General features: G+C 35.9%; 13 protein-coding genes, 1 long non-coding RNA gene, 7 other non-coding genes and 1 pseudogene across 23 annotated transcripts; 5 read left to right on the top strand and 17 right to left on the bottom strand.

Annotated features, from left to right (window-relative positions):
* Positions 1-14,393: 14,393 nt before the first annotated feature.
* On the bottom strand, positions 14,394-16,648 carry LOC125590618. Its single transcript, XM_048764248.1, has 6 exons — positions 16,308-16,648; positions 16,144-16,215; positions 15,601-16,074; positions 15,063-15,552; positions 14,630-14,951; positions 14,394-14,548 (listed from the first exon to the last, which is right to left on the bottom strand). Exons 1-6 carry the CDS (start codon positions 16,646-16,648, stop codon positions 14,394-14,396), a joined length of 1,854 nt encoding a protein of 617 aa, XP_048620205.1.
* Positions 15,976-16,082, top strand: LOC125590747. Its single transcript, XR_007326751.1, has one exon. It is a non-coding gene; the product is annotated as a small nucleolar RNA R71 (small nucleolar RNA).
* Positions 16,649-18,705: 2,057 nt separating the features above from the next.
* Positions 18,706-22,661, top strand: LOC111207471 (putative F-box/kelch-repeat protein At3g27910). Its single transcript, XM_022705532.2, has 2 exons — positions 18,706-19,968; positions 20,101-22,661. The coding sequence occupies exons 1-2, from the start codon at positions 19,338-19,340 to the stop codon at positions 20,592-20,594; spliced, it is 1,125 nt and encodes a 374-aa protein (XP_022561253.2). The 5' UTR covers positions 18,706-19,337; the 3' UTR covers positions 20,595-22,661.
* A 153-nt stretch (positions 22,662-22,814) lies between these two features.
* LOC125590617 lies at positions 22,815-24,083 on the bottom strand. Its single transcript, XM_048764247.1, has 2 exons — positions 23,384-24,083; positions 22,815-23,203 (listed from the first exon to the last, which is right to left on the bottom strand). Exons 1-2 carry the CDS (start codon positions 24,081-24,083, stop codon positions 22,815-22,817), a joined length of 1,089 nt encoding a protein of 362 aa, XP_048620204.1.
* On the bottom strand, positions 23,190-27,391 carry LOC111202577 (glutathione S-transferase T3-like). Of its 2 annotated transcripts, XM_048762129.1 has the most exons (5): positions 27,077-27,391; positions 26,575-26,769; positions 26,352-26,489; positions 26,140-26,251; positions 23,190-24,799 (listed from the first exon to the last, which is right to left on the bottom strand). In XM_048762129.1, the coding sequence occupies exons 2-4, from the start codon at positions 26,767-26,769 to the stop codon at positions 26,150-26,152; spliced, it is 435 nt and encodes a 144-aa protein (XP_048618086.1). In that variant the 5' UTR covers positions 27,077-27,391; the 3' UTR covers positions 23,190-24,799; positions 26,140-26,149. The 2 variants fall into 2 exon arrangements, with proteins under 2 accessions (XP_048618086.1, XP_048618085.1); XM_048762128.1 differs by lacking the exon at positions 23,190-24,799 and having other exon boundaries at positions 24,878-26,251.
* Positions 27,322-28,868, top strand: LOC111208265 (NADPH:quinone oxidoreductase). The gene is made up of 3 exons (XM_022707216.2): positions 27,322-27,601; positions 27,684-27,875; positions 28,377-28,868. The coding sequence occupies exons 1-3, from the start codon at positions 27,367-27,369 to the stop codon at positions 28,676-28,678; spliced, it is 729 nt and encodes a 242-aa protein (XP_022562937.2). The 5' UTR covers positions 27,322-27,366; the 3' UTR covers positions 28,679-28,868.
* A 1,162-nt stretch (positions 28,869-30,030) lies between these two features.
* On the bottom strand, positions 30,031-31,282 carry LOC111208264. The gene has a single exon (XM_022707215.2). It carries the CDS (start codon positions 31,057-31,059, stop codon positions 30,301-30,303), a length of 759 nt encoding a protein of 252 aa, XP_022562936.1. The 5' UTR covers positions 31,060-31,282; the 3' UTR covers positions 30,031-30,300.
* Positions 31,283-32,597: 1,315 nt separating this feature from the next.
* On the bottom strand, positions 32,598-38,056 carry LOC111207921 (probable phospholipid-transporting ATPase 8). 2 transcript variants are annotated; one of them, XM_022706508.2, is made up of 11 exons: positions 37,817-38,056; positions 37,130-37,670; positions 35,598-37,051; positions 35,258-35,534; positions 35,083-35,171; positions 34,883-34,991; positions 34,576-34,800; positions 34,376-34,501; positions 34,197-34,295; positions 33,928-34,119; positions 32,598-33,420 (listed from the first exon to the last, which is right to left on the bottom strand). In XM_022706508.2, exons 2-11 carry the CDS (start codon positions 37,523-37,525, stop codon positions 32,800-32,802), a joined length of 3,588 nt encoding a protein of 1,195 aa, XP_022562229.1. In that variant the 5' UTR covers positions 37,526-37,670; positions 37,817-38,056; the 3' UTR covers positions 32,598-32,799. The 2 variants fall into 2 exon arrangements, with proteins under 2 accessions (XP_022562229.1, XP_022562230.1); XM_022706509.2 differs by having other exon boundaries at positions 37,130-37,716; positions 37,817-38,025.
* Positions 38,057-48,674: 10,618 nt separating this feature from the next.
* LOC125575646 lies at positions 48,675-50,472 on the bottom strand (annotated as a pseudogene).
* Positions 50,473-51,631: 1,159 nt separating this feature from the next.
* Positions 51,632-51,725, bottom strand: LOC125590991. The gene has a single exon (XR_007326983.1). It is a non-coding gene; the product is annotated as a small nucleolar RNA snoR1 (small nucleolar RNA).
* A 227-nt stretch (positions 51,726-51,952) lies between these two features.
* On the bottom strand, positions 51,953-52,042 carry LOC125591012. The gene has a single exon (XR_007327001.1). It is a non-coding gene; the product is annotated as a small nucleolar RNA snoR8a (small nucleolar RNA).
* A 145-nt stretch (positions 52,043-52,187) lies between these two features.
* Positions 52,188-52,281, bottom strand: LOC125590990. The gene has a single exon (XR_007326982.1). It is a non-coding gene; the product is annotated as a small nucleolar RNA snoR1 (small nucleolar RNA).
* Positions 52,282-53,536: 1,255 nt separating this feature from the next.
* On the bottom strand, positions 53,537-55,864 carry LOC106414449 (PWWP domain-containing protein 6-like). Its single transcript, XM_048762125.1, has 2 exons — positions 55,422-55,864; positions 53,537-55,275 (listed from the first exon to the last, which is right to left on the bottom strand). The coding sequence occupies exon 2, from the start codon at positions 55,238-55,240 to the stop codon at positions 53,672-53,674; it is 1,569 nt and encodes a 522-aa protein (XP_048618082.1). The 5' UTR covers positions 55,241-55,275; positions 55,422-55,864; the 3' UTR covers positions 53,537-53,671.
* A 227-nt stretch (positions 55,865-56,091) lies between these two features.
* LOC125589759 (50S ribosomal protein L12-1, chloroplastic-like) lies at positions 56,092-56,892 on the bottom strand. Its single transcript, XM_048762126.1, has one exon. The coding sequence runs from the start codon at positions 56,773-56,775 to the stop codon at positions 56,197-56,199; it is 579 nt and encodes a 192-aa protein (XP_048618083.1). The 5' UTR covers positions 56,776-56,892; the 3' UTR covers positions 56,092-56,196.
* A 47-nt stretch (positions 56,893-56,939) lies between these two features.
* Positions 56,940-57,011, bottom strand: TRNAP-UGG. Its single transcript has one exon. It is a non-coding gene; the product is annotated as a tRNA-Pro (tRNA).
* A 1,041-nt stretch (positions 57,012-58,052) lies between these two features.
* Positions 58,053-58,863, bottom strand: LOC125589760 (50S ribosomal protein L12-3, chloroplastic-like). The gene has a single exon (XM_048762127.1). The coding sequence runs from the start codon at positions 58,766-58,768 to the stop codon at positions 58,193-58,195; it is 576 nt and encodes a 191-aa protein (XP_048618084.1). The 5' UTR covers positions 58,769-58,863; the 3' UTR covers positions 58,053-58,192.
* A 2,491-nt stretch (positions 58,864-61,354) lies between these two features.
* Positions 61,355-64,457, bottom strand: LOC125589758 (monodehydroascorbate reductase 4, peroxisomal). The gene is made up of 7 exons (XM_048762124.1): positions 64,214-64,457; positions 63,564-63,615; positions 63,378-63,458; positions 63,144-63,262; positions 62,634-62,853; positions 62,427-62,545; positions 61,355-62,297 (listed from the first exon to the last, which is right to left on the bottom strand). Exons 1-7 carry the CDS (start codon positions 64,331-64,333, stop codon positions 61,545-61,547), a joined length of 1,464 nt encoding a protein of 487 aa, XP_048618081.1. The 5' UTR covers positions 64,334-64,457; the 3' UTR covers positions 61,355-61,544.
* Positions 64,458-75,021: 10,564 nt separating this feature from the next.
* Positions 75,022-77,079, top strand: LOC125589757. Its single transcript, XR_007325911.1, has 2 exons — positions 75,022-76,038; positions 76,106-77,079. It is a non-coding gene; the product is annotated as an uncharacterized LOC125589757 (long non-coding RNA).
* Positions 77,080-81,594: 4,515 nt separating this feature from the next.
* On the top strand, positions 81,595-85,775 carry LOC125589756 (F-box/kelch-repeat protein At1g64840-like). Its single transcript, XM_048762123.1, has 2 exons — positions 81,595-82,302; positions 82,487-85,775. Exon 2 carries the CDS (start codon positions 82,492-82,494, stop codon positions 83,602-83,604), a length of 1,113 nt encoding a protein of 370 aa, XP_048618080.1. The 5' UTR covers positions 81,595-82,302; positions 82,487-82,491; the 3' UTR covers positions 83,605-85,775.
* A 5,489-nt stretch (positions 85,776-91,264) lies between these two features.
* Positions 91,265-91,371, bottom strand: LOC125590824. Its single transcript, XR_007326826.1, has one exon. It is a non-coding gene; the product is annotated as a small nucleolar RNA R71 (small nucleolar RNA).
* A 13,906-nt stretch (positions 91,372-105,277) lies between these two features.
* Positions 105,278-105,384, bottom strand: LOC125590759. The gene has a single exon (XR_007326763.1). It is a non-coding gene; the product is annotated as a small nucleolar RNA R71 (small nucleolar RNA).
* Positions 105,385-112,568: 7,184 nt separating this feature from the next.
* LOC106430267 (transcription factor MYB21) lies at positions 112,569-115,638 on the bottom strand. The gene is made up of 3 exons (XM_013871029.3): positions 115,030-115,638; positions 114,407-114,536; positions 112,569-113,224 (listed from the first exon to the last, which is right to left on the bottom strand). Exons 1-3 carry the CDS (start codon positions 115,184-115,186, stop codon positions 112,813-112,815), a joined length of 699 nt encoding a protein of 232 aa, XP_013726483.1. The 5' UTR covers positions 115,187-115,638; the 3' UTR covers positions 112,569-112,812.
* Positions 115,639-124,748: the final 9,110 nt, after the last annotated feature.

The raw sequence follows: 124,748 nt of genomic DNA, 5'->3' as shown, positions 1-124,748 counted from the left end.
AATTGAATTTATATAGAAATTTTTTTTTGTAAAGTCCAAAAAATCGAATTTATATAGAAAAATCGTTTTGTAAAATACAAAAATTGATTTTATATACAAAAATCGATTTTATAAATAGAAAAAAAAATTATACAAAAATTCAAAATCAATTCAACAAAACAAATCATTCAACCAAATCACAATTCTAAACCTATTATACAACCAAATCACAATCCTAACCAATCACCCTAAAAAAAATCTATCAAAACCACACAAAAACCTAACAAATAGAACCTAAGAGAGCGGGATAGGGTCCTTACATGATTTGTGTAAGAGAAGAGGGAGATCGCCGGAGATATAGTCGGATTTCAGGGGGAAATCGCCGGAGAGAAGAGAGGATTTGCGCAGAGGAAGAAGAAAGAAATGGGGAAGAAGAAGTGGCTCGGGGTTATAAAACCTAGGGTCCGACGGATATTATCCGTCGGAATTCCGTCGGAATTCTAATTTCAATTTTCGCGAAATATTTGCCCGTTAAAATGAAAATATTCCGAGGAAATTCCGACGGATAGTAAAATATCCATCGGAATTTCCTCGGAATATTCCGAGGAAATACCGAGGAACTAGTGTTTGGGGTTTCAAAACATCAATTTTTTTTGCCGTATTTCATTTCTTATACAATTGTAATGCATACCATTGAGGATTCTTTGTATAGATGAGCATAAACCATGCTATTTTATTTTCTTTTCTATTCTAACCGGCTATTTTATTTTCTTTTCTATTCTAACGTTTTATGGTCTTATTTTCTGTTAATTTTGAACTGAGTTTTTTTTGGGTTTCTTAATTATGAGTTTGTATTTCTTTTACATGGTTTCTTCGTTTTATTTGGTTGTGTTCTGAGTAGTTTTTAATTCGTATTCAGCTTTGCCTTGCTAGATAAACCAAATAACTATTATCCGAGGAAAGAGGTTATATCAAGTGTTCCTCGGAATTTCCTCGGTATTTCTTTAAAAATAAAAATAAATAAGTTCAATGGTAGTCTGTTTCCGAGTCATCATCACCAGATGAATCTGAATCTGGATCTTCGTGAAACTCTCCAATCACTGGTTCATCCTCTACGTGAACGACGGCTTCCTCTCCAAAGTCGGTTAAATCGACTACAAGGCCAACTCCAGCTAAATCTTCTGCTGCACTTAAGTTGCCGGATGTGCTTGGTTGTAGTGGGTCTTCCAGCTCAGAACTTCCCTGAACTCGGCCTCTCGGGTTGAGTCTTGTAACAGTAACCCATGGATCATCTCTGTTCCTTACCCGGGGGTACTTGATATAACAAACCTGTAACATTTAGAAAAATTATAAATTAATACACATGATGATGAATCATTTTGAATAATTAACATTTAATTACCTGATCGGCCTGAGAAGCAAGAATGAAAGGATCATAATATTGCAGCTTTCGCCTCGAATTTACTGATGTAACACCAAATGCATCTGTTCTCACACCTCGATCTGGGGTGTTGTCGTGCCAATCACAATAGAAAACAGTACAGTGCAATCCAACCATGCCCAAATACTTAATTTCCAAAATCTCATGTATGTGTCCGTAGTATACATCATCTCCTGATGCAGAACAAACGCCAGCATCATAAGTCGTACTCGAACGTCTCCTCTTCTGAGTTGTGAATGCATATCCTCGAGTACAAAATCTCGGATATGACTTCACAACAAAGTTTGGTCCAACGACCATCTCACGTATCCAATCGTCAAATGTTTCACCTCTGGCCAAACCAGCAGACACCTATTAATAGCACATATATATATATTATATCAATAAATGTGAATTGGTATAAATAATTGATAAAATATATTTTAATTTGTTTAAAGCACTCACATAAGTAAACATCCATCCACTAAATTCTCTCTGCTTCATTTCTTCTAGTTCGTCCTCTGTGGCGTATCTATACTCGAACCGCTTTTCTGCCATGAAAATCCTGTATATGATGACAATAATGTAATTAATTAAGATTTAAATTTCAACTTGTTAAAATAAAAATTTGTAAGCTCATTTATTTACCTCTCATATTGAAGAACGTCTTCGCAGTTGGTGAGCAAATATGTTTGCAAATGACTGCGCTCCTGCTCAGTAAGTCGACGGTCCTTTGGTTTTCCGCTAAGTCGTCCAACATCTGTGAAAATGTCTGGAACCGTAACATGATATGCTGCCCGTTCGCCTCTATCATCATGCCGAGCAGGTCTTCTGTTTTTGGTCTGAACTTCTGCTGGAAAGTAGTACTCGGCAAAGTTTGAAGTTTCTTCATTGATCATCTGTGCGACTATAGAACCTTCCACCCTACTTAAATTTTTCACCATCTTCTTCAAATGGAACATATACCGCTCATACAGATACATCCATCTATACTGCACAGGACCACCAAGTTCCAATTCTCTTGCCAGGTGAATAACAAGATGCTCCATAACATCAAAAAATGAGGGAGGAAATATCTTCTCAAGGTTGCACTGAATCACGGCTATGTTAGTCTTCAAATTTTCAATACCTTCAAGAGTCACTGATCTCGTGCATAAATCGCGGAAGAAACCACTTATCCCTGCAATTGCTTCATGAACATTTCGTGGTAATAGTTCCTTGAAGGCGAACGGAAGGAGGCGCTGCATCATTACATGGCAATCGTGGCTTTTCAAGCCAGTAAACTTTCCTTCCTTTCTGTCGATACAGTTACGCAAATTTGATGCGTAACCGTCTGGAAATTCCACATCGTTTGAAATCCAATCAAAGAACGCATCTTTTCCCCCTGCATCAAGTCGGTATATGGAAAAGGAGCCCTACCATTTTCATCAACATGAAGTTCTGAACGAGCACATATATCGACTAAATCCAGTCTTGACTTCAAATTATCCTTTGTTTTACCTTGAACATTAAGGATCGTGTTCATGAGATTGTCAAAAAAGTTCTTCTCAATATGCATGACATCTAAATTATGCCTTAGCAGATGATCCTCCCAGTATGGCAGATCCCAGAAAATACTTTTTTTGTGCCAGTTATGTAGTTCTCCAACAGCATCTACCGGAAAACGCTCATGTCCACCGACTTCTGGCGTCCTTTCTGCACCAAAATCTCTTAGTTGTATCTTCAAATCTTTCCCACAAATTTCCGGAGGTGGACTGTCAAACACCCTCTTGTTCTTCGTAAACAAATTCCTACTCCTACGATATGGATGATCAGGTGGTAGGAATCTCCTGTGACAGTCAAACCAACACGTTTTCCTTCCGTGTTTTAGTTGGAAAGCATCAGTGTTATCTTGACAATATGGACATGATAGCCTTCCATGCGTTGTCCATCCAGACAACATACCATATGCTGGAAAATCACTTATTGTCCACATTAGTACTGCCCGCATTTGAAAGTTTTCTTTACACGAAACATCGTATGTTTCAGCACCTTGAGCCCATAGTTGTTGCAACTCATATATTAGTGGCTGAAGAAACACATCAAGTGATCTCTTAGGATGCTCTGGTCCGGGAACGAGAATCGAGAGAAACAAAAACTCTCGTCGCAAGCACAAGTTTGGGGGGAGGTTGTATGGTGTAAGAATGACGGGCCATAGAGAATATTGTCTTCCACTCTTGCCAAACGGACTAAAACCATCAGTACATAATCCAAGGTAGACATTTCTTCTCTCATACGCAAAGTCGGGATACTTTGATTGGAAATGCTTCCACGCTTTTGCATCTGAAGGATGTCTGATCTCACCATCTGTTGAGTGCTCCGCATGCCATCTCATTGGTTGCGCTGTGCGTTCAGACAGATACAACCTCTGCAACCTTTCCGTCAAAGGTAAATACCACATCCTTTTATATGGCACTGGAACTCTTCCACTCGTATCTTTATAACGAGGCTTTCCACAAAATTTGCATGTAACCCGCTGTTCATCCGCCCTCCAATAAATCATGCAGTTGTCGCTGCATACATCTATTACCTGATACGATAAACCAAGACCAGCTACGAGTTTCTGAACCTCGTAGTATGAACCAGGAGCTACATTATCCTCGGGTAGAATACCTTTTACAAAATCAGCAATCGCATCCACACAGTCTTCAGCCAAATTATAATCTGTTTTAATGCCCATCAATCTTGTAGCAGATGATAAAGCTGAATGACCATCTCTGCAACCTTCGTACAATGGTTGCTTTCCAGCATCCAACATATCATAAAATCTCCTAGCTTCTGCATTGGGTAAATCTTCCCCTCTAAAATGATCATTTACCATCTGCTCAGTACCTACACCATAATCTACATTCGTTCTAATTGGTTCTTCTAATCTAACCGCTGGCTGAGGTTCGCTAGTACTACCATGTTCATAATCAGTTTCCCCATGATGATACCAAATTTTGTAACTTCGTGTAAACCCACTCAAATATAGATGAGTCCAAACATCCCACTCTTTAATAACCTTTCTATTTTTACAATTAGAGCAAGGACATCTTAACTTACCTGTTTTTGCTTCCGGTTGTCGGTGAACTAACCCCATGAATTCGGTTATACCTCGTTGGTATTCTTCCGTAAGCAATCTCGTGTTCGGATCCAAATGAGGTCGATCGATCCAAGAACGAAAATAATTTGAAGAAGACATATTTTTTATGAATCAAATTCGTGTGTAAATAGAGTAAGAGGGAGGATGAAGATATGGAGTGAATGAAGAGGAAGAGGAGTGCTTGTTTATATAGATTAAATCCTGCCGACATACCGAGGAAATTCCGACGGAATTCCGACGGAAAAGGCTAGTTCGTCGGAATTTCCTCGGAATTTTGTAAAATCCCCCAACGGCTCTCCAACGGCTATAATATTTCCTCGGAATTCATCGGTTTTTTCCGAGGAACACATTGTTCCTCGGAATTTTCTCGGAATATTCCGACGGACTGAGGTTTCCTCGGAATTCCGTCGGTATATTCCGAGGAAATTCCGAGGAACCCCAATTTTGTGTTTCCTCGGAATTTCCTCGGAAATTCCTCGGTATATTCCGAGGATTTCATTTTCCGTCGGAATGTCCGTCAGAATACCGCTGTTTTCTTGTAGTGATATAAGCCAAGAGTCCCAAATTAATGTCCTAGCTGTAACTCTGCAAATGTGTAACTACCAATATGAAGTCATTTCAGAAATCATATCCCAAGTTTCATACTTTTAGATTTGATATAAAAGAAAATAAAAACAGAAACAATATATTGTCGCCGCGAGACATGAGCATCATGCATGTGTGCTGGGTATTATTATTTTAGGCTCTTGTGGCTCATAATAGTTTAGTGAATAATAAATTTGAAACATGAAAAGTTGGTTGAGGGCGCCAAAATAACTGTTGAATGATTCTTTTTAGATTCATATTCTATAGAGTTTATAGTAAAATATGTAATTCCAACCACCTATGTGCGTTACGGGCTGTGGAGTTCGCCCTAATACTCTCTCTGGTCCAAATATCGAGGAGCCGTCGGCCATCAACTATTTCGACGCCGTTGAGCCCTCTGGCCGCCGGCGTCGGGATCTCTGCTCAGCGTCTCGCTACTCTACATCTTCCGCTCACTCCACCATATTTTGCTCTGTTTCTTTTCTTTTGTGTAACTCTCTAGGCGACAAATCTCAATCGAGACTGTCTCTTGCCGTGAGAAGAAGAGATATGTGTTTCCGTTTCGGTGTCTGTGTCACCAGACCCGTGACTCTCTGGGGGACTCCCCACCGCTCCGCCGTTCCTGTCAACATCAACCACAGTGACTCACTTTCGCACAACGTTTGCTATTCTGGACCAATGACGGTGAAATATTCAACGAGCGTAGTAGCTACACTGCAAATCCCTAGATCCATGTCTTCCTGGCTAGATCTACTGTCGGCTTCGCTGACTATATCTACCGTCGGCTTCCCCGACTAGATCTACTGCCGCCTCCGCCATCCCAGTTACTCACGCCTCATCTTCCCGCTACTCCTGCTCCGAAGACCTTCACCGGATGCCACTCCTTCGACCGTCGCAATCTCTTCCCTCGTCCATAGTTTCCGGCATTTTGAAGTCCTGTGTGGTTGGGATTCCAGCGTTTACCAGGCTTTCAAGGCTGGAATCTCGATGTCTGTTAAGTTTGAGCGCTCTCTGGTCCGCTACCACCTTATTCATCTCGAAAGTATACCGGTTTGGCAGTCTCCTCTGGGTTTCCAAGAAGATCTGTTGGGTTTCAACCGCTTGCTCCGGTGAGCATCCATCTCCACCGTTCGACGTTCCCGTCTCCTCACCACCCATCTCCACTTTCGGCGTATCTCTCAGGTACTCCCCGTCTCCGGTAAAGCGAATGGTTGTCTCCAACCCGAGGGTACTAAGTTTATGGGCCTGGCCCTTTCAGTCTTGTGGTATAAGAACTGTAAAAGTGACTATGTGATTAACTCCTGATGTGTGGGTTTGTGTGAAGAGCTTCAAGATTTCTGATGGATTCATTAGGGTCTTTGTTATGCGATTATTGTTATACCTCTCTTTTATGAAGATTGTTTCGGTGGATACACCGTGTTTGCTTACGGTTTCAACCTCTTCCTCTACCGAGAAGAGTACTTTGCAACCATGCCTCCTCTCTATGAAATGAGATGTTTTCTCGGGTCTATTACCGAGGTTTTGCTTCAGTTTACTCACCGGTTTGTTATCTTGTGAAGCGGTCTGTACGGGACCTGAAGATGCAATCGAGAATAATTTGATTGTTCTCGTTGGTGAGGGCTGTCTCTCAACGTTGTCTTGTGTGACTATTCTCCAGCTGTCCGATTTTGTCGGGAAGGCTTTTTTGACGCATTCAAGATTTGTTTTGAATTCGCTGTCACCTTCTTCGGAAGATTTATCTGATTTAGTTTTATCTATCTCTGTACTTTATGCTTTCTTGCAAAGAGGATGTAATATTCCCTCTTGTATTGTTTCAGAACAAGGTTGAATGAATGAAATTAAGTGGTGTTACAAAAAAATGTAATTCTAACCAAATAGGAAGGACAGATAGAAATAAGTTATATATTACGTAATAAATATGTACTTTCACAGTCCACAGTGCACTTGATCAGCTACAACGAAGTAGTGATGATGATATCTATGGTCGGCCTACGGGGCAGGTGTAGAAATGTCATACAGGTTTACCCATCCCGTTCCGTCCCGTACCGCGGCGGGTTAGTCGTCGAGCGGGTTACAGCGGGCATGTCCCGTGCAGGCTGCGGTCTTCAAAATGCCGGCCCAAACCTGTATCGCAGAATATATAAGCCTTCGCGAGCCATCCCGCCGGACGCCTTCTTATCAAACCGCCTAATACAGTTTCTTTCATGAATGTTCAAGTAGAAAAGTTGTGTAAGAGAGTTGAAGAGAGCTCATTAAGCTTCACTAAAGCATTATCAAAATCAATGTCACAAAGCTCCGTTTGTACTTGCGTTCTTGAGTTAAAAGCCTTCTTTTGTTATCAGCATAAGCTTTTGTTGAGTTTGAATCTGATTGAGTTGTTGTCTTTGTAATAATTTAGCTCAAGTGTTGTATGTCTTCATCAAACAATCTCTCTTTTTAATTATTTGGATTGCAAAAAAAATCGTGAATCACTTTGCCAAATTGTACAAGTGACGTGATATACAACTAACTTTTCTCCTAAACAACACCATTGTAACCAAATTTAATTTAAGAAAAACACCAATTCACAGTACTGAAAACAAAACCAATCAAATTAAACAAGAAATATCACATTGTAATAAAGCAATTCATAGTTGTGTGTAATAAAAAGAGAAATCCAAATCAAAACACCACCAGAGCTCGAATCGTCATCGCTGGAGCGGGAGTCGTCATCGCCGGAGCTCGAATCATCATCACCGGAGCTCGAATCATGCATCATCGCCGGAACTCCTTATGTTTTCTAGGGGAAAAGTCACAAGAATCGCTTTCTTCTCACTCTTTTTCTCGTTTTTTCAGGTAAAACAAGAAATGAAGAAAAAAAATGCGGGTCCATGTAATCTCGCATGACCCGTTTCGGCCCATCCCGCAAAAGACTCAGTCCCGCAAAGACCCATCCCGCGAGGTCCGCAAATTTGCGGGCCTAGAAAACCTCGTCCCGATACCGTACCGCGACAGTCTTTTACGGGCCAGCACCGCGGTCCAGATTCATGATTGTCATCTCTAGGCAGGTGTCTATTCAAAACTAACCACTCCACTTATCTACTTTATTAAAATAGAAGTACAAATAAGAAATAATCCTAAGATTTACAACTTAATTACAATATAATGCCACTGAAGTAATTAATAAACTTAAATCTAAATTAATTTTTTTCATAAATCTATTCCACAACAAATTCATGATAAATATTACACTTAATGCACATTAATACTATAAACCTTAATACTTCATCTGTATCAAAATAAGTGGATTTTAAGGTTTTTGCACACCGATTAAGAAATTACAAACTTTTATTTAATTTTTCTCGTTTGTCGAAAAACAACAATAAATACATATAATTCAACCAATAGAAAATCATACTGCAGATTACAAATAGTCAAAAACATAAAATTACATTTACTTTTTACATGGAAACTTGAAAATATCACTTAAAATGAAACAAAAATTTTGTCTTAAAACATCACTTAAAGTGATACGGAGGGAGTATGTAAAGTAGAAAACTTATTTCCATAAATTCGTGGATATTATCCTCTATTAAATAATTTTTATTACATTTTTAAAAATTTTATTGTTAATGAAATCAATTAACAATATTTAAAATTTTTAAAAGATATGTCGTATTTGGAAATAAAAACTTAATAATGAAAAAATATTTAAAAAGATCTATTTTACTTGATAATTCAAAATTTGTACCTAATTAAAATTTTCAAATAACCAATTTGACTAATCTATTTAATTGACGATATTATTTTAGATATATATATAACTAAAATGCTATTAGAATTTTTTTAAAAAATTATGTATGATATTACGTATGTTCAATATTTTACCTTAAATTATTTTTCTTTAGTAAGGATTTGAAATATTGGATTTGGTAATAACATGTACATTTAAGTATTAGTGTTAAAAAATTAAAAACACCTAAGATTTTTCTTATGATAAAATTGTAATAGAGAAAGTTTCAAAAGAATATTCTTAAAGTTTTGTATGTAAAGAAAAACATTTAGACAAGATAACAATGTTCTAAAAAAAAGAAAAAAAAGTTCAAATAAAATAAAAATCCTGCATATAATAAAATGTTAAAAATAAAATTAATTTGATAATAATATAAATACAAGAAATGCAATTACTCATTCTAACAAATTACTCATTTTAATAAATATAATATAAATACTTTACTAAAAATACATGACTAATATTTATATATCGGGTTGAGAAATTAAAAATTAAGACTACTTATATAGCGGGTTAGAATGAGTAATGCATATAACTAAAAATAAACTAAAAAATATATTTTAATTATTATGCAAAATGTCATAATAAAAAAAAACATAATACGTGATAAAAAAACAAAAGTATATTCCTAAAAAATGAAAAAGTGGTTTCTCTTTTTTTACTGGGAACTCAAATGTTGTAAATAATTATTTCCAACGCGTATCAAACCCGACCAATGAAAAGCTACTAGCATTTCCTTTACCACTAGCCAACTTGATATCGGATAAATAAAAATGATATCGGTTATATAAAAACAAATATTCGCGTGATATTTATATTTACAATTATATAAACCATTTTACTTTTACTATTAGTGGAATTATGTAACAACAATATATGTATTATGTGATGTATTTTTGTTACCATTTTATTATAATTTTTATAGATTATATAATGGTATAAAAAATATTTAGTTACATCACGTTAACAAAAAAAAACACCCGCCCGGTCCAGTTCTAGTTAAATTATTAAATGGTAAAACTTTTGTCTAATTCACTTATTATTGCGTCCTAGTTTTTTTTGGAAATTTATTGTTTCCCAGTTAAATTGAATATATTTTGTGGTTTTCTGATAGTTTACTTTTTTGCTTTTAACATAGTGATATATATATATACGTACGGGACAGTAAATACTTGATTTTGAACCATCAACAAGAAAAGGTTGATATGAACCACATCATTTTTATTTTATTTATTTTTATTATTTTTATAAACATTATGGTGTTGGTGTATCAATTTTGGACACGATATTCCATTTAATTTTAATTTATTTATAATTATTTGTTATCCAATTTCCTCATCTGATTTATAATAGTATTTATTAATATATTGCTTTTGAAATAAAAACAACACACATTTTTTTTTTTTTTTTTTTGGCAACAACAACACACATTATTTAGAGGTTTATATAATATTTCATTAAAATTAAAAAAAAAAACTAATTTTCATAGACTAAATTAAGAGAATGCAACAAAAATAGATTATATAGATGACTTTGACGGAATTATTTTATTGATTATAGATTATTGGATATTTTAATATACCAGAATTTTACTGAAAATGTTGATGAAATTTTAACAAAACTCAAAGTAAATATTTGATGAATAAAAAAAAGTGAGGAGATAGCAATGAAATTTAATTAATTACATTTTCTATAAATTAATGTAAGTGATGTTAGGAGATTTCAAGGCTCCTAATCAAATGTTGTAGTATAAAAGATTATCGAACCAATCCTAGGTGATTCTAAAGTAAAGGGAATGCAAGTTCATGCTTAAGCTAAGTGCAATCCAATTTTAAAGATTGTATGAACTAAGAACTAATAAGCTAATGCAATAATGTAATGATCTTTCTTTCTCAATATGAAGCAAGGAGACTCATAGGGCTAGGCATTTGATCTTGGGTGATGTAGATCCAATCTAAGGGTGGCAAGCTATCAATCAAACACTTTCCTTATGCCTAGACACTAAGCTAAACAAGCTCTATCTCTAGATGAATGTTCTTTTGGTAAAGCAACTCAAGCATCTAATCTCATAGGTTGAATGTTACTAAAGCAAACATGGAGAACAAATCCAATAGCAATCTTAATTCCTTTAGCAACTAATCTCTTAGGTAAAGCAAACTAAAAGCATTGAAGAGTTGGTTCAGGCATTTCATCATACACCTTGTGGGCAGGAAATGCCTAGAGATCTATTTTAGTATGATCAAGACTAAAATAACATTGAGAACCCTCAACAAGCATGGAAACAAGTAAATTTAACACTAAACACCCTAGATCTTCTCTAATCACCCTTAATCACCCTAGCCCATGAATCCAAGATTAGTCTACTCACTAATAGACATGAATAACCCCAAAACCATGGATGATTCAAGGTTAAACATGATTAGAGAGCAAGATAATCAAGCAAAGATAAGAAATTATTATCAAGATTAGATCTTTTTCCCAAAAATGGTTTTTTTTTAGATAGAAAACAATATTAGTCCTAATTTTAGGTTTAGAGAGTATTTATAGGACTCCTAAAAACCTAGTGGGCCTCAAAAACAAGTCTGAGAAGGTCCAGCAAAACATGAAAAATTGACCAAATATAGATCTTGCGCGTGGGTTCGTGACCCCGCTCCAGTGGGTCGCTCCAGCTTCAGAGCGGGTTCGCCACCTCGCTCCGGGACATCGCTCTGGCTCCCTTCGCACTTCATGGATTTGGCGCGCGATACCTCGCTCCGTCTTGGTCGCTCCGGTTCTCGAAAGTTATCGACGGGATGTTGGGCCCAGAGCGGGTACGCTACGTCGCTCCACAAGGTCGCTCCAGGTCACAGCGGCTACTTGACCCTACTGCGCTCGCCCGCTCCAGATCATGCTTATATCGCGATGAAATGCCGAGCGGGTTATGATGTCGCTGCGAGAGCTCGCTCCAGGTTAGAACGGGTTGCTCACCTCGCTCCAGTAGGTCGCTCCAGCTCCTCTACTCGCCCAATGATCATTTTCTACTTCTTTCTGAATCACAATGCTCCCAAACATCTCCAATCACTCCATAGCACTCTCCAACACCTAATAAAGACAATGCATGCAATATGGACTCTAAAGATGCCTAATTCCTAATCTATATGATCAGAATGTACAAGATATGAACGCTAAAAATATGTAAATATGCAAGTTATCAACCCCCCCACACTAGTCCTTTACCTGTCCTCAAGTAAACTTTTCAAAACACAAGGAGGAGAGATACAAAGATGGGAGCTTAGCCAAAAGAAACACTCAATGCACTCAACTTGACATCCTAAAGAAACATAGCAAATAGCATGAACACACACTCTTATTATACTCTAGCTTCTCTATGCCTATAAATACTCTCATGTCTCTACACAAGTTGCAATACTCATCAACTAACAAGTTCTTTAAACCAGCTCTCACATTGATTCACACACACAAGGTGAATTCTCACAAATAGGCACATGATCTCAATCATTTGGCTAGATAAGCAATTGTCTAATATGAATGAAGAGAAGGATTCAAATTTTGTCATTTCAAGGTGGTTATCACTCAAGAACATGGAGCTTGATCATTATGCAAAATTTATCTAAGACTAGAAGCAACTCATGCATACATAGATTCATTCTCATCATTCTACCCCTTTTTATAAGTGATTACAAGTTCTACCCTTTTATCATCATCTCAAAACCAAAATAACACCCACTCACATCACTCACCCAATGAACAACTCTCTTTGTCTTTTGACTCAACCAACTAGGGACTTTAATTCACTTTTTACAACACTTAGCTCTAACTCTTTCTCATTTCCCTCCCCATCTTCTCTTTGATTCTTTTCTCTCTCTTTTTTTTTATAAGGGGGAAGGTTCTTTTGTACCTAATCTAGAGCTTCATACTTTCCTTTTGTCCCTAGAGTTTTCTTTTCTAATGACACTCTTTTGTTCATCTTTCTCACTCCCCAAACCCAAAATATTAACATTTAGAATACACAAACCCCTCTCACCATCCCCAAATGCTAGCTCATTATGCTAGCAAGAGATGAGAACAAATCTATGTCGCCTCCAATACTCTCAAGATTTTGCACATGACAAGCTATCAAAAGAGGCCTCACTCATGCAATTCAATGTTTGGTCTCAAAGAATGGCTAGGGTTGTAGGGTATGGAGTGCCATTTGGGTTAACAAAGATTGGTATAATGGAATAAGATAATCCAAATGTGTATGAGATCCATGATCAAGTATGCAAGTGCCCATATGCAAGAGAGATTAAGTTCATTCAAGCCAACTTCAGATTGGAGCTGATCTTAAGAACAATGCCAATATCAAGCAAGCAAACACGTTTCAAGAAGAGTTTTCAAGGTTCGAAACATGCAAGCCTTTCAAAAGATACTTATGCTACTTGATATGTTTAACTAGGATGTCAAATTCAGTGCAAACCAGTGTTCTATACAAGGCAGTATCAATCAGCTGCTCCATATGCAAGTGAATACATCCTATATGCTCTAGACTCAATCTTAAGAATTCAAGTGATGCAACTACATGATTCAAAATTTTGATTTTTTTTTGGTTTTTCTATGCATATATGTATGTACAATGCAATGCATGAGACTCAAAATCATCAAAGCAAACATGATCAAATACTTGGTACCTCCCCCACACTTAAATCACATAGTCTCTGTGTGAGTAAGGGAGAGATACCCAAAGGAAAGCAATATGCAAAGATAAACTGGTATGTACAAGATTAAGGTGAAGGAGTACCTCTGATGGAGTGTTGGAAAATGCAGTGGTGTCTAGGGAGCAATGTCTGGCCGCTTTCCTCCTCAGCCCAAGGGTCTTAAAAACGAAGATCCTATTGATATGTACAGGGATAGTCATGAGACTTCCTCCCAAGTGATCTTGTTTTAAGTCTCTAGCTTGATTTTCCTTCCTTTGGCTAGTGAGAAGGAGGGTCCTTCCCACCTTCAAGAGTGATAGTGAGGACGTGGGAGAGAAGCTCTTGAAGCTTGATTGGATCATTCTGGAGCTGAGGAGTGATGATGGCCCTTGCACTTGAGAATGGCTTAGACCTTCCCTTGCACTTGATTTTGTACTCAATGGCCCCATCCTTAAGCTTCATTGGCTGGAAAGTGAGAGTGTGAGGAGTCTTATCAAGGGGTGGAGGATGAGGTTCTTTCACAATCTTCTTCTTATCATGAGCAGCCTTTGTGGCTCTATTCACCTCCTTCTTTTTAGCACTTTCCAAGTGCTCATCACACAGCTCTTTAAAGGACTCTCCAGCAAGACCTTCTTTCTGAATACCAACCCCTTCAGCCTTGCTCTTCTCAATGGAGGATGCTCCACAAGTGATCGTTCCACAATACTCAGCATTCATCTTTGGGGATTGTAGTGGATAGGAGACATCTTTGTTCACATTTAGGAGTGTGACCTTCTTGTTGGCAAAGTCTATGTAAGCTCCCACTATTGTGTGGAATGGAGTGCCAAGAATCAATGGGACTCACTTCTCAGTTACCATCTTCAGAACAGTGAGGTCTATAGGAATGGTGCATGCTCCAATCTTCAAAGGGAAGTCCTTGATGAGACCAATAGGGGTTGTAGAAGAGGAATCTCCAAACTGTAGGGAAGATGTGTTTGGCTCTATGCTCTCAATCCCTAGACTCTTCATCATCTCCATTGAGATCACATTCACACTTGCACCAGAATCAACAAGAGCTTCATCAAAAGTGAGCTTACCAAGGTAGCAAGGCAAGGTGAACATCCCTTGAGACTCAAGCTTAGGGAGGGACTTTGGAGGGATTGGTGGATCAATCTTCAGAATGGAGATGTCCAAAATCTCGGCCACTTCAGCTTGGTGGTCTAGAATGTCATTGATGAGCATCATCTGGACATGAGCTTCACGCATACCCGAAATTTCTGGAAGCCTGACCCCAACATCACTAAGATCTTTCCTGAACTTGGAGAGCGCCTTCTTCTGAGCTTTGGTGAGAACTCTTTGGGGGAAAGGGAGCTTATCATAGGGTGATAGCTCAACCTCAGTGGCTTCCTCTAGCTTAACCTATTTCAGCTTGTTGTCAGCTCTCTTCTCAACTTGTTTCTCAGCCTTGTGCTCAGCTCTTTGCATATTCATTGCTTCAACCTTCCTGACAGCGTCCTTCACAATTTATACTTCATCTGTGGCCACAACAAATCTCTCAACTTCCCCAAACTCAGTTCCAATTACCAGTCTTTCAACCTCATCCTCCTCTTTCTCATGATCACTCAGCTCAATCTCTAGAGAAGTAGTGGAGAAGACAACATTGCAAGACTCCTTGGGGTTCTTTTCTGGTTTCCCTGGTAGAGACCCCATTGGCTGCTTGGAGGATGAAGGCATAGAAGCAACTTGACTCTCCAAAGCCTTGAGATGAGAGGCAAGTTGCATGTACTTGTTGTTGAGGTCAGAATAGTTCCCATCAATCTTTGCATGGATGTTCTTGAACTCATAAATCATGGTCTTCTCATTTCTGGCCTGAAATTCCAAGAGTTGTTTGAGCATATAATCCACACTTGAATCTGGAGCTTGAGCTTTAGAAGAGCTTCCTTGAGTCTGAGGAGACTGGTTGGCTTGAGGATAGTTATGCTTGGCTTGGTAACCTCCTTGCTGATTGTTGTAGTAAGGCCTTTGCTGATAGTTGTTTTGGCACTAAAAATTGGGCTCTTTCATGTACCATGTGCCATTAGCATTGATGAAGCACAGCTCCTCTTTGCCATCTAAACCATCAACCTCATTGACCTTAGGAGGAACCTCTTGACTAGGACCACCCACAAAGTTCATCTGTTCCTGTTTAGCTTGGTTGGAAAGAAGCAAATCCATCTTGTCTTGTAAGGACCTGATCTCTTTCTTTGTCTGCTGATCATCACTTCTGTTGACCCTATCATGCTCCTCACTGTAGACTGACTCACTCTTGGCCATGTTTTCTACCAGTTCCTCTGCCTCTTCCTCAGTTCTTCCCAAAAAGAAACCATTGCTGGCAGTATCAAGCATGTTTCTGCAGTGTGGTAGAGCTCCTCTATAGAAGGTGCTAAGCAAACTCTCCTTGGTGAAGCCATGATGTGGGCATTGAGACCAATAGCTTTTGAACCTCTCCCATGCTTCACTAAATCTCTCTAGGTGCTTCTGCTGAAAGCTAGAGATCTCATTCCTGATCTTGGTTGTCCTCAAGGTAGAGAAGAACTTCTCTTGCACTCATTCCAAGTTGTGGTAGAGTCACTTGGAAGAGCCTTCTCCCATTGATGTGCTTTGTCTCCCAAAGAAAAAGGGAACAGCTTCAACTTGAAAGCATCTTCAGAAACACCATTTGTCTTGGACAAGCCACAATATTTATCAAACTTGTACAAGTGATCAAAAGGGTCTTCAGCAGCAAGGCCATGATACTTGTTGTTCTCTATGGTGTTAAGCATCCCTGACTTGATATCAAAGTTGTTGTTTTCCACAGCTGGTGCTCTGATTCCCAACTTATGACCATGAATGTGAGGTTGATCATAGGCTCCAACGGCTCTAGCTTGGCGTTGTCGATGTTGTGGCCTAAGGTTTGCAGCTCCTTGGGCCACTCCATCATGAGGCTGATTCTGATTGTGCTCCATTTCAAACCCCAATCTCTGAAAGTGAGTCTGTTGCTCTTCTTCTCTTCTCTTTCTTGCTACCTCCCTCTCAAGTGCAACTATGTCTTCAACTCTTGGAACTAGGCTTGATGAATCTCTGCTCCTCAAGTTCATACACCTGAAATGCAAAGGGAGAGGAAGAAGGAGAAGCAGTAACAAAATAAAAGAAAAATGACTTAGTCTCAAGCAAGTGACTAAATCCCAATGTCACAATCTACCTAGAACTTGGCAACGGCGCCAATTTAATGTTAGGAGTTTTCAAGGCTCCTAATCAAATGTTGTAGTATAAAAGATTGTCGAACCAATCCTAGGTGATTCTAAAGCAAAGAGAATGCAAGTTCATGCTTAAGCTAAGTGCAATCCGGTTTTAAAGATTGTATGAACTAAGAACTAATAAGCTAATGCAATAAAGTAATGATCTTTCTTTCTCAATATGAAGCAAGAGGACTCATAGGGCTAGACATTTGATCTTGGGTGATGTAGATCCAATCTAAGGGTGACAAGCTATCAATCAAACACTTTCCTTATGCCTAGACACTAAGCTAAACAAGCTCTATCTCTAGATGAATGTTCTTTTGGTAAAGCAACTCAAGCATCTAATCTCTTAAATTGAATGTTACTAAAGCAAACATGGAGAACAAGTCCAATAGCAATCTTAACTCCTTTAGCAACTAATCTCTTAGGTAAAGAAAGCTAAAAGCATTGAAGAGTTGGTTCAGACATTTCATCATACACCTTGTGGGCAGGAAATGCCTAGAGATCTATTTTAGTATGATCAGACTAAAATAACATTGAGAACCCTCAACAAGCATGGAAACAAGTAAATCTAACACTAAACACCCTAGATCTTCTCTAATCACCCTTAATCACCCTAGCCCATGAATCCAAGATTAGTCTACTCACTAATAGACATGAATAACCCCAAAACCATGGATGATTCAAGGTTAAACATGATTAGAGAGCAAGATAATCAAGCAAAGATAAGAAATTACGATCAAGATTAGATCTTTTTCCCAAAAGTGGTTTTTTTTAGATAGAAAACAAGATTAGTCCTAATTTTAGGTTTAGAGAGTATTTATAGGACTCCTAAAAACCTAGTGGGCCTCAAAAACAAGTCTGAGAAGGTCCAGCAAAACATGAAAAATCGATCAAATATAGATCTTGCGCGCGAGTTCGTGACCCCGCTCCAGTGGGTCGCTCCAGCTTCACAGCGGATTCGCCACCTCGCTCCGGGACGTCGCTCTGGCTCCCTTCGCACTTCATGGATTTGGCGCGCGATGTACCCACCTCGCTCCGTCTTGGTCGCTCTGGTTCTTGAAAGTTGTCGACGGGATGTTGGGCCCAGAGCGGGTACGCTACGTCGCTCCACAAGGTCACTCCAGGTCACAGCGGCTACTTGACCCCGCTGCGCTCGCCCGCTCCAGATCATGCTTGTATCGCGACGAAATGCCGAGCGGGTTGATGATGTCGTTGCGAGAGGTCGCTCCCGGTTAGAATGGGTTGCTCACCTCGCTCCAGTAGGTCGCTCCAGCTCCTCTACTCGTCCAATGATCATTTTCTACTTCTTTTTGAATCACAATGCTCCCAAACATCTCCAATCACTCCATAGCACTCTCCAACACCTAATAAAGACAATGCATGCAATATGGACTCTAAAGATGCTTAATTCCTAATCTATATGATCAGAATGTACAAGATATGAACGCTAAAAACATGTAAATATGCAAGATATCAGTAAGTATATAATTATTAGTATATATATATTATATATATATATATATATATATATTTAAAAATATATATAAGTCAAACATAACAAAAACCATTTAGAAACATCAATATATATATAATAGTAAAATTTTACTATTACAAATTTTATAAAAAGTTTAAGTTTATTATAAATAAAACGAAGAAACTGTAAACAAAATAAAACTAAAAGTACAAACACAATAACACAGATACCATATATTAAAAATATTTAGAAATTATAAATAGTGAAAATATGAAAATTCATGAGAATTTTTTAAATAGGTTTCTAAAATTATTGAAATGATTAAACATTTTTAAAAGTATAATTGATGTAAACATGTTTGAAACTATAAAATGTTATAATATATATATCAAATAATAATACTAATTATTATACTTATTATTTATAAATTATTAGTTGTGAAATTTTTTTGTGAAATGAAAACATAAAAAAATAATAAAAAGGAAAATCTAATCAAATTGTAAAAATATATATAACATTGTAATACTAACATTAATGAAAAAAGACCTAAATTTATAAATTCTACAGAGTAATTATAAACACACACCTTTATATACTATTCATTATATGTTTTACGTTTATTCTGTTAAAAATAGTTTGTTACATAAAACGACATAATTAAAATAAGAATTCAAAATCGGAAATTACGATTTTTCTTTGACTGACAGTTTGTTACATAAAACGACATAATAAAAACTAAAGTTAATTTATATAACCGTCAATAAAAAATGTAACCGTGATTTTTATTAATGTAGAGATAATGGTTTTACTAAACATTTTAGGAGGGCATTAAATTTTAATTAATTTGATTTTTAAAGTTCAAGTAAAAAAAATGTGAAAACACATAATATTTGACACATGGGAGTAATCATCATTACGGTTAGTTAAGATTCAATAATTACAAACTCTTGACCAAGGCTCACACATGAACAATGCATGAATGCGAAACTGTGTATTTAAGGCACTAAAGGAGTACTTAATAGTATATAAACTCAAGTGGGAACCATCAGATTCCTCGTACTTGTAAGAATAATGTATTTCCCAGCTTCCGCAAACGCCGGAAACACACCACCAAAATGCAACAAACCGACTCTTTCGTCCCTTCCACTGCCAGATGATATCTCAGTGATTTGCTTAGCGTACGTTCCAAGATGTGACCACCCTTCACTCTCTGAAGTCTGCAAGACTTTCAACCAAATCATCGCTGCTTCCTCGGAGCTTAACCGCGTACGTTCACTCCATAAAAGCACCGAGAACGTTCTTTACCTTGCCTTGAGATTCAGTCGCGACCAAAAACCTATTTGGTACACTCTCAATCAAAAACCCTCCAAAGAAGAGTCTAACTCTTTGAACCATAAGTTGGTTCCGTATCCTTCTTTCCCTTGTCTGCCTTGTTGGGGGTCTAATGTTATTGTCATCGGTCAAGAGATGTACGTTCTCGGTGGATGCATCGACGGTGAGTTAACCACTAACGCTTTTGCTATTGATTGTATAACTCGCACGTGTCGGTCTCTTCCTAGCATGCGTGTTGCTCGTGGCTGCGCTGCTTTTGGTGTTGTGGATGAGAAGATTTATGTCCTCGGAGGATGTAACAAGAAGAAGTCGTCGAAAGATTGGCTTGAGGTTTTCGACCTCAAGAATCAAACTTGGGAAAGCTTTCCAGGTTTGTTTCTTTTATTTTTCTCCTTTTTATTGGATATCATGAGGTTTTGGACCGAATTAGTTAATTTTATGAGCACAAAACCACATCATGTAATATTAAATTTCTTCTTAAATGTAAATCGTGATCTTCCAGGTGTGTGCAACAAAAATTTGCACGAGATAACGCTCAATAGTTTTGTGATGAACGAGAAAATTTACATAATGGATCGTGAAAGAAGTTTTGTGTATGATCCGAAGAAAAATAAATGGGAGAGGCAAAGCTCGTTGAACAGTGAATGGGTAGTTGGTTCGTGCGTTATTGACTACATGTTGTACACTTTCGGATTTGAGAAAGGAATTAGCGTGTACGATCCGAAAGCTAGGACATGGAGAATACTGAAAGGTGTTGGTGAGGATCTACCTGACATGCGTGGTATTCAAGGAGGGTCTAGAATGGCGAACCATGGAGGGAAACTAGTGATTTTGTTTAAGCGTAATGAAAGGGGGGAAACGAAGATCTGGTGTACAGAGATTGCGTTGGAGAGGCGAGGACAAGGAGAGCATTGGGGGAAGGTTTTGTGGTCTAATATTGTAGCTAGTTTTAAAAACTCCCCCACCATTGTTCAGTGTCTAGATGTCATCATATGATTTAATCATGTATGCTTTCCTAGTTGAGTATGCTCGACTTTGTGTTTTATCTCATACCCTTTCTCTAATGAATTCGACTCTTTTGATTTTCTACTTTCAACCCACAATCATTTTTAACTACAGTAACAAAACTAAATGGATCCAACCGTTGAAAGCCCAAGACTGGTTACCTCCCATGTTCGAACACCACTAAAAATTTAAGCACAGTTTCTGGATCAGTTGACTTCCTGGATTTGGACTTAGTGGATAGGATGTTTCATATGATAGAAGGTATCCAACTAACCATTTTATCCCAAGACTATCTGGACATAACTCCTTAAATACATATACCTCCATTATCAACAAAAAAAAAACTGTTGGTCTACAAACTATCCTTAATTTTTTTTTCTTTGGTTACTCTACAACTTTGCTCTTTAGGCCGGATGTGATTAATCCAATCCACATCTTCCAAAAAGCCGTGGGACGCACACGGGTCTAATAACCATTAAAGTAATATGAAAAATAAGAAAGAAAAGAACGAAGAAAAATAAAATAAGAGGAAAAACTATTCTTCTCTTAATTTGACAAAGAATAATTGTACTCTATTATTTCTTAAATGTTAAGGAATGTAAAAAAATCATAGGTAACAAATATTCTTTATAAATAGTGTAAATTGTAAAGAATGATAATTCATTCATTTGGTCACTATTTAGAACCTATAATTTAAGTTATTCGTTGGAAACCGTTTCTATAATATATTACCATATCTGGAGGTTAACTAATTTAAAACTTCAACAAAAGAATAATTTAATATAACTATAAATATTCTCTCTATTTTTTTATGTTTGACCTTGAATTTGGTTTTGTTTCCTAGTTCAATTTATTACCTTTATACTGAATGGAAAATTATAAATAGAATACTTCAGATTGAAGGCATTTCCTAATTAGAAAAACGCTTTCACCTCTCTTTTCTTCTCCGATTTGATTATGGCGCAATCTAACCGGCGTCGGTGGGCTTCCTCAGCCATGACGTCGGTCGGATCTTTTGTTCCAACATTTCTCTCCGGTTCGGTGTAATCCGATCGGCTCTGCCTCCAGCGTCGCATCCTTGGTGGTTGTCTAGCTTTTGTCTCTGGCGTCCTGGCCTTCTTATCCGGCGACAGGCGGTCGGCCCGCGTTACACCGCGTTACACCTCCTTAGGTGAAGACGGCGGATTTGTGTAGCTAGAATCCGACTATAATTGATTTTCTCAGGTTTTTCGTTTGGCGGAAAGCTTTGGTTTTTTGGGTGTGGAATTGTGGATTGAAGAATCTGGATGAGATCTCGAATTGGTTCGATGGATGCTCTCCGGTGATAAGGAATTAGGTGATGAAGGTGGTTTGGCTTCAATCTGGTGGAGTATGAGATTGTGAAATTGTTTCCGGTCAAGTTCCGGTGGTTACCGTGTTTGTCCTGCGACGATTTCCAATTTGGTGAAGGCGGTGGAGTCTCGTGTTTGCTCTCACGCGCTTGAACACGTGGGGGAGACGTGTTTCCGTCTTTTTCCCTCTGATGTGGGATGTACTTGGACTTTTGGTGGGTTTTTGTTTGGTTTGGTTTATGTTGTGCGCATAATTGCTTTTGTCTTTTGACCTGTGTGGTGGGTTTTTTTATGCATTTTTGTAAAATACTTTGGTAAATAAATAATATTAGATAGCAAAAAAAAAAGCATTTCCTAATTATTTTGAATCTATGTTATTTAAATTAAAAGTTAAATGTGTTGTTTTTGTCTTTGAAAAAAGTTAAAAGTTAAAGGTTATGTATGGTGGGTTTATAGTCCAATCGGAGCCGGTAAGCTCAAAAGCTTGTTCCGGTTATCTTTCGGCTTTTCGATTAAAAAAATAATTACTTAATATTAATTTAATTAGTCAGTAAACCATTGTTATAATCATTAGGGCATCCGCATTGGTGAACCCCCTCTTGGGGTTCATAAGGTTTTTTTATTATTTTTTTGGTGGGACCATAAATAGTTGTAAACCTCTATCGATTGTGTTCCTGCATTGGTGAACCTGCAGAAGGGGTTCATAGAAATAAAATAATATTATATATATTTTTTTTAAATCTTTTCACTATATTGAAAATAAATGAATAAAATATAATAAGTTTTAAAATATTCAATACATTAAGAATTGATTACATTAACCAATATATTTATAAAAGAAATTTATTCAATACATTGAGAATTCATGAACATACAACGATCAATTATCTACATTACCAAACATTTGCCAGATATTTTCGATGAGATCAGCTTTCAAACGATCATGTTTATCTGAATTTCGAACTTCAGTGCGAATGCCAAGCATAATATGGACATTCAAACTTTCTCTTCTTCGCACCTGGGAACTTCTGCTTGACTCTCCCGACTCGAACTCTGATGTATCAATTTGATTGTATCCGTCTCTTTCGTTCTCGGCCATCATATTGTGCAATATAACACAACATCTCATAATCCTTCCTATTTTTTCCTTGTCCCAATGTAAAGCTGAGTTTTTAGCTATAGCAAATCTCGATTGCAATACTCCAAAAGCACGTTCGACATCTTTTCTGGTGGCTTCTTGGCGTTCAGCAAACCGCACTGCTTTAGGACCTTGAGGAAGTGGGATGGATTGGATAAATGTAGCCCAATGCGGATAAATTTCGTCAGTAAGGTAGTATGCCATATGATAGGTTTGGTTGTTGACCTTGAAATTAACTTTAGGTGCTCGACCTTGTAAAATGTCATCAAAAACTGGTGACCGATCAAGAACATTGATATCGTTGAGAGTACCTGGTAAACCGAAAAATGCGTGCCATATCCAAAGATCATGTGATGCCACAGCTTCTAAGACAATTGTCGGCTTTCCTGAACCACGTGTAAACTGCCCTCTCCAAGCCGTTGGGCAGTTTTTCCACTCCCAATGCATACAATCGATGCTGCCTACCATCCCTGGAAACCCCCGTGCCTCTCCAACATCGAGTAATCGTTGAAGATCCGCCGGGGTAGGTCTTCTTAAATACTCAGCTCCAAACAATTGTATAATCCCATTAGTGAAATTATCCAAACATAAACGTGAAGTACTTTCACCTAGTCGGAGATATTCGTCATACATATCTCCCGATTGTCCGTATGCCAGCATACGTATTGCTGCCGTACACTTTTGAAGTGCAGATAGCCCCAACCTTCCATGAGCATTTCTTCTTTGCTGAAAGTATGGCAGTTCAGTACTTAGGCTTTGGACTATGCGAAGGAACAATGTTTTGTTCATTCGAAAACGGCGCCTAAACATTTCCGGCTGGTATGTTGGATTTTCCGCGAAATAATCCTTCCATAGTTGTTTGTGTCCTAGTTCCCGCTCTCTTTCGATATAACTTCGTCGCTTCGGCTTGTTGGTTTGAGCATTAACCATTGAGTCGATGTAATTATCGACTACTTCGTCGACAATTTCATCTAAAGCTTCATCTACTTCATCACTTGATGAGGAAGACATCCTTTGTACATATTCAAAAAAAAAAAAATTATTATCATATTAATTAAACAAAATGTTGTTTGTTTCACATATTTCTTTAAATTGTATTTTAAGACAACAAAATGTTCGGTGTTTCATATAAAAAAAAGCAACGGTTGATTAGAAATATATTATGTGATTATATCATTTTTTCATACAAAGATACATAATACTTGTAAGAAAATGTCGCCAAAAAAAAGATATAATCAAATCACATGGCGGTTCACCAAATATATTTGTAAAATGTACACGCAAACAAAGAGAAGTTGCATTGGATATTATGTGATTATATCTTTTGTTTCATACAAACCTTAATTAAAATGTGTCATACATACCTGAATACAAGGAGTGGGTAGATACACAAATACTTTGTGTTTCACAAAGTCAAGTGAGAAAGAAAGAGAAGTTGCATTGGAGATTTTATAAATGATAGCCAAAGAGAAGTGACAAACATAATATATATAGGGAGACAATGTTTACACCGGTGAATGAAGTTATCAGGGGTACATACACCCGTGATTACATAACATAGAAGTGTAGAAAGATCCAACATTTTACACTTTCCCGACATACATAGAGCTAAAAGACAAGTACATAAAGCTAAAAGACAAGTACATAAAAGAAACAGAGAAAGCGTGAACCCGTGACCTGCAACACAAGTACAAGCATCCACCTCCACAAGTCAAGCAACCCGTGACCTGCAACACAAAACAGAGCCGAATCAATAAAGTTAAACAAAAAGTCTAGACAACACTCAAGAAATCACATATCCCTCTAGACAATAGTCTACACAACACATTGTAAACCACAAAAAAATAATCGACTGACCAACTCAAAGCATTTCAGATATCAGTTTATTCTTGAGTGTCATTTCTTGATCAGAAAGTGTATCTGCATTTTTGCCTAAGAGACGATCAAGGATTTTCCGGTTTGATATGATAGTTTTCATAGCTAGTATGCTCTCTATCTGATCAAGAGCTGCTTCATTCCCGTGCTTCTTTCGTTTCGCAGCTTTGGAAGCCTTAATACCAGGAGGCCTAACCTCTTCCAACTCAGGCTCTGTTTCCGCAGCTTCCTTTCTTTTCTCCTTTGGACCATCTCTGGAAACAGAGTTTGATCTCCATTTTTGATCAAACCTCAGTTCCCTCCACGCATGCTTGAGTGTGAACTTGAGCTGGTAGTCGTTAAAGAAGATGTCATGGGCAGACTTCATGACATCGTTCTCATTTTGACCACTAGCTTGTTCCTTCAATGCGGCCTCATAACTTCCCACAAACTTACAGACCTGCTCATTAACTCTTCCCCACCTCTGCTTACACTGACTCCACTCTCTAGGAGCGAAGCCACTCAGCTGAGGGCTTGAATTGAAATACTCTGCTATTCTATTCCAAAATGACCCTAACTTCTGCTGGTTACTAACTATCGGATCCTTGCTGGTGTTCAACCAAGCACTGATCAGAACAATGTCTTCTTGTGTTGTCCACTTTTTCCTTTCCAACGGTTTTGGAACAGTAGAAGACCCTACGCCTATGGACCCTACGTCTATGGGTTGACTGGTCTGGGAAGATAAAAGGTTCATAAACCCGAGAGAATCTAGAGAAAACGGTTCCATTTTGGTTTGGGGTGGTGTTTTAAACGTGGTTTTGGTTTTCAGATTTTTTACTTCTAACTATGTTTTTAAACTATCATTGTGCTTTGATAAGAGAGAGCAATTAAAGTAAGTCTAACTACCAAAATTCATTAAAGTTAATTACACAACAAGTTGTTCTCTAACGGCATTCATTACACATCAAATCTGTTTTAAAAAACTAGTACAAGAAGTAGACAGAGAGCATTCAACACAACATTCATCAGAGCAACCAACCAACTGAAAATTAATGTTTTTCAGTTCCTAGTCTACCTAGTTCACTTCACTTTCTAGTTCAGTTACCTACTCTACCTAGTTCAGTTCACCTCTAGTTCAGCATTCATTACAGCATTCAGCAGAACAAGCTAAATACTTCAGTTCAGTTAAGCTTAGTTAAGCTTGAGTGTTTACCTTAAGGTTTTTATTCGAAGCAGACCTTCTCCAGATTTGCGACCTGCACAGTGAGAGAATAAATCTCAGCAGTGAGGTTATCAACCACCAAACTGAGGCGGTTAACCTCTGCCTGCAGATGGAAACAAACAAACCGTGTTACGGACTTAAAAAGAACCAAACTTTACAAATCTTTATACTACCAATTCGATACTCTTAAAAAGTTCACTAACCTCAACTGTGTCGATATGTTTATTGAGATTGGGCACCAACTTGATCACCTGCTCAGCCTTCTCCACCCGCCTACGCAGACTTTCGATCTCCTCCTGCACACCTATAACCCAAGGCTGACGGTAATGAAACCCATCAGCCTTGTTGACAACATAAACACATTAGACTCGCGTCACTAAAACATAATTTATACTTCTTCAAACCCATCTGCATTGTATCTCTTACCTCGTAGTTGATGCATGTGAAGAAGCGTTTCCCAGGCAAAGTGTCGTACTCCTCCTTCACGCGAACCTCGTCTCGGATTCCCCCACCACAGGGACACCTTCTGGGAATCCCATATTCTGAATCGGCCACGTTTCCCATCCTATTGTAGTACTCCTCTTGCCTCTTTGTATTTCTTCTATCTTCCACGGGATCCATCTAAACAACAACGATAAAACAGATTACGACATAATCACGAAAAATTATGATGAAACGACCCATAAATCGAACCCACATGCAGATTTAAAACCATAACTCGAAACCCCCAAATCGATTTCAGATCCCAGATAAACAAACCCTAAAAATCGATAAATCGAACCCCGCATGAGGTTTTACAACCATAAATCGAAACCCCCTTTTCCGATTTTGAACCCAAACTCGAAACCACAAAATCTATTTCGAGTCCCCCACATCGGTTTCGACACCAAAAACGCTTGATTTAACCGTGAATCCACTCGATACTCACCTGAGCTCGTAGAGGAGACACTCCGTCGTCGATTAGATAGAGAAAAGTGAAGAACGGTCAGCGTCGCACCAAAATCGCCTTTCGGAGAGAAACCCTAGCTTTTTTTTCAGAAATGAGAGAAAATGTTTTCTCTCCGCTTTCCTCCTCGTCAACTCGCGAACGCGTCTCTAATGGGTGGGTGACACCTGGCATGAACCAGGCTCATACGGGGTCAGTACTAAAAGGCGGGTCGCGGAAATAAACCCAATTTTTGATTTATTTTTGGCTTCCGGGCCTATGAACCCGAGTCCATGAACCCCATTAGAACTCTCAATGCTGATGGCCTTACAAGAAGAGCACTAGATAAGTGGAATCTCCTGTCTTTTCTATCGCTTCCTCCACCTAACTCTAATCTCATCGTCTCCTTCTCCAGCTCTAATCGGAGAAAAATGGAGGCAGTAACGGCGATGAAGCCACTGATCAAAGTCGCTGCAATCTCCGGTTCTCTCCGGAAAGGATCTTTCAACACCGGTCTCCTCCGCGCCGGTTTATTCCTTTTCTTTAACACTCTCGTCCTCAATACTTGAGGTTTTCGTTTGCTTATAACGTTTGGGATTTTTATAATCAGCGATGGAGTTGACGAAAGAATCGGTTCCGGGGATGCAGATTGAGCATATAGACATCTCTCCGTTGCCGTTGATCAACACCGATCTGGAATCCAACGGGACTTACCCTCCCGTCGTCGAAGCTTTCCGGCAGAAGATCCTTGAAGCCGATAGCATTCTCTTCGCTTCCCCTGAGTACAACTTCTCTGTCTCAGGTAACCCTTTTAGTTGTTCGCCATAAATATCGATTCTTTATATAAAAAGGCTTTCGTTTGAGGTTTCTTCTCTTAGCTTTGTGTATCAGAGATTTGAATAGATTCCATGGTTTTGGTTTACTACAAGACAGTATGTTTCTTTTGCCTTGTTGTGTTGTGTTGTGTTATAGAAAGTATTTAAGACATGTGATGTGAGTTGTCTGAAGAATCTAGGGTTATTGTTAATCTACTATTCATCAATAAGTTTTAGCAAAAAAAAAAACTATTCATCGATGACATACTGGTCTTACGCTATTAGCCATACCTAAATATCAGCAAGGAGCTGATTGAAACTACTGATTTGAGATTAATAGTTTGATAAAATTTTGAAGACTCTCTAATGTTAAATTCCAAACTATATTGATTTTGAAGCAATGCTCTGTTTCCATCTGCTTAGCTTTGCAAACTTTTGCTTAGTGTCGAGGACTGTAACATGTTTAATGTACTTGTTACTAATACCAGCTCCACTTAAGAACGCGATCGATTGGGCTTCAAGATCACCTAACGTTTGGGCTGACAAACCTGCTGCCATCATAAGCACCGGTGGAGGTTTTGGTGGAGGAAGGTCGCAGTACCATCTTCGACAGATTGGAGTGTTCCTTGATCTTCATTTCATCAACAAACCGGAGTTTACTCTCAATGCGTTTCAGCCGCCTCAGAAATTCGATGCAGAAGGAAACTTGGTCGATGAAGTGGCTAGGGAGAGGTTAAAACAAGTCCTTGTCTCGTTACAGGCGTTTACTCTGCGACTTCAAGGTAAGTAGGTGGAGGGCAGTTCTTGATCATTTGTGTGAGATTGATGTTCGTGTGATGAAAATAATGTCAGATTCTTGTGATAAGAAGCAGTGTGTCATTGCCACTTGTCCTATGGAAATTTCTATTTCTCATTTATATCTATGTGTTTACATATATGATACAACTATGTATATCAAACGAGCGATGCTTTTTGTTTCATTTTTTTTCTTTTAAATAAGACGTGAATAGATTTAGCATTGGAAATTCGGCTATGAAACTAAAAATAGTTTTTAGATTTCTTATTTTAAATCTCAAGATACAATTATTAGTGTGCGATAATAGCATTCCCACTGTTTTATAATATAAGTATTTTAAAGTTGTTTTTTGTTTTGTTTTTAAGTATGTGTTATTTTTACATTTTTATGTAACTTATATATGTTAGATATTGTGTGACCAATTATCTAACTTTTTCATGATTAGTTGAATTATATTTAATTATCTTTTTTAAGAAAATAAAATTTTGTTTAAGATCCACGCTTTAATGCAAATGAGGGAGCATGGAGGATCTTTTCTAGTATCGAATATCCACCTAATTTTCGAAATCCCACTTAGATAATTTGCACTCAAGTCATAAAAGAGACAAATAAGTTAGTCATGAAGTGGAATCAATGATTACGGTTAAAAACGCATGCATGAGTTTGGTCTCCACAACAGACTTTTGGAAATTACTCGGAAAGAAATGGTAAAATAGGATTTGGAAGTAGTGCAGGGAGTAATATTTATACAGTAGCTTTTAAAAATATTACTGTAACGTTGCAAATAGATTCTCAACCTTACATAGCTGCATCCACAAATTCAGAAAAAGCTCGTCTATGATAACTACACTAATCTTTAATAATGATGTCGTCCAGTTAGGAATGTGTACTTCATGAGTTTACGCCTACGGAATGGGGTATATACTCTATAGTCTGTTTGTAGATCATGGGCCTAGACAATTACTTTAATCAAGAAAACATCATTCGTTCGCTGTAAGTAGATAGCATTCACGTAGCCCAGTTAAGAATGTGTACTACTTACATTCTGTAGCCGACTCTACTGTAAGCGACAATGATTTTTATCAAGACATTAAACCTTTGCAGTTAGTAGATGGCGGGCATTGAAAAGACGGTCCACTACTTTTTCCTTTGCAAAGAAAAATATCTAAAGAAATACTAGTACATGTGTCATTATATGATGTATGCTGTCCATCTAGATTCATTTACATTCCATTTATCCTCCTTCAACAAACATAATACATCTAGAAGTGCACACTTGATTAAAAGCACGTGGCAGCTTGCAAACTTTGACACTTTTTAATATCTGCAACTACATTTACAGCAAATCAAGAACCCAAATTATATAAAAAAAATTAAAACATCGTATGAACATGATCAACTATGCACAAACGCAGGGGAAAATATATAACTGAAGACTTAATTATTAAACAGTCGACTACTACATCTTTTACAATAGTTTATTAGATACGAAGGCGAACTTGTTATACTTTATTAGAAAGTAAATAAACAAACAAAAAAAAAACTAAAGTTTAACCGAATGGATCCAAAGAGAAGAGAGGACATTGTTTGTTGGTAATGGATCAGATCAGATCAGATTAGAAAGGAGGAAAAGTTTTGGTGAATCGGCTAACGTTGGAGAAAAGTCCGACAAGATCTTGCTTGTACGGAAGATAAGATCTTTTCTTGTCTTCTTCCTTGATAGCTTTGTTCCTCAAGTAAAACTTCTCATGTGCTGAGACCTTCTCCTTCTTCTTAACCGTCGTCTTCGGAGAGGAAGCTGAAGATGGTTCGTCTCTGCTGTTAGTTGAATGACTCGAATCGAGGAACTTGAGTGACTGTTTCCCGTCGCTGCGACTTCTCTTTAGCAGATCTCTGATTCTCCACCGTCTCCTCGACCACGACGACGTCGACGACGATCCCGTCGATTTGCTCTTTCTGCATCCTCCGCTCGGAGACATCTCCGCCGCTGATCTCTCCGGCGTCCATGGACAGTAGATCTCGCTCGGGATCGTGTCTAGATCGTCTTCCTCGTCGTCTGAAGACGATGAATACGTCTGCGGTGGCGGCGGCTGGTCGTTGCGCTCGCGGAGGAACAGATCTTTTAACGGAGTCGCAACCGCTTCAGGTTCGGAGAGGAGAGTCTGGTCGAAAACAGGGAAGACTAATCCGCCGTCGCCGGAAGAAGAAGAAGAAGGCGTTTGGAGGATCGCGAACTCGAATTCGTCGTTTCCTTTCTCTTTATAATTTTCGCTGCCAACTCGTGCGGCGATCTCGGCGAGTCTGTCGCCGGAGTAAGTGCTGAAGCTAGGTGAAAACGACGCCGTGGAGGCACTATAGTCATCTAACTTCTCCATCTTTCTTTAGAAGCCCTTTCTCTTACTCTCTCTCTCTTGTATTGTGAATCGTCTCTCCTTCTTACAGTTGACAAACGAAGAGAGCGTGAGAGAGGTTTTGTTTTGTGCGTTTCTTTCTTTCTTTCTTTTTGTCATCTTCTGTAAACAGCCGTATTTATAGGAGAAGCGGTTGTGGCACTTGGGAATGGCAATTTTTGTAATTATTAAGTAAAGATGCTTAATTTTTAATTTTGCACCAAAACTATATATATATCACAAGCTATAACGTGGACTTTCTAGAATCGTATCCCGCTACTTGATCCGGAGGTTTTCTGTCTAGAATTTTTTTATTACATTGAAACCAATTGACAATGATATTATGGATGATAAACTATTGTTAAATAAATACCAACCAGCCAATTGTAATCAGAATAATAATACTCCCTCCGTTCCTAAAAGATAGATTTTTTAGTATATTCACACATATTAAGAAAACACATTAAACTACCATAATAAATATATTGTTTTCTGTAATTTTCAATTCTCGATAACTTTTAACCAATAATAATTCAATAAAATCAATTAATTTTCTTGAAGTTTACAATTTTTTCATAGAAAACACAAAAAATACATCTTTTTGAAACAAATTTTTTTCCTAAAAAGTCTTCATTAAGGAACGGAGGGAGTACAATTTAATTTTTTGGACCCATTTGTATTTTATTTGTGGATATTATATTTCGTTATGGTACATATAAGGATCAATCAATCAATCATCACTTGCGCTCTGATTACTTAGCCATGTTTAATATTATTCATATCTTTTAATTTCATATGTGATGTATTACTATTTGTGTTGTTGAAAAGTTTGATTGTAGTCCAAGCAGCCCATTATAACGAAATGCGTACGTAATTGCTGACAAAGCAAGAAGAACCATGAATCATGGCTGCTGCGCTGCATCAAATTCTTTTTCTATATTACTTATTTTCTTGTAAATCTTTAGCTTCTCGAAAACGAAGGTTCCAAATAATTTATTTTGTTTGATTTACTCACGCACCAAAATATAATTGAAAGCAATAGATTCGACTCTGCTATTAAGAAATACGATTCACATGGGCACGTATACGTACATACATTGTCCACTATACTTATAAATACTTCTAGATGTCATTGTCACTTTTCTTGACCAAGTCTTATGAGCGAAGCTAACTTGACTTGAATCGCTATCAGAATCAAATTAAAGATTTTTTTGCATTTCATTTTCTTCCACCACTAGACCACATCGTCACACTATGCGCATTAAATGTTAATCGACATATACTATTATGTTATTATTAGAGTAATTGTCAAATATCAAATGCTAGTTAACTTATCATGCATTAAGAATAAGGGAAGACAATGTTGACGGAAGGAATAATCATCTGTAAACTTGTCACACAATACGAATCAAACAATTTAAACACACACAATAATGATACATTAACAGTAGTTCCTGTATTGGAATACATGAGTGTTTCTATGAATGAAAAACATATGTTTCTTTTGATTAAAAACATAATAATTTTCCAAGCTAAAATAAAAATCAATTTATGTGAATTCTTTTCAATTGCAGATGTATAACTACAAGTCTAAAACATACAAATTTCATCTAAATAAAAATTTTAAATCCAAGATCAGCAATAAAACTTGTTAAAGACAGCTAGGTATAAACTAAACACACTATATTTACAATATTGTCATTCACTCTTTACGTAAACTACGAATCAATTCCAAGAATCTCTTCTCGACAAGTTTGCCTTAAGGTGATGCAAAGTAAACTCAACTTGCACAGGAAGCTCACCAGAAAGAGCACTCGTCGTCCTGGTCCCACTCTCAAACCGTTCTGTTCTCCTCTGCTCAACAATAATATCATGGTACATCGGTCTGAACTTGATCTGAAACGCCCTGTAAGTGAAATACGGCAAGAGAGCAGAGAACGTGACGAGCACAAGAGTTAACCAACAGATGGGACTCGGTGCTGAAGTCTCAACGAAGACCTGATACGCTGTCGTGGAGAATGTTGGAGGAAGAGAACCGTAGATGACAAGAAACAGATACCAAACCCCTATGCTTCCCCAAATGAAGCAGTGTTGGATCCAAGTGAAGTAGTTTATAGAAATCGCCATTTGGCAGTTCACGGTCCAGACCACGGAAGAGTACATTGTGACTCCAAGAACCGAGTAATCAACTACTTGACCATCTTTCCGGAAAGCTTGAGAGGCGAGTGTGTTGATTGCGAGGAAGAAGATGATCATTGAGCTTATGATTCCGTTTAACATCCAACCAAGGATCCGTTCCCAGCTGAATAATATGTTCTGTACTCCTTCTTGGTATAGTAACGGATACTGCCGAAAAGAAAACAATAAATTAGGCATGGACATTTTTAACCAAACCTAAAATCCGAATCCAACTCAAACCAAAAAGTAGAAATCCAAACTGTTATAAAAAATATCCGAAATTAATACTGAAGATATTTTAGAGTATTTTAGAGATTCTGTAGTTTATTTTATTTTATTTTATTTTTTCAAATACTTCTTAGTTAGTTCAGATAGGTTAACTACTTTTGAATTAAACTTTTGAATAATATATATTTTGAGTATTTTTTGTTCAATTTCATTAGTCTTCTAAATTTTTTTGGGGTGATTTCAAACATTGGTAATAACCAGATCCGTGGAGAAACCGTACCAAAACCGAACCCGGAAGAAACCGACCGAACCCAACCCAAAAATTAGTAACATCCGAATGGGATTTATGAGAATCAACCAAATCAAACAGGACACGAAACACTCATGCCTACAAGAAATCAAGAACCGCAAAGAGATTTGTTTTAAAAAGGAGAGAAACATGTTCACCTTGAGACAAAGGCGAGCAGAGACGTCTTGATCAAAGACTCCAAGGGCGATGACAGGAAGTGAAGTGAAGAAGACGTTGTAGCAAGACATGTACCAATCGTTATAAGCTGGTTTACCAGAGAAAGAAGCATAAGCTTCATACCAAAACAGCGTGAATCCGAACGCGAGGTTCTTGTAGAAGAAGTAACATATCTGAATTTCGAGAAAATACAATCAGAGATAAAGAAACAAAGATTCAAAAATAAGTTCAGTTTATTTAAGTGTGTTACCATCATAGCTATTCGTCTATAACACCAATGTCCATGAACAAGCAACAACCTTTCCAGATAACGAAACTGAGCAATGGCAAAATCACTAGCCATCACCGCCTGTAACAAAAAAAAACTTCAGAGCTCTAAATGAACATTTCATAGTAGACACAAGAAGAGCTAAAAGCACATATGGTTACCTGCATTCCTTCAGCACCACTTATACCGACTCCAATATCAGCTTCCTGAAGCATTCCAACATCATTTGCACCGTCTCCAATGGCTAGTGTTGTTCTACCCGTCCCGCTTTTTACCAATCTTGTAACCTAGCATACATACACTACCCGGATCAATCAGAGTACATGAAACATAATGCAAAAGTGTGTGACACGAGTCTTACCAGAGCCTTCTGTTTTGGTGAAGATCGGCAACATATAACAGAACCACATCGACTCGCAAGTTCCAAGAACTCTTTCTCTAGCTTCTTGTCCAATGCAAAAGTTAATGACTTTCCATCAATCACTAAACCAAACATCTCCGGATTTTCATTAGCTTCGTCGTTTGTTGCTACGGCAGTTTGTGACATTCCTTCTCGTAACTGTTTCTTAATACTCTGGAAAGAAGCCTATTCACAAATATAAAAACAACTCCCATCATTGTCCCATAAACATAGAAAGTCATAAAACTTTTATCAGTTATGTGCATACCTTTGCAACAGCATCTTTGTCTCCTTGTTTCTCCAGAGTTTCAATGTCAGGTGAATCTAGAGTTATCAGAATCTTTTCCATGCCTTCTCTTAACAGACTACAAGCATATCTGTCAACAACATCACAACTATTACATTTGAACTTATTACAGAACCCAAAAGAAAAAAGAGACAGAATCAAGAGAAGAAGTCTGGAGTTACCCTATATTTATTGCAGTTTCTGTCTTATCACCGGTTAAAACCCATATCTTAACCCCAGCCTGAGACAACTTTTCAATGCAATCTGGAACCTTTTAAAACAAGAACAACACAAGTAAGTCCAAGACAGTAACTGAAATATAGTAACCTAATTAAGTCTTTTTTTGTTAATACTTACACCCTTTTGGAGTTTGTCTTCCACTGCAGTAGAACCAAGAAGAATCAAATCCCTCTCAATCTTATCAGCAGCTGCATCTATCAAAGCATCTCTATCTTCAGTCACCAAAGTCTTCGCATTCAGAAACTCCTCTTCCCACATTCTGTACTCCTCTTCATCTACTTCTCTGTATGCAATCACCAACGTCCTTAACCCTGCCTCTGCATACCTCTTGATGTGCTCCTTCGTCTCCCTCTCAAATTGGCGTCCGTGTTTAGCTAGTCTCTCAAACATCACACTGAAAAAAACATGACATAAGAAGATGTCTTCTACTAACCAGAAAGGGAAAAAAACTACAAACCTGTCTGCTCCTTTGGAAAGCAACAGCAACCGGTTCTCTGGATTCCTCACAATAACAGACATTCTCTTGCGAGAGCTGCTGAACTCCAGGACATGAAGCAGCTCATACACTCTGTCTACTTTCTCACCGGTCATGTGATCAATCTCATGCAAGGAGATATGAGTCTGAGACCTGGCGAAGAACTCAAACCCAAGCTCTCTAGAAGCTATCACAAACGCCGCTTCATCAGGAGACTCAGCTTCATAACTGATCTCACCACTCTCACCATCCACGTCAGGGATAGCAGTATGACAAATAGCCAACACTCGAAAAAACTTCTGAATGAGTTCTGCGTTCGGCTGGTTAATCCACTGCCCATCGACTATCCTCTCGTCCCAGAAGTTAAACCCTTTAACAGACTTTGTTGGATTCGCTTTTATCTCATCATCTTGAGAGGTGGTCATAGTCATACCCTTTTGCTTTCTCAAGGCTAATTCTACTTCGGTCATACCGCGACCGTAAGCAGTTCCGGATATGGAGCATTTCACAAACTCCATCGAGTTGCAAGTTAAGGTACCTGTTTTGTCAGAGAGGATCGTGTCGACTTGTCCCAATTCTTCGTTGAGGTTAGACGTTCTTGCACGAGCAGGCCTGTCTGTTTCCTCGTGGTACATCTCTTGATCTTGGTTTATGAATATGCTTTGCAAGACCTTCACAACTTCGATCGAAACGTATAGAGATATCGGTATTAAGTAGCCGTATAGCATTAACGCGGTCAAGAAATGAAAGAAGGAAGCAAGAACAGCTCTCTTTGGATCGTAGAAGACAGTGGTCTTGTCCGGTCTGAGATACCATCTCCTCAGATTCTTCCCATCATCAGTTATATCTCTTCTCGTTATAATCCCGAAGAAGGCTGAACCGGTGAAAGCTATCACAATCAAGATACTGAAGAGGATGTAGACGATCTTATCCATTTTCCTCTCGATCTTGCTCCTCTTAGAAGGAGGATCAGTAGCGTTCTGCATCACTTTGGTGTCGTGGCCCGTGAAGACGACGACTCCAACGATGTAATCAGTGTTTCTAAGCTTTGAGTCTCTCAAAAGCATCTGCTGAGGAGAGAGAGGGTACTGTTGGCCTTGGTAGTGAAGTGTTCCCACGAAAGAGTAGAGATGCTCGTTGGGGTCTTCACATTTGATCACTCCTCCTCTGAAGCTTTCGATCGAAGACTCTTCAGCTGATGTTATCTCCAGCGCGTGCTTTAGCTTCAAGTTGGTCTCTCCGTCGAGGTTCATTGTTTCCACGTAGCAAACTCCGTCTTCGTAGCTTGATGAGAGGAGGAGAAGATCAGCTGGGAAGTACTCGTCTTTGTGAACTTTCACAAGATCACCAACTCGGAGATTCTTCCACTTGGTTTTACTAAATTCGCCATTGTTCTTGGAAAGGACTAATACTCTCCTGTTGTTAGCTTCAACGTCCTAACAGACAAAGAAACAAAGTTATGGACTTATCATCGTCTTCCAACTTAAAACCAATTGGCCAAATAATATACGTACTTGTCTTCTTCTCCTCAAATCTTCAACACCTTCTTTAACCATAGTAGCACCGATCACAAACAAGAGAGGTGCAAGAACGCTGGGGGCGGTGTAAGGAGCTAAAGGACTAAAGGAGACGAAAGCAACAACTAGGAAGTATATATTTGCGACTCTTCTAAACTGTTCGAACAAAGACTTTGGGATGAAGTTAGCAGCTGTGTACTTGGTGGTGGACACGTAGTTCCCTCTGTAGTTAAGCTGGAGAGCCTCGGGGTTATCGGGATCGTTGCAGAAGACAACTCTTGAGTAGCCTCTTGAGCCAATCTGAGAATGGTCTTCTTTGGAGAAAGGCTTGAGACACTTGAATGAGTAGAGTTTGCTTAAACGCATCCCTTTGTGTCTTCTCTCTCCAGCCATCTTACCAAAACTAAAGAAAGTTCAGATCTTTTCCTTAAAAAGACACAACACTCTGTTTCACTAGTTGTCTACTCAAATCCAGAAAGGAACCATTTTTGTTGTGGAATCGAACAGCAGATCATGAATCCGTGGACTAATGTAGTAGCTGAGGAGAATCAAGTAGAAGAAACTGAGAATCAGATAAGGAAAATCTGGAAGGTGCAGAGAACAGTAGCTATCAATTTCAATAGAAAACAAAAAAAAAAAACATATATAAATAATTAAAAAAAACATGTCTGAAAGATCCCTTACTTGGTCCGAATGTTGCCAAGATCTAACTCCTTGCAGAGAGACAGTGAGAAAATAATAAAAAGATAAAATAAAGGAAAGATACTAAAGAGAAAGAAGTGTGAGCTTGCTTGCTTGCTCTGAGCCTCTGAACACAGTTCTCGAACTTTGCCTCTTTGCTAAGTAAACGACACGAGAGAACGACGAGAGCATTTCCTCCAAATTAAATTTTATTTTCACTTTTCTTCTAACATTTTTCTCTGCCTTTATCTTATCTTTATTTTTAAAATTTAATTAAGTTTTTTTGTGTGTTATTTCCCCGTACGAATCCGTGAAGACTTGATGACATTTGTCAGTCTTCGAACGAGTCCGACGTGACAGTGTGACACGTGACGATATCTTAAGGTATTCTTGATTGATTATTTTGAGAAACGTAACGGTGCTGTTAGGTGTAGACCGTAGATTAGCAATTGCACCATTTTTTTAATTTATAGCTATTTCCACTTAAGGAAATTTTGCTGATTCATTACACAATCAGTACTTGTCATTAATTCGGTATGGTCCATGAGTTATCTTCTTCTTTTTTAAAGGAAAAACTACAAAAGCAGAAATAGTATTAAGATAAAATGCAACTCACGCTAAGTTGCTGTTTGAGTAATAAAGTGAAGAAAAGTTACAATTGTTATAGAATTTTGTATTGGATTTTTATAAAGTAACACGGTTTCAACACCTACCAGTCTCGTCTAATAATAATACGTTTATTTTGTTATTTACATATTTGAACAAACCAAACAAACATAAGAAGTAACTTCGGATATACTTTGTCAACAAAGACTAACTTCGGATATACTACCACAAAATACTTTGGAGAGTCTAATTCACATGGGCTTTTGAATCTGTGAGAAGAAGTTTTCTCAAGCCCATTAAATCCACCTTCGTGTTTCTACCTGAATACTTTTGTGGCTGTGTCACACGAGGCATGTCAAGTACATTACTACCACCTCAGTACTAGGGGCATAGCCCCCGCGCAAGCACAGAGTCGGATACATTATTTATGCATTGTGTAGTCTATACGAACTCTCTTAGTCCGTCCAAAAAAATGTGTTTCTTTTTCATTGTTTGTTCCTGTAGTTATCAGCTGTGTAAACGATTTTGTTCACCTCCTGCTTAAAACTACCAGTGTGTTCTTTCGGATTTGGAGTCTGAGAAATTAGTGAATCCCTTCGTGGTGTATAAGTCTTAGTGGACAAATTCGGAAAGTAAGAAAAAAACAACAAAGAAAGGTTATATTAATCAAGTTTTCAGTAGGACTATGAAATTCTATCAATTTAAAGAGTTTCAATGATATGTGACACTGAATAGAGCGGTTTAGAGTGTAATGGTTTATCATTGGAGGTGAGAGTTAAGCGACAAGTGGGATCGACCCTAGGCCCTAGCTTAGAGACGGTGAAAAAGAATAGCCGACAAGGAGGCTTCTTTGAGTTTGTCTAACGCATCAGCCTTACCTTTTAAGGCTTATGTAGAAACTGGGTGCGATAGGCTGCGAGTTAATTAAAATGACCCAACAAAAATTAATTCATTACAAAGCTCTGTTCGAAAACTTACCGCCGAGGGCCGTAAAATCACCGGAAAACGTAACCCGGGCACCAACGGTGATGATTTAGACTGATTCGGTCCGAAAATTGGGATTCTTAAAATATTTTTTTTTACTAGTTTCATCCTATACTCGAGTAATATATATAAATATTCATGATGTTTTCATGATGATGGCAAAAACCAAAGAGATTAATGTATAACTCGTGAAAAATTATGAGCCATCAGAGTCAATATTGCAGAAAACCTAAAGATCTAAAGAAGAAGACGACTTGTTACAAGTCATAATTGCTTTTAATTAAACTTAATCATAAAAACATGCAAAACACCCATGATTTCTATTTAAACTTGGATTGTTAGCCTTTTTAAAGATGCGTAAACCGTTGTACTAAGTGATATTTATTGTAAATTTTTACGAATATATAATATATTAAACAAAACCATAAAGATATGTCCCACCAAAATAAATGAAATGCTGAGGTGGAAGTCCTAAGTGCATCTCCAACCCCACTCTATTTTCTCCTCTAAAATAGAGTTTAGAGTAAAAATGCTCCAATGGTACTTTATTTTCTACTCTATAATAGTGTAAACCTATTTTTTACTCTATATATAGAGTAATTTTTTTTATTTTTTTGTTCATCACCATATTTTTTATTTTAAAATAGAATACCTCTCGAGCAACATCCAATCCAATTCTATTATAGAGTAAACCATTTAACATGGTGGAGAGAAAAACTGAATCATGGGTAACTTGATCATTCAAATGATTAGGCAATGCTTTTTACTGTTTTAATTTTACATTTTCCGCGTGCAAAATACTTTGATCGTACAAAGCTTTGGACCAACCGCATTATAAGTTGTTTCTTTTTTTAAGTCAACTGATGATATTAATAAAACAAAGGAAGTAAAGTTACAACAAACTAACAAGCACAGACAACAGACCAATTCCAACACAGGGAACCAGTTGAAGACATACAACCACAACCACTCCCTATACAACCGGAAAGAACTCCAAAAATCATAGCTAAACAGAGGCGAAGGATTTCTCATCGTCAAATAGCTCGAGTAACCAAAGAGGAGAACCATGAGCTACATAAGATTGCATAAACCAAGGCAGAATAGCACTTTGAGCGATGAGACAAGCTCCTCTATTATCTAGACACTACAAGAAAACACAGTTTTAGCAAGGAAATTTAACGAGGAAAACTATTCCTCGTGAAATTACGATGACTTAACGATGAAATTGCGAGGAAATAAAGTTTCCTCGTAATGGCCTTGTAAAATACCGAGTAAAGCTTTTCCTCGTAGAATCGTCGTAAGTTGACGTGGTTTTTCCGAGAAAAATGTGTTTCGTCGCAAATTCGTCGTAATTTTAGCATGATTTTTACGAGGAAATAACTTACGAGGCAAGAACGAGAAATCCACCAACTTAACACGTTTTTTTTGCCACCAACCTAATTTTTCGTCGTAAATTCCTAGCAAAATTCAACTACCAGATTCGAAAATTTTCTATATATATGGAGGTTTGAACATAATTTTAAGCACACCAACAAGAAAAAAAACGTGAAAAAAATGTCGGGCTTGGGAAATATTTTCGAGTTGCGGAGGTGGATGTATATGCATAGAGATGCTAACGGGAGAGTGACGAAAGAATATCTTGCTGGGTTGGAGCGTTTTATGCATCAAGCAGATTCTACACCGCTCGCCCAAGAAAGCGGTAAAATATTCTGTCCTTGTAGGAAATGTAACAATTCAAAGTTGGCAAATCGTGAAAATGTTTGGAAGCATTTAGTAAATAGAGGTTTCACGCCAAATTATTATATCTGGTTTCAACATGGAGAAGGTTATAGTTATGATCAGAATGAAGCTAGTAGTAGTAATAGCAACTTTCAAGAAGAACCGGTTGATCATCAATTGCATAATGCACATAGTTACCATCAGGAGGATCAGCCGATGGTAGATTATGATAGGGTTCATGATATGGTAACTGATGCATTCGTAGCTCATGATGATGAAGATGAAGAACCTAACATAGATTCAAAAAAGTTTTATGAAATGTTAGATGCGGCAAATCAACCACTTTACAGTGGTTGTAGAGAAGGTCTCTCTAAATTGTCATTGGCTGCTAGAATGATGAATATTAAAACTGATCACAATCTACCTGAAAGTTGCATGAACGAATGGGCAGATTTATTTAAAGAGTATTTGCCGGAAGACAATGAGTCTGCTGATTCTTATTATGAGATTCAGAAACTGGTTTATAGTCTTGGGTTGCCTTCGGAGATGATAGATGTTTGCATCGACAACTGCATGATCTACTGGGGAGATGATGAGAAGTTGGAAGAATGTCGATTCTGCAAGAAACCACGATTCAAGCCGCAAGGAAGGGGACGTAATAGGGTACCGTACCAAAGGATGTGGTACCTACCAATTACAGATAGATTGAAAAGATTGTACCAATCGGAGCAGACTGCTGGAAAGATGAGGTGGCATGCCGAGCATACTCAGACGGATGGTGAGATGACTCATCCATCAGATGCAAGAGCCTGGAAACATTTTAACAAAGTACATCCGAATTTCGCTAGCAATAGCCGGAATGTGTACCTCGGATTATGCACAGATGGATTTAGTCCATTTGGAATGTCAGGGAGACAATATTCATTGTGGCCTGTCTTTCTTACGCCATACAACCTGCCACCGGAGATGTGCATGCAACAGGAGTTTTTATTCTTGACCATATTAATACCCGGTCCGAAGCATCCAAAAAGGTCACTTGATGTTTTCCTACAACCACTGATAAAAGAGTTGAAGGATTTGTGGTCAACAGGGGTGAGGACGTATGACTGCTCAACGAAGAAGAATTTTACGATGCGAGCTATGCTTTTGTGGACCATAAGTGACTTTCCTGCCTATGGGATGTTGTCTGGATGGACTACACATGGGAGATTAGCTTGTCCATATTGTAATGGAACGACAGATGCATTTCAACTGAAGAATGGTAGAAAGACAAGTTGGTTCGATTGTCACCGTCGATTTCTTCCAGTTGGCCATCCGTACCGAAGAAACAAGAATTTGTTTAGGCACAAAAAGGTTGTGAGAGACACTCCTCCTCCATATCTAACTGGAGAACAAATTGAAGCGCAAATCGACTACTACGGAGCTAACGAAACAGTTCGCTGGGGTGGTAATTGGCATGTCCCTCGTAATATGCCTGATTCTTACGGTGTTCATCACAACTGGCACAAGAAGAGTATATTTTGGGAGTTACCATATTGGAAGGATCTTCTTCTGCGCCACAACCTTGATGTGATGCATATAGAGAAGAATTTCTTTGAGAACATCATGAATACAATTTATGAATGTCCCAGGGAAGACAAAAGACAACATAAAATCGAGGTTGGACTTGCCGGATATTTGCTCAAGAAGTGAGTTACATATAAAAAGCAATGGCCAAGTTCCCGTTCCAATTTTTAGATTATCTTCAGAAAAAAGTCGGTTTTGTTCAATTGGGTGGCATCAGAAGTGAAGTTCCCTGATGGGTATGTTTCAAATCTTTCAAGATGTGTTGAAAAGGGTCAAAAGTTCTCCGGGATGAAGAGTCATGATTGTCATGTCTTTATGCAACGACTTCTGCCATTTGCATTTGCGGAGCTACTTGCAACAAACGTACATGAAGCACTTGCAGGTAGTTTACAATAGGACAATAATATTAAATTGGTTTAGTTTACAATAATAGTATTTGACTAACAATGTGTTTAATTGTTTTTGGAATAGGCATTGGAGCATTTTTCAGGGATTTGAGCACACGCACTCTTAAAGAAGAAGTCGTAGAACAGCTTCAGGAGAACATTCCTATCTTATTGTGCAACTTGGAGAAGATATTTCCTCCAGGCTTTTTTGACGTGATGGAGCATCTAGCTATCCACCTCCCATATGAGGCATTGCTTCGTGGACCGGTACATTACGGATGGATGTATCAGTACGAGCGAGCCATGAAATATTTGAAGGGAAAAGCAAAGAACCTCGCCAAAGTTGAAGGTTCTATAATTGCTGGAAGTTTGACAGAAGAAGTTTCTCACTTCACATCGTACTACTTTGCGTCAAAAGTACGTACCCGAAGAAGAGCTCCAAGAAGATATGATGATGGTGGCGTTGCGCCCACATATGCAGTTGTTGGTGTTCCAGAAATCTTTAGCCAGATTGGACGACTTGGTGGGAAATCAAAACAGGTTTGGTGGTCGAGTGAAGAAGACGCTCATAGTGCACACACCTATATTCTACTCAATTGCGAGGATCCATTGATGCGTTATTTTGAAAGGTAACTTAAATTGAGTATACATTATATAATTGAGAGAGATTAATTCATGTAAAATGTGAATTTACAGCATGTTTGTTTCACAAGTCAAAGAAACATTTCCTGGTATATCCACAAGTGACGTAGACAAAAGAAAAGATCAACACTTTGTTAAGTGGTTGAAGAATCAGGTATTAATCAAATACTTTTAAAATTTTCATACATGAATGATTTGTATTTCAACGTTCTTTTTATTTTTAAATAGGTTGATTATGACGACGATGCAGATTATCCTAAGTGGTTACACGAAGTAATTCAATCTCCACTTGTAAAGGTCACCACATCACAGATGTATTTCACACGAGGCTATACTTTTCACACATATGAGTATGGTAAACAGCGGGCAACCAGTAACTATGGAATTTGTGTGAAAGGAGAAACAGATTTCTACGGAATCTTGACGGAGATTATTGAAGTCGAATTCCCAGGGATATTGAAGCTAAAATGCGTCCTCTTCAAGTGTGAATGGTTCGACCCCGTCGTCAATAGAGGTGTTCGGTTGAACAAATTCGGTGTAGTAGATGTCAACGGTGGCCGGAGGTACAACAAATTCGAGCCCTTCATCTTAGCTTCACAAGCAGACCAAGTTAGCTTCCTTCCATACCCACGGATGAGAGAGTCGGGTATAAATTGGTTAGCCGTGATCAAAGTTACACCTCGAGGACGAATCATCGTAGGAGAAGAACCACCATTGCAAGAAGAACAAATAAATGAAGTTCATGAACCTGAACAAGAAATTGATGACATCCTTCTCATTGATCCGCATAATCACGAGTATGAAGATCTTACCGAAGATCCCACGGAGGAAGCTGTTGAAGACGAGTTTCATGTAAATGATGATGTTTCAAGTGATGACGAGAATGTCGATGAATCCGATTAATGTATTTCATATTTGTATGAGTTTGATTTATTATATATAATTAAAGATAATGGGAGTTTATTTATAAATAAGATATCGACATTAATTATAAGTAAAGGAATTGTGTTTTTATAATTTTCGGTTTGGATTAGAATGAATTGCTTGAGGTTAAAGGATAGAAGTGTTTGATATATGAAGTAGAAGATAAAGAAGATGTGGTTTGGGATTTGGGGTTTCGTTTTAGGGGTTTAGAGACAGTCGTCGTACTTTCCACGTTATCTCACGGGAATTTTACGACGATTAATAATACATTACCTCGCATATTCCACGGTAACAGTAAACGTCGTAAGAGCCTCGTAACTTACGTGGACTAAGCGACGATTTATAATTAAAAAAGCGGACCTCGCTTATTCCACGTAAGACCAAAACGTCGTAAGAGCCTCGTTAACTTACGTGGAATGAGCGAGGTTAGCTTTTTTATTTTACTTTTCGTCGTTAATTCGTCGGTAAATATAAACCCTAAACTAAAATGAAACCCAAATCCCTAAACCCCAAATGTGCAAACCCTAAAACTCCCCATCCTACTTCATATAAACTAAAAAAAAATTAATTTTCAATTTTATATAAACTTAAAAAAAAAAGAGAAGAAAGATATTGGAAACACATATGACGAGATACGTAAGTGTAGCCCACATAAATCTACATCATTTGTATTCAAATATCTTCTTCTTTTTTTTTTTTTGTTTTTAAACCTTTCATATATGATTTGTAGCGTGTGTTTGATTTGTTGTGTGATACGTCAAATTCAAAATTTGTAAAATTGTTTTCCAACGTATTAAACCTTTCAAATTCAAAAAAATATATATATTGAAGTTAAAGGGTTAGAAATATATGAAGTATTAGATAAGAAATATAAGAAAGATAGGGTTTGAGGTTTGGAGATAAGAAAGATAGGGTTTGAGGTTTGGGGTTTAAGATTTTAGGGGTTAGCAAAAAAAGCCTCGCTATTTGCACGTAAAATCGATGATAAAAAAAAAATCGTCGCAAGAACGACGTTAAATAAAACACGGGCCTCTGTATATCCTCGTTAATTTGCTTGGGCCTTGCGACGAAACGAAAGACGGGCCCACGTAAAATCGATGATAAAACAAAAATCATCGCAAGAACGACGTTAAAAAAAGACGGGCCTCTGTATATCCTCGTTAATTTGCTTGGGCCTTGCGACAAAACGAAAGACGGGCCTCTGTCTTTCCTCGTTATTTTGCGACGAATTTTCGACGAACACTAATCCTATATATAGGCGAAACCGCAGCCCTCTTCATTTCCTCTCTAATTCCTCTCTACAGCCTCTCCATTTCCTCTCAACATGGTAACTCTCTTTCCTCTCTAAGTAGTTTAGGGAATTTAGATTAGGTGGTTAGTTTAGGGAATTTAGTTTACGAAATTAGTTTACAAAATTTAGGTTTCCTCATTTTATTAATTACGTAGTTAATACTGTTCATAATTTTTTATTTACTCTTGATTTTAATTTAGAAATTTAAATTTTGCAGACTATTCGTAGACACCAGCGTAGTGCTCACTACTCGCAGATGTTCGGTCCACCGGGTAGTCGGTTAGACCCGCCTTCACTTCCCGGTTCTTCTTCAGCTCCCGGTTCTTCGGGTCAGCAGGAGACCGTCCCCGAGACTCAATCTTCTCAGAGAGTCTCGCCTTCTTCTACGGCATCGCCATCAGTTCCTCATGTGCCTCCTCCGGTAGCTCCTCCTCCGATGCCAGCTCCTCATGTGCCTCCTCAGATGGCCGCCCATCAGGTTCATGCTGATTTGATGGTGCCAGCGAGTTGTCCTTACTCTCAGTACACTGTTGAGGACATTCTCGGTTTGCCAGGCAGAGAAGGCTTACCGATCATAGACCCCGACCGACCTGAAGGAACACTTTGGTATGTATGTTACATTTATTTTTTAAAATTCATTTGTGACTTTAATAAATATTTAAAACTTTGAATTTGTTTTTTTTTCCAGGTTTGGGGTTGATAACTGCCTTGCAACAGAAGTAACCGAGACGATTAAAGGTTACTTCTCCATGGCACATCCCAACTGGAAATCCACTCCGATCTACATCAGAAGGACGTGGTTCAAGATTTACGCTGTAAGTTTTTACAATTTATTCCTGATTTATATTTTTTTAAATTTTATTTTTCTAAACTAATTATTAATATTTTTTTTTTTTGCAGCAAAAATTTAATTGGTCCATGGGGGTCACTGAGAAGGTGCGGAAAGAGTTTATCGACAAGGCGAAGAAACGTTTGTTGGACACGGTCTCCAACTGGAAGGGTGACTGGATCGTGAAGGGCTATGAGCGGGGCAAACCCACATCCATCACCACGGACGTGTGGGATGGCCTCATCCGTTACTGGAGGGATCCTGATGCCATGAGAGTCGCCCAGTCTTGCTCCGCCTCCCGTAACTCGGTAGATGAGCACGGCCACAGGGCGATGCAACATAGTACGGGCCAAAAGCCACACGCCCGCGTCCGTTTGGAAATGGTACGTAATTTAAATATTTAACTTTTTGATTTTTTATATATATATATATATATATATATAATAAAAACTTTCTTAACTATTTTTAGGCCAAGGAGTTGGGACGTTTACCGACTCTTATGGAACTTTTCGATCGGACCCACAAGAACAAGGCGGGCGCATTTGTAGATGAGAAGTCTGAGAAGATCTACAATGATGTGGCAGCTCGTATTGACGAGCGTGAGACCCAGCTGGCGCAGGAGTCCGCCGACGGATCACCCGTCGTCTTATCCACAATAGAAGTGGATAGAATTTACGAGGAGGTAAATTTTATATAAATTTTTTATTAATTCCATTTTACTTTAAAATTTAAATTTTAATATATATTTTATTGTTTTTTAAGGTCGCTCCCAAGAAAAAGGGACGTGTGTTGGGGATTGGTTCCGTCAACGATGTTCCGAGAGCGACTTCCTCTTATGGCCAGAGACGGGATGATGAAGTCTCTCAGCTGCGCGACGTGTTGGAGACGACACAACATCAGCTGTCGTCGACACAAAACGAGTTGGCCTCGACAAAATCGTCGTTCACAGCTCGTATGACTGGTCTCGAGAACTTCTTGGACGTCATAGCGGCCACAAATCCGGAATGGGAGGCCATGTTCAGGACCATGAGACAACAAAACCCCATTCCAGGCGAGACATCCGTGCAAGTCAACGAGGAAGATCTCTCGAGAAGGAGCGAGGAATTCTACGACGCGGCAATGCAGCATTAAATTTTTTTTTTTGTTATTGTATTTTAAAATTCAAAACTTATTTATATATTATACTAGGGCCGGCCCGCCCTACGGGCGGGAAGCTAGAGAAAAAAAAATATTTTATATGAATTTACATTAATTTATGAAGCATTTTTTTAAAAAAAAATTGTAGATTAAAAATGATAGTATAAACCAAAAAAGAAATATCTAAGTATCTTAAATTTAGGTTCAAGGAAGTACACTTAAAAAGGGAAAAGTTAACAAACTTGAGACTCATCCAATCCACCTTGAATTATTATTTTCTTGCGGTTTTTGCATTGTCATATTTTGGTCAAATTGGATTTCATAGAACCAAGTAGCCACTCGAGAACAATCTGATTTCATCTTAGTCAGAGTTCAAAAACTACACACTATAACGTGTAAATAGCTAAAATATGTCTGAATTATTTATTTTTAGCAAGAGAACATTAAGATAAGAAATCTTGAAACAGTTCAATTTAACTTGCATGCTTCTCAAGACCAACTAATGACCACTATTAGTCTACTAAAGAGTGTGAGTATGAGTATGAAAGTAGATACCTTTTAACCGTACACCACATGACCATTATAGAGCAAATACAAATCATGTCTCAAACTACTTACTTAAGTTAATCAAAATGATATACAGACAAAAACAGGCACTTTGACTTTAACCACACACCACATGAACACTCTATAGCAAACACAAATCATGTCTCAACCAAATGATATAAAAAGCCGCACACTTTGAGAACATGAATGGGTTCCACCATAAAAAGCTAATGAATTCAAAAACTCAACTCACTTTGAACAGAGCAATAATCATACATTTTAAAAAATTGTTTACTTCAACAAACGTCTCATGAAACCATTTAAAATGGTCTCACAAATGAAATGGTAAACAACGCAAAACACATTGAGCAGATGAACGGGTTCCATCAATAAAAGCTAATGACTTTCAAAAAGCTAAAAAGGATTCCTTAAACCACTATGTAATTAAGCAACAATCAAATATCAGATACTTTATTATCTACTTTTCTATAAACGTAAATAGCGATTTTGAAAACAAACCAGTTCCTGCAGCTGGAAGGGCCTGCCTATAGCTCTTGTCTTGCACATCTCCAGCAGAGAACACACCAACCACACTCGTCTTAGTGGTACCAGGCTTGGTCACCACATACCCATCCTCATCAAGCTCAAGCTGGCTATCCAAGAACTTCGTTGCCGGCTCATGACCAATCGCAAAGAACAACCCAGACATTTTCAAATCCGAAACATCACCAGTAACAACGTTCTTCACCTTCAAACAACCAAACACGCCTTTCTATGTTGCATGATCTTCGTCGCCTTGAACGTACCTCGCCTCCTCCATCACCGAGTCTCCGCTGCCGATAACCACCAGAGACTTGTTCCTAAAGATCGGAGTGGTGCCGTCGCATACAGCACATGCCGAGATCCCCCGTTCCAGAAACCATCAGCGCCTTCGCCAGATCCGGCGAAGCTCAGCCGTTTCGCAACAGCTCCGGTTGAGATGATGACGGAATTGGTGCTTCGGCGAGCACCGTTCTTGAATCGGTGAAGAGCTTGAACGGCCTCGAGGAGAAATCAACCTTGGTGACCTCTCCGTGAAGATCTCGGTGCCAAACCTCTCTGATGATTGCTTCCGGAACTTGTCGACGATGTCGATGCCAAGGATGCCTAAGGGGAAGTTGGCACTACAAAAAAAAGTCTACATTGATAGCACATTGTTACAATACGTTTTACTAAACAAAACTGCTATCGTAGATGATTTAAAAAATTTCGTATCATATAATAGCATTAGATAAATGCTATAAAAGAGTTTTAGTAAGCAGGAACTTAAAATTAGATATTCCGCTAAATACTTTGTGAAAATCTCATCACTAATCAATTTTCCTCTCTTTAATTCTCATTTTTCCCTCTCTTAAAAAGTAACCACTAAGGTGCAAGTGCGAGGATCCACTTTCTTTTAACTACAACCATTGATTAAAATAAATCTAATGGCCCAAAATGAACAAAGTGAAAAATGTGTTCTTCCTCTATCTCCTACCTTTCCTTTCGTATTCTCTATCTTTTTTTTTTCTTTTGAACAAAGGCTTAACTCTATCTCTTTTCTTATCTCATGTTCTTCATTCTTAAACAAAATTACCCCATAAACGAAATCTGTCACAGCCACCACCATCACCATAATCTCTGTCTCCTCGTTCTCTACCTCCGCTAACGAAGCTGTCTCAGCCACCATCACCATAACCTCCGCCGCTGCCACCATCTTCTTAATCTCCACCTCCTCGTTATCGTTCTCCGCTAATGAACTCTGTTTCAACCATCACCACGAAATATGTCTCAACCACTCTTTTATCTATTCTCTTATCAAAGCTTATTCTTGTCCAGATGCAGATTCATGAAGAAGATGGAGTTTTCTCCACCATCGATTCAAGATCTGATGCGAGTAATGAGAGATTGGCTGGAAGCGGAGACATGATGAAGCTACGGTGGAGGCGGTGAAGCCGAAGGAGTAGTAACCGAAGTCGGGCTTAGAGAGGAAGAAGACGACGAAATTCATGGTGGTGGTTAGCTGACCGCCGGGAGGCGAGGCTTGAGCTCCTGGCCCAATGCATCGATTCTTCAGGATTAGGCCCAGACACGCGATTACACAGTCCAAGCCCACACCAGAGTTAATGAAACGGTGAGTCTCATGTTCAGGACATGTGGCGCGATTGTATGAAGCGAGTTTCCAGGCTGGATCCGACGTGGCGCAACAGGAGGGACACAAACATTTTTTTATATATATAGATAATTTCATTTTAATTCGGCCAAAAAAAAATTTTCTATTCGATTTAATTTCAATTAAAATTTTATTAATAAATTAAATAAATATAATTTTTATTTATAAATTCAGTAAAGAAAACAAAGTAATTGCGTCGCTAATTCCCGATGTATTAACGAGGAAAATTAACGACGAAATGTCGAGGAAAACTTAACGAGGATTTTACGTGGATTTAGTTACGATTCTATTACGACGAATTGTTTTCGTGTTCCTTTCGTTGTTATTACGACAAATTTATTTAGAGGTTTTTGCGGGTATTTTACGACGAATCATTTACGAGTTTCTTACGAGGAACCACAACGACCGCGTTACGTGGAAACCCCACGTGGTCTTTACGACGAAAACTTAATTCTTCTTTACGAGGAAAATATAACCTCGCTAATTAACGAGGAAATGGCGACGAATCTTCTCTTACGACAATCATATAACGACGAAACGCCTTTCATCGCCATTTCCTCGTAAGTCTTCTTTTCCGAGGAAATAACGACGATTTTGGCCGTCGTTAAATTTGTGTTTTCTTGTAGTGAGAGGATGTTCAAAAACAAATTTCCATTCTTCTATCTCGGCCAGAGTATGGAGCACAGCAGTCGATTGACCACAGAAGGCCGAGTTAATAATATAAAATTAGGATTTGATAACTATTTTTCGTTTTACTAGTGCTGTTCAAAAGTTTGAACATTCATGTTTTAACATAAATAAAGAAGAATGGAACATTATCCAGATCCTTAAAGATTTATATTCCAATACTGAAATTTCAAACTGTGTTTAACAAACTAGATTAAGTTTAAATGACATACTAAATTGTTTTTTTAGGCTAAATGTCCTCAGCGACAACAAGTTTCTCGACTAAACTGTTACAGTGTTATGTTTCATGTTCCATAATGAATCCAATGAAGGCTCAGAGTATTGCGTAATGTGCTCAAGGAAGAGTTTATCAGACTTCTCATACAAGAGGTGTCAGAAATAATTAAGGAATCATCATCCTCGCCCAAGACAAAAACGATTCAACTAATACTTGAGTTTGAATATATAACACAAAACTAGGAAAAATAGTCCGTTTATTGAATAAAAAATTTCAAATCCTGCCTACTCAATCAAAGGTATCAACAGAAATTGTGGTTGGAAGAAAAAAATCTTGAAACAAAAATATCAAAGACAAACTAATCAAATCATACCTTTAAGTGAAAGAAATTGATTGGAAGAAAAAGGGGGGTGAAGATGCTCATATTCTATGGGTGTAATGTGAGTCTACAAAGCCTAGTGGCTATTCAGTACGAGGAATTACTTTTACAATCATCGCATCATCTTACCCCCTCAATTTTCTAGATCCAGTTTTTTTTTTAAAAATACTAAACCAAACTAGATGTGAAGATTATTCACAAAAAAAATCTCGAAAAAAAAAATAAAAACGATATATACCAAAAAATTAAGACACAAGAAAAAAAACTGGAGGCTCAGAGTATTTGCATAATGTGCTCAAGGAAGAGTTTATCAAGCTCTTCTCATACAAGAGGTGTCAGAAATTAAGCAGAAATCATCCTTGCCATCACCATTACTTTCAAAAATCAACAATCAAAGAAAACCAAAATAAAAACTCATGAACAAGAGGAAAAAAAAAACAAGCGGCGGAGAAAGACCGCCTACGTATTAGGGTTTTGGTTTCAGTCGATGATGTGAAGATGTTAAATCATGGTACATTATTTATAGATACCAATGGGCTTATATTCAATATTAGCAGTACTCCCTCAGCCGCCTCCTTTACCGGGTAATGATGGACGCTACTATTTGGTAGGTCAAGTTTTATATTCAAATTATCACAAGATTCAGACTGAAGGCCCATTGGGCCAAAGTAAAAATTAAAAAATGTATGCTTAATTTGGTCTAGTAATTAATCTGATCAACCACTTAAAAATACTACATAAACTCTCGTTACAAATTAATTTGTCATTTTACAAAAATTTATCCAAAATAACATCATTTTTATAAATTAACGGATGATTAACATCTTTGATTGTCAATATATATATAAAGACGATTTTAAAAGTTTATGTAGTATTTTCAAATTTTAAATTTTACAGTATTTATCGAAAACAACGTTTTTTTTCTTCCTCTGATCTAAAAGCAAAAAAATAAAAATTCTAAATTTTTTACAATATAGTTCAATTTTTAGTAATACTATAAAGTAAATATTTAAATTAATAATAACTGGTCTAAATTTATAAAATAATGATTTGTAAAGTTAAATTAAAAGCATAAAATGATTATATTTTTTTTATAAAACTGAAACAATAAAAATTTGATAATATTTATTTGATTATACTAAAACTTAAATATCAGTTAGTGTTTACAAATTTATACAAGAAAGTTACTTTGGTCTAGTAATTAATCTGATATTACTTGTCTACCAGTATGAGAGTTTGAACCTTCCAAAAAATTAATTTTTAATTTTACATAATTTATCCAAAATGAAGTCATTTCATAAATTAACGAATGACTAATATCTTTGACGTCAATATATATAAACACGATTTTGAAAGTTTATGTAGTATTTTTAAATTTTACATTTTACATTTTACAGATTTTTTATCAAAAACGACGTCGTTTGATAGATTAATGGTTGAATAACACCTTTGGATAATTTATGTAGTATTTTTTGAATTTTTTGTTTAGTTCAGTATGAAATATGCACTACTATAAAGTTCGGAAAGGAAAATGCACAGCACATAAAATTTATGTAGTATGTTGGAGTTTTTACGTAGTTCGGTATGGAATACGCACCACTTCAAACTTCTGGAAAAAATAGACACGACGGGTAAAGTTAAGGTTGAAATATGCACTTTTCACTACAACAAAAGGTTTGAATGTTCATCTGAATGAATTAAGCTCAATGCTCCTCCTAAAATCTAGCGTCTTCAACTAATAAACATCCTACAAGTTAAGATGAACAAACAGTCATCTTCCTTACCTTGTCTAGCAAGTTTCTTGATTCCTCTTCAAGTTTCATCTTCAACTCTACCGTAACCTCTCCTCCCTCTGATTCGTCCAACAATGCTCTCATCTTTTCAAGCTTCTTTTTCAACCACTCCAAATCCGTCACTCCCTTCTTTTCATTTGTGTTTTCAGGTGTTTCTCTCTTGTTCACCTTCACTTGAAGCTGCTTATCTTCATCAGAACCGTTTCTTTTGTAATTGGCTCCAGTAACATATGTAAAGCTTCGGTAAATGGACGCAAACTCTCTTATCATGTCATACGAGCTTTTACACTCTTGTGAATGTTGTGTGCTGAGGGAAGCTGCACGGATAAGATCCAGTATTTCCTCTGTTGTAGCTCCCAAGCTAACAAAACTGATCATTCGCTCTGCTGATTCGGATTCTAGTTTGCTCTTTCTCCTGCTCCAACTAAAATCTGTCAAGTATTCTGGAGAAAGATACTTGCTTTTCTTCCTCTCTCTCTTACCTCTTTGCACTATAGTCTCCCCACTCCCAGTGTTTCTTTCACCACTTGAAGAAACATCATCAACCTTTACCCTCTTGCAGAGTGAAGCCAGTGGAGTTGATAAATCAACTACTATATCAATACCTGACTCCTCTTTCTTCTCACTCTCTTCTAAATGATTTGAGCACTTAGAAACTTCATCACCATGTTTCCTCTTTTTATTACTAGTAAGGCCAGAGCACTTTCTTAATGATCTATGGCAAGAAGAGTTGTTGAACTTCAACGCATACTCATCCTCTTTGTCTTCGAGTCCTATGATATATGGATTCTCATCATCGTATTTCGCTAAACCAAACCTTCCTTTAGACCACCGATAAAACGCGGATATTTTCCTCTTCAAAACCTCAATCTCTAACACATCACTAAAACTAGCTTCCTTGGCAAGGCTCTTAACATCTTCAAGAACTATCCCAGGTTTTTCAAGAAGCAAAGACTTTACAATTTCTCTTCTACCGTCAGGTACAAGAACTCCTTTCTTTACTCCACCATTCACAGCTACAGGACAAACCATAGCATCATCACAAACCAAGAGGTTCTCAACATGTTGACCAATCTCCCTCACAGCTTCTCTCACAGCACTGAGAAAGCTGCTGGAATCGCTAGTCTTGGAAAAGTCTCTGAAATTCTCAAGAAATGGTTTGAGCTGCAATGGAGTGCACCAAGCAAACGTCCCTTTCCAACAAAACGCCACAAGTAATGTACCTTTCTGCATTTGCTTCAAAGCTAAGTCTGAAGCATCTGAAGAATCATAAATCTTCCCAGGCCACCATTGGTGACGGTTGACTCCTTGTACCCACACAAAGTCTCCTACATGGAACCCATCTCTGGAATGATCTTGCTTCGTATTGAGTAACGAAGAAGCTTCACTCATCACATAATCTTCAACTGGTCCAGAGTCGTTAACACTCTCCATGTTAACATCGTTTGACTTCGGTTCATCCTCAGAGGAACCTGAAGATTCTTCTCTGTTTTCAAAAACCCTAGAACCGGTCGTTAGGAAATTTCCCATCGGACGTGAAGATTCTTCTCGTTCGTACACACAATCTAAACTACACCAAAAAGTAAAAACAAAACATTCAGGAAAAAGAACGACAACGATCAGAAGAAACCAACGAACAAAAGGTTGCTTCTTTCACGAGAAAGTAAGCAGATTTTAACACATTGGGAAGAACTAGAACATCAAATATTACCTGAAGAAACGAGAAGAGAGAAAAGAATTGCAAATCTCTGGAGAGAACAGTTTCTTCTTCGTTTCCTGCGGCGGAAAGTTTTTGTTTCTTTCCCTCGACTTAAAGAAGGAAAGAAAAAAAGGGTTGGTGTGTTCAAAAATAAAAAGAAAAAGGAAAAAGGGTTTGTGATTGGTGCTTTCGCTTTTGTTAAACTATTTATTAGAAAGTTCGTTTCGTGTTATCACGTCGTCCGTTATTTATTTATTTATTTTCTCGACATCGTGGCATTACGTACGTTCTTAACCAAAAAAGACTCTTGTTTTCTGACGGCAAGCTATGTGTCAACCCTCTCTTTCTTTTCTCCCGACCGGCTTTGCGATTAGATTCAGACAAAGTATATTAGATTTGTACAAACGCAACCGTTATGTATTTTATGAGCAATCTAATCCCAACCGTCAAGCTATGCATCAACCCTTCTTTCTTTTATTTTTTTTGGCGGTTAGATTTAGACAAGAGTATGAGTTTACAAAACTAGTATAAGATTTGGTGTAGAAGTGTATAAGATTCACACAAACGCAACCATTATGTTAGGTAAGAAATACTGTTTTGTTTTCTTCTAAGCTAGGGCCTAGGCATTTCAACGAACATGTTTTGTGCATAGAACGAAACCAAGCTTCCAAGGCAAAATCAGTAATAGGGAAAGCAAATTGATTAAGATTACAACATTTTCTCCAATCTGAATTAACAACACGAAAAATATCCATGAAATTACGAAAAAGAAGACATTTTTATAAACTTAAGCAATGGAGACCTTAGCGCCAGCTTCTTCAAGCTGCTTCTTGGCTTCTTCAGCTTCGTCCTTAGTCGCACCTTCCTTGAACTTCTTCGGCAATCCTTCGATGAGCTCCTTCGCTTCCTTCAACGCCAAGCTAGTCAACGCCCTCACCGCTTTAATCACCGCAATACGCGAGCTGCTGGGTACTTCGTTGATCACCACATCGAACTCTGTCTGCTCCTCCACCGCAGCCGCCGCACCGCCACCGTCTCCCGGAGCAGCTACAGCCGCTGCGGCGGGAGCTAAGGAGAGGGGAGAGACGCCGAACTTGTCCTGGAGGTAGTCGACGAGGATGCGTGCTTCTTCGAGAGTGAGGGATGAGATTTCGGATCCGATCTTCTCGATTTTCTCCGGAGCTTCGACGGCGGCGATGGGACGGGGGTGGGTTGCACGGTGGGTGAGCGTGGGAGAAGAAGCACCGAAGCGTAAGGGAAATTCGATGGAGGTGGATCGAGAAGGGAAGTGATGAACTGAAGCGAGAGTGGGAGAAGAAGAAGAGGAGCGGTTTGAGCTCGTGATGGAGAGGGTCGTCGCTGCCATTCTCACTCTCTTCCTTTCTTCCGGGAACTTGTTCTGTTTGTGTCTCTATGAGATGAAGAAAGGTGAGGATAGCAAAACAAAGGATAAGGAGGGGTAGTTTGGGCAGTAAAATAGACGCGCACGTCTGCTATCATGCGCCAATGAACATATATGAAGGTAAAAAGGGGGCGTTCCGAGAATCGAACTCGGGACCTCTCGCACCCAAAGCGAGAATCATACCACTAGACCAAACGCCCTTATTGATTTGTTTGCTTCTTAGATGATCAACACAAATATTCACAGTGTTTGTAGTGAAACATACCTTTATTTCAAAAGAAGCATAAGGAAGGCAATCACTTGGTAACCTCATATACAATGTTGTTTGTGTGTTTGGTTTGTAGGATTGGTAGTTGCTGTAGGTGCTGTCCACGGCCCTATTTATTTCTAAAGCACCGAATTCAGAGCAATCAAGCTTTAATTTTTTTTTGAAACCACAGCTCTTGAAATAACCTACAGCTGTACAAGTGCTCTGCAGAGCCAAATATTCAAAGCAATTTTTTAGTGCCTTCCATAAAATTCTACAGCAATAAAATTTAAAGTCACGGCAAAAAGTTTACAGATTTTTTTCTAAAGCAAAAATTTTAAAGCTACAGTCATTACCAATCAGACCTTTCAGAAGAAGCATAAGGAAGGCAATCACTTGGTAACCTCTTGTACAATGTTGTTTGTGTGTTTGGTTTGGCATCGGTCTTCTAGAGCTTTGTAAGTGAGATTTCTTCAAACTTTGGAGTTATGCATTGCTAATTTTAGCTACTTGAGCATATTACACGTTCCAGCTTTTCGAAACAATCTTTATACTTCTCCAGGCATTAAAGATTATCATTGGGTAAACGTATCTTGATTGACTGATTCGATTTGCGTTATTTACGTTGTATGTGCTAGCGGTAGTGACAAGTTACATAGACTTTCCTTTGTGATGGTTTTTGCTCGTTCATAAGTTTATTTCGTTGTTGTAGTAGTTTTGATTGAGAAAGTCACTACTACTGTATCAATCCTGTTTTATCTTATGACCACATTCTCTTCTTGTACATATATTTTATCACTAAGTGATGATATACCGTTGATTTATTTTTTAATGGTGTTTACATATTGCAGTACAACTACAATGTGATAGGCCGAACCTGTTTTCTCTATATACATATGTCACCCAGTTTCGCGTGTGAGTGAGCAACTCATTTCGACAAATATGTTATATGTAGACTGCAGGTAAACGACACAGGCGCCAATGGATGAATCAGTTATAAGAAACGCAAATTGATTCACATTAATATATATTTATCAGAGCTGAATCAATAATCTCAGACACAAACTACATTCTAAAACAACACAACAAGGAACAAATCATACACAACTTCAAGAAACAAAAAAACAAAACACTTTAAGCAATGGAAACCTTAGCGCCAGCTTCTTCAAGCTGCTTCTTAGCTTCTTCAGCTTCATCCTTCGTCACACCTTCTTTAAACCTCTTCGGCAACCCTTCGATAAGCTCCTTCGCTTCCTTCAACGCCAAGCTAGTCAAAGCCCTAACCGCTTTGATCACCGCGATACGCGCATTGCTCGGGACTTCGTTGATGACCACATCGAACTCCGTCTGCTCCTCCACCGCAGCCGCCGCACCGCCACCGTCTCCCGGAGCAGCCACAGCCGCTGCAGCGGGAGCTAAGGAGAGCGGCGAGACGCCGAACTTGTCCTGGAGGTAGTCGACGAGGATGCGTGCTTCTTCGAGAGTGAGGGACGAGATTTCGGATCCGATCTTCTCGATTTTCTCCGGGGCCTCGACGGCGGATATGGGACGGAGGTGGGTTGCACGGTGGGTTAGTGTCGGAGAAGATGAACCGAGGCGAAAGGGAAATGCGGTTGTGTTTGGTCGGGAAGGGAAGACATGGGGAGAAGCGGGAGTGAGGTGAGAGGAGGAGCGGATTGTGGTTGCGATGGAAAGAGTCGTCGCTGCCATTTTTTTTCACTCTCCGGCTTCTTCGGATTTGTGTTGTGACTCTCCTCTGTATGTGTTAATTCAACACGAGCGATGAAGAATAGGATAGGATAGATAAACGAAGGATAAGGGGTAATTTGGACAATTAAAAGTGCGTACTGCTGCTATCATGCACCTGTACACGTAGATGAAGTTGTATCACTGGTTTTACGACGAGAATACCCTTATCAGGGGTACATGTCTGGTGCAGATTAGATTTTCTTGTGTAGTTTACTAGCTAGACCCGTTCTGGTTTTGTAGTGTGTGTTTATTTTGTAAATCCGTCTAAGATCTATTTTGGATCCTAACTCATTTTAGATTCAATCAACAATATTTGGCTTCAGAACTTTTACATGTAAAAGCAAAAATGAAATTAAGTATTTTAGTCATGCATTTAAATGCAAATACTAATTTAAATATTCAGTTATTTTGATTTTTTTCAGATTTTTGATTATACCCTTGAGTCTAGATCATGTCTAGATAATATTCATAACTTAAAAGACTATTTTACATAATATACTAGGATCGGCCCGCCCTACGGACCGGAAATTAATAATAAAAACTATTTATATAAATTTATATTAATTTTATGAAGCATTTAAAAACCATGGTGGATTGAAAACTATATTATAAAAAACAATAATGAATAGAATTCTGAGATCACAATGTTAGGACATCATTAGTGGTAAAATAGCAAGTAGAGTACCTCACTAATAATTTTATTATTATTTTTGTACATAATTTAGTTATTAATAATTTTAAAAATTAAAATAAAAAAACATGTAAAATGATACCACATGTATTCACGATTCTTTAGAAATGTATGAAAGCTCTTCCCACATGTACCACTCTTGCTCTTTTTTTTTATTCTTTCTCTTTCTTCTTTTTCAGCTTTTAATATTTTTAAATTTGTTAGAGTGATGAATTTCAACCGGTGCGAGTGCCCTTATTTTTAATAAACATTTTTGGTTTGAAATTAAAATGACAATATCCTTCATTATTCTATTTTTTCAGAGAATACAAAATTAGCAAAAAACAATTCAGAATAATATGATAATATATATATATATCTTCTTATTATTCTTAGTTCAATTTGACATAATAAAATAAAATATTAACTTTAAATAGATAATATGTGAAATTTCATGTTTACCACATTCATGGTACCATTATTGATCTTTACCATCACTAAAGGGGCATTTTTAAAAATATATTTTCAATAAGTGGCAAAAGACTCTTATATCTTTTTTCTTGATATATATATAACAAATAATTATTTAAATAAAAAATATTTTTTATGTTTTCGAATTATACTTTTTTAAATTCAAACTTTTTTATAATTATTTTTTTTTGGAATTTTTTTGGTTTATTTTATTTTATTTTTTTATTCTACAGATATAAGATATGTTCGGTTATTTATAAAATTTGATTCAATTCTCGTTCAGATATTTTGTTTTTTTGGTTCAGTTTGGACAACAAAGTGGGGAACCAGCTAATATCAAAAACAAAATCGGGTCTCTTTCGGTTACGGGCGTTTCAGATTATTTTGGTTAATTTGAGTAAATTTTATTGATAAATTATTTTTTGCCAGGAAAAAAACGGCTGATTTAAGTTTTTTGGATAAATTATCAGGTATTTTATATGATTTTAAATAATTTAGGGAAATGGTATTCATATAATTCATTTTGGATAGTTCAGTTTATAAATAATAAGTTTATGATATTTGTTACTGTAAAACTAAGTTTATTTAATATTTTAGATTTGTAAATTATATTTCAAATTGAGATACTTATTGATTTTGGTTCGGTTCTCGTTTGTTTTTGATATTTTAGTTTCAGAAAAATATAGAATACATGATATATAAAAATATACCTGATTTATGAAATTTGATTTAGTTTCGATTTTGTTTTTTATTTGGTAAGGTTCGATTCTTCAGCTACGGGTAAACACATGGCTAATTTCATGTGTGCAGAGCTTTGTAGTACTGGTTAACGACACATCGATTTTAATGTTTGATCTCAAACCTCTCGTCATTCTATTTATTTATAAATTAAAATTGGGATACAATTATTGACCATATATTAACTTAGAATGAATCAAATCTATTTTTCATTTGCTAGTTGACTATAGTAAGAATAATATTATTGTATAGACCCAAATCAAAGTTTAGAGTCATTAATAATAGAGCCTAAAGAGACCGACAAATAATTTAAGTGGTAAAGTAGTTTACGATGACGTAGATTTTTTTTGTTATCTATCTATATATAAATGATTACGGCTGCTGGTTCAGAGGTGGATTTTGTGGGTTACCAGACTTGAACAATTAGAGTTGTATAAAGCCCAAAATTTATAAGTCTAAAGCTCAAATAATGTTGTGACGGACACGTCGCGTCTGCAGCGAACGACTTTCCATGTGGCAAAGCATGAGAGATACCAAAATATTTATATATATATAGATTCATGTTTTTATAGAGCGGATCAAATATGAATTCAAGTTTTTTGGTTCGGACTGATACAGATACTTTGACCTCAAGGTTCGTTGTGGAACATTTTCTTTATGTCAACAAGTTTGAAGTGGAAACATTCTTTTAATTCAAAAGAAGCATATAATAATCGTATACCAATGTAATCACATTGAGTAGTTTCGATTTCTCTCCCCTTTCCCCTATTATATATTCCCACCAATGCTACAAACAACACAGCAAATCCCATTTCCAATGAATCCAAATCCTCTGCAAAGAGGCTTTGAAAGAGGTTTTCACCACCTACGGCGTCTCCTCCCGTACCAAAACGCAAACACAGCTACAGATGCAGCAACAAGGACTCCAGTCGCCGCGTGCCATACATGCAGAGGCTTCTCCACCATCACCACTCTTGAAGCCTGCCTCACCAGCGCAGAGCTCGGAACCTCCTTGACTTCTGGAACTATATGCTGACTCACCACTGTCTCAGCAAACCCGAGTCCTACTCTTCCCAGTTCTTCCAGATCAGTCACCGCCGGTTTCAACTGTGTCGCCTTTGAGATGGTATCGTATTCTTCTTTAGTCCCTCCTTCAAGAAACGACCCAACAAGGTGACCCTTTTTAATCCAATACGCTCCAAAGGTTTTACCCTCTTCGAACTCCCCAAAGTGCACAACTTCACCAACAGGGTCTCCGTAGAACTGCCACGAGAAGGCAAAGACCCTTGAGTAGAAAAACGGCAGGTAGTCGAACTCTCCAGTCTTTTCTGGCTCCATGATGGCTGAAACTGCGTGCCGTGCGGATTTCCTAGCCGAGTCAACATGCTCAAGCCTTCTCATTTCGCCGAATAGTTTCACCGGGAACGTAGCTACGTCGCCTATGGCGTACACCGAGCTGTCACTTGACTGCATTTTGCTGTTCACTTTTATCCCTCCTTTCTCTATCGTTAGCTGTCCTTCAAACAAGCTTGTGTTTGGTCGTATTCCGATTCCAACCACCACCAAATCTGCTGGTAAATGGTTCCCGTTTTTGAGATTAACCGCCGTTACCTGCAAATCGAACAATGCTCAAGATTATTTTCATACTTTGATCAGAAGGCTCCTCTATTCCATAGTTTATTTTCGACTTTTAATTCTATACATAGATGCAAAGTACCAAACATCTTTTAATTATATAACCTTTTTGTCTGAGTCAAACTCAAATGATGTCAAAACCGTTCCTTTGATGAACTCCACTCCTTTAGCCCTGTAGTAATCTTCATACAAACTTGCTATCTTGGGGGTAAAGAGACGCGCCACTGTCATAAGAAACTGAAAAAGGTCAAGCCAACCACACAGACCCAAGCTTTCTCTTCTACAAATTAACTAAAAATGAAGAACACTTACTGCAGTGAGCCTCTGGAAAAACCATGGTGACATTGATTTTGTTGATAACTAAAGATGCAGCACACTCCATGCCGATATAGCCACCACCGATAACAACAGCATTCCCATTGGCGCTTGATTGGATCGCTGTGGCAAGCCTATTTGCGTCACTCAGATCTCTCAAGTAACAAACGTTTTCAGCATCTGAGCCTTCCACCCCAAATTCTTCGAGCTTCAACGCCTGCTTGCACAAGACACATGTGACAAGAGTAAGGTAACGAATTTAACAGACTATAAACTAGTGTTCACAGCATCTAACAGACGTTCAGAATTACATAACCATTGACTTCGAACACTTCAATACTTAACAGATAATCTGATAATAACTAATAACAGACTGTAACATCTCAAGGACGAAATCTTGATGGTGAGAACCAGTAGTTTATCATACACGTTAATGGCATTTTCTCACCCGCATACACTCTCTACTTTGGAAAAACGAAACCAGGTATATCATAGTGCAATTCATACCCTGGCACCTGTTGCAATGATCAAGAATTTGTAACTTATAGTCTCCCCAGTGCTCGATAAAAGAGTCTTCCTCCTCACATCAACGGACTTGACACGAGTTCCTAGGACTAATTCAATTCCTGAGACAAGCATTTCACTAAATTTTCAGAACTTATTATCATAAGTCATAGCCAAAGTAGGCAAGTAAAATAGTCTTTTTTTCTTTCTGAAAATCAAAATCGCAAGTTTAGTTACCATGTTCCTTGTACCACTTCGGGGTGAGCTTCTCATCATTAGCCCCAACACAAGTGTGGAAAGAGGGAAGCCGTGCAGGATCTGCAGGTAAGATCGTGGATTAACGCGAGAACTATATAACTCAAACTCTTTATGTCCTCCTAACTCCAAAAGCAGAAAAACGCAAAGCTACCAGGTTTCACTTACCTTCCGGCAGTAGAAAACCTTTGCTCAACGCTGGCCTCTCATATGGTGCAACCTAGAGAGAGAGAAAGCAAACACCGAAGCTAATTATTCACAAAGCGAAACAAACAAAGGATCTCTCTTTTCCCTCTTAATTTAATACTGATCCACAACTAAAGCTTACAAAAAGTACAATTGAAAAAACATGAACCAAAGTGACTGTTTGACAATATCCAAAGATGGATAAACAATATCTAAGTGAGATGCTAAGAATGCATGGATGAGACAGGGCAACACTAGATATTAAGCAAGCTCTTGAACTACTCTGTAACTTCGCCAAACACCTCAATAAGATACAAACTTCCACCGCATCTCAGATTCATTTCAGCATAAGGATTCCAAGAATGAGTTGAGAGCAAAAAACCCAAATCTTTAGATAAATCCACACGAAGTTCGTAAAGTTAGTAACTTAGTAAAAAAGTGAGAGAGGCAAGCCAAACCAATCTCTTTCTAATAATCATCAAACCACCAAAATCTAAAACCTCTCAATCCAAACTACAGAGTCACTCAGTAATCATTAGGGCGTAGGTTATCATCTCCTCATAGCTATCAAACACTAAAATTTCGAAATCAATTCGAAGAAAGAAAGTGATTTTAGGTCGTAGTGGTGTTACCGGTTCTTCGGAGATGATGCAGAGTTCGCCTTCGGAGACACCTCTCCTCGTGAATTCCAGAGCTGCGTAGCCAGCAGCTACACCTCCTCCCAGAATCACATACACGAACGCTCTTCCCATTCTCTGCTTATCCTTTTTTCACTTCCTCGACAAAAAAAAAATCCTAATTATAGTTTTTAAAAATTTTCTGTTATTTATTTTCCACCAGTGAATATGATATTCGAGGATTGTGTTTGTTTAATGACAGTTATACCCCCTCTTTGACTTCCTTATAAAGAAACGGTTGGATGATAAGTTACGAAAAGGATAACATTAGATCTAGACCATTCATTTCTCTGGAGAAACTGTTGTCGTGGGACCCACCTTAGCTTTTTGCTTGCACGACTTGCTTAGCCCATATCATTGGTAAAATGATTATTATATAAAAAATATATATGCGAAATCGTCAGTATGAAATTGCTAAAGTTTAGACTTGGCATTGGGAAGTGTGGTCGAGATGAGGATATGGTGGCAGCGAATCTATCTAACCTATTAAAATTGAAGTACAAATAGTACTTACCACTAATTTTTGCCAAATAATTACATTTGACTGCCACTGGCCTTAAAAATCTATCCTTTTAAAATTTTCCTAAATCACCGTAAACAAATTGACGTCCCTTATCCTAAAATAACTTGTAACTAAACTGACTGTATTATGTGATATATTTACCCTTTTGTATTTCATATGTGTATCACGTTTAAAACCGGTACACTCCATTATTAATACTTCCAGTTTAATTTAATTCATACTCTAAGTACATAGTTTTGAAACCGATTCAATCCATGATAAACATATTATTTAATTGTAGTAAGATTCTAAAAACATTGTGTTGCACCGTGCACCGAACCTGAATTTGTATTGGTTTGTTTCTTTTTCCCTACAGAATGACCACTTCTACTTTATCTCTCGACCTACGAATGGTATACACTATACAATTTAAAATTTCCAATTATTAAACTAAACCGGGATTGGATAAAAGAAACTGAATCGGCCTTACCAAATAATTTTGGTATTAAATTATAAATGTCCTTCGAATATGGTATATTCAGAGTATCTGCTAAAAATATATGTAGATTTTGAAAATAAACCGTTTTCGTCAACCTAAGATCACGCTATTACTCAATATCACACCAAAAACCACACATATACTAACTTTAAGATCGATCTTCCAAAATCACGTAATATCTAACTTATTATCTTTCCTAAATCTCAACTTTATTCCAAGATTTATCCTTTAGTTCAAAAAATCTAGGTATACTTGATAGACATCTTAATAATCAATGTTTTTGGCCTATCTATAAATAAGAGCAATTCATTACAAGCTATAGAAATAAACAACAACAACAACGCAAGATTATTGTTTTTTAATAAATTTATTTTAATAGAAATTAATTTTAAATATGTTTATATATTTTATGTATTTATAAATTTATTTTATTTGTTTTTAAGGGATGCTAAGATTTTAGAATTGGAAAAAAATTATGACCCATCCCTATATTATTTTAGTTAGGAGATTTAAAATTTATATCAGAATATTTTATTAACTTTTAATTTTAATTATAACTGCAAAGATTAATTTTCAATCTAACTTTATGTTTAAATATTACTAATACATAATTTAATATAAACAAGCTAAAACATAAAATAAATACCCGTCCGGTCGGACGGGTCAAGGTCTAGTATACTATTATATCGCAAGACAAAACGAAACTTTTATTGTAGACTTGTTTGGAGTATAGGTTCCATATCTCTGCCAAAGTGCCAAGTGATTAATAACTTAATACATGATACATAATTGGGAAATCTGTTTTTTTAGAGCAAAAAAATGGTAACTATGTCCCTTTAGACTAAATTATACTACTTTATGTCCTATTAGACTAATTTTTTCCAAAATGGCAGTAATGCCCTTAAAATTGTAATTTTTTTAAAAAGATATATATAGAGTTCGACAAGGGGGATCGATCGATCCCACTTTACAAGTTATAGTGGATTGATCGATCCCGATCATTATTCAGAACAAAAAAAAACGCGAAATATATACTGATCGACCTGGTCCATTTCACTCGATCGGCGAAGGTCGATTTACACAGATCAACCGATCTGTAAGAATAGATCGATCGATCCCGTGCCGAGGAAAGAATCCCAAATCGTTTTTTTTTGGTTTTGTATGATTATATCCGGATTGATTCCCACTTGATTTGAACCGACCAAGCATGATTTCAACTCTTTAAACTCGATTTCTCTGGGATGAAAGTGAATATTCTCAAATATTTTCAAATATTTGAATTTCTAAAAATAGGAATTTGAATTTCTAAAAATAGGAATTTGAATTTCTAAAAATAGGACACGCCTCTTCAAGAATGTTCCATCGACAACAACCAGTAGCACCCCTTTGAATTTGAATTTCTAAATATAGGATATTTTTCTCTGGGATGAAAGTGAATATTCTCAAATCGATTTGTCGCTTTTTTTTGTTCCTTTTTTGTTTTTTTTTTTAAAAATCGATTTTTTAAAAAAATATAAAAGTGAATATTCTCAAATATTTTGTTTCCATATTTTTAGGAACTGATTTCTTATCCGTAGAATACAACTAATATGTAGAAATCAGTTTCTACAGTTTTTTAGAATTATAGTAATGTTTAGAATTTGATTTCTACATGTTTTAGATTTATAATAAATCTGTAGAAGTCGGTTTCTACATGTTTTAGAATTAGATTAATGTGTAGATTTTGATTTCTAAGAATTTTAGAATGGTAGGTTAAGCGCGGAATGTGTATTCTACATATTTGTGGAATACTCCTATTTACGTAGATCACGTATTCTAAACATTGTAAATTCAATGAAAAAAGTAGATTTCGTTTTCTACTTCGTAGAATGTCATTTCTACTTTTTTTAGAACATAATCTGAAATTTATAATTTTAACTTTTTTATAACTGGAAAATATACCATTAAATTCATATACGTATTTTAACAAATGTTACTATTTTTCCAAATTTTTTTTGTTTGTAAAACTATTTATTAAAATTATTTTCATAAATATTAAAGGGTATTATAAGAAAATATGATACAAAATATAGATTAGTCTAAAGGGACATAGTTACTATTTTTTTTCTCTAAAAAAACAGTTTTCCCTGCATAATTTAACCTGTGGGTGGAATGGTAACGTATTTGAAATAAACAAAAACCCCAATGTTTTTCTTTTGGACTTGAAATAATATGCAATCATCTTTGGGCTTTCCCTTTGGGTTATTCACCGATATATATGGGCTTTCTCTCGTGAAGGTAAAAGTCACGTAGCATACTTCAAAAAATAACACCTATCTAATTTATTAAAAATGAAGTACAAATAAATCTTCACCCTAAGTTTTTCTCAATAATTACAATCATATGCCACTGATCAAAACACCGTAGTTTTATACTTTCCTTAATTCATTCATTTCCTGTAAAAAAAACGCAAAAGCATCATGTTTGGTAGACTAACTAATTTATTAAATTAGACCAGCGCGTACCTAAACAAATACTCCATTTATCCTAGGACAAACCAGCACATACCACACCTTATTTCAAATACACGTGTAGTTATAACAAACAATATTGTTTTTTACTTATAACCACCTTCTTAATATTAAACATACTTAATGATTTTTCTATACACAAAATCTTAAAAATTGATTTCCAAAATTAGGGATGGAAAAAACATGAATACAAAAAACGTAACTGAATCCGATCCGAAAAAATAGTACTAAACCCGAATTGGTTAAATATCTGAACGAGTATAAAAAATAGGTATCTAAAGAATCAGAACCGAACCAGACTTGAACCAAAATATTTCGAGTATTCGAATATATCTGAATAAGATTTATATATTGAAATATATTAATTAGTTTTAGATTTAATATCCATAAATATCCAAAATATATAATATATTTTGATGTTTTCTAAACTACTTGAAAATATATGTAAATAATCAAAATTAAATATTTAAAATTGCCAAACAATACTCAAAACACCAAAAATAATTAAAATATCTATTGATTTTGCATTCAAATATTCAAGTCAAACCAATTTTTCTGTTAAGTTAGGTATTTTTAATTTATATGTTATATATTATTTTTATTTTTACATTTTGAAGTTTAAAGTATATATGAATTTTAATTTTTTTAAATAATTTAAACGAGATATTCGAATCCAAATCAAATCCGCAAAGATCCAAACTGAACCGGAACAAAAGTTTATAAATATCCGAATGGCGGTGAAATATTTAATTCCGAAAACCCAAAACCCAAATAAACCCTAACCAAACCTGAATGCCTATTACTATCCGAAATATTCTTATAATAACACACTTTTTGAAAATTGATTACAATTTTAGTAAATTAGAAATGGTTTGACATATAAATTATGCATATTAATTACGATTTTGGATGTACTCTATCTTAATTAGATTTTTTAAATATTCATAATATCAATAATGAAAGAGAAATTTTCATCACAAAAATAGCCTTTAATATAGAAATGACCAAAATAAGTTTTATTAAAACGTAAAAATGTATTTTACCTAGGTTTAACTAATCTAAACTTAGGGTTTAGAGTTAAGGGATTGGGTTTGGGGATAAGGTTTCAAATTTTAAAAAATAAAAAATAAATATTAAAATTTTCAAAATAAAAAGGGCTATTTTGGTCATTTTCTTGGAGGCTATTTTCTGACAAAAATTTTAAAAGGGTTATTTGAGAGAATTGCCTATAATGAAATTCAAACTTACTTAACTTAATGTATCCCTAATTTATTGCTATCATATTAACTAAAAAAATATCAAATCTTTTGAATACAATCTATATTTTTGACTCTTGAGTCCATATATTAGATTAAAAAATTAAATATTCGGAAAATGAATATAGAAAATGAGCAACCAGAATATGATTTTCATATATACTATCACATAAACGGAAAATAAGTCAATCTTTCAATTAATAAAATATTTAAAACATGAATATTCCTTTTATTTAAAAAACTTCATACTAGAAAAACAAATGTTATATTACAAAATAGTAAAAGTTTAACTAATCAAATATGATATACTTTTAAATATTTTAAAATAATGTGAAACATTTTATCATAAAAAAATTAAGTGAATTAAAAATGTTTTTAATTTATGGGATTTATCGTAAAATAGCATCCATTACCTAATTATTTGTTACCAAGAACTAAAAATGTTTAAAATACAAAATACATGTAATTAATAAATTAATATCACCAACTGTCACATTATAATGTAAAATAAAAAATATTTATAAATGTGTAATTTCATGCATATTTACACTATTGCTTCTATACGAAAAATATATATATATGTGTATATATATATATATTATCAGTTAGCACTACTGACTGTTGAAGACATGATAAATTACTATGGATCTCTCCTATTAAATTGTTGTGTTTAAAAATACATATAAACAAATATATAAGTGTTTTACGTTCAATCAAATAAAAAAAAAATTAGACAAATATCAAAGCTAAAGAAAACATCCGCACGGGCGTGCAGGTAAAAATCTAGTTATATATTAAAACAGAAGTTATATATTAAAACATAAGTCACGACCTTGATTCATGTGCGTTTTTTTTTTAAAAATAGACTCTCACTACAAATCAATATCATTCATTTATTACTAATAATATGGATTAATAATATATCATTCCTAATATAACATCGATTCCTAAAAACCCGGATTGGTTAACAAACTCACCTTGATTCATGTGTGATATTTTTATTTGGATCATCATTTAAATTTTTTATTAAATGTATTTCCTTAAAGCTAATATATAATCTTTTAACTACTTAAATCATAATATAATTTGATATCTTTTAATTTAAAATATAAATATATATATTTAATTTTTTTTAACAAATGTGTTGAAAAACATTAACAATATCTTAATTATCAAAAAATTATATATAAATATTTTTACTAATTTTGTAATTAGTAATGAAATTAATGTAATCATACATTAATATATATACTCAGTTATCTGTTATAAACATTATATTTAACTAATTTTACTATTTTATAGTTATATCTATCATTTTAAAATAAGACATTGTATTTAACTAAATATGATAAAATTATTTTAAACTGATAAATTAATATATTTTATTTTCACAAACATTAAAAATTTATGCTAGAAATATAATATGTTGGTAGAACGGGTTAACATTAGTAAATTAGATAATTCATGTATAAAATAGCTTTTCTTAAAAAATTATATATATATATATATATATAGTTATTATCTTAAATCAATAAACATAAAAAATATTGATAAAGAAAATCTAGCGCTTTCAATTACGGATCAGAATCATAATAATTGAATAAAAAATAATTTTAAAATATATATAATAAAAAATACCAAATATATGTGATGATTTGAAATAATCAATTAACTTACAGCATGAAAACTATCAAGTTGTTATATTTAAAATAATTATATATAAACATTTAAATATATAAGTAAATTAAAAATATATTCTAATTATGTAAAATATATGTATACATGAAAATTAATACCCGCATGGTTGTGCGGGTCCAAATCTAGTATTAATTAGGACTGAAACCTATTATCCGGAATCCAGATCCGATCTAAGATCTGTTCCGGATCTGCTCCAAAATTTGATATCCGGGCACCCCAGATCTTGATAGTAAAATATCGAATTTGGATCCGGATATCTTAATTTTAAATCTGAATATCCAGATCAATGTTTTTAAAATATACTAACATTTTAATTTTATTAATAATTATAATTGATATATTATTATTTATACATAAAATCAGTATTATAATATTATATTCTAATTTTTATATTATTATATACATATTGCTAAATCTTGTATAAATATTTAATTTATGTATTGTTTTTCGAATTTTAGTATTTACAAAATATATCTATTCTTAATTTTTTTACGGATCTGGATATTCGCAGTTAGTATAATTTCTAGACGAATATCCAAAATTTAGATATCCAAAATCGATAGATCCAAATTCGGATAAGTCCATGGATCCATATCGGGATACCCCAAAGTGTATTCAGTTGTAAACATGAAACCTGATATGAATAGTGTCAAGTGTGTTTAACTGTAAACGTGAAACCTTAACTTATTTTTTATATTCATTTATAGGTAACATGAAGTTTGTTTAGAACATATATCCCCATATGATTTTGATTTAAAGGTTCTGGAGTTGAGATAAAAAATGATAATTTTTAAATAGAGATTAAGTCAATCCTAGTTTAAAAGTGTTTAAGTTGTTAGAATGACATTTAGCGAGTTCTTGGCTTTCGGTAGAAAAATGATCGTATATGATTTTAAATGTTTTTTTAAGTTTAAAGAATCTCTTTATTTATAAAATATTGAACGCATAATTTTTTTTTGTTTTTTTTTGTTTTTTTTCCTTTTATCCTTTTTAAGTATTCAGTGTCTTATTGCCGATTTTGTTTCTATTTTGACTTCCTATTTTTTATCGACTTCAGGCCCGGTCTTGAGCAGATACTCAAGAAACATTGGTATGGGGCCTATAATTTTATACACTTGAAAGCTTACAATTTATACTGTTTTTTTTGTAACAAATGTAAGAATGGATCCTAATCAAATTGCAACATAATAAAACCTTGAATATTTTTTTCATTAGTCTATAATATAAAAAAAGTAAATAGATAATTTCTAGGATTGATAAACTTTTGCAATCTTGAAAATATTATAAATTCACTTTTAATTTCGTAACTAAAATTTTTATTTTCATTTTGGGCCCATATTTTTGGTTTCGCATTGGACCCGAAATATCTGAAGACCGGCACTGATCGACTTCCATTTATTAAACGTGTTGGTTTGAATTTAGTAAGGGCTTTGACAAAAGTGTCAAACTCGTCTCCAAAACATAAAAATAAACACAACACATATCTGTCTCACGTACGAATAACGAAGATTTTTGTGAACTTAATCATCACTAATATTGGAGCTAAGTTTCATGCATGAGGTATCCGAAATTGAGTTTGCTACTTGTACGAAATCTAAGTTCCTCATCGACCCGAAGAGTATAGTTGTAGCAATTATGCCATGGAACTTGAGATGCAAGGCTCTCAAGATCTAGCAAATGCCATCATTTGTCTGATCTATGACGATTTTTTGGGAACATTTCACACCCACACCCACTACAAAAAAAAGTTACCAAGTGCCACTATTACTCCAGGTCTAGGATGTTTGGTATTTAAACCGGAAAGGGTATACTCTATAAATCTGATTTACTTTCTCAAGATACAGATAAATCTCTATAATATTATTTGAGAAGTCACTTTAATACGTGTCGCACTTACGCTAACTCCCGTGATGGATAATATAGGTAACAATATCGGATAAGTTGGGAACCGGCTTATATCTATAAAAAAAATTGAATCCAATTTAGTTCTGGTTCGATTCTGTTTTTCGGGTAATTTTGGATAATATAGGTAACAATATCAGATAATTTGGCTTTTTCAGTTTAAGTGTCGGGTAATTCAGTTGTTCGGATATAAATATCAGGTATCTAAGATGATTTTTAATATTTTAAAAAGTAATAAACAGAATCATATAAACGAATTTATGTACATCTTTTCCCAGCAGAGCTATCGTTCCAGGTTCGTTCATGCCGTTTTCCCTCATGAATGGCAATGGAAGACCCTGGAAAAAGATTTGAACCAATGAGAATGCAAGTAATAGAACTAAATAACCTTCTAGAACAAGAGTTGATTGATGAATCACCAGTCTACTGTTTTTGAAGCTGTCTTGTGTAAGTGTTAATTAAAGTCACTAATCGGTTCTGGCTTCTGAATTCCGTACTGAGCAAACTGAGCACAGGAGTTGCGTTTTCCCATGTTTAATCCGTTTGCTCTAGCAAAATCTTTCAAGCCCTTTCCTAAACTCATTCTTCCTGAGTTTTCCCGTAGAAGATTTGCCAGCATCCTTGTACCATCTAACCATCTTTCCCCAACAAAGTTACCAAACCCGGTTTGTCCATACAGTCAATGAAAAACCTCAGATGAATTAAAACAGTTTCACACACCACATATATATAATTAATATGCTGTTTGAGTCCAGTTTATGTGATTATTCTTAATTTTTTATGTATCATTATTCTTAATTTTGGCTAATAGAAAGTTTAGAGACATTATGTGCAACTGTCAATGAAATACTTCAGATAAACTAAAACAGTTTGACACACCACACATATCTAAACTATACTAAAAGGTGAATATGGAGTGTTTCTAGCATGTACACGTAGGCTAATATATTTAACCAATCAAGACATTCCAATAATACACGCTGGCAAAAGACACGAGGCTCTTGCTTTCGTATGGGCTCTGCTGTGTTTCGATGGGCTTCGTCGGTTAGCATTGGGCTTTCCTACCTAGTTCAATTAAAAAAAAAAAATTCAACCCAAGACGGATAACACGAGGCTCTACGCTTCTCGCTCTTCGTCTTCACCGTTTCTTCACCATCGTTTCAGTTCTCTCGAGCCAGAACTCCACAATCAATACTCCACTACATCTCGATTCAATCGAGTTACCTCCGACGCTAACTGACCTGGATCTCACGGTGAACCGTTTATCGGAACTGGACTCGAGGATCGCTCACCTCTCTATGCTCAAGAAGCTTTCTCTTCGCCAAAACCTAATCGAAGACTCCGCCGTCGAGCCTCTCTCTCGCTGGGACGCCTTGTCCGATCTCGAGGTGATTATTATCATCCACTCTCTGATTCTGCGAATTTCACAAATATGATCTCTCGAGGCCTTACGATTGATAGTCATTTGTATATGTAGGTGCTGATTCTCAGAGATAACAAGCTAGCGGAAGTACCAGATATAAGCATATTCTCAAGGCTTTTGGTCTTTGACGTATCTTTCAATGAAATCACTTCGTTGGAAGGATTATCAAAGGCCTCTAGCACGTTGAAGGAGCTCTATGTGTCTAAGAATCTAAACTATACTAAAAGGTGAATATGGAGTGTTTCTAGCATGTACACGTAGGCTAATATATTTAACCAATCAAGACATTCCAATAATACACGCTGGCAAAAGACACGAGGCTCTTGCTTTCGTATGGGCTCTGCTGTGTTTCGATGGGCTTCGTCGGTTAGCATTGGGCTTTGCTACCCGGTTCAATTAAAAAAAAAAAATTCAACCCAAGACGGATAACACGAGGCTCTACGCTTCTCGCTCTTCGTCTTCACCGTTTCTTCACCATCGTTTCAGTTCTCTCGATCCAGAACTCCACAATCAATACTCCACTACATCTCGATTCAATCGAGTTACCTCCGACGCTAACTGACCTGGATCTCACGGTGAACCGTTTATCGGAACTGGACTCGAGGATCGCTCACCTCTCTATGCTCAAGAAGCTTTCTCTTCGCCAAAACCTAATCGAAGACTCCGCCGTCGAGCCTCTCTCTCGCTGGGACGCCTTGTCCGATCTCGAGGTGATTATTATCATCCACTCTCTGATTCTGCGAATTTCACAAATATGATCTCTCGAGGCCTTACGATTGATAGTCATTTGTATATGTAGGAGCTGATTCTCAGAGATAACAAGCTAGCGGAAGTACCAGATATAAGCATATTCTCAAGGCTTTTGGTCTTTGACGTATCTTTCAATGAAATCACTTCGTTGGAAGGATTATCAAAGGCCTCTAGCACGTTGAAGGAGCTCTATGTGTCTAAGAATCTAAACTATACTAAAAGGTGAATATGGAGTGTTTCTAGCATGTACACGTAGGCTAATATATTTAACCAATCAAGACATTCCAATAATACACGCTGGCAAAAGACACGAGGCTCTTGATTTCGTATGGGCTCTGCTGTGTTTCGATGGGCTTCGTCGGTTAGCATTGGGCTTTGCTACCCGGTTCAATTAAAAAAAAAAAATTCAACCCAAGACGGATAACACGAGGCTCTACGCTTCTCGCTCTTCGTCTTCACCGTTTCTTCACCATCGTTTCAGTTCTCTCGAGCCAGAACTCCACAATCAATACTCCACTACATCTCGATTCAATCGAGTTACCTCCGACGCTAACTGACCTGGATCTCACGGTGAACCGTTTATCAGAACTGGACTCGAGGATCGCTCACCTCTCTATGCTCAAGAAGCTTTCTCTTCGCCAAAACCTAATCGAAGACTCCGCCGTCGAGCCTTTCTCTCGCTGGGACGCCTTGTCCGATCTCGAGGTGATTATTATCATCCACTCTCTGATTCTGCGAATTTCACAAATATGATCTCTCGAGGCCTTACGATTGATAGTCATTTGTATATGTAGGAGCTGATTCTCAGAGATAACAAGCTAGCGGAAGTACCAGATATAAGCATATTCTCAAGGCTTTTGGTCTTTGACGTATCTTTCAATGAAATCACTTCGTTGGAAGGATTATCAAAGGCCTCTAGCACGTTGAAGGAGCTCTATGTGTCTAAGAATGAAGTTAACAAGATTATGGAGATTGAACACTTGCACGACTTGCAGATTCTTGAGCTAGGGTCCAATAGATTGTGGGTTTCGATTTGTCCTGATTACTTTACAATGTTTTAGCAATGAATATGAAAGCATTGAGGTTTATTCAGGTGATTGTGAATATGGAGAGCTTGACAAAGTTAGAAGAGCTGTGGCTGGGAAGAAACCGTATCAAAGTTGTGAATTTGTGTGGGCTCAGATGTATTAAAAAGATTAGCTTGCAGAGCAATCAATTGACCTCTATGAAAGGATTTGAGGTGTGTGTTGTTTTACTCTTACCATCATTTTACTAAATCTGATGCATTGAAAAAAATATGTGGACAGGACTGTGTTGCTCTTGAAGAGTTGTATCTGAGCCATAATGGTATCTCAAAAATGGAAGGCTTGAGTGCGTTGGTTAACCTACGGGTATTAGACGTGTCGAACAACAAGCTCACATCAGTTGATGACATTCAGAGCCTCACAAAGTATTTCACTTTTCCTTTTCTTCAGGACTGACTTTTTTATTTTGGTGATTTTTTGTTTGTTTACGTTCTGACTTTTCCTTTACCTGTAGGTTGGAAGATTTATGGCTTAATGACAACTAGATAGAAATACTTGAAGCTATCACATAAGCTGTTGAAGGCTCTAAAGCTAACAACTTTCCCGGATTCTCCATGTAGTTAGTCATTAAAACCCTTTTATTAACTTATTTTTTTCTAACAATATAATATGACTTCCGACAATTTGACTAATCACTGTATAGAAAATGGATGCTAATGTAACTGCAAACTGTGTTCATCCTGGAATCGTGAGAACGTGTCTCACAAGAGACCGAGACGGCCTCATCACTGATTTTGTCTTTTTCTTGACCTCTAAGCTTTTGAAGTCCGTTCATCAGGTATCTAAGTCAAATCAATATTGATCGATTTTCATTTATAAATCATATATTTAGAATTATCCAAACTAACGTACGACATCATAAAAATAGCTTACTGATCTCTGTTAATTATTTATAGGCAGCAGCAACGACATGCTGCCTAGCAACGAGTCCGAGATTGAGGAACGTGTGCGGCAAATACTTTTCAGACTGTAATGAAGCTCGGACTTCTAATCCGGATCGTGCAATCTTAAAGCTCAGAGACTGTGGACTGCTTCTGAGTTGTTGGTCACTCCAGCTTCCACTCCCGATGTTTATCAAACCTTTAACTACTTTTTAACCAACGATGCTATGTATGTGTAAAGCCTTTCCAAGCTTCTTGGTTGTGAAATGTTTTAGATCATTTGGAGGAGTAATAAAGTTTATATGTTATCACTAATCACATATATAGATTGAAGAAAGGCAACACAGGCAGATATAAACATTGGCACGCCAATGTATATATGTACCACAAAGACAACTATTAAGTTATCATCATATTAAAATCTAGGGGGCATTAAGCACACACCTAACAAAAAAATATTTAAAACACACTGTGTTAGTGTTATCGGCTAAACAAGAGTTTGTTTTTAAGATTTTTGTAAGAACATAGTTTGTTTTTAAGATAATATTGGCTTTTTAACATGCTTTTGCATACTCATTGCATAATTATATTATATGCACTTGCAAGGCATCGTCAGTCCTATATTATACTCAAATTTTATGTAGTGTTTCCAAATCTACAGAGTGATGCTCTGGTTTATATGATTTAAAGACTAATTTTTGGTGGTGTTTTAAAAAAAATTGGATTAGTTTGGTTTGTGTTTTATTTTTCTTTGTAATGTGTTTCCATGAGCTGGTTTTGAGAAAAATAATTTTTTTTGTTGTTTGATATTTTTATTCAGTTTATTTTTTTATCATAAAAAAGTTTGGTTTTGTAAAAATAACCGATTTAAATCATCTATTTTAATCAGAAACCATGTAAAGCAATTTCATTTCTCTTAATTCCGTTGATATTTGATCAAAAAACATTTCTTAACCTAAAGCTAAAAATTTTAGTTTTCAGCCTGCTTGATAAAAGAATTTTGGTTAGTGTATCAAATCAATATTGTATAGCCGTAAATTAATTATACAAATGGAATTATTTATCATTTGAAATAAACAATGCAAAAAGCCTGTATATATGTCAATTTGTATTTTTTGTAGAGAGGTCAGAAATTGAAAATGTAAAATCAATAATTCTAAATACATAAAAAAATTTTAAATTAAATGTAGATTTAACAATTGTTTTGTATGAAACAAAAGATTTTAGCTGAAACTTAAGAATATTGACTATTCATAACTCTCCGTTCATTTTAATAATAAATAAACAACAAAGAGTAAGGAGTTGATTGGTTGTTCTGAAGTTTTTGTTTTTGTTTTTAATTTAGAAAATAAGTTGTGAATTGTTTTGCTTCGGCTTTAATTGTTTTGCTATATATCTATTTTCAAAGCACTAAATGAAATCTTTAGAAAATTTGATTTTGAAAACTTATATATTATTTTTTTTCAAAAAAACTTTATACTATATCTTTAATTTTAAAAGATAAAATACGATTGTTTTAAAAATAAAAATTTTAGAAAAAAGTGGATGTCTAAAACATTTACCACCATTACCAATCAACCCCTGAGTTTATTCATTTCAAATTCGTTGGAGAACATAATAAATTAATTTCCGTATTATTACTTATGTTTTTGGTAGTCAATTTTAAAATAATACATATACATGCTTTTATAAAAAAATAAACAAGTTAAAATTAATTAAAAATTATAAGAAGAAATTTACCCGGGCGTAACCCGGACAAAGACCCTAGTATAATTAATACGGTATTTGAGTCAAGTCTATATGTCTATTCTTAATTTTTTTGTATTATTATTTATAAGATACACAAGTAACAAAATTTAACTACTAATTTAATTTTGTTTTTAGTTATTTATATAACATGCAAAATAATTTTTACAGAACTTTCTTAAAAATATATTTTTTAAAATGTATAACATAATTTTTTCGTTTGTATGAACCAAATAGTTTTGTACAGATTTTTTGATGGAAAATGCAACTTCATTTTGTTTTGTATATCTATAGTTCGTTTACCTTTTTAATTTAAAATTAAATTATATATACACATTTGCATATCATTAGTTATACAATACACAACTAACTAACATTACTAATTTCATTTGAATTTTTAATTATATATATAACATACAAGGAAACGTTTTTAAATCTTTTTTTAACCAAATCATTTTAAAATGTATGAAATAATCTACCAACTTTTTCAGTAATTAATGATTTATATATTTGTTAATAGAAAAGCTTAAATATGTTTCTTATCAAGAGTTACTTTTACTTTTACTCTAAATTATATAATATATAATTTTGTATATTATTATATCATAATACATAAGTAATAAAAATACTAACCACTAATTTGTATTTTTTTTTTCTTATTATCTATATAACATGCAAAAGAAGTTTTTAAATCTCCCTTATACGAATAAAATATATTTTAATATAAATTATAATTTAACATGTATTCTAAAATTAGTTATTATACGTAATATTATTTGGAATGTTTATTATATCTTACCAAAAGTTACAATATTAGTTAGATATAATTGGAAACATTAAAATAAATGAAAATCTAGCATTGATGACACAATTTCCTTAAATACATATCTGTGATAATCATTATTGGTAAGTATTATTTGTTTGGTTATTGAATTAAGTTGATTTTTGATTTAGTTTTCTTTTTGAATTGAATTAAATAAATCAATAATAAAAAAATCATAAACCAATCAATTTAAAACAATTAATTGGAGATCTCTCATATGAGTGACACATAAGAAAAAGTCACTAAATTGTCTTCTCAATTAATATATAGTAGGATAATATTTGTTATGTTTTGACAAGATATAATATATATTTTATTTTACAAAATTGAATGTGAATTTAATTTTTTAAATATTTCTAAATAAACAGATTTTTTATTTCTTTAAAAATATAAATATTATGACTTTTGTAATATTTTATTAGATTTTATCAACAACTATAGTAAAAAATAGTTAATGTATGCTCCATTTTAAATTGCTTACAGTCTTATTATATTATATGTTATGTAACTTTGATTTCCAAATGTCATTCAATTAATATTACATAACATTTCCAATAATATTTGCTAAAAATAACATATATACGAAAACACAAATAATATTTTTCTAAAGATGATATGAACATGATAATAATTGCTGAAATCACAAAATAATTCATTGGAAAAAATGTTTAGAGTAATTGACCATACGGATTATTTAACATTTGACATGCTAGATTGGATATAAATAACATGCTAGGTGTTTGTTCGCGATTTCAGGGACGATAATTGAAAAGTCAATTCAGTGATTTCTGATAAAGTGTCGCTCATAGGTGAAGTTTAACGAAATTATTGTTATTTGATTGGTTGGTGACTTTTATTAAATATTTATTTTAATCAAATCAAAAAATAAAAGGAAACTCTAGAACCAATTAATACAAGTTACCAAAAATCACACGTAATATTACAACTAATAATTTATGGTAGCTAATTGCATAATTATAGAAAGAAAATATAATGTTTCATCAATTCCGTATTTTTATAAATTATCTAAAATATTTTTATATATTTTTATAGAAATAAATATAATGGTTTTATATTCTTATATTAAGAATAAGATTTGTATATAAGACATTTTTAGAAATTTTATGTTTTTTTAAACCCAACGAGATTTATAAATCATTTTAATTTTTTTTTTGGTTTTAATTCTGGCCTACAAAATCATTTTATTAGAGTTTCTAAATCATTTATGAGACTTTCATCAAATCTATTTATAGAAATCTTGAGCACATCTCATTTAAATGAAAAATGATAATTGCTTATAGATCTAATTATAATTGTATATTAGGTGTTTGCCCGCAATTTTACGCGTAATTATATTATATGAAGAAATATATGTTTACATTTATATAAATTTTGAATAATAATTTAATTTTAAAATTCTAATTTCAAATAATTGGATAATCAAAAATTTCATTATATATTTTTAGAAGATCTATGAGATTTAAAATAGTTTAGCAACGTAAACCTTAGTCATTACAAATATTTCTCGTCCAGAAAAGCAATATTATAATTAATTCAGATAATTGGTTGTAGAATTAATATTTATTTTATTTTATCACGTGAAAAAACCGGGAATACTCTAACTTTCAAGAAATAAAAAAAGAGATTTTTTTTTGTGTAGGAACAATACAATGATCGGATGTTTTTATCATGAAGATATTTTGTAAATGTTTTTGTGTGGAGTTTAGAAAACATAAAAAGTTCTACTAATTCTTTACCTAAATATCTAATTCTTTTATATAATAATATATAACCATTAATTTTCTTTCAATAAAAAAAGTTAAAGTATCATGATTTATAATATATAGGGGGAAATGTATATTTATAATGATTTATAAATCATATAGAATCACCACACTTATTATCTTATCTAATAAAGTAGAAATAATTGATTTTAGATTTCAATAGTTGATATTTTAGATTTTTATTTATTTTTTTCAGTGCTAAAATAAAAATTTGCTTTACAATCAATTATTTTCAAATTTTAGATTTAAATACTATTTAATTTCTAATAGATACTGAAATTTTTGATAATCAAACTATTAAATGCCAAACTTTTAATATTTCAAATTATTATTCAATAATTGTAACATTATAAACATAGCATGTACTTTTTATATAATACTACCTCCGTTCCCGAAAGTAAGATGTTTTAGATTTTTTTCTTGTTTCACAAAGATAGATTTTCTATATTGTTAAAGTACTTTTTTATACTTTTGAAAAACATTAATTGAGAATATTTGAATTGATTAAATTTCATTGATGGAAAGTTATTGGAAAGTGCATGATAAAGTAAAAAATACATTAAATTATAAATATTTATTAAATTCTTAATAAGCGTGTATACTCTAGAAAATCTTACTTTCAGGAACATATGGAGTATTATCATCCCCGAAATCGCGGATAAACATGCTAGATTAGATATCATTGGAAACATTAAAATAAATGAAAATCTAGCATTGATGACACAATTTTCTTAAATACATATATGTGATAATCATTATTCTTTAATAAAAAAAAATCACCCACAAATCAAATTAAAACAATTAATTGGAGAGTTATTTTATGAGTGACAAATAAGTAAAATTAATATATAGTAAGATAAGATAAGATTTAAAAATTAAAGGAAAAAAAAACACTTTTTAGTACTTTGAATCTGAATCGACGAAACCGAAACACTGAATGGGTAATTTACAATTACAACCTGGCCGTTTCCATTCCAAAACCGACGTCATTTCTCGATGCTATAAATTGCTCGCGGAGATGAACATGTATGGTCACTTCATTTCTTCTCCGACAACTTCTCCCTCCTAGGTTTTTGTCTTTCCATCAAGACATGCATGGTTACTTCTCTCACCATTGAAATTGTATCTCAAAGTCGTAGTATTACATAGTCGCCATTTCCGAGCACAATTCTCTGAAACCGAAAGGTACTGTGTCTTTTTTTTTTTTGGTTTTGTCGGCTATAGATACTCTTAAGTAATTAAGTTACTAGAGAAAAACCTTCTTGGTTAGTCATATACTTCGCTAGGAGATGTTATTATTAATGGAGGTTAATCCTTGTCTGTTCATGAAGTTGCTAAAGAGCTTAATTTTTTCTCTCTGGTTTCACAGCTAACATGGCTGAACCTGCAACGAAAGAGGAGAAGATGATACCAGACTGGACTAAGCTCCCTGAAGAGCTTCTTCAGATTATCACCCATAAAATGAACTGTTTCGATGTTGTTCATTCTCGCTCCGTCAGCACCTTGTGGCGATCGGCATTCCCATATCCGGCTTCCCTGCTGCGCTCAAGCTACTCTCTTCCCACTTATCCTGTCGAAAAGGACGGCTTGTGCTCCCTCCACAAGATCCCTTTCCTCCTCGCCATTGATGAGTCGGCTTCTGAGTTTTTCATGGGATTAGTAGGCCGAGACGAGTCTGCTGACTACATGGAGGTGGTCCCATCTCCTCTTCAGTGCTCGCTAAGGGTGAAGATGCGAAAATCTGATCCAACAATATTGATGAACGTGATCGGCTCCCAGATCGTATCTCTAGGCCATCAGTACACAATGGTTTGTTGGGATCCTAAAGGATTGAGAACAACTTACAAAAACGCTGCTGCTATTCTTCCGCTAGGAGGAGGAGAGTTCGTTGTGCTCCGTATCTTCTCGGGAACTTTGTTCGTGTTAACAAGTACTAAAAGGAAGTGGGTGCGGCTTCGGGGCGTTCCAAGTTTTCGATGCACTGCTTTAGTCACTTTTAGAGGAAGGTTCTATGCTTCTTTCTTCTATGACAAGGAAATTCTAGCTATCCATCCTTATTCGCTAGTAGCAGTTCGCCTGATACCTCAAAACTTTACCTATGAAATCACTCATCTGATTCCAGCTGGTGATGATGAGCTTTTCCTGGTTAAGAAAAACAAACCTAATAATGGTTCTGTAACATGTACAGTGAGTAGGCTGGTGGGTTTAGGATGGGCCGAGGTCGATGATCTGGGAGACCGTGTGTTGTTTCTTGGACAAGATCGTGCAAATGTCTACTTCTCGGCTAACCAGCTTCCTGATGGTTGTGGTGTGACCGGGAACTCGATTTTGTTCTCCGCACGACCAGGCGTTGAAACCTACTTCTATAAGTATGGACCACCCGAAGTTCCAAAAAAAAACGTGGTGGGTGAATGGAGAATCTCAAGAGAAAGCCGTGTGAAATTCATTGATTCTCATGAGGCTTATGCTTTCCGGGTTGAGTTTTGAATTCTATGTCTTGCTTTGGGTACTTTAGGACATCTATTGCTTTTGTTTTTGTTTTTGTTAGATCAAAACAAACTTTTTCCTATGATTTTAGGTATTGACGTGATGTCTGGGGAAAAATGTTTTGGGTGGCCTTTCTCTTAATGAAGTTTCAGTTTGTCTTATTTGCCTGGAGAAGTTTCCAGTCGTATCAAAATACTTTCTTGGTTATGTTATGGTCCTTGTAGATTATTAATTTGCAAGCATGTTGACTCTACAAGTCTTCCTCTGAAACCAATCTCTTCATTAAATATAGTGCTAGCACAACTTTGCATTTCATTTTCCTATTAGTAATAGATAACTCTTAATACTATTAAGATTATATCAAGCCTATCTTATCCTTCACCAACTAGTTAGTGATATATTGGGTTCCAAGCTATCCAAGTTTATCCAACATAATTCAAGAAGAACAATTGAGTCGGAATATCTAAACTGGTTAGTCTAGATTATATAAACTGGTTATTTTTGTTTGATCACCAAGTCATTGTCAATTTATAGTCCATGGATTCGGATTCCTTGTCTCTCTCTTGAGTCTTGCTCAGGTTCTTCCAATAGCTTTTACAAAGGTGAATAAGATCCGAATGGCAAAGAGGATGAGCCTATTGGATAAACACTGGCGTGAAGTGGTCTATAAGCTTTTTGGTTTGAGAAGGAACGTAAGAGAATGAGATTGGTAGGAGGTTGGAAAGAGTTCTACGACGCTAATGATGTGAAGATATAAGATTCGATCATGCTGGAGCTGATTTGGTAAGCAGACAGAAACTATATTCCAACGTTCTGTTCCAATGTGAAATCCATTAAGAAAATTAAATTGTACCTCAAGTTATTGAATTGCATGAATCAATGTTTTAACCGGTGATATCTGTTTGTAACAAAGGCTGTGCTAAAGTCGAATTCTGGAATGCTATGTTTGTGTGAAGAAGACAATGAAATCTGCTTTTGATGTGTTGGCATTTTTTTTTTTTTTTGACAACAAGACAATTACAGACTCATATTGACTCTGTAAACCAGATCGGCAACTCCGCGTCCATATGAACGACGAAAGACGGTTGTTTCCTAGCACTACGTGCCATGCTATCCACCCGTAGGTTCTCCGTTCGGGGTACATAAATGATATCTGAGTTGTGGAAGCTTCTTCGTAAAAGCTTAATATCTTCTAGGTAGCTTTCAAATGCTGGCCATTCTTCTGGTTCCGAAACCATCTTCACCAATTGAGAACAATCCGTTGCAAACGTAACCTGAAACTGTCGTAAGTTCTTCATACATTCCATTGCCCAAATCAACGCCTCCACCTCCGAGTGAAGAGATGATAGACACGCCCTTACATTCCTTGCCCCTAATAAACCATCAAAACCCGGTAAGGCATTATTTTTTGAAATAGTGGTCCTCAGTTATGCTGTGAGCTTGTTACTTCACTTGTTTGCTAAGCTGATACATACGTTTACTTGAGCTAGTTTGTAGTTAAGTCTTATAGAAGCTGAATCACAAATATACTGGAAAATGTCAAATCATTCAGTGGTTAAGTTGTGTTCATAAGAAGAAATAATTTTGAAAGCTTGCGGAAACAATATATTAAATCTAAAAGTAAATAAATAGCATAAAAACTAACATCTTTATGATTAATTTGTATTCTTTTGCTATTTAGTGATTCATTTGTGTTGGGGTCAAAATCGGTCACGACGGAATCAATGTCTAAAACTCCCCGAAAAATATTTCTCGATTTGTGAATTTCGTATAATTTTATTGAAAATATTATACGACGAAGTTATTAATATTATTGGGATAAAAAACGGACACGACGAAGTTAACATTCAAATATCCGTAAAAATCAGCATGAACGTTTTTACGAAAAGTAATCTTTGTAAAGAAATCTTTACGAAGAACTTTGCGGTGAAATCTTGCACTAATCTCGGTTGATTCATCGAAAGTAAACACCCATAGTCCAAGAACACGTTCATAAAACGTCAGAAAAGGATCCAAACAAGGTCTCCACGTAGCGACCGGTCCGCGAACGAGCCGGTCGCTACGTAGCGACTGACCCACGAACGAGTCGGTCGCTACGTAGCGACTGACCCGCGAACGAGTCGGTCGCTATGTAGCGATCGTCCAAGCCATTCGGTCGGTCGCTACGTAGCGGACCGACCAAGCCATTCGGTCGGTCGCTACGTAGCGACCGACCCGCGAACGAGTCTGTCGCTAAGTAGCGACCGACCAAGCCACTCGGTCGGTCGCTATGTAGCGACCTACCCGCGAACGAGTCGGTCGCTATGTAGCGACCGACCAAACCTTTCGTTCGGTCGCTACGTAGCGACCGAACCAGCGCGGACCAGGTCGCTACGTAGTGACCAAACTGTCTCGGACATCGATCAACGGGTACGACCCAAATCTGTGCATTCTCATCTGTTCCTCAATGCTAGCTCCCATGTACCGCAGCCATATCATTTCTCACATCATTCCGATCAAAGTTACCGTTGAAACTTTACGATAAAAACCGAGAGAACTTGTTTTTGTCGAAAAGAAAATCGTAACAAATGTTTCATGTTGAAAGACAGCCCAACGAGGTCTAAAACGCGACTAAAAACCCACGTACGATTCTTTAAGAATGAGCTCGTAGATACTATGGCGGTTTATGTTTTTATTTTATAAAAACAAATATAAATATAAGTTTTCGCAGAAAAAATGTTAAGTTTCCGCGGATAAACATGAAGGTTGGAAAAAATAGAATATCTCCATTTTTCACTTAAGACGGCTTAAGGGTAGGAAGGAAAAAGATAAAACCAACCTTGGAGGAGTATATAAGGAGTCCTAGGCGAGAGGCACAAAAAAAAGAGGACGCTCGGCACTTAGAAACTTTGAGGCATTATTCTCGACATGCTCTGTTTCTATGACTGTCATCCGATTACCTGACGAACGCGCACAAGCAGTCCCATCTCTTGGTTCACTCTTGAACTACGTTCGGCTTGATCCTCAAAAGGGGTACGTAGGCAGCCTTTCATAAGGTTCAGTCCGAAATCAATCAAGACCATTTTCATATCTTTTTCATCTTTTGTTATCGAGCTGCGACTCAACTAGGTTTAAGGTTTTAGGCTGCTAGAACTAGGTAATTCGCTGACAGCTCTTGCGGCCGAAGCTTTTATAATCTCTTGTAATGATCGCAAAGCTCTTACGCGGATTCGAAATAAGATATACCTTTTCTATAAATTTGTTTTGTTATCTTTTCATATTTTTCGCATTTATTCGATCACTTGTCGTTGGCTCTCGCTGAGAATCCGAAACTTCAGGAAAAGTTAGGGTTTCCTGACTTTCCTCCGATTACGGAAATCGACGATGTGAATTTCGATTCCCACAATTTGCCATTTTCCACATTTCGGTTTTATGCTGATTTTTGGCCATGTTTTCTTCTTTCTATTGAATAGTAGGAGTATTAACCGATATTATTTGGTACCAAAACAAAATTAGAAAGTTCATTCTAAAAATATTTTGGGTATCCAAACTTAAGAGTTCGGTTATTTTCGGTTTCGCTTACGGTTTACCATGTGTCTCGAAGTTGAAAATGCAAGGCAATTCAGAACCTCGAGATATATAGAGAAGGATTATACTAGTATCATTTTTGTTTAGAAAAAATACGCTTTAAACCACTTTTTCACTTTCTAATTTCATTTGGCTACATAGTAATTGCCACATACTTTCTGATGAGAGAAAGATCTTAATGCCCTCTAACTAACAGAAATATAGGAACTAATCAAACCCTTAGAAACAACACGTGTTCCAACTCAAAACTCTCTAGTTACCAATTTATCTACCCAATTTATATTTTCTTGTTCTTTCATCGTTCTTTTTTTTCATCTTCCTCTTTTTCATCTTTTTTTTTTTTGCTAAATTGTAAATATCATTTCAAAAAATAAAGTGTTAATGTATACAAAATTTTCAAACAAATTATAAGACACATGAAAATCAAAAGCGAACGAACATGTACCCGTTCTGCTTTGGAGCGAACATGACAACTAGCTCATGCACGGATATAAATATTATAAAGTAAATATAATATAATAATTTATTAATATTTTGTTTTTAATTTTTAATTATTCGGTTACTTATATTGTAATCAATATGCATGGTTTATTTTAAATAGCATTTTGTTATTTTAATTAGAGGCAAAATTTTGGATATATAATATCTGGACTGTTTGGTTATTATTTGGATATATTAGATAACATTTACTTTCCGATTGAACTATAATATTTTTATTGTACAAATTAAATTTTTTATTAATTTTTATATTTTCATGTAGTTTCATTCTTTTCTTAGATTTGTAAATATATTTTAGTAAGATTATGTATAATTTAATATATGTTGTTTTGAGGATCAAATAGTAAAATTAAACTAAAGTGTTGACGACTTAAAGTTACATAAATAAATATAAAAATGATAGTCCTTTGAAAACTTATGCATATATATAAGTTATACAAAATACTTAATTGTAATAGTTGGTTACTATATTTATAATATTATTTGAGAATTTCATATTTATTTAGTAATATGTTGAGTCGTTCTATAATTTATATGTATAAGAATATTACTATAACCAAAAATATATGTATACAGATCACCCGGTTTGGTTTACAGAGTCAGTATGAGTCAATATAAGTCGATTGACTTTGTATAAAAAAATTGGATTGGTCTAGTTATTCATTTTGTTGGTATATTATGTTACATATATTCAGTCAAATTAAAGTATAATTATTTCTAATATAATTCAACCAAATCGTATTAACTGTATTCATTGTATTAGTTTGGTTTATTCATCTTAGATGTGTAAATATATTTTTTTATTTTAGTAATTTAGTATATGTTAATTTGCAAAAATAAAGTGATGATAGGTACAAAGTTAAATAAAAACATAACCGATAAATTTTGAAAGAGAAGATTATTTCTTTACTTTACGATGAGATAATTTTTAACTCATATTTTCTATTTTTTGTAACGGATGGAATATTATTTTGTAAGTATCTAAGAATCTACAAAACTATTCAAAAAATTTAGGTTGGATTAAAAATTTAAAACAATATTTTTATGGTGAATTTATTTTTGATTAGATGAGTAGACATTTGTTTTAAGAATAAAACCCAAAACGATTACAAAATATCATATAAAAACAAAATATGTAATGACTAACTTCAAACTTAATCAAAAATTAAAATAATGTGAGATTAAAAATTAAACTTATTATTATTTCACGATCCGACTTAAATATGAAAAAATGATGAAATAAACTTTTGACTTTTTTGTATAACTACAATATGAAATTCTAACTTACTGATGAATTTTATAATATTAACAATTTGGTTTGCTTATGCAATTCTCAATCCCTTAATACTTTTATTTTTTATAATTTTAACTCAAATTTTATATATCAAAATTTTAAAATATTACAAGTATATATTTATTAATGCATCTGACATCTTGTATAATTACATGATTTTAGCCATTAATTCTTGTACATTTTGATCATATAGATTAAGAATTAGGCATTTTTAGAGTCCATATTGCATTCATTGTCCTTATTAGGTGTTGGAGTGTGCCATGGAGTGATTTGAGATGTTTGGGAGCATTGTGATCCAAAAAGGGGTGAAATATGAGCATGGATGGAGGCCTTAGAGAAATCTTCTGTTGCTAATATTTTGTGAAAACACAGCAAATTGAGTTAGCTTTCTAGTGGAAGTGGTTTCAAGTCATTTGGAGATGTAATGAAGGAGTTATGATCAATTTAGTAGAGGCATATCCATCCTGGTCGAGCATCGCAGAGTGACCTTCCAGAGCGACACTATAAGGTAGCTCCCAACCCAGAGCGACCTCCAGAGCGACCCAACTACGTCACTTGCATTTTCATCACTTTGGAGGCAAAAAAAATAAGCCTGGAGCGACCTCTCAGAGCGACCACCTGAGGTCGCTCCCAAGCCAGAGCGACTTCCCGGAGCGACACCACGAAGTCTCTGCGCGTCATTTACTCAGTCGAAACTTATGATTTTCCAGGGACCTTTTGGGTCATTTGGCTTGACGTTTTACACTTTCTAAACCTAAGTTTAAGTACCTTTTGTAAGCCAAGGAGGAGATTATCTTTGATCTTTGATAAAACCACCAAAAACCTCATGAAAAAGTTCATCTCTTTGATTCATTTGATCATATGTTATCCTGTTGATTTCTAATATATTATCTGTATTTCTTTACATGATTAATCTGAAATCCAATATGGGTTTAAGAGGAATCATGAAGAGTAGTGAGTAATCCACTCTTGAATTCATGGGTTAGGGAGATTAAGGGTGATTAGGCTAGATCTAGGATGGTATAGTGTAGATCATTCTTATTCCTTGCTAGTAGAGTATTCATAATGCATCTTCTAAGTTGGCCTCTCAAAAGTTGATCTTTAGGCATTTCCCACCCACAAGGTGTTTGATGAAATGCCTGAGACAACTCTCCTAAGCTTTTAACATACTTTACCAAAGACATTTGTTGTTAAAGATGTTAAGATAGCCAATAGACTTGTTAGTAATGATTGCTTTCATATTATTCAACCAAAGACATTTGATGTTTGAAATATGTTAGTAAATGAACATTCATCTAGACATAGAGTTTGTTTAAGATTGTGTCTAAGCTTAAGGTTGATATTTTGATTGATCATTTGCCATCCTTAGTTCGAAACTTGATCACCCAAGGTCTAATTCCTATACCCGTGAGTTATCTTTTATCATAACCAAATAAAGTCACTTATTTTATTGTTTTATTGTTCTGTTATTGCATTTTATTATTAGTAGTAGTTTAAAACCATCCAAATTATCGGTTGCACTTAGATTAAGTACGTACTTGCATTCTCGGTGCTTTGAAATCCCTTAGAATTGGTTCGACAATCTTTTATACTACATCATTTGTCTTAAGAGTCTTGAAAACTCCTAACATCAAATTGGCGCCGTTGCCAAATTCTGAGTTGATTTCAACATTGAGATTTAGTCACTTGCTTGAGACTAAGTCATTTTTATTTTCTTTTGTTACTGATTCTCCTTCTTCACCTCCCTTTAACTTTCAGGTGTATGAACTTGAGGAGCAGGGTCCATCAAACCTAGTTCCAAGAGTTGCAGACATCAGAGCTTTAGAGAGAGAGTGTGCTAGAGCGAGAAGAGAAGAAGAGCAACAGGCTCACTTGCATAGATTGAATATTGATATGGCAGATCAACCGCAAGGGCCAGAACACCCACAGCGAGCAGCTCGACCCATTGGCACTTATGACCGCCCCAACATTCATAGTCATAGACTGGGAATCCGTGCACCGGTTGTGGCAACTAACAACTTTGAGATCAAATCAGGACTCCTCAACGTGATCGAGAACAACAAGTATCATGGCTTGGCTTTAGAGGACCCATTTGATCACTTGGACAGGTTCGACAACTTCTGTGGGTTGTCAAAAACCAATGGTGTGTCAGAGGACGCCTTAAAGCTCAAGTTATTCCCTTTCTCTTTGGGGGATAAGGCACGTCAGTGGGAGAAGTCTCTACCCAGCAACTCTATCACCACATGGGATGACTGCAAGAAAGCATTTTTGGAGAAGTTATTCTCTACTTCAAGAACTGCTAAGCTGAGAAATGAGATTTCCAGCTTTCAACAGAAGAACTTGGAAGGATTCAGTGAAGCCTGAGAGAGATTCAAGGGCTACCAAGCTCAATGCCCACACCATGGTTTCTCTAAGGAAAGCTTGCTGAGCACATTCTACAGGGATGCTCTTCCTAAGTATAGAGCCAGATTAGATACAGCTAGCAATGGGTTCTTCTTGGGAAGAACTGAGGAAGATGCAGAGGAGCTGGTTGACAACATGGTAAAGAGTGACGCAGTCTACAGTGGAGACCACGATAGAGGCAGTAGAACATATGACAAGCAAACGAGGAAGGAGTTAAAGACTCTACAGGATAAGATAGACATACTCATTGCTGATAAATCCACCCAAGAGCAGCTGAACTTTGTTGGTAACCCAAACCAAGAGACACCACCTGTTGTCAATGAGGTTGAGGGTTTGGAAGGTCAAGAAGAGTTGTGTTTCATCAACAACAATGGCAGTTGGTACAAGAAAGAGCCCAACTTTCAGTACAACAACTACCAACAGAAATCCTATCCTAACAACCAACAGAGTGGTTATCAGCCTAGGAACAACCAGCAAGGTAACTATCAGCCTCAGCAAAACCCTGCTCCTGGTTTCTCCAACAAAGGGAACTAGTCTTCTCAACAACAAGCTAATCCTTCTACCTCTACTCCTCAGGAAAGCAGCACTGATGTTCTACTGAAACAGATCTTGGAGTCTCAGACTAGAAGTGAGAAGCAGGTTGGATATGGTTGAAGAACCTTCACTCCAAGATTGATGGAAGTTACAATGAGCTCAACAACAAGTTCAGGGTTTTGGAAAACCAGTTTGCTTCCATGACCACTCACCAGAATCGCCAGCAAGGGTCTCTACCTGGAAAATCTAAGCAAAATCCCAAGTAGTATTGCAATGTTGTCCTCTCTACTACTTCTTCAGGGATTGAATTGAGTAACCAAAAGAAAGAGGTAGATGAAATTGAAAGATTGGTATTTGGAACTGAGATTGAACAGGTTGAGCATCTGATTGTAGCAACAGCTGAGGCAAAGATTGTGGAGGAAGCTGACAAAATGGTTGAAGCAAAGATTTTGAAGGGAGATGAACCCAGGGCTGAGAAACCAGTTGCGAAGAGAGCTGACCAGAAGCTGAAAGAGGTCAAGCTGGAGGACACCACTGAGGTTGAGCAGTCACCCTATGACAAGCTCCCATTTCCACAAAGGGTCCTCACCAAAGCTCAGAAAAAGGTGATTTCCAAGTTCAGAAAAGACCTAAGTGATATTGGACTTAAGCTTCCAACGATTTCGGGTATGCGTGAGGCTCATGTCCAAATGATGCTCATCAAGGACATTGTAGACCACCAAGCAGAAGTAGCAGAGCTTCTCAACATCTCAACTTTGAAACTTGATCCACCAGTCACACCAAAGTCTCTCCCTAAACTAGAATCCCAAGGGAAGTTCACCTTGTTTTGCTCCCTTGGTAAGCTCACCTTTGATGATGCTCTTGTTGATTCTGGTGCAAGTGTGAATGTGATCTCAATGGAGATGGTGAAGAGTCTTGAGATTGAACACATGAAGCCAGATACTTCCTCTCTCACGTTTGGGGATTCCTCTTCTACTACCGCTATTGGTCTCATCAAGGACTTCCCTTTGAAGATTGGATCTTGTACCATCCTTATAGACCTCACTGTCTTGAAAATGGCAACAGAAAAGAGAGTTCCATTGATCCTGGGCACACCATTCCTTACTACTGTGGGTGCTTGCATCGATTTTGCCAACAAGAAGGTCACACTTCTCAATGTGAACAAAGCTGTCTCTTACCCAATTCAGTCTCCACTGGATGTTGAGTATTGTGGAACCATCACTTGTGGAGACCCCTCCATTGAGAAGATCAAGGATGCAGTGGTTGTTAGTAAGAAAGAAAGTCTTGATGGAGAGTCCTCTAAAGAGATATGTGATGAGCACTTGAAAAATGCTAAAAAGGAGGAGGTGAGTCGAGCCACAAAGGCTGCTCATGACAAGAAGGCCACAAGGACTCATCAACTCCAAGATGATCCAATCAAGCTTCAAGAGCCTCTCTCTCAGGTTCTCACCATCACTCTTGAAGGTGGGAAGAATCCTCCTTCTCCACTTTCCACTTGAGGTGCCACTCCACCACCTTTCCATTGTATATACCAGTTTTTCTTTGCATTTATCTCCTTTTAGGTATCTCTTTCAACTTACTAACACAGAGACTGTGTGAACTAAGTTTGGAGGAGGTACCAAGTATTTGATCATGCTTTCTTTGATGATTTTGAGTCTCATGCATTGCATTGTACATACATATTTGCATAGAAAAACCAAAAAAAATTAACTAAAAAAAAGGGTTTTTGAAAAACACAAAAAGAAGCATGTAGTTGCATCTTGGATCCTTAAGATTGAGTCTAGAAACATGCATATAGGTTGCATTCACTTGCATAGGGAGCAATGATTAAAAATGGCTTAAGGTACTTGTCTGGAATCCATCTCTTGTAAAAGCTTGCATGTTTCGAGCCTTGAAAACTATTCTTGAAACCTGTTTGCTTGCTTGATATTGACATTGTTCTTGAAACCAACTCCAAGCTGAACTTGAGCTAAATGAACTTAATCTCTCTCTTGCACATGGGCACTTGCATACTTAGTCATGGATTTCATACACATTTGAGTTATCTTATTTCATTGCACCACTCTCTGTTAACCCAAATGACACTCCCATGCCCTTGAACCCTTACCATTCCTTGAAACCAGCTTTGATTTGCTTGAGTGAGGCCTTTTATGAAAGCTAGTCATGTGCAAAATCTTGAGAGTATCAGGAGCAACAATGGTTTGTTCTTATCTTTAGCTAGCACTAGGACCTCATTTGAGCTGGCACTTAGGATGGTTGTTGAGTTTGTGAGCTTGATTTTGATCTTGGGATTGGGATATGAGAGGAAAGTGAAAGAAATGAACCAAAAGAGTGAGAAAAAGAAAGAAAACCACTAGGGATATAAAAAAAAAAAAAGCTCTGGAGTTTATAAGTAAAATCCCCTTTAGAATCAAAAGAAAAGAAACATGAAAAGAGTGGGGAAAAGAAAAGAAAAAGAAGAGCTTAGTGAATAAGAAAAGAAAGAATGCCTAGTTGGTTAAGATAAGTGAAAGAAAAGTGTTCATTGGGTGAGAGATGAGAGTGTGGTCTTTGGGGTGTTTGGGATGAAAAAGGGTTGAGATTACCACCAAGAAAAGGGATAGAGTTTAAAGATCTTTAGGAAAGGGGTAGAATGATGAGAACAAATCATTGTATGCATGAATTGCTCATTTTCTTAGATAAATTTTGCATAATGTTCTTGCTCCTATTTTTGAGTGTGAGTCACCACAAAATATGCATTTGAAAACCCTTTGCTTCACATTAGACCAATTTCACTCACCAAGCCAAATGATTGAGATCATGTGCCCATTTGTAAAGATTCACCTTGTGTGTGTGCGTGTGAATAAATGTGAGAGTTGGTTGAAGGTATTTGTTGCTTGATGTGCATTGCGACCTGTGTAAAGGCATAAGAGTATTGATAGGCCTAGAGAAGCTAGAGTATAACAAGAAGTGTTTGGCTATGAGCTCCCACCTTCAAACCTCTCATCCCTATGAGTTCTTGAAAGTTCATTTGAGGACAAGTAAAGAACAAGTTTGGGGGAGTTGATATCTTGAATAATTACATGATTTTAGCCATTAATTCTTGGACATTTTGATCATATAGATTAAGAATTAGGCATATTTAGAGTCCATATTGCATTCATTGTCCTTATTAGGTGTTGGAGTGTGCCATGGAGTGATTTGAGATGTTTGGGAGCATTGTGATCCAAAAAGGGGTGAAAGATGAGCATGGATGGAGGCCTTAGAGAAATCTTCTGTTGCTAAGATTTTGTGGAAACACATAAAATAGAGTTAGATTTCTAGTGAAAGTGGTTTCAAGTCATTTGGAGATGTAATGAAGGAGTTATGATCAATTTACTAAAGGCATATCCATCCTGGTCGAGCATCGCAGAGTGACCTTCCAGAACGACACCATAAGGTAGCTCCCAACCCAGAGCGACCTCCAGAGCGACCCACCTACGTCACTCGCATTTTCATCACTTTGGAGGCAAAAAAAATAGGCTTGGAGCGACCTCTCAGAGCGACCACCTGAGGTCGCTCCCAAGCAAGAGCGACTTCCCGGAGGGACACAACGAAGTCTCTGCGCGTCATTTACTCAGTCGAAACTTATGATTTTTCGGGGACCTTTTGGTCATTTGTCTTGACGTTTTACACTTTCTAAACCTAAGTTTAAGTACCTTTTGTAAGCCAAAGAGGAGATTATCTTTGATCTTTGAGAAAACCACCAAAAACCTCTTGAAAAAGTTCATCTCTTTGATTCATTTGATCATATGTTATCCTGTTGATTTCTAATCTATTATCTGTATTTCTCTACATGATTAATCTGAAATCTAATATGGGTTTAAGAGAAATCATGAAGAGTAGTGAGTAATCCACTCTTGAATTCATGGGTTAGGGAGATTAAGGGTAATTAGGCTAGATCTAGGATGTTATAGTGTAGATCCTTCTTATTCCTTGCTAGTAGAGTATTCATAATGCATCTTCTGAGTTGGCCTCTCAAAAGTTGATCTTTAGGCATTTCCCACCCACAAGGTGTTTGATGAAATGCATGAGACAACTCTCCTAAGCTTTTAACATACTTTACCAAAGACATTTGTTCTTAAAGTTGTTAAGATAACCAATAGACTTGTTAGTAATGATTGCTTTCATATTATTCGACCAAAGACATTTGATGTTTGAAATATGTTAGTAAATAAACATTCATCTAGACATAATGTTTGTTTAAGATTGTGTCTAAGCTTAAGGTTGATATTTTGATTGATCATTTGCCATCTTTAGTTCGAAATTTGATCACCCAAGGTCTAATTCCTATACCCATGAGTTCTCTTTTATCATAACCAAAGAAAGTCACTTCTTTTATTGTTTTATTGTTCTGTTATTGCATTCTATTATTAGTAGTAGTTTAAAACCATCCAAATTATCGGTTGCACTTAGATTAAGTACGTACTTGCATTCTTGGTGCTTTGAAATCCTTTAGAATTGGTTTGACAATCTTTTATACTACATCATTTGTCTTAGGAGCCTTGAAAACTCCTAACATCAGCATCTCTGAGTTTTTTTTCAAAAAACATATATCAAAATTTACAAAATCGAGTAAAATGTATTAACAAATCTAAAACACTGAACAGAACTAATGAACTTAAGAAAATGATAGTCCAATTTTAATCTAATCAAAACCAAAAAAAATTGTTTGGTTTGAAAGTCTTGATGGAAATCAACATACCATATTTGGACTGCTCTAAATTATTATACATAGAATCACATTTTTTATCAAATTGGTTTCATTTCAGTATAAATAATAAAAACAATTCACCAGATTCAAGCAACAAGAATATAACAACAAAGTATATTAGAAAAAAATTCAACTATATCAATTATATTTTCTAGAGAGTTGAGAAATCATATTTATACCCGTGCATGAGCACGGGATAATCACCTAGTAATTTCCAATATATAATATTATTTGAGAAGTCAGTTTACTACGTATTAGAAAATAAAGAGATGATCAATAAAAAATTACATACATAAGTATAGCTGATAAATTTTTGTAAGCTCATGAACGAATATCAATATTTACAATAATTAAAATATTTATAACTTGTAAATAATTGTATGCCTTAGATTTATTGAAAGGTAAACTTATATTATTTTAAATAATCTTAAAAATGAGAATTCAGATTTGCTTGGGTATTATGATTATGGATATATTAGGTTCCATATACATAAAGAAAACATAAAATTAAAAAGAAACAAAATATTAAGAAAAAATACTTTTTAATAATGAAAATGTATAATATATGTACATCATTAAAAGTATATGCTATTTAAAAACATTTTTAATTATTTGAACAAAATATGCTTATCATAAAAAATATTTTTAGGTTCCATTTTTAATATCTTTTAAAAATCAGCCCTAAAATAGTGTTTTTTTTTGTGAAATCATATTATATAAAAAATATAATTTATAGATGTTTTAGCTGTAATTGTAAGATATTATAGTCATCAAAAACTAATAAAATATTATCTATTAATGCATTTATAAATCTCTCTCTCTCTCTCTCTCTCTCTCTCTCTCTCTCTCTCTCTCTCTCTCTCTCTCTCTCTCTCTCTCTCTCTCTCTCTCTCTCTCTCTCTCTCTCTCTCTCTCTCTCTCTCTCTCATGAAAAGGAAACTATGTTAGTTGATAATTTAAATCAATTTCCTTTTTTACAAACTTTGAAATTATTGGATTTAAATATTACTTTTTTTAAAAGTATGTAGTCAGTTAATTAATCACTAATCTGCTTTTGATAATCATACGATATCCTATTAATTTCTAAACTAAATCTCTTCATACTTTTTTATATTTTACTTTAATTATAAACTCCTAATCCTATTATTATTTGAGTGTTCCCAAAATCTATATTAATAATATTATTTGAGAAGTCATTTTTCTTTGTGTCGCGCTCACGTTAACTCACACGATAGTTTATTACATTGATACCGTTAATAAATTAAAATATTATCTATTAATGTCATTTTTAATAAAAGTTCAAGGATTTTGCTTAATATTTTCCCTTTTGTTATATTATTAAAAAATTAAGTAACAACGACTTTCCTTTTATATAATTTCCAATTGTATAAAAAATTTCATATCTTTTGAATTCCACGTTTTTAAATTAATTTTTTAAAATATTAAAAATAAAATATTCCATTTTCTTAATAAAAAGGAAAGTATGTTAGTTAGGATTATTTTAAAATCCATGTTAATTAAATTAAATTGTTTAGGATATTAAAAATCAAATCTCTCTCTCTCTCTCTCTCTCTCTCTCTCTCTCTCTCTCTCTCTTAATGAAAAGGAAACTATGCTAGTTGATGATTTAAATCAATTTCCTTTTTCACAAATTTTGAAGTTCTTATAATTAAATATTTACTTTAATTTTTTACGTACTTAGTTAATTAATCACTAATCTACTTTTTATAATCATACAATATCCTATTAATTTCTAAACAAATCTCTTCATAGTTTTGTATATTTTACTGTAGTTACAAACTCCTGATCCTATTATTATTTGAGTGTCCCCAGAATCTATATTAATAAACAGGCTGATTCATTTAAATCTAAACTTTTAAACTATCGACGCAAAACTAAACCATAAAATTATCAACATAAATCTATCAATATCTAAGATTCCTCCTTATTCATACAAAAATCAAGTCCTTTATTCATAAAAAAATTCCATCTGTTTCTATCCAAGAAATGTTTCCATGTTCAAAAAGATGTAATATCAAGGTGAATATCATGACGCTTTGGAAAAATATCTCAAATAAGATATTTCTATTGAAATAGTTTTAATTGGTGATGAGGCAATTTTAAAACATATTTTTAACTTTTGACAATCCTAATTATTTATGTAATTTTGTTTCTTGGATTCTATACAACGTCTAAAATTGATTTGTTACTACTGAAATCTTTTTTTTCTCAGAGAGAACTGTTTGTATCAATTTACATAGTAAAACTGAGGACTGGTTAAAATTTTTTTTATTACTAATGAAGAAGACAAGCAACAAAAAAAATCAAAAATATTATTTTAAATAAGAAAACATTAAATAGTTTAATTAGATTTTTGCTCTGTGTTTTTTAAACCAAAGAAACATTTCGGTGCTTAGACTAATAAATTTGATTACAAGGATTATTTTCACTATAATTATTAAGTTTTTAATGTAGTATTATATTTAGATTACACAACTTTCATCCTAGGCCTAAACTTAAAAAATATTTCTCAGTTTTTAGATTTTGTTACTCTATGAAATTATTGAAAAATCAAATAACTAATCAAAATAATCATAAATGTAATTACAATCATAACTACCTGAATAATCAAAATTAACTAATGATGTCAAGTTTAAACCAAATTAGAATTTTAGAAAAAAATATAATGGATAAGTTGAATATTTTATAAAATCAAATAACTAAAGTACTGAAACTCATAAATAACTTGTAGTTAAAATAACATAAAATACATAAACACAAAACTAAAACAAATAAAAGTATTAATCAAACTATTATATTTAGTTTCTTGATAAGTATTTATGCATGCGCATGAGCCTGAAAAACTTTTATCAAAAAGACTAACTTTTATGAATGTGTGTGCGTGACAAAAAAAAGGAACATTCTGAGAGAATTAGTTAATCAATTAGTTTTCTGAAAGAAAAAGATACAAAACTAACTTAACATCGGATGATCTTTGGAATGCACACCAATGTTCCAAATGGCTATAGTCAAGATTGTTATGTTTATTTTCTGTATAGTGAACATAGCAACTTCAAACACATATTTAGTTTAGCGAAAATATATAACTAGCTAAATTTAAGCAGTGAATAATTTTTGAAAGAAAAATTCCTTAAAAATACACGGACTAATTTTCATTTGTCAAAAAAATACATGATCTAATTTGGATCCCCGTTTCATACACGAACTAATTTTTGTTGGCTATTAAATACACAAACTTTTGAAATGCGCAGATTTTACACATCGTTTTAGACGGTGTTAACTACACTTAACATAAGTGACGACGACGTTAGTGTTAATTAAAATTGTGTTTAAATTGTGAAAATAAAATTTCTAAAAAATACACGAACTTATTTTCATTTGCTAATAAAATATACGAACTATTTTGAATCCTCATTTAATATACGAACTAATTTTTGTTTCCCATTGAATGCACAAACTTTTAAAATTTGCATATTTTACACATCAATTTAGACGACGTCAACTATGTTTAAAAGAATAAGATATTAGTTTTAATTAAATATGTGGTTAAACTGTGAAAAACACACTCACCCTCAGCCAAAACCTCTCAAATCGATTGAGCCCTAAGTTAGCTTCACTTCGAATTTGGAAACTTAATCTGTTCCGAACTCTTTTATTCTCCAAACTATGTTCCTTTTCTTCTTCTTTGCTTTGATTCCCTTTATATCGATTCGAAGTGGACTCGATTTCAATGTCATGAAAAAGAACGAAGAAAGCTAGGTAATTTTAACAAGTTTTTGATTTTGGAATTAGTTTAGTGTTATGTGTTTTTGATTTTTATAATTCGCTTTGATTGCAGTGATAATAATTTAATCAAAGTTAATTTACACCATAGAAGCATAATGGAGAAAAAAAACTAACAATATAATCTATCGGAAGGATTTTTAAAAAAAAATTCTTTACAGTTTAACCACATGTTTAATCAAACAGTAACATCGTCTTCAATTATGTTACACATAATTGACTTCGTCTAAATCATGTTAAAGATAGTTGATTTCGTCTAAATCGATATGTAAAATCTGTCGAATTTCAAAAAATTATGTATTTAATGGAAAACAAAAATTAGTTTGTGTATTAAACATGGATCCAAAATAGTTAGTGTATTTTATTAGAAAATAAAAATTAGTTCGTGTATTTTTAAGGATTTTTTTTTTCACAATTTAAACACAAGTTTAATTAAACATTACCATTGTCGTTACTTCCGTTAAACATAAACGATGTGTAAAATTTATGAATTTTAAAATTTTGTGTATTTAATAAGCAACAAAAATTAGTTCATATATTAAATAGGGATCAAATATAGTTAGTGTATTTTATTAACAAATAGAAATTAGTTTGTGTATTTTTCAGGAATTTTCCCTAATTGAAATCTTTTTTATGGCCCGACTAATCCCTTTAACACCATGGACAATAAGCTGAATGCCAATTTTGCAAAAACATTGAAATCAGAGGGGGTCCACAACTATATAAAGGGGGGTGGGGGGGGGGGGCAGCTGACACAACTAAAATATATAAAAATGTGATTTTTTAAGCTATTATAATTGAATGTTGTCAGCTCGTGTGGGGTATTAACTTCGGCTGACACCCCTTAGAGCGTCTCCAACTATTAAAAATCCAACTATTAGAAACTAGGTTAGATTCTAAAAAAATAAAAAAATTAATATTTTAATTGAATAACTAAATTTTCTATTTTTTTTTTATTCCAAAATGCTAGTTAGAAGACATGTGGAAGGTAAAAGTTTAGAAGTGGTTCTAAGGACATGTTTTTTTTTTATGAAATTTCATATTTATTGATCAATCAAAAGACAAAAAATTATATACATCTCAATCTAGCTATGTGTGAAAAAGAATTGAACTTGTCTAAGGGCATGTTTACTGAGGAGTTCTTAGGACGAGTACTTTTAACTAAAAAAAGAAAAAAAAAAAAAAAACTAAGAACCGTCTCTTAAATAAGAGTTTTAAGAGACGGTTCTTAGTTTTTCTTAGTTAAAGTTAAGAGACGGTTCTTATATTACGCTAAGAATCATTTTCTAAGAACACTCCAATAAACATGGCCTAAAAACTCTTCTTTTAGAACCTTTCTTCGCTCTTTCTCCTATTTTTTTATTTTTTATTTCTTTATTTTTAATAGTGAGATTCTGATTAAAGAACTTCCATCAGAAATAGTCTTAGCCATGGTTCAAGTCCGCGTGACACCCTATTTTTACATTTATCTTTATCTAAGATTTAAAACATTTAATTTTGACCCATGTTTAAAATCAATCTGGGTCTGCCACTGATTGAGATTACATGTAAAAATGTCGTTGCTAAGTAGTCACAGAATTTTACGATTAACTTGGGCAGCTGACACAACTAAAATATATAAAAATGTGATTTTTTAAGCTATTATAATTGAATGTTGTCAGCTCGTGTGGGGTATTAACTTCGGCTGACACCCCTTAGAGCGTCTCCAACTATTAAAAATCCAACTATTAGAAACTAGGTTAGATTCTAAAAAAATAAAAAAATTAATATTTTAATTGAATAACTAAATTTTCTATTTTTTTTTTTATTCCAAAATGCTAGTTAGAAGACATGTGGAAGGTAAAAGTTTAGAAGTGGTTCTAAGGACATGTTTTTTTTTTATGAAATTTCATATTTATTGATCAATCAAAAGACAAAAAATTATATACATCTCAATCTAGCTATGTGTGAAAAAGAATTGAACTTGTCTAAGGGCATGTTTACTGAGGAGTTCTTAGGACGAGTACTTTTAACTAAAAAAAGAAAAAAAAAAAAAAACTAAGAACCGTCTCTTAAATAAGAGTTTTAAGAGACGGTTCTTAGTTTTTCTTAGTTAAAGTTAAGAGACGGTTCTTATATTACGCTAAGAATCATTTTCTAAGAACACTCCAATAAACATGGCCTAAAAACTCTTCTTTTAGAACCTTTCTTCGCTCTTTCTCCTATTTTTTTATTTTTTATTTCTTTATTTTTAATAGTGAGATTCTGATTAAAGAAACTTCCATCAGAAATAGTCTTAGCCATGGTTCAAGTCCGCGTGACACCCTATTTTTACATTTATCTTTATCTAAGATTTAAAACATTTAATTTTGACCCATGTTTAAAATCAATCTGGGTCTGCCACTGATTGAGATTACATGTAAAAATGTCGTTGCTAAGTAGTCACAGAATTTTACGATTAACTTGGGAATAGCACGTTGTGATGACGAAGAAATAATGATGCAACTTATTAGTCAGTATTGTTTGCGACAATATTGAAACTACTTGTAATGTAACTATGTAAGTAATGTAGTTGATACTATTTAGACAAACATCACCGGAATATATCGAGGAGGGCCGAACATCTCATAAAGAAAAATCTTGAGGCAACTAACAAGAAGTACAAACCAGTTATGTTGTCCTTTTTATGTAAGTGATTAAATCATTAATTGAAGCTTACCTAATATCAATAACTCATAATAACCAAAATCATTTATGATAGATGAGCCGACTGATATCTTGCATATTTCCATTGTGTTATCCATTCACCCATGTGTATTTTGATCATATAGACTAGGATTTAGCCACATTTAGGTTGCATTTTGCATACATGAGTCTTTATCAGATGTTGGAGTACCACATGGAGTTCTTGGAGGCATTTGGGTGCATTTGGAGCTCAAAAGAAGTGTTTAAAGCGATCAACGGACGAGCAGCACACCAGAGCGACCTCACCGGAGCTACGCCGTGAAGTCGCTGTGACACACATCCCGGAGCGACCTGGCCAGAGCGACATGGAGAGGTCGCTCGCGTTTCTATCGTGAGACACCCCTCTCAGAGCGACTTGCCAGAGCGACGCTCCGAGGTCGCTCATGTTTCCATGGCGAGACGACACAAAACGAAGCCCGGAGCGACCTCTCAGAGCGACCCACTGAGGTCGCTCCCGAAGGCCAGAGCGACTTGTCGGAGCGACATGCCGAGGTCGCTCCGCGTCTATTTGCCTGTCGAACTCATGTTTTCTAAGGGCCTTTGGTCATTTCATTATGCACGTTTTACATTGCCTAAACGTAAGTTAAGTACTTTTGTAAGCCATTGGAGGCAGAGAATCTCTTTTTCTGAGGAACAACTAGTAAAACTTCTTTTGATTCAGATTTCATTACTTTCAATCTTGTGTTCTTGTTGATTTCTTATCTATTTCTCTACATGATTAATCTGAAATCCCATATGGGTTTAAGAGGAATCATGGAGATTAGTGAGTAATCACCTTTTGAATTCATGGGTTAGGGAGATCAAGGGTGATTAGGTTAGTTCTATGATGTTTTAGTGTAGATCATTCTTGTTCCTTGCTAGTAGAGTATTCATAATGCATCTTCTGAGTTGACCACTCAAAAGTTGATCAATAGGCATTTCCCACCCAAAAGGTATTTGATGAAATGCATGAGACAACTCTCCTAGGCTTTTAGTATACTTTGCCAAAGACATTTGTTGTTAAAGGTGCTAAGATAGCTAATAGACTTGTTAGTAATGATTGCTTTCACATTATTCAACCAAAAACATTTGATGTTTGAGATATGTTAGCAAATAAGCATTCATCTAGACATAGAGCTTGCTTAGAATTGTGTCTAAGCTTAAGGTCGATAGTTTGATTGATCATTTGCCATCCTTAGTTCGATACTTGATCACCCAATGTCTAATCCCTATGCCCATGAGTTCTCTTTTCCCTTAGTCAAGAAAGTATCATTCCGTAATTGATTTCTAGTATTAGTAGTAGTTTAAAACCCATCTAAATCATTGGTTGCACTTAGATTAAGTGAGTACTTACATTCTCGGTGCTTTGATATCCTTCAGAACTGGTTCGACAATCTTTTATACTACAACATTTGTTTTAGGAGCCTTTGAAACTTCTAACATCAAATTGGCGCCGTTGCCGGATTCTGAGTAGATTTGAACATTGAGATTTAGTCACTTACTTGAGACTAAGTCATTTTTATTTTCTTTTGTTACTGATTCTCCTTCTTCACCTCCCTTTCATCTACAGGTGTATGAACTTGCGGAGTAGGGGTCCATCAAACCTAGTTCCAAGAGCAGCAGACATCAGAGCTTTAGAGAGAAAGTGTGCTAGAAAGAGAAGAGAAGAAGAGCAACAGGCTCACTTGCAGAGATTGGATACTGATATGGGAGACATACCTCAAAATGATGCGAACGCCAATGAAGCTAACAACGTTCCACCACAGCGAGCAGCTTGACCCATTGGCACTTATGACCGCCCCAACATTCATGGTCATAGATTGGGAATCCGAGCACCCGCCGTGGCAGCCAACAACTTTGAGATCAAATCAGGACTCCTCAACGTGATCGAGAACAACAAGTATCATTGCTTGGCTCTAGAGAACCCATTTGATCACTTGGACAAGTTCGATAGCTACCGTGGGTTGTCAAAAATCAATGGTGTGTCCGAAGATGCCTTAAAGCTCAAGCTATTCCCTTTCTCTTTGGGGGATAAGGCACGTCAGTGGGAGAAGTATCTACCCATCGACTCTATCACCACTTGGGATGACTGCAAGAAAGCATTCTTGGAGAAGTTCTTCTCTACTTCAAGAACTGCTAAGCTAAGAAATGAGATTTCCAGCTTTCAACAGAAAAACTTGGAAGGCTTCAGTGAAGCCTGGGAGAGATTCAAGGGCTACCAAGCTCAATGCCCACACCATGGTTTCTCTAAGGAGAGATTGCTGAGCACATTCTACCGTGGCGCTCTTCCTAAGTACAGGGCCAGACTGGATACAACTAGCAATGGGTTATTCTTGGGGAGAACTGAGGAAGACGCAGAGGAGCTGGTTGACAACATGGTAATGAGTGATGCAGTCTACAGTGGACACCACGACAGAGGCAGTCGAACAGATGATAAGTAGACGAGGAAGGAGTTGAAAGCTCTATAGGATAAGATAGACATCCTCATTGCTGATAAAGCCACCCAAGAGCAGCTGCACTTTGTTGGTAACCCAAGCCAAGAGACACCACCTGTTGTCCATGAGGTTGAGGGTTTGGAAGGCCAGGAAGAGCTGTGTTTCATCAACAACAATGGTAGCTGGTACAAAAAAGAGCCCAACTTTCAGTACAACAACTACCAACAGAAATCCTATCCCAACAACCAACAGAGTGGTTATCCGCCTAGAAACAACCAGCAAGGCAGCTATCAACCTCAGCAAAACCCCTCGTCTGGTTCCTCTGCTCCTCAAGAGAGCAGCACTGATACCTTACTGAAACAAATCTTGGAGTCTCAGACTAGAAGTGAGAAGCATGTTGGTTATGAGTTGAAGAACCTTCATTCCAAGATTGATGGGAGCTACAATGAGCTCAACAACAAATTCTTACATCTTGCTTCTACAGTCAAGAATTTAGAGAATCAGTTTGCTTCGATGAACACTCACCAGAATCGCCAGCAAGGATCCCTACCTGGAAAATCTGACCAAAACCCCAAGGAGGCCAAAGCTATCACCCTTAGGAGTGGTAAGCAGTTACCTCCTACAACCCTCTCCAGGGATGCTGAGAAACTAGGAGAGGAGGTGGCCATCAACTTAGATGATGAAGTGGTGATTGTTGATAAGAAAATCAATGATGAAATCTTGGAGAAGATTGTGGAAGCCAAAGGTAAAGGAAAGGTTGGGGAAGAGAAGAAAGCAGTGAAAGATGGTGAAGTTGTTGCTCCAGCAAGTGAGAATTCTTTTGTTCCTCCTCCCTATGAACCCAAACTTCCATTCCCTGGTAGATTCAAGAGGCAGCTGCTAGAGAAGTACAAAGCTCTGTTTGAGAAGCAAATGAGTGAAGCTCAGGTTGCAATGCCCATCATCGATGCTTTCATGTTGATTCCTCAATACAACAGGTTCCTGAAAGATGTTGTAGCTGCAAAGAAGAAGGAGATGGAAGGCATGATGATTCTTACCGATGAGTGCAGTGCCATCATTCAGAGGCATGATGTTCCAGAGAAGTTAGAGGATCCAGGATGCTTCACACTACCTTGTGCTCTTGGACCTATGGTATTTGAGAAATGTCTCTGCGATTTGGGAGCTAGTGTCAGCTTGATGCCTTTGTCTGTTGCAAAGAAGCTTGGATTCACTCAGTACAAGAAGTGTAGACTCTCTTTGGTGTTAGCTGATCGTTCGGTGAAGTACCCTGTGGGCATCTTAGAGGACCTCCCTGTGAAGATTGGAAGGTATGAGATACCTACAGATTTTGTGGTGCTTGAGATGGGTGAGGAGCCTCAAGACCCATTGATTCTAGGAAGTCCATTTTTAGCTACAGCAGGAGCTATTGTTAATGTGAAGGAAGGCACGATTGATCTCCATTTGGGTAAAGAGAACATCCTCCACTTTGACATCAAGGGGAAAATGAGAAAACCAACTGTGTTCGAGCAAGCCTTCTACATTGAAGAGATGGACACTCCTGCTGATGAGCACCTTAAAGAGTTACCACCTGAGGACAACAAGGAGGGAGCATCTCCCTCTACTCATTCCCCATAGAAGGTAACCCACTACTTTCCCTTGTATATACCATTTCGTTTTTGCATATTAGTTTTCTCTTTTTGGGTATCTCTCTCTCCTTGACAACACAGAGACTGTGTCATTTAAGTTTGGGGGAGGTATCAAGTATTTGATCATGTTTGCTTTGATGTTGTTTCATTGAGTCATGCATTGCATACCTATTTGCATAAAAAATATTTTGAAAAACACAAAAAAAAAAAATCATTTAGTTTGCATCATTTGCATTTCTAGGAGAGTCTAGAGCATATAGGTTGCATTTACTTGCATTGGGAGCAATGATTTGAAATGCCTTGTAAAGAACATTACTTTGCACCTGAGTAGCTTATGCACCTCTCAAAAAGACTTGTATGCTTCGAGCCTTGAAAACTCTTCCTGAAACTTGTTGATTGCTGAAACTCAACCTTTGAAGCCAACTACAACCTTGTTTGAACTGAACGAACTTAATGCTTCTTGCTTATGGTCCCTTGTGTACTGAGTCATGGATATACACACTTGAGTTGTCACATCCTTTATGCCAATCTTTTTGAAAAACTCGAGTGGTACACCATTCCCAAAATCATTCCCTCCTTTTGAGCTTTCATTATTTGATGAGTGAGGTCTTTTTCAGAAAGCCTTACATGTGCATAATGTTGAGAGTATCGGGAACAACAATGCTTGGCCTTCATTCTTGCTAGATTAGGCACTCTATTGTCTAGCTATAGGTGGGGCTGAGTGTTGTGACTATGGTTTGGAAGCATGAAAAGTTCGAAGGAAAAGAATATACTCTTTGTGTTTAAATGGATAATCTTATTGGAATTAATAGATAAACGTCTAGCTCGAGTTTATGAAAAGTCTTGGCCCCCGAAAAAAAAAAGAATATAAAAGAGAAAAAGAAAAAGAAAAAAATATATCTAAAAAGAAGAGAAAAAGAAAGAAAATTGGGCTAGCAAAGTTGTTTAGAGCTAAGATTTGTTTAGAAGTTGAGAAAATCCTTTATAGATTTCAAAGAAAAAGAGTTTTATGTGCAAAGTGTTCATGAGATCTTTTGGTGAGAGATGAGAGTTGGGTTTGACATTGAGAAGTGATTGTGTAACTTGTATGTTTGGGAAAATGGTAGAACAATGGAGATTGAGCATTGTATGCATGAGTTGGTCCCTTTCTTAGATATATTATGTGCAATGTCAAGACTACTTGTTTTGAGAGTAAACCACTTTAAAAGATCATGGATTTTGAACCTCTTGACCCACTTGAATAAAAGCCTTCCCTTACTCAACCAAATGATTTGGACCAATTGACCATTTGCAAGAATTCACTTAATGTTTTATGCTTAATGAATGTGAGAGTTGGTTGATTTGAATGTGTGGATGCTTGATTATGAGTATAAGGGCAAAAGAAGTTGAGATAGGCCTAGAGAAGCTAAAGTGTAATAAGAGAGTGTGCTCATGTTGGATTAGATGTTGAATTGAGTGCTAGTTGTGTTTCTTTTGGCTATGAGCTCCCACCTTAAAACCTCTCTCCCTATGAGTTCTAGAAAGTTCACTTGTGGACAAGTAAAAGAACAAGTTTGGGGGAGTTGATATCTTGCATATTTCCATTGTCTTATCCATTCACCCATGTGCATTTTGATCATATAGACTAGGATTTAGCCATGTTTAGGTTACATTTTGCATACATGAGTCTTTATCAGGTGTTGGAGTACCACATGAAGTTCTTGGAGGCATTTGGGTGCATTTGGAGCTCAAAAGAAGTGTTTAAAGCGATCAACGAACGAGCAGCGCACTAGAGCGACCTCACCGGAGCGACGCCGTGAAGTCGCTGTAACACACATCCCGGAACGACCTAGCCAGAGCGACATGGAAAGGTCGCTCGCGTTTCTATCGTGAGACACCCCTCTCAGAGCGACTTGCCAGAGCGATGCTCCAAGGTCGCTCGCGTTTCCATGGCGAGACGACACAAAATGAAGCCCGGAGCGACCTCTCAGAGCGACCCACTGAGGTCGCTCCCGAAGGCCGGAGCGACATGCCGAGGTCGCTCCGCGTCTATTTGCCTGTCGAACTCATGTTTTCTAAGGGTCTTTTGGTCATTTTATTATGCACGTTTTACATTGCCTAAACCTAAGTTAAGTATATTTGTAAGCCATTGGAGGCAGAGAATCTCTTTTTCTGAGGAACAACTAGTAAAACTTCTTTTGATTCAGATTTCATTGCTTTCATCTTGTGTTCTTGTTGATTTCTTATCTATTTCTCTACATGATTAATCTGAAATCCAATATGGGTTTAAGAGGAATCATGGAGATTAGTGAGTAATCACCTTTTGAATTCATGGGTTAGGGAGATCAAGGGTGATTAGGTTAGTTCTAGGATATTTTAGTGTAGATCATTCTTGTTCCTTGCTAGTAGAGTATTCATAATGCATCTTCTGAGTTGGCCACTCAAAAGTTGATCAATAGGCATTTCCCACCCAAAAGGTGTTTGATGAAATGCCTGAGACAACCCTCCTAGGCTTTTAGTATACTTTGCCAAAGACATTTGTTGTTAAATGTGCTAAGATAGCTAATAGACTTGTTAGTAATGATTGCTTTCACATTATTCAACCAAAGACATTTGATGATTGAGATATGTTAGCAAATGAGCATTCATCTAGACATAGAGCTTGCTTAGAATTGTGTCAAGGCTTAAGGTCGATAGTTTGATTGATCATTTGCCATCCTTAGTTCGATACTTGATCACCCAAGGTCTAATCCCTATACCCATGAATTCTCTTTTCCCTTAGTCAAGAAAGTATCATTCTGTAATTGCTTTTTAATATTAGTAGTAGTTTAAAACCCATCTAAATCATTGATTGCACTTAGATTAAGTGAGTACTTGCATTCTCGGTGCTTTGATATCCCTCAGAACTGGTTCTACAATCTTTTATACTACAGCATTTGTTTTAGGAGCCTTTGAAACTCCTAACATCACCGACTTCAACATTAACTCTGTATAAATATAGTTAAAATATGTGAAATTCATCGAGACGGGAAGAAACTGGTTTATGCTATATATGGAAAGTACAGCAAAGGCATGAAGACAAGAACAATGCTCCAAGCAGCTAAATGAACAAAGATAAAAGAGAAGATAGTAAAACCCAATACTTCCACGTCTATTATATTTGTAGAATTCTAAGCCACTTTAATTTATGTTTGTGACCGACTTGCCATGTGATTTTTCCTTTATAATTCACATGGGAAGTTGGCAATCTCCACATGGTAAACGCGTTGGCCTAGTAAAAAAAATTGCTATTCTTTTTAAATTCAAAATTCAAGCTAATTATCTAATATAAGTATCAAGTTTCATTACAAATATAATTAGCATGGAATCTGGATATAACTGAGACGCTGTAGATTGATCTGAGATGTCTTAAGAATAAGACAAGATAAATGAGAAGAAAAAACTTAGTTTTGAGAAAACATGTTATAATCTTATACCACAAATTAAAATACACATAATATAGCAAATCTATGACATGACCTACTACATCCGTTTACTTTAGCTATTGAGGGTGAAATCAGTTCCATGTTATATGCATCAATTCGATCGTGTAATTTATCCTACGGCATTTGAATCAATAAGATATTCGATCTAAAAACTAATCCAATAACAAATCATCATGCATAACTCAGAACTTGATTCTTTGATATTCCGAGAGCTAGTGACCAATATGTCTTTCACTTATGGTTTAACGATAATACGTTTAAAACCATAAAATAAATCTTTAGAGTTTGAATGAGGATTGATGTCTTAGCAAAAAAAGAAAGAAAGAAAAAGAATGAGGATCGATGTAAAGACGAGACCGGAAAATATAATGCATTTTTTTTTAGAAAATAATGCATTCACTTGGTAGTTGGTACATACCTTGCTTTTTTTTTTCATGCACAATTTATTTTTGTTCAGTTTTGTTTTTAACGCCGTTATTTTTCATGATCTTTATATAAAACATGAAAATAGTTTTTCCACTTTTTATAATTTACCCCGAAAACGAAGACGCTATATCGGCACCTGCTATTTTCTTAAATATCTTTACATAATTTCTTATATATATCCGTCGAAAAACAAATGAATTATCAATTATTCCCATTCTAGCCAATGCATAGAGAAGAGAAAGTGGAGCTTGGATTTATCCTCTACACATGCTTCATTCGGACAAAATGTGTCGTTGGCTAAAGACTTAAAGTTAAGAAGTTCGGTAAAGCTTAAATGCTTTTGCCGTCTTGCAATAGTGCTTGCACTTCCCGACCTAACTTCATGTCCATTGACCAACTATTCTATCTGATGTATGCAGATAATAAATCTACACATCAATACTCATTTTTTATAACCGTGGAGATCACAAAAACTTTATAGGTCCACAACTTTATCCCACGAAATTTTACATTCAGACACGATCTAAATGGCACAGCTAGCTAGGTGGCCAAGACGAATTGCCGAATTGCCACTGGGCTTAAGACAACTTGGTTTACACATCAATATTCATACTGGCTTTATTATCATATCAATATATATATACACTTACGGCTCAATTACTCATTACGTTTCTAGGCTCGTCAAATCTTATATTCCATACATTTTCATCCCATGTTTGTACCTTTTTAGATGTAAATATTTACGGATTTTGACGCATGGATGCAAATTAGTGATAAAGAACCATTTTATAGATTCTCTATTTATTTAAACAGTCTATTTCTTCCTTTGACAACGAAAATAAAATAAAAGATAAAGTCGATATCTTCGTCTTGAAGGTTGTGGTTTTAGTTAATGGAGTTAGGCTTACGTCGGGTTCTGCATGTTGAATGGCGATGCCCAAAAATGGATAAAAATTGTTGAATAAAGGCACCGTGAACTGTACAAAAGCTATCTATTTTCAGCTGTGACACTTGTCTTCTTGCTATTGGTGAAATAAGGTTCCATATGCTTGTGTCATGTGATATGTAAATGCATCGGTCCACATGTATATGTATAGACACGCCTAACTCATGTGTATCTGTTTTAAAGTTAGAAAATAGCTATGTATTATTTTATTTTTTAACTATATATTAATTGTACGAATATGTTAATTACTATTCATTCAAATGTAGTTATCGTTTATTGGTTAACGGATAGCTCATAGTTGTATCAGTCAGGTATAAGCTTAGACGTTTTTAATAGTCGAGTAAGATGTGATAAAACTTCAGTTCAAAAAAAAAAAAGATGTGATAAAACCTCCATAATACATTACACTATGGAACAGAGAACAAATAAACAAACGTTTGTATTGGAATATACAAATCATATGCAAAAACTAGTTAGTGTTATCATTTATACATGACACAAACATTCCTACGACAAAATATTCAACTAGTACAAATATAAGGCCAAGAAATAAATGACCCCTTCCAGTTTTATTTATGTATAACATCCAACGGGTTGCAATAAAGTTCAAAATATATATCAAGGATTATGATTATTGATATTATATAAAAAGTATATTCCCAAACCTCGAAACGTCGAGGCAAAAACCATATACATGTCGCGTACTAATCACGGTACTAAAAATCACAAATCTCAAAGTAATATTCCATATTTTGTTTTCCGAGCGATCGTTGTTAATCAATTACCATTGAGTAAATGCATTGATGACCAGATATCATCCATGCCCCAATAGTTTTCACCGGTTTGATCATCAACGGTCATCGGTACCGAATAATCTGCTGTCGTCGCAGCCGTAGTCACCGGAGCCACAGGCGCAGAGTAGTTACCATAGTTGAATTCCATATTGGTATGTTGATACGACGTTGTTGTAGGAGAATAAGTATCCATCGCCTGATCTTGTGCACAAAAGACATTATGGGCCGACGTGCTTGCAGCGTGATCATTGATTTCTGAACTCTGAGATCCAACGGACGACGTTGCAGTTGCTGCTACATCGGTTTGTTTGATGTATTTTTGTATTCTTGTCCTCCAGAAATTTTTGATCTCGTTGTCGGTTCTTCCTGGAAGGTGTTTAGCGATTTTTGACCACCTGATCATATATATTAAGTGTTAATTTATTTATGAGATGAGTATTTATATTATTTAATATAAGCATAACTAAGATGATGAGCTAATGATTGTTGTGGGGTTAGCGGTCTAATCCGTGACTGCGACAAACCAAGTACGTCTAGATGAATCCAAAACATTAAGGTTTGCGTCTCTTTCAATTATGCCTTTTCTTGTTGTCAGGAGACTTTATACTTTTGTTCACATGTACTATGTTTGGATCTTTTTCAAGCCTTATCAAGTTTGTTAAAAAAAAAAAGTTTATCCCTTATCCTTTTGGTAAAAGCGTTACTTTTTTTTTGTTTATTTGTTTGTTAAAAAGGTCTATAAAGTGTAATTTTCTGATTTAGTAAAAGCTTGCTATCTTATGAATAAATTGTCAAGACGTAAGAAAGGAGGAAGAAATTTGAAACTAAAAAATCAGTAAAAAAACAAAATCTACATCATGAATTATGAAAAAAATAGAACCGAATATAATCAGGCTGATAATAACTTCACCCCATACCTAATAGGCTGATACTCATATCCGTAATTAGTATACCAGAAGGAGTTATCTTCCCATAAAACGATAAACTAAATTGTACTTACTTAAAAATGCAGACAATCTGTACCTTTTAATCTTGGGCATAATTTCCCAGCTCTTTACGTACAAAACAAATAGAAATAGAAATTGGATAAACAAGCAGACAAGGAAATAAATAGAGCCGCGTAAATCTTTCAGAAACGTGGGAAATCAACTTGAATAATTACGGAAATTCTGTACTTTATAAATCATATGAAAATATCGGGACAAGTGTAGCCACGAGTACGGGAGAAATACGCACGAGGTTTTCATGTTGTTTTGATAAACATGCACGAGGTCTAATGTTAGTGGCTTGAAAAATTCGACATGTGCAGGAAATGAGAACTGACGGCCAAGAAAAAACTTCGATCAAAGATTGTCACAAAGGAATTGAACGTTTTTGTTGCTTTAATCACTAAATGTGTTGCTTTATTGTCTTTTCACAGATCTACGTGGCTATATATAGCCTCAAGAGTATATAAACGATTCAAAGTTCGAGTATCTTTGTTTGAGAAAGAAAGTTAGAAAATTTTGCCTTTGTTCTTTTGTTACACATAGTGTATGTGTATTTGTATATAGTCATTTATGTAAATTAAAACTTACCTGTTTCCCCACTTAGCATGAAGTTCCATGATGATAAGTTGCTCCTCCGGCGTGATGTTTCCACGTCGTACGTCAGGGCGGAGATAGTTCAGCCACCGGAGCCGGCAACTTTTCCCGGTGCGTTTTAGACCTAAACGTTTATTTAATAAATCATCATAGTCAAATATTGTTTCATACGCACTTGCATATCCACATATGTGTATTTATATAAATCGTGAATCACTAAAACCCTGTTTATTATTAGAATACTTATTGTCTTACATAACTTTCATTTATGCCTAGGCCTAGAAGAACATTTACGCAAAAACGTCTTTGGAGGTTTCCTTTAATTTAGATCAAATTTTAACAAGGAAAGAACATATTAGCAAAACAGTTATTCGTTTTACCAAAGAATTGAAGATATAGATAGCAAGTGTGCTTCATAGGTGTAGATAATAACTATAGAAGATAAAAAAAATTTGGTATGAGTGATACAAGATTGTTACTCTTGTATAATACCTATGCAAGTTATGTAGAAACCCTAGTTTATATATTAAAATACAACGTAAGATAAATCTATCTATACACATACGTATTGGTGATTAATTATAAATTGAAATTCTTTAAGAGGAAATTAAATGAACCTGCAGATTTGGCGAGAGTGTTCCAAACGCCATCGCCGTGGTTGGCAATATAGTTGATAAGAATAAGATCTTCTTCCATCGTCCACGGTCCCTTTCTCACCTCTGTTTCTCCTGATGATCCCGAACCTCCACTACATATTCCTCCTCTTTTGTCCATTTTATTCTTATTTATTAATTGATAACTTATAGCTAGATGGAGAGGAATATAAAAGAAAGAGTGACGAGTAAGAGAGAAGGTTGTGGTGAGTTGATATTGAAGGTTGTGGAAGGTGCGCAACTGCTTTTATAGAGACTAAATTGACCGCGTGATTAGCAAACCATAATCCAAATTCTTAATTAATCATATATGTATGGTCATTAGCTTAAAGTTTTAATTAATCATCATATAATAAACTTTGTAATTGGGATATAGTAACACATGTGACTATGTATAACACCTTTCACGACCTAACCATATACAATAACATAGTTTCCTCATCCATGCCCGTATGTATATCTTGAAGACTGAAGAGTATTTGATGCATTCATGTGTCATTTAGTTCACACATATACACATGTTTGTTGATGTAAATGTATAAGTTTGAATATGTATATTATATCACCCAATAAAAAAGAAGGCCGTCGTCAATGGGTCATTTATGATCGTTATTTAGTGGTTCCGCTTAGGACCGATCGTAAGACATTGATTTGTGTCAATTCATTTATTTTACTTTGCATAACTCACGTTATATGTGTAAGTCTTATTTTATTTAGTTGTAAGTCTCTATATTAGTCTCTTGATTTCGTCGTGAAAAACATACAATTTCGTTCACAAATAAATCTAATATTTATATAAACAAAAACTAAGGTAATCTTTTTTATGTAAAACGATTACAAGCTGAAAAAAAAAAACAGATTGTGTTTATTAAACTTTGAGAAAATAGTTATGTAACAAAAACCGTCGCTTTATTTTCAAAATGACAATCTTAAATATATGTCCAATTTTCTAATATTTTTGGTAGTATGATTGGTTTTCACCTTTTAGATATATAGAGAACCAAACCAACTAAGTTGAATTAAGCGTTAGCTTGATTTCTGACTCGGTTTCTAAGTCTTGGTTTACATCGTTTACATCCCGGCTTAAAGGATACATGATGTGCAGTAAACATTCTTTTGTAGCCTAATTCCAAGCTCAATAGTTATTGTAGCATAAAAGAGGTGTCAAATCAATCTAAGATAATTCTAATCAAGACATGTTTTAATCTAAACACAATCAAAGTGTTTATAAGTAACCAAGTAACTAGACTGTCTAGTCAAACAAGACGAGTAAAGATTAGTAAAGTAAATGGCTTTCAATCAATTACTTATAAGATGAACCAATGGGAATTCGATAATTGATTTAAAGATTAGTTCCAAGTCAAGGTACCAACCAAACAACCAAGCAAACAACCAACCAAGATAGAGTAATTCATTTCCATGATAGAAACCCTTAAACGATCAAGCATTAAACATCAAATTTCTTTGGTCTATACAATCAAACATGCAGTTGATTAAGTCTACTAACCATCTATAAATCTTAATATTTCTAGCAATCATAATATCAAATTCCTTTCCTTTGGTTAATCGTGCTAGAGCAAAAACTAAATTCATTCAACTATTTCAAGAAACATCTTCATTTCATAAAATATCTTTAGAGTCTAGATGAGAGTGATCGAACCTAAACTAGCATTAAGAACACTTAACATGTACAGAAACGAGCAAATTTAACACTAAAAAGCTTAACTCTTCACTGATCACCCTAAATCTATATAGCCCAAAGATTTAAGAGGTGTACTCACAAATCATAAACTCATGATAACTTGAACCATAATCAAGCTTATAAATGAGATAATCACAAGTAAACACAAGAGAGAAAGTAGAAATTGTATAAACACAAAAAGATCCAAGAGGTTTTAAGTTAATACAGTAGATAAAAATAATTTATTATTCATTAAAGACAACTTCTATTTATATCAAATGGCTAGAAACTCAAAATCTACTAGATTTAATAAGAGTAGTAGCGGCCATAGATCAATCGCTAGGAGGAGCCGTTGTGTGCAGGTGTTGTAGCGGCCTTTGCATTTGGCCGCTAGCTGGACTGCTATGAATTTTCGAGACGAATTCAGGACAGGCCGCTAGCTCCAGCTGCTACATTGTCCTTCCTCTTGTGGTTAAGATAAAACTGTTGGTGCAAACCGCTATGCCCCATGGTCGAATGTGATCATCTGAAGGAGGGGGATATCAGCCTTGGTTAAGACTGCTAGACTAGGCCGCTCTGTGTGTATGGGTTCCAAGTGGTCAACAGAGGCTGGCTGCTATGTGCCTCCTTGAATCCAAATTTTCTGAACTATCTCCTCTGGTTGCTTTCCACCTCCAAATAGTTCAAATAACTTCTGTATCTGCTCCAAGAATACCAAAAATACAAGATGCATATGCAAGATGCATAAATCTAAACTTTTTTTAGCCAAATTATAAATGTTATTCAATCAGGGCGAAGCCACTGTTGATGTAAGATGTCTGCTTTGAAGTAGTCGATCACGTAGTTGCTGAAGCAGACGTCGTGTTGAGTGGTGAAGACCATGTGGAGTCAAGATGCTGAGCTGGAGTCGTGTAGACTTGGAGAGCAAGAGAGTATCTTGGAGATATGGAAAGAGGAATAAACTTGAGGAACAAGTTTATGACTTAAAGAAAGAGGAATAAGTGCATTCCAAGAAAATGAAAGTTGCACTTAATGTTATATGGAAGACGTCCATATTGTGGATTCCTTGGAGACTAGGGTTTCGGGAATGTGGAGAATAATATAAGATAGCTATGGGGTCGTCTGTATTTAGACAGAGACACAGAGGCTGATCTTATAGAGAGAGAGAGAGAGAAGCTCTTGGAAGTGTTCTGGGTCGTACTGAAGCTGTGGCTGAAGTACTTGATGGTAGAGAGACATAAGCGGGTAACTTAGGAATCTTTCAGTAGCGTGTGTTAGGGTGTTAACACTAGACGTGTAAAAGCCGAATTAAGCAGATCTTATAATAGATTGTTTAAAGGAGATTCTAATAAATCATAGTGGTTGCTTGTATTTTTTTGTCTCTTGAGTTATCTTCTGCATTGCTTAATTGTGGTGTCATCTTTGCACTAACAAGTGGTATCAGAGCGGGTCACCTAAGTTACTGGTGTGATCCTGAAGGCAAGAGGGAAAACTGAAGACAGAGTACAGCAGGAAGCATGGTGGTTGAGCTGAAGCAGTGTATGAGCGCTGAAGCAGTGTATGGGCGCTGAAGCAGTGTATGGGCGCTGAAGCAGTGTATGGGTGTTGTATTCTAAAACTCAATCATCAAGGGGGAGATTGTTAGTGCAGTGACGACTAAGTTTTAGAAGCTGAAGAAAAACAACTCCTCAAGGTGTCCATGTATCAGTCGTGAAGTACTACATGAAGTTGTGAAGTACTACATGACGTCGTACAAGAAGTGCTACGTGAAGTGAAGCTGTGTAGCTAACTTGAAGACTGGAATTGGAGCTCCATTGCAGTCGTCTGATGATTCAGATTCTGAAGAAGATGGAAAGGTGATAAAGAAATTTGTTGCATTTGGTGTACGCAAGGAGGAATCTAGTGAATCCTCGGATTCAGATGTTAGTACAAACTCTGAGGATTATCACGTGATGCTCAACAAGTGGTTGAATCTCAAGAATGAGAATCTGAGGTTGCAACACGAATTGGTGCAGGGCCATGAGCAGTATGAAGATCTTGCTGAAGAACTTGCTGCTGTAAATGAGAAGAATGAAGCTCTGGATAAGGAGGTTAACAAACTGAGGGAGGTTGCTATTGATGAACGTGAGAGAGCAATGATGCTGGAATGTGATTTGGCTGAGAATCGCAAACAGATCAGGATGCTCAACATTGGATCCAAAGATTTGGATAAGATACTCTCGATGGGACAACCAACCAAGGCGAATTGGGGACTGGGATATCGAGGAGCTGAGAGTATTAAGGAAGTACAAAAGAAGGGGCTATCACATTTCATGTATGGGAGCACATCAAAAACTGGAGCCAAAGGAGCTTGTCAGAAAGTACGTCGGGACGTACGACATAGAGGAAGTTCTACAACGCGCAACTGTTAGTAACAAGCCGAAAGTAGTACATCAGTGCAACAACATGAAGGTCATATAGGAGGTTCTGAAGCATGGTTGTGCAGCTGGTACAAGGAAGGAGACTGATCGGTGCATCAGCAACTGTATCAGACCAAGCAAGAAGCAACATCGGATGTGCTGTTGGTTCGGTGGGAAGGTTGGACACAAGAAGGTGGAGTGTTTTGCTCGTGAGTAGAGCAGAAACATGGCCAAGAAGGTTAACAAGACGTTCACTAAACCCAAGAGGGTTGAAGAGGTGTCCTTAGCCAAGAGTGGCTTACTTGATGAGATCAAGGATGAGACATCAGAAGATGGATGCAACTCTGGTAGGAGTGATATTGAGGTTGATCAAGAAGCATCAAGTCTGGAGCCAGGACACGAGGTTGTTTGTGGCACAAAGGAGAAAGAGATCGAAGTGCGTCAGGAAGTGTTGCGAGATGATCTTCGGGAGGATGATAGTGAAATCACTCCAAGACAATAGCAACGAGTGCAGAGAGCACTCGGTGTGGATGGGGAAGGGCTCATGGTCAAGAATACGACACATGAAGGAAGCCAGGTCCTCAACAGAAGCTGGTCGAAGTGTAGTTCAACAGGTGCGTCAGGTCGTGATGCATTACTTGTTATTCCACTGCAGCAGGGGCTGTGTCATGATTATACATGAAGAAACAGACGGCTGGGACTGTAAGGCTTGACATCTAAGCATCTGTTTTAGCGTAGTATGCAATCAAGCAGGGGGAGAATGGTGATGTTCAGGTACAGAGAATGCATATCTCATGGGGGAGAAAAGCATGTGTGGTGGGAGAAAAGCACATTTGGTGTGGAAGGTTCCTGGTGGGGAACGTAGTTGCAACATGGTTGCTAAACAAGAAGAATGTTGTGCTTGATCTGTACACAAAGCTAAAATGGGGAGATTGTTGATGTAAGATGTCTGCTCTGAAGTAGTCGATGACGTAGTTGCTGAAGCAGACGTCGTGTTGAGTGGTGAAGACCATGTGGAGTCAAGATGCTATCTGGAGTCGTGTAGACTTGGAGAGCAAGAGAGTATCTTGGAGATATGGAAAGAGGAATAAACTTGAGGAGCAAGTTTATGACTTAAAGAAAGAGAAATAAGTGTATTTCATATTGTGGATTCCTTGGAGACTAGGATTTCAGGAATGTGGAGAATAATATAAGATAGCTATGGGGTCGTTGTATTTTGACAGAGATATAGAGGCTGATCTTATAGAGAGAGAGAAATTCTTGGAAGTGTTCTAGGTCGTGCTGAAGCAGTGGTTGAAGTACTTGACGGTAGAAAGACATAAGCGGGTAGCTTATGAATCTTTCAGTAGCGTGTGTTAGGGTGTTAACACTAGACGTATAAAAGCTAAATTAAGCGGATCTTGTAATAGATTGTTTAAAGGAGATTGTAATAAACATAGTAGTTGCTTGTATTGTTTTGTCTCTTGAGTTATATTCTGCATTGCTTACTTGTGGTTTCATCTTTGCACTAACAGCCACCTTGTAAATATTGCACCCACAAAAATAATGAACTTTACAATTTTATACCTAAAACCAATAGAATTTGTTAGGTAATTGGTAATGATCATATTGTGCACCCACAGTTTCCAAGTTCAATTCTTTTTAACGTTCTTTTATTTAGTAATGCACCCAAAGAATAAATTTTCTGACTTTGCCCATGCGTTCAATAAATAAAAGTTTGGTTACAACAAAAATTGAATCAGAATCTGCTATGAAGCTATTCTGTTTCTAGAGACTGCAAAAAGTTAAAAAAAGAAGCCCATATGAAGCACTATAAATTAAATCCAAGTCAGCTAAAATTGGTAAATTTTGAGATAAATTTTAGACTTGTATCTCTACACGTATTTGTTTCCGTCCTCATGCACAAACCTCGACATTCAAAATTTTCCTTACAGGATTCCTTGTCGTTTTTACAAGTTAACATTATTATCGTACACGGTACATCCACACACCCTTCAAATCCCCGTTGCCAAATAATATTTGATGGTATAACTCGGTAATTAATTGGTAGAATAAATTCCCTATGTACTTTGACAACTGAATGATTGGCCGTATGCTTTTGCAAGCATCTCCCATAAGGAAAACGATATCACCTTTAATAGATCGTGACGTTAAATTTTTCTTGTTTTGTTAATACCATTTTTACATAGCTTAATTAGCTATAGCCTATATAGGTTACTGAAGCGAAACTTTATTAGTACATAAACTATAAGAAAAGAAGAAGGTACAGAGAGATAGAGACAATAAGATTTGACTCTCGAAAAGTTCACTCACTCTAATCCCTAACCAAATTAAAATCCACTTATCTTAAAAGTGACAAGTAACTAATTCCTAACTTAATAAAAACTTTAACATCCAAATTAGCCAAGAGAAAGACCCTTCACAATTAGATTAGCTCATACTTGCTTTTGTTGCCACATCCATGTTCTTTTTTATGCACCATAGCAGCAACGTTTTTTTTTTAATAAAAAAGGTGGTGAAAAAATTAATTAAAAACAAAAAAAAACACACTTATGAAACCTAAAACATAAAATTATCCACGAAAATTATGTAAAGTGCAAACGCAGTTTCATAGACGAAACGTTTGTTTTCCCACTTGCTTTTAACATTTCGTATTTTATTTAAATTAACGGTTTTTTCGTTTGTTTCAAAAGAATATGTTGTAGTTCATTTATAAATAGAAACAAAATGTGGCGTGAATGTTGTAGGTTCATTTACAAATAAACCAAATACAGAAACGCAAACAAACAATCGAGGTGCAGAATTATAAATGATGATATTTTTTCAAAATATTATAAAATATAAATGATGCAAACGCTTCTACATGGTTTATTTTCATTTTTTTAAAATGAAAGTTTAAATTCTGGTATAAATCAAAAGTTACTATACTCTGAAGCTTTTTACTACGTAAAAAATACAAAAAGGATAGACTAGTTTTGGTACCCTCGAGCTAAATGTTGGCCTAATTCACTATATTTAAAAAGAGAGAAAGTGTTGGAACTGGGTTTCACCCTATTTCAAACTTGGTTCAATATCACAAATGCCAGATAAAGAGATAATAGGTCCAAGAAAATTGTAGATCTATCTTAAATTAACTGAGAGAATAATCTGCGCCGAACTGTGATGGTCAAACCAAAACGTAAAAAAATCGGGGATTCAAATACAATTTTAAAAGCAATTGATATTCACCAAGATCACATTGCCATTAGAGCATGATTAATGAGGTTCTTAGGGTTGAGTTCTTATCGGATTATAAGAAACGGTATCTTAACTTTTAACTAAAAAGATAAGAACCGGCTCTTAAATATCTTATTTAAGAGTCTGTTCTTAATTTTTTTAGTTAAAAGTTAAAAAACGGTTTCTTATATTCCGTTAAGAACTCCACCTTAAGAAACTCTATTAATGATGCTCTTATGATCCATTCTTGTCGCCTATAAGAGAACATCCAAAAAATTAGAGGGGAATCCTAAGCCTAGACACAACGAACTTATACTCTTATTACTCTTGTATTCACTTAATTTTTGATACTTTTTGGAGCGTTAAGATTGTATATTCATAAAATCAATAACTACACATTTTTTATACGAAATCATCTGTAGACATTCTTTCATAGATTACTTTTTAGATAAGCTAGTATAATTCATAACTCCAATTTTTGAAGAATTTTTGAGATCCATTAGAAAGATTAAATTATTTAGATTAACAAGAGTGGTCGAAATCTCTTCGTTAAAGCATAGTTACAAAATTTCCATATTTGAGAGGACACTTGATTTGGCGTATCATCCAAAAGTTTAAGTAGTCTTAAGCCATTTTTAAGAAAAGCCATTTCTAGTTTTCTGTGGCTGCGATTTAATTAGGAGGAGGCAACTCTTTGCTTAATTACTTCCCGTATAAGCGCGTCATATGCACTTCACTAATGGATTGCTTTATGTTACGTCAAGGAAGGTTTAATGGAAGTACGAAAAAACAACAACGCTTATGGGGTTTAATGGCAGTGTCAAGTTGCTTAAGCTCATTTATACGAGTGGCTATAAAGAGTGACAAGCACAGGATCATCAATTAGATTATGTGTAGGGACCTTAAGATATGAAGGAACACACGCATGTGAATGTGATCCCAACAACTAAATTTTATCAACCAAAATAAAACTGTTTAAATATTTTTTCTTGCTAAATATTTTATTTCAGGATAATTTATAAGAGAGAGGAGAGAGAGAATCTCTCTCAAATCTCTCCCCCACAACACCACTTCTACTCGGCGGAACCCTAATTTTCTGGCTTGGTGGCCGGCGTCGGTCGCCCCCCTTGCTCTGCTCTTGTCTTCGCCTCTTCCCTGTCTGCTAGGCGTTCTCCCAGTCCCTCTTTGCTAAGCACTTGTGGATTTACGTCGGGTTGCGGCCGGATCCGGCGTATCTAATCGGACGTCGTGTGTGTACTCGCCGTCTCTGCAGTGTCGGCGAGGCTATGGAAGACCATTTGGCCTCAGGAAGCGTCGATCCAGTGGTAGATCTGGAGTTAGGTCAGACTGGATCTGGGTCAGTTTCAGTCGCGGAGGTTCGCCGGAGCTGCAGTGTGTCGCTGCCGTTGCCTCTCTTGCGTGTACCTTCACCTCTTGTCTCCATCTCTCCCTCCTTCGTTCGCTCGGTTAGAACTTCTCCTTCTCAATCCTCTTCAGATTTGAGATGAAAAGGCGACATGAGGCTGTCGTTGGGGACTTCTATTTGGTCTCTTTCCCGTAGCATCAACCATGGCGGTTATTACTGTCGCCTGTTGATCGGAGTTGATTCACCTTCGACTCCCCTGTTATTCTATGTTCCAGAATGAGACTCGCCGTAGTTGTACTCTGCCTCCGCCTTGTTCTGATGCCAGAAATCTTTTGAGTCTTCTGCATGTGGGAAGGGACCGGTGTCGAGTGCCTTAAACCGTCGCTTGCTTCCCCTTGCGTTACGTACTCCATTCGTTAACTGATGGCATCTATTCTCGGTTGAGGGTTTCCAGGTAACAGCTATGTCGATCTCTGGAGGTGCTTCAGCGTCTGGAGTGGACCCCTTTGGGCGATAGCCGGACCGGGTCTTGGTCAACCCCGCTTTGCCTGCTTGTCCTTTCGGGTCGCCTTCGGGACAATCTTCCGCGCCTAGGATTGTTCTCCGGTCAATTGCCTCCAATGATTATTGCGCTTGCTCAGGCTAGGGATGCTAGACCCGCCTTTGGTCTACTGGAACTGTAATTGATGCTTTAGGAATTAGTTAGTCAAGCTTTAATCAATCTTTGTAGGGTAGATTAAACCTTCATTGTGGTTGTCTTTTTTATCTTTTTGGGGGCTTGCACAGACCCATGCTTTCATTAGCTTCCTTAGATCCAAGGGTTTTGATCACTCAAAGCCAATTGTATCTCTTTGTATCATTATTCTCATAGTGAAATTCACATACTTATCAAAAGAAAAAAAAACATTTTATTTCAGAGCCAGTTAGGTTAAAGGAAGAAAAATTAGGTTAAATAATTTAAATAAATTTAAAGTAGCAGTTATTATTTTAGAAGTTACGCTACTAAGAATAATATATACCA

The sequence above is a fragment of the Brassica napus genome, chromosome C7, assembly GCF_020379485.1.
Source record: "Brassica napus cultivar Da-Ae chromosome C7, Da-Ae, whole genome shotgun sequence".
Lineage (NCBI taxonomy): Eukaryota > Viridiplantae > Streptophyta > Magnoliopsida > Brassicales > Brassicaceae > Brassica > Brassica napus.
This window is presented reverse-complemented; position numbering and strand designations above follow the sequence as displayed.

Coding starts and splice junctions, on each gene's coding strand:
- LOC125589759 (XM_048762126.1), bottom strand. CDS start 56,775: ATGGCAGCGACGACCCTCTCCATCACGAGCTCAAACCGCTCCTCTTCT.
- LOC125590617 (XM_048764247.1), bottom strand. CDS start 24,083: ATGTCTTCCTCATCAAGTGATGAAGTAGATGAAGCTTTAGATGAAATT. Junction 23,204..23,383: donor CGCATTTTTCGGTTTACCAG/GTACTCTCAACG, acceptor CACTTCCTCAAG/GTCCTAAAGCAGTGCGGTTT.
- LOC125589758 (XM_048762124.1), bottom strand. CDS start 64,333: ATGGGAAGAGCGTTCGTGTATGTGATTCTGGGAGGAGGTGTAGCTGCT. Junction 63,263..63,377: donor GAAGTGGTACAAGGAACATG/GTAACTAAACTT, acceptor TGCTTGTCTCAG/GAATTGAATTAGTCCTAGGA. Junction 62,298..62,426: donor AGTTTGACTCAGACAAAAAG/GTTATATAATTA, acceptor TTCGATTTGCAG/GTAACGGCGGTTAATCTCAA.
- LOC111208265 (XM_022707216.2), top strand. CDS start 27,367: ATGAACCCCATTAGAACTCTCAATGCTGATGGCCTTACAAGAAGAGCA. Junction 27,602..27,683: donor CACCGGTCTCCTCCGCGCCG/GTTTATTCCTTT, acceptor TTTTATAATCAG/CGATGGAGTTGACGAAAGAA. Junction 27,876..28,376: donor GTACAACTTCTCTGTCTCAG/GTAACCCTTTTA, acceptor TACTAATACCAG/CTCCACTTAAGAACGCGATC.
- LOC106430267 (XM_013871029.3), bottom strand. CDS start 115,186: ATGGACAAAAGAGGAGGAATATGTAGTGGAGGTTCGGGATCATCAGGA. Junction 114,537..115,029: donor CACTCTCGCCAAATCTGCAG/GTTCATTTAATT, acceptor ATAAACGTTTAG/GTCTAAAACGCACCGGGAAA. Junction 113,225..114,406: donor CATGCTAAGTGGGGAAACAG/GTAAGTTTTAAT, acceptor ATATATGATCAG/GTGGTCAAAAATCGCTAAAC.
- LOC111208264 (XM_022707215.2), bottom strand. CDS start 31,059: ATGGAGAAGTTAGATGACTATAGTGCCTCCACGGCGTCGTTTTCACCT.
- LOC111207471 (XM_022705532.2), top strand. CDS start 19,338: ATGTATTTCCCAGCTTCCGCAAACGCCGGAAACACACCACCAAAATGC. Junction 19,969..20,100: donor AACTTGGGAAAGCTTTCCAG/GTTTGTTTCTTT, acceptor GTGATCTTCCAG/GTGTGTGCAACAAAAATTTG.
- LOC125589756 (XM_048762123.1), top strand. CDS start 82,492: ATGGCTGAACCTGCAACGAAAGAGGAGAAGATGATACCAGACTGGACT.
- LOC111207921 (XM_022706508.2), bottom strand. CDS start 37,525: ATGGCTGGAGAGAGAAGACACAAAGGGATGCGTTTAAGCAAACTCTAC. Junction 37,052..37,129: donor ATTTGAGGAGAAGAAGACAA/GTACGTATATTA, acceptor TTTGTCTGTTAG/GACGTTGAAGCTAACAACAG. Junction 34,992..35,082: donor GAAACTGCAATAAATATAGG/GTAACTCCAGAC, acceptor TGTTGTTGACAG/ATATGCTTGTAGTCTGTTAA.
- LOC106414449 (XM_048762125.1), bottom strand. CDS start 55,240: ATGGGAAATTTCCTAACGACCGGTTCTAGGGTTTTTGAAAACAGAGAA.
- LOC125589760 (XM_048762127.1), bottom strand. CDS start 58,768: ATGGCAGCGACGACTCTTTCCATCGCAACCACAATCCGCTCCTCCTCT.
- LOC111202577 (XM_048762128.1), bottom strand. CDS start 25,713: ATGGAACCGTTTTCTCTAGATTCTCTCGGGTTTATGAACCTTTTATCT.
- LOC125590618 (XM_048764248.1), bottom strand. CDS start 16,648: ATGAACTTGAGGAGCAGAGATTCATCAAGCCTAGTTCCAAGAGTTGAA. Junction 14,952..15,062: donor TTGTTGTGGCCACAGATGAA/GTATAAATTGTG, acceptor AAGCTGAAATAG/GTTAAGCTAGAGGAAGCCAC. Junction 14,549..14,629: donor CACCTTGCCTTGCTACCTTG/GTAAGCTCACTT, acceptor TGAAGAGTCTAG/GGATTGAGAGCATAGAGCCA.